Source organism: Pseudorca crassidens, chromosome 2 (assembly GCF_039906515.1).
Source record: "Pseudorca crassidens isolate mPseCra1 chromosome 2, mPseCra1.hap1, whole genome shotgun sequence".
Taxonomy (NCBI): domain Eukaryota; kingdom Metazoa; phylum Chordata; class Mammalia; order Artiodactyla; family Delphinidae; genus Pseudorca; species Pseudorca crassidens.
Genome location: NC_090297.1, coordinates 14845069 through 14956121, shown reverse-complemented (window position 1 = coordinate 14956121; position 111053 = coordinate 14845069). Strand labels below are relative to the sequence as shown.

At 45.5% G+C, this 111053-nt stretch overlaps 2 protein-coding genes, 1 long non-coding RNA gene and 1 other non-coding gene across 8 annotated transcripts; 1 reads left to right on the top strand and 3 right to left on the bottom strand.

The window, feature by feature from the left end:
* Positions 1–424: 424 nt before the first annotated feature.
* Positions 425–11929, bottom strand: NBL1 (NBL1, DAN family BMP antagonist). Of its 3 annotated transcripts, none has more exons than XM_067722385.1 (4): positions 11755–11929; positions 3550–3744; positions 3314–3425; positions 425–1910 (listed from the first exon to the last, which is right to left on the bottom strand). In XM_067722385.1, the coding sequence occupies exons 2-4, from the start codon at positions 3714–3716 to the stop codon at positions 1659–1661; spliced, it is 531 nt and encodes a 176-aa protein (XP_067578486.1). In that variant the 5' UTR covers positions 3717–3744; positions 11755–11929; the 3' UTR covers positions 425–1658. The 3 variants fall into 3 exon arrangements, with proteins under 3 accessions (XP_067578486.1, XP_067578476.1, XP_067578470.1); XM_067722375.1 differs by having other exon boundaries at positions 3550–3785; positions 11755–11928; XM_067722369.1 differs by lacking the exon at positions 11755–11929 and adding an exon at positions 10643–10795 and having other exon boundaries at positions 3550–3785.
* A 14259-nt stretch (positions 11930–26188) lies between these two features.
* MICOS10 (mitochondrial contact site and cristae organizing system subunit 10) lies at positions 26189–63033 on the bottom strand. Of its 2 annotated transcripts, XR_010939751.1 has the most exons (5): positions 62880–63033; positions 30062–30109; positions 28620–28729; positions 26548–26624; positions 26189–26438 (listed from the first exon to the last, which is right to left on the bottom strand). XR_010939751.1 is itself a non-coding variant. In XM_067722360.1 (4 exons), the coding sequence occupies exons 1-4, from the start codon at positions 62941–62943 to the stop codon at positions 26424–26426; spliced, it is 237 nt and encodes a 78-aa protein (XP_067578461.1). In that variant the 5' UTR covers positions 62944–63031; the 3' UTR covers positions 26189–26423. The 2 variants fall into 2 exon arrangements, 1 of the variants encoding a protein (XP_067578461.1); XM_067722360.1 differs by lacking the exon at positions 26548–26624 and having other exon boundaries at positions 62880–63031.
* LOC137220289 (U6 spliceosomal RNA) lies at positions 42329–42437 on the bottom strand. The gene has a single exon (XR_010941598.1). It is a non-coding gene; the product is annotated as a U6 spliceosomal RNA (small nuclear RNA).
* A 21610-nt stretch (positions 63034–84643) lies between the features above and the next one.
* On the top strand, positions 84644–109274 carry LOC137210057 (uncharacterized). Of its 2 annotated transcripts, none has more exons than XR_010936257.1 (3): positions 84644–85258; positions 85415–85547; positions 109192–109274. It is a non-coding gene; the product is annotated as an uncharacterized lncRNA (long non-coding RNA). The 2 variants fall into 2 exon arrangements; XR_010936259.1 differs by lacking the exon at positions 109192–109274 and adding an exon at positions 105087–105729.
* Positions 109275–111053: the final 1779 nt, after the last annotated feature.

Below are 111053 nucleotides of genomic sequence, written 5' to 3'. Positions count from 1 at the left end.
GGTGAGGATTCAGCGAGTTAATTGATATAAAGTACTCAGTACAGCACCCCACCTCCTATATCAATTTGTAACCATTAGTTTTTGTCCGTTTCCCCTTCTCCAGAGGCCAAGCCAGCTGGAGTGCAGGGAAGGGCTGATGCAGTCACCGTGAGGGTGAAGAGGTGTCATGGGCCTAAGGGATCAAAGGTCAAAGACAGAAAAGGGGTTCTGGAGGCCCAACCAACGTAAATGCGAGGCCAGAAACAGCCAAGGACGGAGGCAGGAGGTGGGGAGCCAGGAGCCGGCGGGGGGCACATCACGGCGGGAAGGAGAGGGCCACCAGGATGTGGGGAGGGGTGCTCAGGGCTCCATGTGCGTGCAGCCTGACTCCCGCCCCTTGGGGAGCCCTGAGTCAGCAGGGCTGCCCTGTGAGGAAGAGAACACAGGTGTTGAACGAATTTATTCATGAGAAAACTCGGGGTCCATCCTACTGGTTACAAGCTCCAGAGGCTCTTGTCGGAATAGCCGTGAGGGCCGGGGCGCCCCCAGGCAGGGGGCTGGCGGGGCTGGCAGCAGCCCTGGGACAGAAGAGCAGACGCAGGCAGCTGCGGGTACGGAGGGGCGTTCTTCCCTGCCCGCCTGCCCAGCCCCCCACCCCGGGGCCCCGCACCCCCTCTAGGGCTAAAGTGCGGCTGCGAGGAGTGGGGGGAGGGGACTTGGCAGCTGCAGAGCCACAGTGAACACAGCCGCCCCATGCGCCCTCACCCCTCCTCTTCCTCGTTCCTTGAGGCTCATCCAGAATCCATCCCACCCAGGTCCCTCCTGGGAACCTCCGGGGAAGGGAGACCCCTCCCCAGCATCCGATATTCAGAAAGAGCTTCCCAAGAGGGTGAGGCTGGCTCCATCAGCTTTGAGGGGCCTAGAACCTGGGGGGCAGGGAGAGGCACTAAGATCTGGGAGAGGGCGAGGAGGGAAGGATGCCCTCTGGTCGAGGGCGTCATCCCCTCCCCCTGGCCCAGCAAGGCTCCTCCTCCCCTGCCTTCCTCCCCGCCCCCCCGAAAGCCAAGGCAGGCAGGGAGCCTGGCTCCCAGCTCCAGGGCCGGGAGGCAGCAGGGTCCTGCCCAGGCCTGACTCCCAACCATGCCGCTGAGGGAGGGCCACCGGGGAGAAGCTGCTCTGGGGACGGGGGTGCGAGGCCTTTGGGGAAGCCGGTGGGGCTGGAGCGTCCTGCTTCTTTCTGCCAGTGGTCTTCCTAGCCCTGCCTCAGGGCTGCCACGGGCAAGGCGCCCAACCCCAGCTCAGGGCCCGGCCCCACCGAGGGGCCGTGCGGGCCTTGGCGCGTCTTGGACGGCCTCACCCCAACTCAGCAGCTTAGCCAACTATCCCCCTCCCCAGGGCACATGTCTAGGAGGCAGAAAAGAAGAGAACCCCCCTCCGATGAAGAACCCTGAACACCTCTGCTTCTTCCCCCCAACTCGTGAATATATTAAATTGTGCAGCTTGGCGCCAGTCCCACCCCCTTCAGATCTCCGTGGCAACCGGGAAGCATTCCAAGTCCAAGTCTGAATCCAAGTCCATCCAGTGCCAAAGGGGGGCTTCAGCCTCTCCCCCAACTCTTCCCCGGGAGGGTGAGACCCCACATTCCACAGGGAACGAGAGGGGAGGAAGAGTCGGGGGCCTCAGTCCTCAGCCCCCTCTTCCTCTGCATGGGGGGCCCCAGGGGGATCCTCGGGCTCGGGGGGCTGCCCACCAGGGTGCGGGTGGGAGTGGAGGCCGGGCTGGGAGCCCTGCGCATCCTCGCCCTGCACATAGACGCTCAGCCCCTCGTGACTGGGCTCCTTGCCGCATGCCTGGCAGCTGCAGTGCAGGATCTTTTCCACCAGCTTGTCCACCCTGGGCACCTCCTCATGGCCAGGGCACTCCAAGGTCACCTGCGGAGGGCAGGAGAGAAGGGGAGAGAGGTTTCCAAGGGCCTGGGGCAGGCAGGAAGGCCCCAAGGGTAACACTCCTCATGGGACCAAGAATCCCAGAGACCCCAGAAGTCTGAGGCCACCTGGGACACCTGGGCCTGTCCAGGGGGAGGGGGGTGAGTCCCTGCAGGAGACACCTGACCTGTCTCCTCACGTCCTGCCACTTTCCTGCCCATCCCCACAGTAGCCAGAGGGCACCTTGAGGGGACCCAGGTGGTCCGCCCCTGCCTGAAATTCCCCCCACCAGGGCTCCCACTGCCCTCGCAGAAAAACCGACTCCTGACCCAGGCCACCCAGGACCTTGAGGTTGACCCCCGGAGGACCTCTCTCTCCACCCCTGACCTCCCCCCACTCCCACCAGCTCTGTCCTGCCTGATCTGCCTGAGACTTTGCACATGCCATTCCCTCTGCCTAGGAGGTCCTTGCCCCACCCGTCCCCTCCCCACCGCCCTAGACCTTGCCCACTTAACTTCTACTCAACCTTTGGACCCGAGCCCAGACATCACTTCCTCAGCGAGCCCCTCCCAACACCCCCCCACCCCGCCCAGCCAAGGCTCGCCCTGTACGAGCCCCGTTAGCGTTCACTCTTCCCCTGTTGTCGCGCCACTAGCTGCCCTTTCTTTTTCCTTCCTTCCTCCTTGTCTCTCCCTCCCTCCTTCCACAGAGCACCTTCTCCATGCCAGCTCTGGGGACACAAGGACAGGCATGGTCCTTCAAGGAACTCAGAGTCTAGCAGAGGAAACAGACTTGTCAAAATCACCCAAATGCAGATGAAAAACTGTGCGTGTGACAGATGCTCAAAGCAGAGGTACACAGTGCCTGGGGGATCAGGAAAGGGGTTCTGAGAAAATGATGCCTGAGCCAAGCGCAGAGGAATGACTAGAATTTAACTGGGGGGGGGGGGGGGAGGAGGAGAAAGGTAAGCCAAACGGGGAAAAGAGCATGTGCAAAGGCCCTGTGGTGGTCGTAAGCAGACAAGATAAGAGAGACTGAAAGGAGGCGGGATTGGTGTCAGGGTCAAGCTAGTGAAGAAGGTGAGAGGGGCAAGATGAAGCTAGAAAGCCTGGTGAGCCAGACCACGCCTTGTGGACAGGCCTTACGGGGTCTGGCAAAGATTTTGGTCTCATCCTATAACAATGGGAAGCCACCGAAAGGATTTCAGCATGTGACTGACATCAGAACAGAGCTTCTTGTCCTGTACATGCTGGCGTCGGACTTGTGAGCCATCACGTGGCAAGGACCATGTCTGTATCTCCAGCACGAGGCTCGAACCCTGCACACAGTGGGGCCTCACTAAGCACTTGTGGCCCAGACCGGTGCCGGCTCTGGGCGGAAGCTGGGCGGGAGCGGGCAGCCGTACTCACGATCTCCCACATGGACTGGGCCGGCATGCACGAGTCGCAGTGCACCAGGGACTCTGTGGACTGCGGGAAGGTATTGGGAACGCTGTAGCTGAAGCACTGTCCCAGGCACGCCCTGCGGGAGGAGAGCCCACCGCGTCCGTGTCACCACGGTGGAGGCGAGGACGGGCAGCCCTGTCCTCTTCCTCCCTCCGGGGCCCGTGTCCTCATCCCTTCCACCCACCGCCCCGGGATCCCACCTGTTCTGGATGGACTTGGCCTCACAGCCGCTGTGGCCCACGATCTGGGTGATGTTCTTGGCCTCGCACCAGGCGCTCTTATCCGGGAACAGTGCCAGCTTGTTGATGGGCGGTGGAGCAGCCAGCAGCATGGCGGGGAGGAGAGCCCCCACCAGGACCCGAAGCATCGTGCCCGTGACCTTTGGAGCCCTTGAACTGAGTACAGACTGCAGGTGAGGCCAGCAGGGTCCAGGAGGCTGGGCAGAGGGCAGGGGGGCAGTGGTGTTACAGCGTGGCTCTGACTGCCTGGGTTTAAATCCTACCTCTGCCACTTACTAGCCAAGCACAATCTTGGACAAGTTATTTCTCCTGTATGAACCTCAAAACTGGGGCTGCTAATAGCACGAGCATCAGATGGGTATCATGGAGATTAAACAAGGTATTTCATGAAAAGCCCTGAGTGGAGAGACTAGCAGATCATACACATCCCACATGTGTTAGTTATCTTTATAACTTACTTTGTAGCTTTGAGCAAGTTACTTTTTATCTCTGTGCCTCACTTGCTTCATCTAAAGGGGGATGGTGATGCTGTGTGTGGCAATGATTATTGCAAGTACTAAGCCAGACACTCAGTTTCCAAGCACCCCGTTGCGTATTGAACAATCATTAGCTCCCTCCTCACTGTGATGTTGTGGGTCCTTGAGGGGCTGGCCTGCCAGCAGGTCTCCTGGACATGCTGCCACGGTTGTCAGCAAAGCTAACCATCTTCATGTCACTGTGAATTCTTGTGCCACCTTGGATGCATGGACCTCAGGTGAAAAAACTAACCCCAAACTAGACTACTTCTCGTTTGGATGCCCCATCAGAGCCCCAAGCCCTGAGTCTACACACACATCACTATCTCCAGCTCCAACCTCACACCTGAGTCAAACAAGAGGCGAGGCAGTCCAAGCCAAGGGCTTGACCCTCTGTGAATTGGATGGAGCGAGGCACTAATAAGGCAATACCAGAATCTGCCAGGAGATGGCGGTGCAGGGCAGAGTGTGTTTCGCAAGCATGGACTCAAAGGGGATTTTCCCAATGTTCCCCAACTTCATCTTCTGTAGGTTTCGCCCACTCTCCCACTGCAAGAACTGTGGAGGAGGGAGGCTTCAGAGAGATTCGGAAATGAGGGCAATGCTCACAAAGGGGTCCTCTGGGGGCAGGACACGGGAAAAGGCACTGGACTGGGAGTCTGGAATCCACACATGCTGTGGGACCCTGGACACTGTGGCCTGTGTCCCCACCTGTGAAATGAGTGGGGTGCCCTGGACTGGTGGTTTCCAAACCTGGTAGAGCGTCAGAATTCCCTGAGGACTAGTGAAGTGAAAGTTCTAGGGTGGGGTGGGATTCTGCATTTTTTTAACGAGCTTCCAGGGTGGTTCTTATATGCAGGCCAGGCTTAAGAAGTGGTCCAGCTCGGTCAACGTCTTGGGACAGTCCCCAGAGGGGCCTGGGTGGGGCCGAAATGGGAGCAAGGGCCAAGTATGGTCCCACTGGTCCCACAGATGCCCAGTACTAGTCAGGCTGGCTCAGGGCTGGAAATGCCATTCCGAACAACGCTACCCTCAGCCCACCTTCTGCTGGAGTGGCAGGTATTTGGTAAGAAGTCGGGAAGTGAGAGTTGTTGGGGGTCTTGCGCGCTCCTGCAGGCTAGCTACGTGGGCTGACTCAGCTGGGCTTGCAAGGAGGGCCCAGGCCGGCCTGCGGAGCTGTGAGTGCCTCTGCAGCGCCCCACTCTCTCTATCCAGCAAGCTCTGCTCAGGTCCTGCCCCTTCTCCCTGCAGGAGGTCTCCGGAAGCAGAGACAAGTCCCACCTCACTGGATCTCAACGCCTGGGTGACCCCCACTCCCAGCCCAGTGGGGAAGGGTGAAGAGGGGAGAGCAGTGGGAGGTGAGTCCAGACCGTCTGCCCCATCCCAAGGGAGTCTGTGTCATGACCCAGGCTCTCACCCACACATTTCCGGTCTCACTCACAAGGTGGACAGCAAAGCCCATGTTTTCAGTACAGCCACAACCTAAACAGAATGGACTTGTTCCTAACCGGCAACCTGATGTTTCAACACCCTTAGCATCCAGGAGGCTTTCTCACCCCACCAGGTCCTTTTCTGTCCCTGGGGAATTAGCCTCTGCACCAGGGTCCGACCACCGTAGCACACCAGCGGAGACCCACCTAAGGCCAGAGCTCCCTGGGCCTCCCCAGGCGAGACTGGCCCCTAGAGACCTCAGAGAGGTCCGGGGACGTTTGTCCTATGCCTGACCCCATCAGGATCCCTCAGGAAGGCCAGGTCAGGTGGGGCAGAGGGTGATAGGTTTCCTTAGGCTCGGGAACGGAGCCTGAGGTTGTAATGAAAGTAGCCTGGAGATGAGCGCTGGGGCTGGTTTGGGGTTTGGATCAGGAGAGGTTAGGACTGACGCTATGGGCCAGGCTAAGGGGGAGCGGAGTTGAGATGGGGGCTGAGGTTAATAACAAGGTGTAGTGGGAGATGGGACACCGGTGAGTGTTTCAGGGGAGTCACTGGTCTGGAGGGTGAGGACTGGTTATCATGCGTCAGGTTGTAGCAGACGCCGAGGGGAAATGAGATGAACTGAGGCAGAAGGCCACCTCCCTTATCTACCCCCCTCTCTAGGGCACAGCTGAAGGTCAGCTGGGCCCACAGAGGGGGTGCTATAACCCAACCCACCAGGCCCGGCCTCTCACCAAGCCCTGGCTGGGACCTCAGAGGAGGGGCCAGGCCGCGCTCAGCCTCCCCAGGCCAGCAGCCCTGAGCTCCAGCCGAAGCATGGCCCCGGGAGCCTCCTAAGTTCAAGTCCCAGGCCTCCCACCTAGGAGCTGCGTGACTTCCGGAAGTACAGTCTGCCTCTCTGCACCCACCGACCTCAGCCCTAAAACGGGGAGCAGAGCCCTTTCCTTGAAAATGACTGGGAAGATGCGATGAAAGCACCCAGCACCCAGCAGGGACCCACCTCAGGCCAGTTCCCTTCCCCCGGGGGGATGGTGGGGAGGCCTGGGCTGGCATCAGAGCCAAAGCTGGCTGCTGGAGCAGGGAGCCGGGGGGGATGCAGGGCCGGTCTCCCACACACGCCCCCGTCCAGCCCCCAAGAACCCCTGCTGCCCCCCCTTCACACTGGACTCGGCTCTTTGCTAACAGGTTTTATTTTTTGTTGGCTTGTGTTTTGTTTTTTCAGGCAGCAGCTCAGCTGATTTTTTTTTTTTTTTTGATCCAGCAGTCGGACCTTCCTTCCTGAGACTTGAGAGCCTCACCCAGATTCTCATCCCTTCCTCCCGCCCTGAAGGTCACACGACAAGTCACGGGAGTCCCAGAACGCCAGGGCGGGAAGGGGATCCCCCAAGCCGATCCTCTTGCTTTGCAGAGGGGTCGTCCCGAGGCCCCCAGCAAGTCAGGCCAAGCAGTGCCCTTCCCCAGGCCAGGCGGTTCCCCGCAGCTTGACAGTGGTTTACCAGGCACCTTCTAGGAGGGCGGAGAGGGCAGCGAGGGTGGGGGCCTGGGGAGCTCAGAGCCTGGAGGGGAGGTCGAGGGAGGTGGGTGAAGAGGAAGCAGCTGTTCAGTGCGGGGCAGTCGGACAGCTGGAGGGGCCGGGGGAGGAGAGCTTCTCAATTCTGGATTGAACTCAGGAGCACAATTAGTTACCCGTGGTTGAGGGAACTGCACAGGCAAGGCCAGAAAGGGGGTTTACGGCTATCAGCCCAGCACAGCCCTCCCACCTCCTAGGAGTAAGAGCTGCTGCCAACTGTGGGCCAGATACCGTTCTAAGGCTTTTATGTATATTCACTTATTTGGTCCTTAGAACAACCCTAGGAGACAGATATGGAATTTCCCCCATTTTACGGATGAAGAAACCGAGGCACTGGGTTTGCAAAAGAGATTTGCCCAAGCTGACACAGTTAGCATTCACTAAAGCTAAGATTTGAACTGGACAGCAGCAGGGTAACCACCAAGAGTTTCACAGAAGAGGAAGACAGGGTGACGGGGAATGACCTGGAGCAAGCAAGAGACCGGGGCTTCCCGCCCCAGCAGCTGCGTCTCTTACCCGTCAGCACTCCGGGGCTCAGCCACAGCCAGGGTTGGAAGCATGGGCGCCCCATGGGGCAGAGTTCAAATCCCAGCCTGGACTCCCCTGCAGAGGAGCACGCGGCCGTGGCCAACCCCTGGCTCCCCGGAGCCTTGCAGAAGGTACGGCGCCGCCCTTCCTCCGAGTTGTGGGGAGGCCACAACCAGGGCACCCTCAGCCCAGGGTGGGTACCTTCCTATCACCCCACCGTCCACTCCCCAATCCAAGCCCTCCGGATGCTCAGAGGCCTTGTGCCGACACCTGACACATCTGAGGCTGCCAACAACACAGAGAGAAGGCCCCTGGGGGAGGGGAGGGGACACAGCCGACCCACTCCAGCCCCGTGGAAACTGAGGCACAGAACAAGGAAGTGACGGCCCATGTCTCCCACGCAGGGGACGAGGGCAGTGAGCAGACACAGGACACCTGCCCCGGCAGCTTCCTGGGGAAGGACGGGGGTGGGGCAGCAAGAACTCAGGCTTCGGGGTCGGGCCTGTGGAGTCCTCTCTACGTTTCACGCCTACCAGAACCTAGCATCTTCCCTGAGATGCTTGCCAACAACTCAGAAGCCCGGGCCCCAGCCCTAGATATCCCGACCCCACACTCCCAGGCATCTGTATTCACTCCCACATGATTCTGAGGACCAGCCAGGTCAAGAGCCCCCCAACTCCCCAGGGAAGGGTCCCCCGTAACAGCAATGCGGACAGGGGTCACCCACCCCACTGCCTAGGCCTAGTGCCTAGAATCAAACCTGAAATTCACCCGAGGGGCCTAGATTTCAAGGAAGACCTCTGGCCCGTCCGCACCCGCCGTAGAGCACCCATTGCACAACAAGGAGTCGATTTAGTAAAACAAGTGAATAATCACCCTCCCCGTTTCCTCTTTGGGATAAATCTGAATATTCAGGGTCCTTAAGGCCAGGTACACCAGAATGTTCTTGGTACAATGGTCCACTCACCCCCAAACACACACACACACACACACACACCAGGCCTTCGGTTCCCAGCAACCAGCCTGGTGTGGGAGCAGCCGGAGGGCAGGGCCAGCAAATGCTTAGAAGAAGGCAAGCCTCTCCCCAGCTTTAACTTCTGCTTTCCGAAACCTCTGGAAATCCTTCCCACCTAGGCCCCGGCAGATTCAGATGGAAGCTTCTACCTGTGGGCTCTGGTGACGTCTCCATTCGCACAGAAAGCATGTGGGGTGCGGGGTGAGTTATTTTTCAAACTGATCAGACCAGATGCTCCCAGTCCCTTCCTCTCCCTGTTCTCCCCCCACCCCCTGCCCCACCCTGACACACACAAAGGGCCGGGTCTGGGTCTCCTTTATTCACAACGGACTGTGACAGACCCCAGTTCAAACCCTAGCTCAGCCCCTTTAACTTTTCTGTGCCTCAGTTTCCTCACCTGCAAAGTGGGGGTAGCTGCCTCTTAGGGCAGTTGTGAGAATTGAACTGAAGAGGGCGTGGAAATTTCAGGAGAGGACACCTGTCACAGGATGTCCTCAGCAGAGGTCACTACGAGTGCTAGCTTTGAGTCACCCAGGGCTGCTCACCCTCCCTGCACTCTGCCTACACCCTTCTTTCTCCCCCTCCCCCCTCCCCCACACCCCCCTTACCCTCCCCTCCCCCTTTCCCCTCCCCTCCCCCTCCCCCTCCCTCCCACTGGATCCTGAATGCGTCCTGAGAATATCTAAACCCCGGGGTTGCATCTGCCTCCAAGAAAATGGGTTTAGGGGAAACTCAAACAAGATGATGGCTGGGCGAGGGTTTTATGAACTGTCTGTGCTGCCAGGGTGGGAGCGGAGAGGAAGATCCCACTCAGACTCTAATTCTTGGGCCAGTGACTGAAGGGAAAGGCTCCCAGAGAGACCAGCAACTTCGAGCAAACAGGCTGGGCCTGGCTGCCGGGGCGTACATGCTGCTGGGTGCAGAGGGTGTGGCATCTGTGGCCGCAGCCCTAGGCTTGGGGGTCAGCAGGAGTGAGGCAACCGCCGCAGGTCTTGGAATGAGCGCAGGGGACTTCCTTGAATGGTGCAACTGAAGGGAGGGGCGAGCCAGGGTCAGACCCCAGCCCTGATCAGCTCAGCAGGCCCACTCTGGGGTCCAAGGACAAGTTCAGGCCCAAGCTCACCCGCTGACTCCCTGTGTGCCTGGAGGCAGGACAGTACAGTGTTTACAGGCCACTGATCACTCGTTTCACCTGCCCAGGCCTCCCATTTGCCCCTGTGAAATGGGAAGCACGGCCTGGGAAAGTCCATCCTAGCAGATTCCCTCAAGAGGAGCCTGGCTCCAGCGCGCTGCTTAAGGCCACTGTGATTCCATGACCCCAGTCACCACAGGGTGGCTTCCTTCCTTCCGTCAGCGCTGGCAGAGCATGAACCAACCGTCCAGGGGCGGACACGCAGGGCCAAGCCCGTGCCCCAAAGGCCTGCCCATCTCTGCCAAGCAGCTCCACCTCCCTGGCTACAGCCCCCCAGCCCAGACCACGGCCCGCCTGCCCGCAGACCCTCCTGACTGAAAACTGTCTCCAAAACAAATCGATGCTAATGAGCTGCTGCAGGGCCGGCCTACACATCTGCTCAGCAGAAGTCCCACTGCAGACTTCACCAGCATCCCTGCCCGCTCCCGCAGTCTGCGACCCTTGGGGGTGGGGGTGGGGAGAAGGAGAGAACTCAGTTGGAAATTTCACTCTAAAAGAATGAAGATATATGCGGCTAATGCACAGCACATCCTCCTGGGTCCACCCTCTAGCACACAGGCCCAAGAGAAAGAGGTCCAGCTCGCAAGGGTGGGGATGGGGGGGTCACCGACGAAATGCTCCAGCCTCGCCTTTTCTTTGGCCCCAACCAAAGGCAAACCACACCCAAGCGGTCCCAGCAACTGGAGGAGTTTCAGGAGGCTGGTGGTTTCCACAGTAACAAAGGGTGAGGGGCTCCTTGTTGACAAATTGCTTCCCCACCCCCATCCCCCGTCAGCGCCCAGCCTTTGGCCTCCGGCCCTGACCTCTGTTTTCCTGGGGTTCCCGTAGTTACAGGCTGGTGTCCTCCAGCTGGGCGAGGACCTCGGAAAGGCTGAAAATGTGCCCTTCTCCCCGGGTGCCGGCCAACCCCCTGGCCACGCCAAGGCGGCCAGCTGCCCCCTTTACTGCGGCGTGTAAAAGAGCAGAATCACCCCGCCCAGGGAGCGGGGCGGGCAGGTGGCCGGCAGCACAGCCCAGTTGTCCAGGCCGCCTCGCGGGGGTGGAACGCTTAAGAAAACTGAGCCCCCGGAAAGGCTGGCTCCCCTGCCCCAGACTCAATTCCAGGGGGATGACCCAGGCCAGTCCCCCGGGGCAGGCGGAAGGTAGGAGGAGGGTTTCGCTTCTTTTACCAGGTCTAGGAAACTATTCACGAGCCCCGGTGGGGGCCCCGTGCCTCCGACCCGGGCTGGGGGCGCTGTCCGAATTTGAGGGCGGGGGACCAGGAAGACGCAGGAACTCAGAGAGAGACTCCCACAGCGGGGCAGGCGGAGAGACGGAGAGAAAACATAAAGGCAGAGGCACAAACCCAGGGAAATGGAAAACAGGCAGAAGCAGAGAAACAGAAAGAAAGGGGCCAGAACCAGAGAAAGAGAGGAACGGAAATAGAGAGACGGAGACACGCAGATGGGGAGACAGAAACACAGAGAGAGACAAAAAGGAGGCAGAAACGTACGGGAGTGGAGAGGCTCGCGGCGCGGCGAGGCCCGGACAGAGCAGCGGGGACGCGCGAGCCCCGCGGCCGAGCTCCGGGCGCTGCCCCGGCGGCCGCGCGGCCCGACCCGCCCTCGACCCGCCCGGCTTTCTCTCGGCCGCGCATCTCCCTCCCTTTCTCTCTTGGCCGCGGAACTCCTACCGAGAAATGGAAACCCCTGTTGAGTCGGGGGACCGGCTCGGGACGCAGGGGTGCTCCCTCGCCACCCCGTGCCGCGCCCACGTCCCCAGACCCGGCGCCCCGAGCCCCCAGCGCTCCCGGGCTCGGCGGCGGCGCCTCCGCATGGTGCCCTGGGCTGGCGGGCGGGCCGGGGGCGAGGCGCTGCGCCTGCGGCCGAAGCCTCTGGAAGCTGGGCGCCCGCGTGCCGGCCCGGGCGGGACTTACCGCGCGCGCGGCGGCGGTGGGAAGCGCGGCGCGCCCGCCGGTTCCTGCGGAGCTGTCTGCGGGCCGCTGGGGGCAGGCTCGGCGCCCCCGGGAGGCTCGGGGAGGCGGCCGGCAGGGCTGGCGGCGGCCCCGCGAGGCTCGGCTGGGCTGCGCTGCGCGCTGTCTGCGGCCCCGGGCGGGCGCGCGGTGCGGGGGAGCGGCGAGCCGAGCGGCTCCGACGTCAGGGGTGTCTCCGCTCCAAATAGGGAGCGAGGGCGGGGGCAGTGGAGGGAGGGACGCGAAAAAGAAAGAGCGGGCGGGCGCGCTGGGCCGCTCCCTCCGGGCGCGCAGGAGGGGGCGCCTCAGCCGCCCGGGGCCCCGGCCCCTTCTCCCCGTCGCCCTCGAGCCCCGGGCCGGGCTCCGGCGCGGTCCGACGGCGCGGCGGAGCTACCGGGGCCTCCCTGATCGGCGCCCTAGGGGCAGGGCAGAGAGCCCGGCGCCCCGGCTCGTTCTAAAGCGCCCTCCGCCGGATTTCTCTGCGCTCGGACTTCTCTCCCAACTTTCCCCCAGCCCGGCCATCGGGCCGTGCCAGGCCTCCGGGTGACAAAGATGGAAGTATTCCTTTTTGTGGGAACCGGGTGCTGCAGTCTTGCTCCGAGGGTGTGGCGCCCCAGTCCACCGAGCCGCGGCACCAGGAGACTGTCCTCCCTCAGTCCTGCGGTGCGCCCAACCTATCCGCTCCCGGCCGTGCGACCCGGGGCTGGTCCGCGCTCTTAGTTCCCTAGTGTCACTCGACCTCTGCCCGGCCTCGCCTCAGCGCCAGGCACTTGGCTTAAGTGTGCAGAGAAGGGTCTGAGAGTCCCGAGAAGGACTATCCGGAACGTCGGAAACTGAACTCACTTCTCTGACTCCTGGGAAGAGCAGAGCGCCCAGCGCGGCGTCCCAGCCTCAGCTGTTGGGTACGGGGGTACCCAGCTTAACAGCCTGTACCTGGGCACTCGGGCGGGTTTCGGTCGTACCCTCTCTGTTTGGTGTGCCAGTGAAGTGAGAAAATAGCTTTGCTCCTGGAAAGTAGTAGCCCGGTCCTGAGACAAGATTTAGGAATTTTGCGTTCTACCACAGTGGTGGGTGTCCATGCATCTCACCCCAGCCTGGCTGAAGCCCCCTGATGGAAGCAGCCCTGCTCATCCAATGTCACAGGTTGCCGAGCATCCCGGTGGCTCCTAGTGGACTGTTGATAATTCCATGGTGTACGCTGACCTATCTGCCTCTCCAAACCCAGTATTGCGTCTCTATACCTCCTAGCTCTTGCTTGTGCTGTTCCCTCTGCCTGGGGTTCCCTTCCCCTCCTTTCATCTCCTAGTAAAGGCATTCTTCAAGCACCAGATTGGAAAGCCTTCCCAAGACCCAAGTAGCATAAACCCCTCCCTTCTACGGTGTGATCCTGGAAGCACAGGATACATACCCTCTGTTCATGGTAATTTCCCTCTAGACTAGTTGATCTCTTTCCTCCACTTGACTGTGGGCTCCTTGAGGGCAGGGATCGCCTGTGTCAGTGTCCCCAGGGCTTGGCAAACAAGGGGTACAATATATTTGGCTGAACTAAGTAATTAATATCCCCCATAAATGTTTCCGTGAGTATAACTGTAATAATTCTCGTAATAGCTCAGGCATATTGAGCACCTTCCTGTACTACGTGCCTGGTCCCATTCTAAGCACTTTCCACCCACACAATAAATCTGTGAAATAAACAGTATTGTTATCCCCATTTCATAAGTGAAAGTACCAAGACCAAGAGAGAGAGGTTAAGTAACTGGCCTAAAGCCACACAGTAAAGGGGATGCCAGCTACCGTCTGCTGCAGGAACACATCCCACCAGGTGTAGCCTCACTGCCTGGTACACAGTAGGCACTCAGGAAACACTGACCATTGTGCTCACCACTGCCACTCTCGATGTGCATCCCAGGTGGGGTGGGGACTGGATGTCTACATTTTGTAAGAACCCACCCCACTGTAAGAAGCCAATTGGGTAGCCTGATGAGTTTGTCAAGTCATACAGACAGCCCGAAGTAGAAGCCCTTGACAGTTCAGCCACCCAGCCACCTAATCAAGGACATGGGGTTTGGGATTGGGTCACACCTGTCTGGTGAAGACTGGTAATTACAGGAGGGCTACCATGTGAACAAGGGGTCTGGAAAGTAACTTGTTAATACTATCAACAGCTATCACTTTGTGCCAGGCATTATACCAAGCACTATGCCTGCTTTATTGTACGGAAACCTGACCATAATCCTATCATTATTCCCATTTTACAGATGAGAAAAATCAAGGCATCAGAAGCCTGGTTACCTGCCCAAGATCACACCACTAGTGATGGACGGAGTCCAGACTTGAATCCAGACCCAGCAACTGCAAAGCCCATGCTCCTTTGCCCACCACACCCTCTTGACTGCCTCAGAGCCCCTCCATCAGGGGCAAGGATGCTGCACCACCAGGACCCAGGGTGGTGGGGCCCCAGCAGGAAAGGCAGAACCTGTCACGTCAGAGTCTCCAAGCACACGGAGATGCACCTGGTTGGCAGCGGTGCGCCAGTTGCCCCAACAGGCCTGGCTGGCCCTGGGCACGGGCTTGAAGCCAGAGCCTGCTGGCCCTGGGCCAGCCTCTTGGGGCCGAGGTAATGTGGGGCCCAGAGCTGGGGTAGAGGGCTGAAAGCTCTCTCCCCAGCTCATTAGCAAACATCTGGGCTCAGGAAAATGACCGACCTGGAATGTGACTGGGCTACGGGGAGCTGCTCCCTCCCCGAGTCCTGGGAATGTGAGCTCCCTCCCGCAGGGCACGGGCTTGGGCCAGCTGTTTCCTCTAATCCCGTCAGCCTGGCCTCAACAGGGGTCCAAACCTCTGCACTCTCCCGGAGAAAGAGGGAAAACAAAAAAAGGCCTTCTCTCCCAGTCCGGCCCACTGACTCAGAAGGTTGGTATTGGGGCCTGAGACAACCACAGTCCCTCCCTCTTCTGCAAGATAAAGACCAAGAGAGTCCACATGTCCAAATGTGGAGGTGGAAGGGGCCGTGAGGACTCATCACGGAAGGTTCTGGAGTCTTCCTGCTTGGGTTTGAATCCTTGCTCCCATCACCCACTGACTCTGTGCCAGTTGTTTCCTGTCTGGGCCTCGGTTTCCTTCTTTGTAAAGTGCAGCTGGTAACGGCATATACTCTCTAGAGTCGTTGCCGGGGCTCTCATTTATTTATTTATTAACATAAACTTATTTGTTTATTTATTTTTGGCTGTGTTCCGTCTTCATTGCTGCACATGGGCTTCTCATTGCGGTGGCTTCTCTTGTTGCGGAGCACGGGCTCTACGTGCACAGGCTTCAGTAGTTGTGGCACGCGGGCTCAGTAGTTGTGGCGCACGGTCTTAGCTGCTCCACGGCATGTGGGATCTTCCCAGACCAGGGAGTGAATCTGTGTCCCCTGCATTGGCAGGCGGATTCTTAACCACCGCGCCACCAGGGAGGTCCCTCTCATTTATTTAACAAATACTTTTGTGCAGACTGTATGCCAGGCACAGAGGTGTCAGGGACACAATGGGCTGGACCAACAAGGTCCCAGCCCTCAGGAAGCTTCAGTTCTGCAACAGGGAGGTGGGGCGTGTACGGGTAAAGCAGAATGGGTTTCTCATCATCTAAGTGTCACGGAGGAGCTAAGCAAGCCAGAGTGAGTGATGGGATGGGAAAGCCTCAGAAGACATCTCAAGGAGGCGACGTTTACGGTAAGATTATGATGAGAAGGAGGCAGGATTCAAGGAGATAAATGGATGCAAAGTGCTCGGCACAGTTCCTGGGAAATAGCACGTGCTCCAGAAAATGAAAGCTATTTTAGGGAGGTGTATAGCAGAGAGAAGGCAGGGAGTCAGAGTCCCTGGATCAAACCCAGGCTTTAGCACAAAGCTTTCTCACCTCACTCAAGTAATGCACGTCCTGAGCCTCAGTTTGCTCATCTGTGAAATAGGAATTTTAATAGTGCCCAAGCGCACGCTTACTGGGAGAATTCACTGAGGGACGTGTGCGTGAAGCACAGAGCCTGGCACCAGCTCGGCCCTTAGGAAGTGAAAGCTACTAGTGTCGTCTTTTCCTTTCCCACGGAGGAAAAGGATTTGCCTACGTTCACTCAGCGAGTCAGTAGCAGATCCAGGAGCAGAATCAGATCTTCTAACTCTAAGCCCACCCCCTGGGCTGGCTCTTGCCTTCTCCTGTCCCTGGGGGCTCAGAAAGCCTCTGGGCCCCATCTTGGGCTCAGAGAAAGCAGGAGGAGGTGACAGTGAACTATAGGGTCTGCCCCTGAAGGCTACTGAGGGTGTGGGAGGTATGGCGTTGGCCAACTGGAGAGCAGAAATGAGGCCCCAAGGGGAACTTGTCCCCTGGAAAAATGTCAAATGCCCTTTGTAGGTAGGATGGGAGACCAAAAATCAAGAGGGATTAATTGCTAAGAAGGGGGAGATGAGAAGAGAGGAAGGTCAGAGATGAGATCTAAATTCGGGGAATTTCAGAGTGGAAATTTAAACTCAAGTCGGTCTGACTCCAAGGAATGTCCTTTCTCCACTCCAGAGAGGCAGTGGTGGTTATGGCTGTTTCCTCATCTGTAAGAATGAACATACCGACGTCACCAGGAATGTGACCTAAATGCCAGGGACAGGGTGCCAGGGGCTACCCCCAACCCCTCACTTTGCTCCTTGTTTGTTTGCTTCCTCCCGCCATCACTCTCCCTGTTTCTTCAGCTGGGGCTGCCTGACCCCGCGGTAACAACCCACCCACCTCCAAGTGACAGCACCAGAGCCGGGCTCTCAGGGAAGGGCCTTGTGCTTGGAATTCCTCCACCCTGTGGCTGTGGTAAACATGGTGAACAGGGCTGCCAGGGTGGTGGGCAGCGTGAGGCAAGTCAATTCTTTTACAATGTCCCTTCTCCGTTGTTTCTTCCATTTCTCAGCTCCCAGCAGCCCATGTATATCCACAGAGAGCAGGAGAATTTTTCTCTCTGCTGAGGAGTTGGTCCTTCTGTATTTAATATCCCACAGAACAGCTTTTTTTCCTTAAGGTTTTTGTGCACCAGATAAAGTCTTTGAAAAATCTTCCTGTTAGGAACATGGGTATTGGAGAACTGGAAGGCACAAAAGAATATCACCTGGGTGTCTGTGCAGCCCCTCTACCAGGGAACCGGCTTCCAACCACACCCACCAGTCAACACAACGTACCTCAGCAGCCAAGTTTGTTCTCCATGAACCTGTCCTCCTGTGGCCGAGTGACACTGACCCAGGCTGGGCCAATCAAGTCCTCTCTCTGAGGAATCCAAACAGAGAGGCATGGGGACTGTGCCAGGGAGCTGAATCGCATTAGGGGCAGAATCCTAGAGAACTCTGGCTGCTGAAGGAGCGATGAGGGGCTTGGTTCTCGCCCCTCTGCCCTTGATGTTCACCTTTCCCTGGACTCTCTGAACTTCACCAGTATCTTACAATTTTAAGCTGATTGGAAGGAGTCTGTTGCCTACCTCCCCAAAAGTCTTAATTAAAACAACCTATTTTTTTTGACCACTTACTAAGTGTCCAGCACAGCATCAGGAACTGGAAACAGAGTAAGGCATAAGGCCTGCCCTGGAAGGGAAAAGGGCAGACACACTGACAATGGGAAGTAGAGGAGCAAAGGAAAAGCTCATTGGCAGAGAAGCTGCCCAGGCATGAGGCCAAGGGGTTCAGAGAAGGCAGCAGTCCCAAGGAGCTGGCATGCCTAGAAAAGGCTTGCTGGAAGAAGGAGGATTTAAACAAGGGCTCTGAGGTATGAGCAAGACTTCGACAAGTCGAGAAAGCAGTCCACGCTAAAAAAGAAAGGGCCCGGAAAAAGGGTTTTGCGCTGGACAAAGATGTGGCCCTCAGACCTTCAGAGCACCACAAGAAGAGACCATTAACACACACTTTCTGGATTGGCCCAGATGTAGCCTCAGAATCCTTCTTAACACAGCTCCTCTAGGCAGTCACCAAAATGGATACATTTGGCTTGTGAAATAAACGTATTTGTTTGAATGAATTTGTCACTCCTAGGAAAATGTGTTTCAGGAATAGATAACTAGTTTGACTGAAATAGAGATAACAGACTAACATTCAGTTTCTCAGTGAATATTTATCGAGTGCCTACTATGTGCCAGGCTGTATTCAGGTACTAAGGATATGGCAGTAAAGAAGGAAACTCCAAAATAATAAAAATATCTACCCTCAGGGAGCTTACATTTTAGTGGGAGGAGACAGACAACCAACAAAATAGCAGGTAAAGATACAAACTGTGAGATCATGATAAAGGCCAAAGAGAGAAAGCAGAGAAGTGTGTTGGGGGGGTGGGGGGGGTGAGGATTACAAAAACCAGAGCAGTCTGGAAGGGTCTCCCTGACACACACTGAGTAAAGACTTGAAAGAGATGAGGGAGCGAGTTGTGTGGACACCCGGGAGAAGAGAGAGAACATCCAACGTGTTCAGACACAGCAGGGACAGAAGGACTGCAGCAGAGGAACAGGGAGCTGGTGGTAGGAGTCAAGGTCAGACTGGCACCAGATCACGTAGGGTCTCAGAGTCCACTCTACTGACTTCAGCTTTTTTGCCAAGTGAGATGAAGGCTTTGAGCAGAGGACTGACATAATCCAGTTCATGTTTTAACACTGGCTGCTGTGTGGAGAATAGCTTTAAAGGGGGCAATAGTAATAATATAGTCTAACATTACTATACACCAAGCACTGTCCAAAAGGCTTTTCATATGTTCTCATAGTAACATTTTGAGGTGGGTATTAGCATCATTGCTCCCATTTACAGATGAAGAGACTGAGGCATGGACAGAGCAAATCACTTCCAAGGCCCCATAGCATCGAGTAAGTGTCAGAATTGGATTCAAACCCCAAAAGTGTGGCTCCAGAGCCCCTGCTCTTGGCCTCTATCTTACTCCATGGATGGGGTAGGGGGCATACAGTAGGTGGCAGAGATAGGGGCTACATGGTAGAGGACCTTCAATGCTAGGCTAAGAAATGTGGACCGATATTTTGTGCATTATCGGGGAACCATCGAAATTGTCTGAACAGAAAACAACACGCATTAAACCGAGTTAAAACTGGTAGGGGGAGAGGCTGAAGGCTGGGAGGCCCCTGGAAGATCTGCAGAGATTCTGGCAAAGTGAGAGCAAGCCCCAAGGGTCCCCTTCCTCAACTAAACTGGGGCTTTACAGATCACATGTCCAGGCCAAAAAGAAGTATTATGGCTGCTTTCTGGGGCCAAGGGAGAGGTGTCACTAGATGTGGCCACTAATTGACATGTTCTATGCCTCACCTTCTGTGGCTCTATCTCCCGGTCTTCAAGAAGGGTATCTACATAGATTAAGGAAAGGTCTATAATTACCTTGATATTCCTTGACAAGAGGACTTTTCCTGGTAAAAAACAAAGCAGAACTTGGGTTTTATCCATGAAGTCCACTATAGAGAAAAGAGGAAGTAAAGTGGTGGGCCTTCTCTTTGTTTCTGGGGTGTGAAAGAGTCTGTCATGGGATATCACAATTGATAAACCTCCAGCTTAAAGGGGGATGATTCTTTTGACAATAATTTGTTACATAATTGATTATAAGAGACTCTTATTTAGCTGGCTATTTCACTTTTCTCCTCAAGAACACAATGCCTGACCTCACATTTGTACTGTGTGACAGGAAGGGATCATTACAACTGTCTTACAATGAGGCCCAGAGAGATCAAGTGACTTGCTCATGATTACATAGTGACCTAGGGAAGCAGCTCAGATGAGAACAGAGGATGCTCTATGGTAAGAATTTTGGGAAGCCTTTCTTCCAATTGAAAGTCACTGACCCATAGAAATGACCAGTCAGGGCCACCCACTTAAAAAGTAACTTAATTTAGGGGTTTTAAAAATACAGGAAACATTAGGACTTCCCTGGTGGCGCAGTGGTTAAGAATCCACCTGCCAATGCAGGGGATACGGGTTTGAGCCCTGGTCCGGGAAGATCCCACATGCCGCGGAGCAACTAAGCCCATGCACCACAACTACTAAGCCTGCGCTCTACAGCCCGCGAGCCACAACTACTGAGCCCGCATGCCACAACTACTGAAGCCCGCAAACCTAGAGTCCGTGCTCCACAATGAGAAGCCCACGCACCGCAACGAAGAGTAGCCCCCACTCACCTCAACTAGAGAAAGCCCGCGCACAGGAATGAAGACCCAACACAGCCAAAAATAAAAACAAATTAATTTTAAAAAAAATCAGTACAAACTCGAGGACACACACACACACCCCTATTCCCTAGCTCCATCTGCTGAGAGGCCTAGAAGCAATGACACACTAATAGCGATGAACACACTTACTGATCTTGGTTTCTAACTACCATTCTCCACTAAAAGGAATTAGGGCTCCTTGGGGAAATGGCTGACTCCAAGGGTGGGGCAAAGCAAATACAAGAGTCTGGAATATCTCGTGCTTAAAGAATGGACTAGATATGCCAGAGGATACAGGCAACAGCTTGAAAGAGCTCCTATTAGACAAATCTGAACAATTTGAGGAATAAATATTGACAGTAATGGATTATAAACAATTTAATAAAACAAGAATCCACAAGTCCACACTGACATAAATTAATGATCAAGTAAATGGGGGGAAAGGGAAAGTTCTTCCTCATAGAATGTCAAATAATAAGGAATAATGAATTTAGAAAATTATCAATGGATGCTAAAACTATGATAGCTTGATAAGGAACAGGAATATTTACAGCCTCAAAAGTATCTCACCACAACTTATTTATAAATGACAAAGAGAAAAATAATAAATTTACAGTGGAGAAACCAGGCAAACACCACTTTAACTAAGTGACCAGAGTTCACATCACTAATGTTGAGACAAATGGACATCATGTGCCTCCTGATATGATGTACTGAAAAGGACACATCACCTGTGCCAAAACTGCAAAACCTGAATCTAATCACGAGGAAACATCAGACAAACCCAAACTGAGAAACATTCCACAAAATAACTGGCTTACACTCTTCAAAAATGTCAAGATCAAGAAAAAAAGCTGATGAACGGTTCTGGATTAAAGAAAGAGACTCGACAGCTAAATACAATGCATGACCCTGGATTGGATCCTAGACTGGGGGAAATCGATAGACAATATATTGTTTTGACAATTTACAAAATTTGAACATGTACTGTGGATTAGATACTATTTTTATCAACGTTAATCGCCAGATTTTGGGACTTCCCTGGTGGCACAGTGGTTGAGAGTCCACCTGCCAGTGCAGGGGACACAGGTTCGATCCCTGGTCCGGGAAGATCCCACATGCCGCAGAGCAACTAAGCCTATGAGCCAAAACTACTGAGCCCACGTGCCGCAACTACTGAAGCCTGCATGCCTAGAGCCTGTGCTCCGCAACAAGAGAAGCCACCGCAATGAGAAGCCCGCGCACCACAACGAAGACCCAACACAGCCAAAAATAAATAAATAAAATTTTAAAACACTGCCTGATTTTGATAACTGCACTGTGGTTATATAAGACGATATCCTTATTCTTAGAAAATATACATTGAAGTTAGGGGTAAATGGGCGTATTTCCAACTTCTCTCAAAAATACTATACATACACCAAGAATGATAAATGAGAAAAAATGTGAACAATTGGTAAACATGGGTAAAGGGTACAAAGGAATTCCTTGCATTATTTTCACAACTTTTCTGTATGAAAATCAAAAGTTATCAAAAAATTTAACCCCTTAAAAGTAAAACATAAAGGTAGTGAACATTACCAGTATACTTTATAAAAAGTGTTTCCATTTTCTACCTGGTGATAGGGGTGCATTTTACTGTCTATAAATTATGTCTTTAAGAAAAAAAAACTAGGGCTTCCCTGGTGGCGCAGTGGTTGAGAGTCCGCCTGCCGATGCAGCAGACTCGGGTTCGTGCCCAGTCCGGGAAGATCCCACGTGCCGCGGAGTGGCTGGGCCCGTGAGCCGTGGCCGCTAAGCCTGAGCGTCCGGAGCCTCTGCTCCGCAACGGGAGAGGCCAAAAACAAAAACAAAAAATCTGTTTCCTCATTTATAAAATGAAGATAATAGTACTTCTCTCACAGAATTGTTGTAAAAATTAAGTATCATGATATACATAAAGCCTTAGAATAGTAACTAGCACACAGTAGGTGCCCAATAAATACAAACTATTAGTAAGTATTCATTTGAAGAGATCAAATTAAGTTCTGCCAGGCTCAATCTGGCTAGACCAGGAATAAACATGAGTGACAGCTGATAATGAGCTCCTTTTTCTAGTCCCAGTTTCTTCCCTATTAAAGGCTCATCTTCTGCCCACTCCTGAACTCCTCCAGAATTCTTTTTTTTTTTTTTTTTTTTTTTCTGTACGCGGGCCTCTCACTGTTGCGGCCTCTCCCGTTGCGGAGCACAGGCTCCGGACGCGCAGGCTCAGCGGCCATGGCTCACGGGCCCAGCCGCTCCGCAGCATGTGGGATCTTCCCAGACCAGGGCACGAACCCGTGTCCCCTGCATCGGCAGGCGGACTCGCAACCACTGCGCCACCAGGGAAGCCCCCTCCAGAATTCTTGACATCATCTTCCCCGACTTACATCTTCTGGCTCTGAACTCAAGTGATAATCACACTATTGAAGTCAATTATCCTGAATGCAAATGCTCCGGCCCTGTCCTGTTTCCTACCACGCCAGAAGCCCCTGGAGCTCTCGGGTTCCCGTTCTGTTTCTTCAGTGTCCTTTTCCCTCCTTCCCCTCTTGGCACAGCACTGAGGCCGTGTGCTCAGTAAGTAACTCTGGTCTTTGAAAAGCTCAGGTGGAGTTTCAGGAGGCTTTACTCGTGCATGTCTCAATGGAGCAGGGTGAAAACAAATGACACTGATGCTTATTCATGAAGATGCACAGTATAGTGTTTTCCAACAATTTTTAGGCTTTTAATCACCAGGAACTCATTTGAGACACCCATTCTCTCCCTCAGATCTTGCTAACTTAGACTCAAAGAGCCAACTCCTTGAACCCAAGGATTATGCCCTCTTCCTGTTCTAGAACAGTCCCCTGACTACCTACCATTAATACCATGTGCTCTATTCTGATTCAAATAGCAGCATCTGCTTTTTAAATACTTGTGTTAGCATATATATTTGACCCGCAATGTCTGTAAGGTAGAAATCATCCTTTCCTCTCTTTACAGATGAGGAAACTGAAGTTTGAAGAGACTAAGCAACTCCCACCGTCACATGGCAAGTTAAGTGGTGGAGGAGGGACTCAGACCCAGGTCGTCCCGCTGGGAACCCTAAGCTCTTCCCGTGGAGGCCCTGCCCCTCCCTTGTTCCCTGCTCCCTGCCCGTGCCCTCCCTTCGAGGCACTTTACTGCTGGAGCAGTCACCCTGACTCTCACCCATGTTCCACACAAGACTGCTCAGCAAACACGGGAACGTCTGCCCTGCTCCTGCCAGGTCTGTTTACCCCAGCAACATACTTTAGTGTCCGAGGGGAAGTGGCGCTTGCAGCACACTTAGAGAAAAGAGTGGTGATAACTTCCAGATGAGCTCGTGATTCTAAATTTAACATTCCTTTCGGTACTGAGAATTTCCACTTTCCCCCTTCCACCCCTTGGCATTTATGTAATTATAAAGCATGCCACAGGAGCTCGTTTGTCTCAGCACCACTCGGGATGAAGGTTGTTCCAGCCCCATCAAGTACATCCTTGTGGAAAGACTTTGCAGAATTTATTTGGACAGGTTCAAAAATAGTCCTTCAACAATACAATCAGATTGAACCATGACAAGTAAAATATAATTATGGCTTGGTTACATTAAAAAAAAAAAAGTAAACAGTGAGGTTTGGGAAAACTAAAAGCAAAAGTACATAGATATTTCCTTCATCCCCAATTTCTGCATCTCCTGCAAGCAGGATTTCAAGACTGCATCCGTGGATCTTTTGAAATGGGTGAGAGAGGATGACAATCAAGGAGACAGCTCAACAGAGTGTGTTCTGAGGCCATTTCTCAGAACAAAGGCATACTTCTGCACAAGGCAAATGCAGCCTGATAAAGGCTCCCCCAGTGGGTTCTCAGAATGCCAAAGTCATTCACCTAAATGAGTTCAAAATACATATTGTTCTGGGCCAAATTATACAGTGTCAAGTTCAGACTGTATGGATTTATATATGTTGGCAGGGCAGGCCACTTTTGGGGCGCCACAGCTTTATCCCAGTATCCTGTGCCCAGTTGGGTTCCCATCACTCTCTCCCCAAACCCATGAATTTCCTTGTATTTGGTTCCAGAAGTGCAGACAAAAAGCAAAGTTTCACAGGCCCACAAGGGAACAGGGCCCCAGAGGACTTGAATTTCTGATGAAACTTAAAGTAGAACAGAATGTGTGCCTTTGCCAACAAGCTGGGACTTTCTGAAAGGTGATTTGAGACGGGAGCAGGGAGAGGGGACAAGATCGAGCATTGTGCTTTGGGCCAGTCTCTGCTAAGAGCTACAAGGCGGGAATACAAAGTACTCTGGAGTTAAAGCAAACAGCCAATGCTTCCCTTGGCTGGCCTTTGCCCAGAACTATTCCCTCACAGAGCTCAGTTTCTCAAAACACACAAGTGGTGTTTCAAAGATGCCGGGCAAAGTGGTCCATCCGAATAAATGCCTAAAACCTAATAACGAATGACATAGAGAAGTCTGATTCCAGTGTCCATTTCCACTCCATATTCTACTGACACATCTAGAGAATTAGTGGGCATGCTGTGTTTTCTGTTTTTGTCTTTTTTCGGAGGGGACCCGTTATTCTCTCTGCCTGAATAAAGATGGAAGAATTGGGAGGAAACAGTAACTTTTAAAGCGAATATGGAGAAAAGTGTAAGAGATGAAACGGGTTGTAAGGTTATTTTTCTTTCAATTACATGAGTGTCTTGATCATGGAATGAAGAGGGCAGAGTGAAAAGCAGCGGAATGGCTATGGCAGGCCAGGGCCATGACTTCCAGTCCTGGGCTCAGGCCCATCTTTGGGCTTCAACTGATCCAAAGAAATGAAAAAGTCCAGAGAGCAGAGGAGCCTGGACAGTTTGTAGGGCCGAGAGCCACTGCTGCCTGTTTTGGTCCAGAGTTTAGCACACCTTTCTGGGAAGGGGGCTGGGGTGAAGGACGAGGAAGGAAAAGGGGAGAAGGTATACCTACACTTACAAGAATTGTCTAATCACTGTTCCTGAATTGGGGTCAGACACCAGCTCCACCCTGATGCCCACCCCATCCCTCCACACCTCTCCTGCCCCTGCATACTCGGGCTATACTGACCTTCTTGTGGTTCCCCAACAATAAAACGCATTGCCATGATTCTGAGCCTTTGCAAAAGCTACCTTCCCTCTCTTCCTGTCTGTCTGGAAGGTCCAATGAACTTCAAGCTTCAGCCCGCGTTCTCCCCTCCTCTGCCAGGCCGTCCTAAGGAGACTTAGCTGCTCCTTCTCCTTTGCTCTCACTGCACTTTGTCTACACTACTCCTCGTCCAGTGTCAGAAAGGGTTTGAGTGTCTGTCTTTGCTTCAGACTCTAAGCTCCTTAAAGGGGCCTGTGTCTTGTCTCTCATCCATTTCTCTCTGCTGCCTATAACAGTGCTCAGCTCACGGCAGATGCTCAATCAGCATTTAAAGGGACAAGTGGGATCAAGTTCCGCCCATCTTAATTTTATTATAAAGAGGGAGAAATAAGATCTGAAAGACTGAGCTCTGAGATTCTGCACATTTTTAGAAGAAATTGCTACAATACTACTTTTGTGTCTAGCCTCCCTGGTTCAAGTGAAACCAAAGGTATAAATTCACAGAGGGGCATGAGTAGTGGCCCTTTTGTCCCCAGACTTCAGCTGCTATGTGAAGATGAAATCAACCCCAAACATGGCCTTCCGGCCAGCTGTGTGAGCCACGAGCTCTCCCCAGCCCCCAGGACAAAGCCCCCAGTGCTGAGGCCCGGACGGTGTCGAGCTCCTTGAAGCTGTGGGGAATCATGCCATCAATGGAGTGGGCCACTGACAGACACAGCGAGGTCCCGTACCTGCCAAGACAGCCCACTACCCGACCTCAGCGCAGCAGACACAGCTGAGACGTGCCCAGCCAGGGCCGATGATGAGAACACAGGGTTTTAAAGAACGGCCAGAGCAAGCGAGGATCCTCAAGGCATTTGTCATCTTCTTCGGACAACGCGGCAGCACTCTCCAAGCTCCGATTTATGAGGTGGAAGCAGCTCTGAAACTACACGTTAAGGGGCGAGTGGGGAGGAATGCACAACGGCTGTGGTTCCAGTAAGGCTCTAAAGAGAGGCTGGGACCAGGCGGTTACAGCTGCTGGCAGTCCAAATATACTTTTCCTCCTGCTCAGAGACCCTTTAAAGGCAAAGAAAGGCAGGCAATGCACTGGGCTGCCTATTTTTGTTTCATTTATTTCTTTCAAGACCACCTCCTTGCAATTTCCAGAGAGAAAATACAAAACAAGAAACAGACTTGGTTTCAAATACATAAACAGTGTGCTGGAGTTTAAAGCATTACTGATAACATTGTTACAGAAGAGTGTCAGCTTACTCCAGGGCACTTCAGTATTCCTGAGGAATAAACGTGATTTCTCTTTCCCTCCCACCGGGATGTTCTCAGACGTGAGTCACTGCTCCTGCTCCTGTAAGGAAGGACACTCAGGTTAGAACTGTGCACACAGCGTTCCGACAACCCTCTCTAACTTGCTGCTGCAGGTCAGACCCAGAGGACCGACGGGCCCCAAGCCTTACCACTCTGTTTGCTTTAAATCTGTCTCACAAGAGGACTGTATCCTTCCAGCCCAGGTTCTTCAGAGTGGCTCCTCAATCTTTGAGGGGGGAAAATAGAAAAGGAACGCAACAGGGCTGAACAGTCTGTACCTGGATAACTATATTCCTAAAACCCATCAAAGGGACGGATCCCAGGTGACTGGAAAGAGCATGGCTCTGGAATCAAATGGCCTACCAATGACAGGAACTTCGGCAAGTTTCTTAAACCTCAGTGAAATTCGGCCTTCTCATCTGCTGAATGAGGGTAGTAAAACCTCTCTCACAAATCTACTGGGAGAGAGGTCTAGAGAAAGAATGTAAAGATGGAGCGCCTAGGATGGTCCACAGGTCATAGCAGGCACTCCGCAAGCAATTACCATGATATGACTACATTGAAAAAGCCCCAAGTTGGGATTTTGTTCCTCTTTTCAGAGAATGGAGGATGACGACATCAAGGCACAGACTCCAGTTCAGATAAAGTTACAAAAGGCCATTTTGGAGCCGTACGCACAAGGCTGTAAATACTGTAACAATATTTTCCACAGTAACTCTCAGCCGTTAAATACATCCACATATAACCACCCCTGAGCCATTTATCCATGACAACTCAGTTTGGAACAATGAAAACATTTCAAACAATTAAAAGACCTGAAGCTCCTCTCCCTGTTCCTTTATGTTCTCCTCTAACTTCAGCCGTGGTGCCAAGAGAGCGAGGCGCCAGGGAGCAGTGGAAAGCGCCTGTCGTCAGCGCTGACGCCCCGCAGCTGCGCCTCTGCTCACTTGCGCTGTCCCTCTGATCAGCTCACCCTGGCTCTGGCGCGGGCACGGGGCATGAGTACAGAGGGCCTGCGAGACGCCTGCCCGGCTTCCCCACTGGCTGACTCCCCTGCTCCCAGTCCCCTCCCCAGGCCCGCACCGGCTGTTCAGTAGGCAGCTGACCGTCTGAGCACGTTCTCAGACACAGGCCACCGAGCCGTGGTGGCATATACTGTCATTTAAGATTCGGCCACCCTCGTGGCTACAGCTTTTGACCAGAACTGGGACACTCATTTGTGCCTCCTTTTCTGCCCTACTTGTTATTATGGTGGAACAACAAACGAGTCTGTCACCCTTTCTTAGTTGGCCTCAATTATAATAACCAACATTTCTATTTATATATATATATAGCACCTCATAGCTTAAAAACATTTCACATTTAATCCTCACAACAACCCTGTAGGCAGAAATTACTACCCTCATTTTACAGACAGAAAACAATCTCAGAAGTGAAAAACTCAAGAGCACATAGAAAGCAAGTGATGGACCAGGACTCACATCTGGGTGTCCTGGCTTCTGTGCTCTTTCCACTGGCCCCCTGCTGCTGCCCAGATCACAGTGATTCTAGCTCAAGGGTAACCAAGAAAGTAGATGATTCTACACAACCAGAGAATGTGAAGCTCTTCATGAAGCTTGTGTTGCTATAAAGGTTATGCCTTAATAAGCCTGAGGCCGTTAGCACATCTAATAAGACATACAATTTATTTCATTCATTCATTTTACATTTATTTGAGCACCTACTTTGTTCCAGGCCCTGGGGATACAAAAATAAATACCACCTCTGTCCAAAGGGCTGCTACACACAAAAACCTTAGGAACCGTGCTACCTCCTTCCTCTTGAGGCATGTGTTACACTTTTTCATCCTGTCTGCATCATTAAAAACCCATCTGTAGACAAGGACTTCGGCAGAATCATGTGGGACTCACAGTCAAGAACCTGCGCTCTTCAGTAGAAAGCAGAATAATGGCTGAGTTCAGAAGTCTTTAGGTTTAGCTTGAACGTGTGTGAGATGTTTACAGGGCACTCTGAGATCTCGAACACAAGTGCTACCTACAGGTATCAGATATTTAATACGGATCTACTTTACCCTAAGGATAAACGCTGAGGCAGACTCCTGAGCACTTAGGGTCTCGGTGGTGCCGCAGTGACATGACAGTGTATTTATCAACTATATGCGCTCTAAAGAATTCTGCGGGGACTCAGGAGAAAGAAAGAGAAATATCAATTCTGTACATACTTTGACATATTTTCCATGTAGAAGATATGGAGCCTGGAAATCATGCTGACAGTTGGAGTAGGCCATTCCCAAGCCCATTCCAGAGCCAAAGGCTAATGGCCACATTCTTCCTGGTGAGCAGAAAAGGAAAATCCCAATAGGGAACCATTAAGAGAAAATAAAGCTTTTCTCCAGCTTAAATACATTTGCTTAGGGTTCAATAAATACTCCACATGCATCGTACTGTTGACTATAATATGCCACACACCTCTGTCAACGTTTAATCACCAGCCAAAAAATGGGAAAGGGGGCTCTATTAAGTACCCATGCTGCTAGATTTGAGGTATTAATAAGCCGTACAATATGAAAACAGCAGACACAGTTGAATCTCTTAACTTTTCTATGTCAGTTCTAACCATTTGCTCATATTAACTAACTCTTAAACTTAGAAATAAAACCACCTTTCGGTAAGGTCTTTGAATTTTTAAAATATGTAAGAATTTCTGGAACTTCCCTGGTGGCGCAGTGGTTAAGAATCCGCCTGCCAATGCAGGGGACATGGGTTCGAGCCCTGGTCCGGGAAGATCCCACGTGCCTCGGAGCAACTAAGCCCGTGCGCCACAACTACTGAGCCCACGTGCTGCAACTACTGAAGCCCGCACGCCTAGAGCCCGTGCTCTGCAACAAGAGAAGCCACCGCGATGAGAAGCCCGTGCACTGCAATGAAGAGCAGACTGCTGCCTCCGCTGCAACTAGAGAAAGCCCACACACAGCAACGAAGACCCAATGCAGCCAAAAATAAATATAAATAAATAAATTTATTTTTTAAAAAATAGAATTTCACCAATATCTACATATTTTGATTCTAGTAAGTCATGAGGTTTTCTTAAGCCAATGCCATGATTATTTCACATCAGCACTATGTGTGAATTATGATTCTCTAGTTGTGTATTCCCCACCAGTTCTTCATGGAAAGAGGTCAAAGTGACCCCTTTGGCTTCTATTCAATATCCAAACTGCAGAAGTTCTTCCACAAAATGAAAGTGACATTTCTTGCCCTTTGCTTAGGAGAATTTTTGGCCAAAAAGCATGGGTATTTCTGGTCTACTTTTTTACTACCAGCAGGACTCTCGTTTTCAAGTTCCTTTAGAAAAACTTATAATTAATTAGAATTATCTGAGAGTGTAGATTTGGCCAAATGACTCACTGGCATAAAGTACAGGCTTTTTTTAATGAAGATATCAGGCACCCTGACTCAATGCTCAGGGGGAATTCTGGAGATGCCCAGCCCATTTTGACCTTTTTTGAGTCCATGGTCTTTGTCTAGCTCATTTTAGAGGCCTACCCAAACCCATAAAAGGATGGACTGGCAGCCATGTAGCCATGCCTTCCAGAAGTGTCCCTGCCATGTGCACCTATACACCAGGACATTATGTTGTAAAGGTAGGAAGAGTCACACTTACTTTTAAAGAAGGTAAGTGAGAAAACAAGTCCTAATCCAAAACCAGTACCTACAAAGAGGGGGAAAAACATGTTAAATATCTTAATAGTAATGACAAAAACAAAACGAACATTTCATAAATGTGAACACCTATAAAACAGATTTTTTAATTTGGTAGAGAGATGATTTTCTCATTTCTAACCTTCCTTCTTGTTGTCAGAGGCTTTATCTATGACTTTGGTCCCTTTGCCCCAATAGGGTATAAGAACTTTCTTCACCATTCTGTCTAAACAAGTCTTAGGGATGGGAGAACAAACCAGGAGGCAGTTCCCGAGTAGAGGCTCTCTGCACTGCTTGCGAACAGCGTCCAGCACCTTGGGCTCTCCCACCCACCTTCCGCAGCGGTGCCACAGCCAGCACATCAGGGAAACAATGTGAGCAGGAAGCTCCCCTTGTCGTTTCAGCACTTTGAGTGATGGCTACTTTTTGAGGAAGATGCAAAGGAGTGATCCAGAACAGTTGCCAAAGGTTGTCACAAGTCAAACACAAGTCAGAGTGTCCAGAGAGAGGGAAAGCACCTCCTCAAGTGTGAAGATTAATCCCCTCTCCTCATTTTACTCATAGGGCATTTTTAACCACTATCTTTCAAAATAAAAGAACAGATGCAAGCCTCTTTTAATGATCTGGTAGAAAAAAAATTTTTTTAATACCTAATTTTAAATCAAACTTCATAGGAACGTAAGCTTGGGGTTAAAAAAAGAAAACAAAGAAGGTTAAATTCTCATTTTGACCAATATTTCTCAAACCTTGGTCACTGCTACAGTCATAATTTTTGCTAATGCGTACTTCACCTGCACACTTATTTTCTTTGAAAAAACCATCAATGTATGTATTTAATTATATAAATTCAACCTCAACTTAAAAAATATTGGTATAATCATAGATCTGAGTGCTACCTATATTTTTTTCATAAGGTGTGTTAAAATGAATGTAGAACCATTAAAATAAAAACATTTACCTGTGGTACTACTTTAGGAAAAAAAATCATCTCACATACTGTAGAGATACATGTCCCAAACTTTGAGATAAACTTATTTTTCCATTATCAAAAAAGTAAGTTATACATGCCAAGGAAGACAGCTAAGATCTGACTTTTTTTCCCCCAGACTTGACAGATTAATTGTTTTCAGACTCTTCAGAGTATTCTGACGCTCTTTACTAAGTGCCTGCTCCAAGGTCCAACAGAGACCCTGACCAACCTCTTTACAATTAAGCACCACATAAAAGTCCCAATTCTCACTTGCCTTAATGGTTTTCAAATATGTGCTGTTGAAATTCCAAGAGCTTCTTTCCTGTCTAACCATGAATTTAGGCTACTGCAGTGTGAACATTCAAAGTACTCCTCAGTCAGCAAACCTGACCTTTCTGCTCCAAACACAGAGAACTTCGTCTTGAGCAAACAAGCTAATCCACACCTTTTTTGCTTCACCTATGCAACAATCCAGCTGATGCTGGCCTGAAGAAAGTGTTTATGCTATTATCCAGAATGATTTCTGATAATTTTCTCTTACCGTCTATAGGTGGCCATGATGTGTGTTTCCTTCCTATGACTATATCCTATACAAATATGAATTTTAATTAAAAATCATTACTTTGTACTGTCCAATAGACTCTGCATTAGGTACTGGTGCCCAACTTTAAAATGCAACATTTGAAGATCACTCATGTCATCCCAATTTCTATGTAATTTAATATAATGATGGAAAACTCGTCAGTTTACAGACCACTATAGTTAACCTATTCAAGGCTGTTATAAAGAGAAGGAAAAGGAACAAACATCAGTATTTCCCATGAGTACCCAACATTCCCTCCCTACTCTACCAAAGAAAAAAAAAAAATTATCTTTTAAACCAAACACCACCCTGATATGGTATTACCCCCCAGTTTCCAGATGCAGAAAATAACTTGCTCAAGGACATGCTCAGTTAGTGGAAGAGCAATGAACTGGGCCCAAGTCTGTCAGACTCCAAAGCCACTATACCCACTATGTCCTGACACTGGATTCCCCTACAACTTAAACCCCTAAACAATCACTACCTCCAAGGGAAATTGGAGTGTCAAGATTTCTACTGCCAACGAAGTAGGATACAGCCAAAAACCAAATTGTGCTTCCTATGCAACAGCCCAGAACACTAGGCAACCAGGGTAGTAACAGGTCTGCACAAGGCCAGATGGGCTTGTGCCGATTCATTCCCAGACTAATCCTACAGCACATGTCACAGACACAAGTCTACCTGGTAGGTGTGATTCAAAAACTTCAGGGAAATGGCAACTATCACAATCGATAGTCCTCAGCAAGAATCTGCTGTTGCTTGGTTTATAAAATGGCACAGGATTCAATTTCAAAGCAACTTGCCTCACCCCCTTGCAGCTGGAAGATGAGTAAGACAGTAAATTGGTACTAGAAAATGAGGTAAAGAATTTGGACTGGCCTACAGATTTCAAACCAGGCAATGGGATGGGGAGTTAGGCCAGTAAAAACATAATGGCTTACAATCTGAGCTTTTGGTCTTCTCCATCTGGAAGGCAATTTTTTGGCAAACAAATCAAAAGCCCAAAAGGAAAATATTTCAGCATTTTTCTTGTCCCTCTGATTCCATGCCTGTCTCTCCTATTTTCCCCCAAGGAAAGAAAGCTCTCTGATGCTCAACTTTTCCTAACAGTAGACCAAGAACGATGCTAAACCCACTGCTACCAGTATCACTCAACCACAAAGAGGAGAAATGCTTCAACATCAACCAGTACAGAGCAGAAAATCTTCCCTCTCTAGACTTCATTTAAGTTCAGGTATATGCCTGACCATCCAGTTTTGCTCCGATTAAAGGCATTTACCTGCAAGTATAAATATGAGATCAAAATTACAGTTCAGACTAGCCCAAAGACGGAGTGTACTCTACAGTCTTAGTTAAATTGGGCTGCTACATCTTCAATTCCTATGAGACTTTTCTTCTCCACTTCTATATTTTTAAGACACAAAATATCAAGTCTGTTCTCTTCAGAAAAAATAATATGGAAAATGATGTTTAAATGCCAACGTGTTACTTTAAGTTAGCTACCTCGGTTATTTAAGAGATAAACAGTGGTGGAACTGCTGATGAGTTTTACAGGTTCAAGTTCTCACATGCTCAATTTTCTTTTAAAAGGCAACATGTTGCTTCAAAGAAAGTCCCACCTGATTAGGGGACACCAACTCTGCAGCTGTTTCCACTAAAGATTGGCACCTCTAGGCCAGGTTTAAACTTCATAACAATAAAACATGAAAGGTTTGTCTTACAATGAAAACAAACCAACATGGAAAAGAGAAGAGTTTTCTCTGCCTTTGGCCACTTTTTTTTGTTGTTGCATGACAAGTTCTCTTAGAAGAAAAAGCCAAAGGAAAAAGTACAAAGCATTTTTCACCTTCCCTGGAAGCAAATATTTAACTATGAATAAAATTTATATAACTCTGCCTCCCCTTTTAAGCCTGTTCTTTTGGCCCATGATGTCTGGAATGACAAATAACCCTAAAGTAAAGAAGTGCCTGATTGTAGGTACACATCTTCCTAATGGCAAAGTCCACCAAGGGGGGTGGGGAGCAAGGCAAAGAAGCCAAAAAAACAACAAAAAAACCCCCCACCCCATAACAGAGAAGCCTTATGGAATTGACATTAGGCAGGAAGCCCGTGCTCTGAAACCATTTCTTCTGGAAAGGAAAAAGAATTGGCACAAATTCTTTCAAAAAGAAATTACTCTGAATCAATCTAACCCTGCACTTTAGGGCATGCTTAGTGCCCAAAAGGACATCATAAAACCAGCTAGTAGATAAACACACATTTTTAGAAAGAAGCAATTCCTTAACAATTCATCTGATACTATTTTAGTAACAAAACAACAGAGAAGTTGCTCCACTAACTACATAAAAAATACTGCCTCATCACATCCCCAAGTGGAGTTTATAACAAATTTAAAAGAATAACAACCAACAGCAGGATACCAGTGTATACCCTAAGCCACACTTTGTGTGGGGGGGAGCGGAACTATGCTGATGGCCCTCACTGTGACATATGGACCATTTCTAGTTAATCAATGCAACTTTTAGGAAAGTCTTTGCTCTTACCATGCCATATATCATAAAGCTTGACTTCACTGAAATTACTGAGAAAGCAAACATAATCTGCAAGAATTAAGAAGCAGGCTACATAATCTGACTGCAGTCCTGGGGTAGAAATGTACTTTGAATTTTTGGGGGGGCCGCACCGGATGGCATGCAGGATCTTAGTTCCCCGACCGGGGATCAAACCCAGGCCCCCTGCAGTGGAAGCACGGAGTCTTAACCACTGGATTGCCAGCGAAGTCCCAGAAGTGTACTTTGGATATCAGTCCCTAAGCAGAACAAGTTGGAGCAATAAAGGTTCCTGTGGAATCAACTTTGTAGAAGTCGCAATTGCCAATGGACTTTCAACTGAGGAAGAATAACTCAGTGTTGGGAGAGGCATAAAAAAATCCTTAGAAAGTCACTTAGAAAACATTTCTATGAAAAACTGATCATAGGGGAAAGAAGACCATAGACCCACTTTATTTATCAATAATTGATTATATAATTAAGATCTCACTCCAGCTTATAGTTAACATTTTAAACAAAGCTCCTAAATTCATAAGTCTAATGTGTAGTTATCGATGCTAAATTTTCATCTGCATCTAAAAATTAAACTTGCAAAGCAACTCCATTTTAAGTTTATAATATAACAAGATGTATGAGCAAAACCTTAACTACCACATTCAACTGGCAGCTTATGAAGATGAGAAACTACAGGAACTATAAGCAAGGTTTCAAGATCCTAGGAGCCATGGGCCAAACAACTTTATTCTTAAATGTCTGAAAGAAAAGATACAGCTTCCAAAAAATGAGAGATTTACTCTCCCACTGAGTGGGATGGCAAGAGCACTGATGCTGTCACGAGACAGGCCCAGTTCAGACCGCTGGGCCATCCTCACCAGCCAGCTCTCTGACCTTAGGTCAGTGCTTTAACCTCGCCCGCCCTCAACGTGCTCATCTGTAGAGTGAAAACCATCTCCTAGGGTTGCTGTATTAGGAAAAGGTAAAGGTATCTGCAGTGTCTGACACAGACTTCAATAAAAAGTAGTTAAGTTCTGCTACCTTTCTAAAAAAACTCAAAAGATCTCAAAACTGTAAGGTAATAGTTAAATCCTCTACTAAAACACAACTCCCTGGCTTGTGGAGGATCACATTGTGGGTGAACCACAGCTGAAAATCAGAATCTATTTTTCCCACTCTTTGCATAGTTGACTTTATTTCATAGGCATTAGCAACTGTTTATAGAAATACATCAGGTTTTGCTACATGTTTTTTAAAAAATAGGGGATTCCTTCAGACTCACTGCTGAACTAGAACATTTTGCTTTAAGATATAATGAAGATTTTCCTAGAGCTGTCTTGTGTTTAATAAAACTATATTTATGCTTTGAACATGGATTAATATGAAACTGGCCTATTTAGAATGGGTGTGCTTTCCTGTTCAATCATGTTTCTATCAACACTATTACAATCATCAAATGCATTTGTTGTGACAGACAAACAAGAACGTGCTTTTATAGAAAAGTACCCTTGGGACTGAGTTTGGTGAGAATTACATTTCCAAGAAACATTCCTAATTTATGAAAGATGCTCAGGGCCCAATTTATGAGGGGGAAAAAAATAGTTTTAAGTCAACTCCAAACTGTGTTACCTAATCCTTTGAGGCAAAGACAGATTGTCCCAGGTGTCCATGTGTAAATGCCAAGTCATGTGAATTAACCAAGAAAGTGTGACAGACCAAAGGCCCAGAGATGGTAAATGTGGTCTGTGTTAATCAGCTTCTCACAAGTCAACATTGCTGCAGGGAATGTAGGAAATAGACTAAGAAGGTGGCTATTTTACAAGACCTTAACCTTCTTGTTGCCTATCGGACTAGACAGAGGCTGAAACATCTGTAGGAATTTCTAGGGTGGACATCAAATACCAGGATTCTGATCAGAACAAGTAAAGCAGTCAGCAGAAAGCAGTAAAGATAGGGAAGGTAAATGTGGAAGTCATTACTCGTGTGCTCTGCTTGAAGAAAAGCCAAACTCACAAAAAGGGTCCTTTTAAATGAGTGCATATAGCACATAATCTAGCTTTCAGAATTCTGACAGTCGTACAACTTTCCAAGAATGAAAAAAAGAAACATGGCTGTACACATTTTACTAAAATATAGTTAGTTAATTCACATGTGGGCATAGTATGTAGGAAAATGTGAAGACGCTCTGAAGATTAATTATTAGAGGGACATTGAAAATGAAGAATTATTAAGTTTCAATAAACACAATAAAAGATGCCATGTGTTACATTTATGGGGGGAGGGCGATTTGGAGGTACTAACACTTATAGAGTGGCAGGCACTGCACTACCGTTTCTATATATTATTTCATTTGATCTACAGAACCAGCTATGAGGTGTACTATGATCTTGTCTTACAGAAGAGGAAACAATGTAAAGGGGTTAAGTGACTTACCCAAGTACACACAACTAAAAAGGGGAATTCAAACCCAAGCTGTCTGACTCCAAAATCATGGCTCTTCCCTATCCGCAGAGATAAACCTCAGGGAGAGGTCAGGAGAGCAGCAGGGAGACTACTCTATTGTTACATGACACAAAGTGTTTTTCTGGATTTTCTGGACTGTAGTGCTCTGCATGGGTAATTTATGACTATGTGACTCTTCAATCCCTCAAGAAAACAACAGAAACCACAGATGTTTGACTTATCAAGAGTGATAACAAAACTCTGAAATGACTTAGAATCAATGAGAAACAGTCAACAAGTCAAGCTGGGATGTACTTCCCTCTGCGCACTGGCTGGAGATAAAATGAATTCAAACTGTTCAAAAGGGACAGTTGAACAGTATTCAACTGGTATTTTCCAGCAAGTCCCTTCCCTCTCAATACCTCCAGCCCCTCCTCATCAATATCAGTAACTGGATTCTCATCTTTGTGAAAGTAAATATAAGAATCAGGGGGCTTCCCTGCTGGCTCAGTGGTTGAGAGTCCACCTGCCGATGCAGAGGACACGGGTTCATGCCCCGGTCCGGGAGGATCCCACATGCCGCGGAACGGCTGGGCCTGTGAGCCATGGCCGCTGAGCCTGCGCGTCCGGAGCCTGTGCTCAGCAACGGGAGAGGCCACAACAGTGAGAGGCCCGCGTACTGCAAAAAAAAGAATCAGGGATTCATTATACCCTATGTATACATCATTATAGCTATTACGTTGTTGCCTATTTCTGATTCAAATGAAAAACCAATGGAGAAACAAGAACCAATGGTTTCTTTTCCTTATACATTTACTTGATCTATATTTATTAGCATTTATTAAGTAGAAGGCACTGGGGATAAATTTCTTTCCTCTTGGAGCACATCACTAGAGTATGTAGTGTTTATTCTTCAAAAAGTGCGAAATGTTACCCAGTGGTTACACGTCAGTTATAGGGTTATGTGGACTTGGGGGTAACATAGGTTAAACATGACTGAGAATACTGATTAGGTATGTGGTATGTCTCAGTCCCTGGACAAATTATATACCTTCTCTAGGCGTCAGTTTCTTTCTATAGAAAAACAGGAATACTAATATTGCCTATCCCTGACTGGGGAATAGCAAGGATGAAACAATATAAAATGTGTAAAAAGCTTGGAAAAACAGTGCATTGCACACAGTAATTGTAATTGCCTTCTTTTGCCACAAAAAGCATTTCAAGAACAAATATTTACTGAGCACTGAAGGGCAAGAGTACTGGGTTCAACAAGGGTCAGAAATAAATAAGACAGTCTCTTCCCTGGGGAGCTTGGGATCAAGAAGGAATAACAAGTCAGGTATCCAGAAAACTGAACAAAAGCAGATCCTTGGTGCCGGAAGAGGGACAGTGTTCTGCTGGTCGCCAGGAAGGTGGGAACACATTTAGCAGAGTTTTGGGGTTTTTTTAATCTTCAAGAAAGAAGTGGCATTTGAGTTGTCTTAAATGGTAGACTTTTAACAGCAAGAGTTGGGGAGGGGGGTGGCGCATCCCACCCAGCGGCCGCAGAGAAGCAGGGCTTGTGCAGGGAAACGGGAGTGGGGGCAGTCTAGGCGTGTCTCTGAGAGCAGGAGACAAGGCTAGAAAGGGACGGGGGCCTCTGAAGGCACCAGAAGCTGGACCGAGCAGTCTGCACAGCACTTAATTCAGGAGGCAGGGGCTTCCCTGAAGAGTTTTTAGAAAGGCATAACGTGACTAAAGCTGTGCTTTAGGAAGATTCAGCTGACTAAGGTGTGTAGGATTACTTGGAAAAGAAGAGACATTTTGCTGGCAGAATTTACAGGACTTAAGAACTGATTAAGTGTGTGTATGTGTATCTGGGGTTTTGGGGGGAGGGGGGTGCAGTGGGGAAGAAAATGCTGAGAACTTCTGCCTGGATAATTATAAAAACATTGGTGATGGGGCTTCCCTGGTGGCACAGTGGTTAAGAATCCGCCTCCCAATGCAGGGGACACAGGTTCGAGCCCGGGTCCAGGAAGACCCCAATGCCGCAGAGCAACTAAGCCCGTGTGCAACAACTACTGAGCCTGTGCTCTAGAGCCTGCGAGCCACAACTACTGAGCCCGCACACCTAAAGCCCGTGCTCCGCAACAAGAGAGGCCACTGCAATGAGAAGCCTGCGCACCACAACAAAGAGTAGCTCCCGCTTGCCACAACTAGAGAAAGCCCACACACAGCAACAAAGACCCAACACAGCCATAAATAAATAAATAAATAAAAATAAACATTGGTGCTATTTAAAAGTCATCAAATAACCTTTTAATACCAAATTCCCTTAACAAATCTAAAATATAATTTGATTTATAAAAATGCAACATCTACAATGTTTTCATGAACACCAAGTAACATCACATAAAGTGAAGAGCATTTGCTAAGCACTAATGCTTCAGGATTAAATTACCTCATTACATCTTCACAATAAACTTCTCTTATTAGCCCCATTTTATAGACCAAGAAACTGAGACACAGAAAGGTTAAGTAACTTGCCTCAGGTCACATGTCTGGGATTTGAACCCAGGCAGTCTGACTCCAGAGACCTCGTCTTCGGTCACCATGTTAACCCTGCCACCGGTGTGACCTCCTCACAGATATACAGTTATTAATCAACCTGACTTACCAAAGGAAACTAAATACCTTCCAAAATTCATCCTAGCCAACACTATGTGTGGGCATTTCCTTCATTACACAAACTGAACACCCACTGTGTGCCAAGCACTATGATAGGCCCCAGGAAATAAGGTTCTGCTCTCAGTAAGTTCATTATTCAGTGTTAGAGCCTACTGATAATTAGAAACTCGAAGTACAAGGAACAATGACAGAAACAGGATGTGCTAGACGCACTGAGAAGGGCACGCAAACCATCCTGGAGGGTTAGAGAAGGGGGCAGGAGAGAAGGGGACGAGAGAAACGCACTACGAGGAGCTCCCGGTCACTAAATTACCGTGTGCAGTGGGAGATAAAGCCAGACAGTCTCCTATGGCAAACTACGGATCTTGGCCTCTATTACAAGCAGTAGGGAAGCAGTGGCAGAAATTAAGCAAGGAAACAACACATCAGATGTGTACTTTACAACAGCCCACTCACAGCAATGAGGACAGATTTGAAGGCTCCATCCTAGATGGAGACACCAGTTAGGAGAAAGCCATTGCAGTAGGCCAGGTGGGAGCTAGGTCCACGCTTCTGATTCTCCCTTCTCTGCTATCTGACTGAAAAATGTGACCCTACATACTTTGATCTCTCCTCAACACCACACTCCCCCCATCCCCTGCCTTTGTGTACTCCATGCCTAGCAGAAATGCGAGACGGTACTAAAGGTAAGCAGGACTAAAGGTAAGCAGGACGGGTTAAAGCACAACTCTGACCAGGGATTAGGAATTTCTGAGGAGTGGGAGTGACCACACTTTATGATGATTCTTAGATAAGGGATGCTTAGGTAAAGATATAGTCATGGACAGAGATGCAGAGATGGAAAAGGGGGTCAAATATTTTAAAAATATACCAATGGTTTTGCAATTAAGGTAGTGTTGGTGCAAATGGTGACTATCCCAGACCAGCATTCACAAAAGTGTGGGAATGGCTTGTCTGAATTTCGGGGACCTCTGTGAGCAAGGAACTTTTTCCTTGCTGTTCAAATCTGGCTCTCAGGCTTCCCTGGTGGCGCCGTGGTTAAAAGTCCGCCTGCCAATGGAGGGGACACGGGTTCAAGCCCTGATCCGGGAAGATCCCACACGCCGCGAAACAACTAAGCCTGTGCGCCACAACTACTGAGCCTGCGCTCTAGAGCCCGTGCGCTACAACTAATGAGCCTGCGAGCCACAACTACTGAAGCCCACACACCAGGAGCCCGTGCTCCGCAACCAGAGAAGCTACCGCAATGAGAAGCCCACGCACTGCAACCAAGAGTAGCCCCCGCTCGCCGCAACTAGAGAAAGCCCACACACAGCAACGAAGACCCAGCACAGCCAAAATTAAATAAAATTTTTAAATTAATTAATTTAATTTAAATGTCTTCTTAAAAATCTAGCTCTCATAAGGTGCCCAAGACTATGAGGTTTAGGAAACAGCACCCAGCTGACTTTCTATTACAGTAGTATTCTACATTCTTTCTTTTTCTGTTTTTTAAAACGTATTTATTTATTTATTTATTTATGGCTGCATTGGGTCTTCATTGCTGTGCACGGGCTTTCTCTAGTTGCAGCGAGCAGGGGCTACTCTTCGTTGCAGTGAGCAGGCTTCTCATTGCGGTGGCTTCTCTTGTTGTGGAGCACAGGCTCTAAGCGCATGGGCTTCAGTAGTTGTGGCTCGCGGGCTCTAGAGCACAGGCTCAGTAGTTGTGGCTCACGGGCTTAGCTGCTCCGCGGCATGTGGGATCTTCCTGGACCAGGACTCGAACCCGTGTCCCCTGCATTGGCAGGCGGATTCTTAATCACTGTGCCACCAGGGAAGCCTACAGTCTTTCTTAAAGGCATAAGTACTCTACAAAGCCCCATAAATAAACCTCTCCAAATCCCTGGACTTGCATACATTAAGAAACCAAAAATTTAGTTTTCATACACTGAGTGAAGAAAAAACAAGTCTTCCAAAAGATAAGCTATGCACTGAAATAAAATGAACTTCAAGTTGCAATTGGAACAAGGGGAAAAAAGTAATTTTTTCAATGGTCACAGCCAATCTCTTCTGGGAAAACATAAGATTAGTAGCATTTATACTAATGTCAAGACAACATAAGATTAGAGCAGTAATATACTGTATTTTTGCTTCTAATCAGAGGGGGATATTATAAGCTCACATACAGGCTTACGCTGAAATGGTTAAAAAAAAAATTCCTACAACTCATGGACTTCAATGTAGTCATCTGAAATGATGCCAAGAAACTAGCAGCTTTCTTAGGACTACCCTCCTAGTAAAAAGTGAATTATGTTGCTCAAATCATTTGCTTCAGTTAATCATTTAAAATCTATCAAAAAGGAATTCTCGGGCTTCCCTGGTGGCGCAGTGGCTGAGAGTCCGCCTGCCGATGCAGGGGACACGGGTTTGTGCCCCGGTCCGGGAGGATCCCACATGCCGCGGAGCGGCTGGGCCTGTGAGCCATGGCCGCTGAGCCTGCGCGTCCGGAGCCTGTGCTCTGCAACGGGAGAGGCCACAACGGTGAGAGGCCCGCGCGTACCGCAAAAAAAAAACAAACAAAAAAGGAATTCTGAGTAGTTTATATGTGCAGGTTCTCACAAACAATCAGAAACATTTGTTTCTAACATTTATCAAAATAAAGTAGGTCTACAAATCCGTCAACAATTATGTCAGAGTGTTATAATAATTACAAATTATCCTAAGCATTCTAATGCAGGTTTAGGTTGGATAAAGAAAACGGAAGTAAAAGCAATGGATTTCAATTCCTCCCATATACACTGTTAACTATTAATCAAATTCTACCTGAAGAAATACACAATTGAAGCAACTTGGTCGTGGGTCTCTATTATGTTAAACAAGCACCTGGGCCACACTGCAATCTGCCCCCCCATCTGCCCTCTCTCCCAGACACATCTCACTTGTACCATTTTTCTAAATGGCTCCCCATCCTCCATTAATATTGACCATATTTTCATATCCCATATTCTTCCAAAATGTTATTCTAAGTGGTACCCCCCCCTTTTTTTAAATATGGAATGCTTCACGAATTTGTGTCATCCTTGCTCGGGGGCCATGCTAACCTTCGCTGTATCATTCCATTTTTTTTTAGTATATGTGCTGCAGAAGTGAGCACACCTCTTTATCCTTTATTTCTTGTTCTTATCATGCTTTCTAAAAAGCATTTCAGGGACTTCCCTGGTGGTCCAGTGGTTAAGAATCCGCCTTCCAATGCAGGGGACGCGGGTTCAATCCCTGCTCAGGGAACTAAGATCCCACATGCCGCAGGGCAACTAAGCTCACATGCCACAACTAGAGAGCCCACGTGCCGCAACTACAGAGCCCAAATGCTCTGGAGCCCATGCCACAAAACTAGAGAGAAGCCCTCGCACCGCAACGAAAGATCCCAAGTGTCCCAACTAAGACCCAATGCAGCCAAAAATAAATAAATAAATAAATCTAAAAATAAATAAATAAAAAGCATTTCAAATTCACTTTCTCCACTTCTTTTAAAAATGACAAGTTAAGGGCTTCCCTGGTGGCGCAGTGGTTGAGAGTCCGCCTGCCGATGCAGGGGACACGGGTTCGTGCCCCGGTCCGGGAAGATCCCACATGCCGCGGAGCGGCTGGGCCCGTGAGCCATGGCCGCTGAGCCTGCGCGTCCGGAGCCTGTGCTCCACAACGGGAGAGGCCAAAATAGTGAGAGGCCCGCGTACCGCAAAAAAAAAAAAAAAAAAAAGAGAAGTTAAATTGTTAATAATCATTATCTAGATTCCAAATGGACTTCCACTTTAAGTAATACAGTTCTTTTTTTTTTTACAAGTATGTATTTAGTCAAAAAAAAAAAGACCTAAAAATTATAAGCTATGCTTTCTTTAAAGTCATTCTAGGGAACTCCCTGGTGGTCCAGTGGTTAGGACTCCACGATTTCACTGCTGAGGGAGCGGGTTCAATCTCTGGTCAGGGAACTAGGATCCCAGAAGCCATGCGGTGTGGCCAAATTAAAAAAAAAGTCATTCTAATTATCCTGTTTGTGCCTTTTTCTTTTTTTTTCCACTTCATTTCCCATTATGTTTCTGCTGAAAGAGTCTGTGTGTACAGATGTACTATATGTATGAATATTCGACCCTGTGTTGGGTGAGTGTAGTCTGGCAGGGCTGTGGCAGGGGAGTCATAAAGAATGAGAAGTCTAGGGAAGTTACATTTGTCATGGGCAGGATTTCTCAACCTTGACTGCTGACATTTGGGGCTGGTACTCCTTTGTCGTGGGTGCTGTTGTTTTAGCGGCATCCCTGTCCACGACCCACCAGATGTCAGTACCCCCCACTCCCCCATCCCCCAGTATGGCAACCATACATGGCACCAAACACTGCCAAATGTCCCTGGGGTGAGGGGGTACTTCACCCCCAGTCTAGGGGTTTACAGCTTATAAAATACTTTCACAACCATTAGGTTATTATCTAATCCTGGGCTTCAACAAAACCATGTAGAGATTAGCATCCCAAATTTACAGAAGAGGAAACTGAGGCTCAAAGAAGCCAAAGACTGTCCCAAGCTCACTCGGCTCAAGGCCCACCCTTTCTTTTTTGGCTGCACCGTGCAAAATGGTACACGACCAGGGATTGAGCCCGGGCCACAGCAGTGAAAGCACCGAGTCCCAACCACTAGACCACCAGGGAATTCCCAAGGCCGACTCTTCTTTCAATGTCCCACACACCGGTTTTCCAGCTGAAGGAGGTTAACACTGCAGGCCCTCAGTTTCCTCACCCTTACAGTGAGAGGCTGGACACAATTCCGTTCCTTCTTCCTCTTCTTTCTTTCAAAGCAGAAAGCCTTTCTTCCAGAGAAATCTTCTTTGAAAGCCCGGTACATTCAAAAGATAAAACTAAGCTGCTATTTGAGGAGTCCAAGTAGCAACCAGGCCCTACCCTCCTGAACCCTGTACTTGTCCCCAGATGGGCCCCACAAACTCTAGGGCTCTATAGACCACATTTTGAAAACATGATAAACTCCCCTGTTTGTTGTAACATATAAGTTATATGATTCTAGATAGCCATTTCTCAGTTAGAAATGGTCTCTAGCTGAAATAGGAAGCAAACACATTCAATAGAAATGTTATCTTAAACAGAGATCCAAACTACATTACTGACTGGTCAGTGGTAGGAGAATGAAGAGTGTGTGTGTGTGTGTGTGTGTGTGTGTGCCCCAAGTGTGTGGGACCCCAGTGACTGGGTAAATCCAGGAGGAGTTGTAAAGCAGCAGTCTCGTGGACAAATCTATCCAATATCCAGAACAGAAAGAAACAGGTTCCAAACAACGTTACTGACTGGTCAGTGGTAGGAGAATGAAGAGTGTGTGTGTGTGTGTGTGTGTGTGTGTGCCCCAAGTGTGTGGGACCCCAGTGACTGGGTAAATCCAGGAGGAGTTGTAAAGCAGCAGTCTCGTGGACAAATCTATCCAATATCCAGAACAGAAAGAAACAGGTTCCAAACAAATCACTCTGTATGAACAGACCCTGGGAAACACATCTCAAATTCTCCAGACATCATTTTTCCAATCTGTTAAATGAAAGGGTTGAAATCACTGTTTTCAGTTTTTTTCCCCCCAAAGCATTCAAATTATTTTTCCAAATAAAATCGTATGCAGAAAACATATAAATACAACAGATCAAAGTAGAGTTGCTCTGTTTGGGCAGGGGGAGGTGACTGGGCTGAAAGCCTGACTAGAAATCCACTTGCTCAGCCTTCCCTTTCTGCTCTGTACCTAGCCCCCCTCCACCAGTGGCAACCACTAGGGTACTTTGGAAGACATTTAAAAACCACTAGACCAAATGAATCCCTAAGGTTCCTTCCAGCTCTAATAATCTATCATTCTGTAAGTCTATGTATTCATGGAAGTTATTCAACTGGGGCCAAACAAGGAAAGCAACAATGGGACATCACGTCCACACCAAGAGCAAATCCCATTAACTTGTCAATCAATGAGAAACTTCATTTATAGGTACCAGTGTAATTTCAAAGTTAGTGAAAAGCTTATTTAAACTAACCTATTAAATAACAAAACTAGAGTTAACATATTTACTTAAAGATTATTCATAGTCCTCAACTGTAGGAACCAAATGAACTCTAAATAATTTTTTGAACAGAAATTGTTCTCACGTTTATTTCCTTACATCATAAAAAGCGCAAAGTTAATGATCCTCCCCACCAAGCATCATTATCATTCCAAGAAGTAATTTGGATAAAGTTTATTGTTTATCATTCCATTTATATAAGTAGGATCGTTTATCACACATGATGTTCTAAAATTTGCTTTTCTCACTTTATGATTATCAAGGACACCTTTCAAGGACATATATATAAGACTTTTTGTGAACATGTTTTCATTTCTCCTGAGTAAATAAATACCCAGGAGTAGAATGAATAGATGGTATGTTTAACTTTATAAGAAACTGCCAGTTTTACAAAATGATTGTGCCATTATACTTTCCCAACAACAGTGTACAAGAATTCCAGTTGCTCCACATCCTAGAAAACCTTTAATGTTGTCAGTCTTTTAAACTATTTTAATGGGTGTATAGGGGTATCTCATGATTTTAATTTGCATTTCCCCAACACCCATTGATGTTAACATCTTTTCATGTTCTTATTTGCCATTAGTATAACTTCTTTTGCAAAGAATCTTTTCAAACATTTTACCAATTTTCTTAGACGGATTGTCTTCTTATGATGAAATTTTAAAATTCTTTATTCTGGAAACAAGTCCTTTATCAGATATATGTATTGCAAATATTCTCTCCCATTCTGTGGCTTGCCTTTTTTTGTTCTCTTAATGGTGTCTTTCAAAGAGCAAGTTTTAAATTTTGATCAAATCCAGCATATCAATTTTTTTCTTTGTGATTTTGCTTTCTGTGACCTAAGAAATCTTTTTTCTTTAAGGAATCTTTTTGAACTCAAGGTCACAAAGATTTTTCTCCTATGCTTTCTTTTAGAAATATTTAGTTTTAGCTTTTACATGTCTGTGATTCTTCAAGTTAATTCTTATGTATGATATGTATTTTTATATATGATAATGAGGTTCATTTTTTTTCTCTCTATGGATACCCAGTTATTCTAGCACAATTTCTTGAAAAGATTTTCCTTTCCCCATTAAACTGCTTTGGCATCTTTGTCAAAAATGAATTGACAATATATTTATGGGTCTATTTCTAGACACTAGCCAATCTCACCAATTTATACGTGTATCCCTTCTCCAACACCACACTGTCTTGTTTACTGAAGCTTTACAGTAAGTCTTGAAATCAGGTAATGTTAGTCTTCCAACTTTGTTTTTCTTTTAAAAAATTGCTTTGGGGACTTCCCTGGCAGTTCAGTGGTTAAGACGCTGCGCTTCCACTGCAGGGGGCAAGGATTCGATCCCTGGTTCGGGAACTAAGATCCCGCATGCCTCAGGGCACAGCCAAAAAAAAAAAAAATCACTTTGTTCTGGATTGTTTACATTTTCATGTGGATTTTTAAATGAACTTCTCAATTTCTACAAGTATCTTTGAGCATTATTTTTCTTGCTGAAAAAGAGATAATATAAACTTCCTCACTGAATTGCTAGTAGAGTAAAAAAGGGATAATATATTACTGTGCCAAATACGGTGGCACATAACAGGTATTCAATTAATGTTAACTTCCTCTCTCTTTCCCTCTCTTGGCCTTTAAATAAACAGGATCCAATCTAGCAATGCCCTAACATTTCACTAGTGGGTCAATGGCCATGGTAAAAAATTACCACACCAAATGACTTTTATAAGTAAATATTTGTATTTTCCCTTGGATTCAACACTGAAGTGCACTTGCCAGAAAAAGTAATTCAGCATATTTACTAATAAACTGTTTCAGGCCACATTTTAGGAAAGCATAAAACCACAGCCAAAACAAAAATTTAAATATGTTTTCAAGTTCCATATAGTGCCTAATTACATTATTCTACAATACTAACAGAAAATTCTCCTCTAGGAAGATCACAATGTTCCATTATTCATATTGCTGCCGCAAATGGAGAAAGGATTTCTGCTCCCAAACACGGTTTATAAATACACATACCAAACAAAATACGGCTACTAATTCAACAACTAACACGCACGAATTTGAAACCCAAACCTATAAACAACCAAAACCCTTTGAAGTATTTTAGTTTAGCCTAATTGATATCACTCCATGAAATGGAGAGGTATCAGTTTGCAAACACAGGCTACCAAAAGGCACTTTTTGGTGAGCCACCAATACTTTGTGGTAACCCACATTTATCAGATGAACTGATACTTAAAGAAAAACAGTAATTTGCTTTCTTTTTCCATGGCTATTCAATGGCCTCTTTCAGTATAGTATTGTTTTTTGAATTTTTGAATTTTACTTTATTTCTTTTTTATACAGCAGGTTCTTACTAGTTATCTATTTTATACATATTAGTGTATACATGTCAATCCCAACCTCCCAATTCATACCACCACAACCCCGCCACTTTCCCCACGTGGTGTCCATACGTTTGTTCTCTACATCTGTGTCTGTTTCTGCCCTGCAAACCGGTTCATCTGTACCATTTTTCTAGGTTCCACATATGTGTGTTAATATACGATATTTGTTTTTCTCTTTCTGACTTACTTCACTCTGTATGACAGTCTCTAGATCCATCCACGCCTCTACTAATGACCCAATTTCATTCCTTTTTATGGTTGAGTAATATTCCACTGTATATATGTACCACATCTTTATCCATTAGTCTGTCAATGGGCATTTAGGTTGCTTCCATGACCTGACTATTGTAAATAGTGCTGCAGTGAACATTGGGGTGCATGTGTCTTTTTGTTTTCTTATTTTTGGCTGCATTGGGTCTTCATTGCTGTGCGCGGGCTTTCTCTAGTTGCAGTGAGCAGGGGCTACTCTTAGTTGCGGTGCACGGGCTTCTCATTGCAGTGGTTTCTCTTGTTGTGGAGCACGGGCTCTAGGTGCACGGGCTTCAGTAGTTGTGGCACGTGGGCTCAGTAGTTGTGGCTCACAGGCTCCAGAGCGCAGGCTCAGTAGTCGTGGTGCACGGGTTTAGCTGTTCCGTGGCATGTGGGATCTTCCCAGACCAGGGGTCGAACCTATGTCCCCTGCATTGGCAGGCGGATTCTTAATCACCGCGCCACCATGGAAGTCCCGCATGTGTCCTTTTGAATTATGGTTTTCTCTGGGTATATGCCCAGTAGTGGGATTGATGGGTCATATGGTAATTCTAGTTTTAGTTTTTTAAGGAACCTCCGTAGTGGCTGTATCAATTTACATTCCCACAAACAGTACAAGAGGATTCCCTTTTCTCCACACCCTCTCCAGCATTTGTTGTTTGTAGACTTTCTGATGATGATCATTCTAACTGGTGTGAGGTGATACCTCACTGTAGTTTTTATTTGCATTTCTTTAATAATTAGTGATGTTGAGCAGTTGTGCAGCTTTTCACGTGCTTCTTGGCCATCTATATGTCTTCTTTGAGAAATGTCTATTTAGGTCTTCTGCCCATTTTTTGATTGGGTTGTTTGTTTTTTAATATTGAGCTGCTTGAGCTGTTTATATATTTTGGAGATTAATCCTTTGTCCGTTGATTGGTTTGCAAATATCTTCTCCCATTCTGAGGGTTGCCTTTTTGTCTTGCTTGTAGTTTCCTTTGCTTTGCAAAAGTTTTTAAGTTTCATTAGGTCCCATTTGTGTTTATTTTTATTTCCATTTCTCTAGGAGGTGGGTCAAAAAGATCTTGCTGTGATTTATGTCAAAGAGTGTTCCTCCTATGTTTTTCTCTAAGTGTTTTATAGTGTCCTGTCTTACATTTAGGTCTCTAATCCATTTTGAGTTTATTTTTGTGTATGGTGTTAGAGAGTGTTCTAATTTCATTCTTTAACATGTAGCTGTCCAGTTTTCCCAGCACCACTTATTGAAGAGACTGTCTTTTCTCCATTGTATATCCTCGCCTCCTTTGTTATAGATTAGTTGACCAGTATAGTATTTTTTTAACATTAAAATGGTCTTAAACAATCAATTTAACTACACGCAATTGATTAGCGGATGAATACACAAAACCTGCTGGTTAATTCTAAGGTAGGTCAGCTGCTAAATCATTTACTGTCCTACTTTCTTAGCAAGGAAGGCACAAGGCCAAACCCTTTCTTTTCATGAAGATGAATGTATGGCAAAGCATTAACTTTCATCTCTGTTGACAGAGCTGCATATAACCAGTGACAAATCTCAAGACATATCAGAAATTAATAAACTGCAAAATGTTACTTGGGCTCCCCTCCTGCCTCTCCTACCTGTCAACCGCAATTCCACTCTCCATTTATGTAGGTTTGACATCACCCTGACAACTCCTGCTCATGAGCCTGCATTTCAAGTTCTGTAAACATTACTGCTGTACTGTCACCATTACATCCGTCTCCATTCCACTCCTTCTGCCCCCAACTTAGTTCTGGGTTCCTCTAACTTGATCATTTCACTTATGACATGACTTTGCAATAATATACTAATACATCCCTTGCCCTTATTCTGGGCCTTTCCAATTCATTCCCATAATACTTCAGGGATCTTTCTGAAATCAGACATTCAACCACGTCACTCTTCAGCTTAACACTTAATGGTTTTCCTCAATGCTACACCAAGAACCATACAATCCAGTAATCCCACTCCCAGGAACATACCCAAGAGAAATGAAAACATATGTCCGTGTAAAAACTGGTATACTTGGTCACAGCAGCATTATTCGTAATAGCGAAAAAGCGTAAACAACCTAAATGTCCAGCAACGTGCGATAAATTGTGATAAATGGATAAACAAAATGTGGTCTATCCATACCATAGAATATTATTGGCTACCAGATGTCAATACTATCCAAAGCGATCTACAGATTCGATGCAATCCCTATCAAAATCCTATATTTTCTGCAGAAATAGAAAACACATCTTAAAATTCATATGGAATCTCAAGGGACCCTGAATAGCCAAAATAATCTTGAAAAAGAACAAACCAAGAGACACATTTCCTGATTTCAAAACTTACTACAAAGCTACAGTTATCAAAACAATGTAGTACTGGGAATTCCCTGGTGGTCCAGTGGTTAGAACTCAGAGCTTTCACTGCCGTGGGTCCGGGTTCAACCCCTGGTCAAGGAACTAAGATCTCTCAAACCACACGGCACGGTCAAAAAAAAAAAACAGTGTAGTACTGGCATAAAGACAGACAGATAGACCAATGGAATAGACAGCCCTGAAATAAACCCTTGCACATATGGTCAAATGGTTTTTGACAAGGGTGCCAAGACCATTCAGTGGGGAAGGGCCTGTCTTTTCAACAAATGGTTCTGGGAAAACTGGATATCCACATGCAAAACAAATGAAATCAGACTCTCCTTATCTGGCACCATATACAAAAATTAACTGAATAGGGCTTCCCTGGTGGCGCAGTGGTTGAGGGTCCGCCTGCCGATGTAGGAGACGCGGGTTCGTGCCCTGGTCCAGGAGGGTCCCGCATGCCGTGGAGCGGCTGGGCCCGTGAGCCATGGCCGCTGAGCCTGCGCTACCGGAGCCCCGTTCTCCACAACGGGAGAGGCCACAACAGTGAGAGGCCCGCGTACCGCAAAAAAAAAAAAAAAAAATTAACTGAACACAGCTCAAAAACCTGTAAGACTATAAGACTCTAAGAGGAAACACAGGGCAAAAACATCACCACATTGGATTTGGCAATGATTTCTTGGATATGAAATCATACAAATATATATATCGGTCTCTGCCTCCAGTTCCTGGCAGAGAGCTCTTAAATCCCTTAGAACTTCCTGGGTGATAGGCGTGTCTTTTACTCTAATGAGGCGACTCTTGATGGGCTCCTGCATAGCTTCAGGATGAGGGCTGATCACCGGAAAGACCAAGTCACGCTTGGAATTTTCAGCCTCATCCCCCATCCTCCAAGAAGGGGAGAGGGGCTGGAGATTGAGTTAATGATTAATCGTGTCTTCATGATGAAGCTTCCAAAAAATCCCAAAAGTATGGGGTTCTGAGAGCTTCCAGGATGATGAACACATCTACATGCCAGGAGGGCTACATGCCAGGAGGGAGGTGCACCCCACCTCCACAGAAACAGAAGCTCCTGCGCTTGGGACCCTTCAGGCCCTCACCAAATGTATCTCTTCATCTGGCTGTTCATTCATATTCTTTAGTAGCCTTGGTAATAAACTGGTAATCTACTAAATAAACTGCTTTCCTGAGCTCTGTGAGCCATTCTAACAAATTATTGAACCCTAAGAGGAAATCATGGGAACCTCTGATTCATAGCTAGTTAGTCAGAAGCATAGGTAACAATCTGGACTTCTGATTGGCATCTGAAGTGAGAGTCTTAGGGGACTAAGCCCTTAACTCATAGGGTCTGTGCTATCCTGTTATTGTCAGAATTGAATTGTGTAATGGAGCACCCAGCTGGTGTCAGAGAATATCTTGGTGTGGAAAACCAACACATCTGCCATCAGAAGTACTGTCACTATGAGAGTAGATGAGAAACAAGATTTTTGCTGCTCAGACACCAAAAGCACAGTCAACAAAAGAAAAAATTGACAAACTGGACTTCATAAAAATTTTTTAATTTTGTACACCAAAAGATAATACCAGCAGAGCAAAAAGGTATCCCACATACATGGGAGAAAATATTTGCAAATCACAGATCCGATAAAGGATTAATATCAAGAATATATAGACATGGGACTTCCCTTGCGGCACAGTGGTTAAGAGTCCGCCTGCCAATTCAGGGGACACGGGTTCAAGCCCTGGTCCGGGAAGATCCCACATGCCGCAGAGCAACTAAGCCCATGTGCCACAACTACTGAGCCTGTGCTCTAGAGCCGGAGAGCCACAACTACTGAGCCCGCGTGCTGCAACTACCGAAACCTGCGCGCCTAGAAGCCTGTGACCGCAACAAGAGAAGCTACTGCAATGAGAAGCCCACGCACCGCAACGAAGAGTAGCCCCCGCTCGCCACAACTAGAGAAAGCCCATGCGCAGCAACAAAGACCCAACGCAACCAAAAATAAATAAATATTTTAAAAAAGAATATAAAGAGAAATCCTAAATGCAACAACAACAAAAATAATTCAAAGACGGACAAAGGGGGCTTCCCTGGTGGCACAGCGGCTAAGAATCTGCCTGCCACTGCAGGGGACACGGGTTCGAATGCTGGTCCAGGAAGAGCCCACATGCCGCGGAGCAACTAAGCCCGTGAGCCACAACTACTGAGCCTGCGTGCCACAACTACTGAAGCCCGCACGCCTAGAGACCATGCTCCACAACAAGAGAAGCCACCACAGTGAGAAGCACGCGCACCCCAAAGAAGAGTAGCCCCCGCTCGCCACAACTAGAGGAAGCCCGCGCGCAACAAAGACCCAACGCAGCCAAAAATAAATGATAAAAAAAAAAATGGACAAAGGACTTGAACTGACATTTCTCCAAAGAAGATATACAAATGGCCAATAAGTATATGAAAAGATGCGTGAACATCACTAATTATTAAAGAAATGCAAATCAAAGTTACAATGAGATACTACCTTACATTGATTAGGATGGCTACTATTAAAAAAATTTTTTTAAAAGAAAAGAACAAATGTTGGTGAGGATGTGAAGAAACTGCGACTCTTGGGCAGTATAAGTAAGAATGTAAAATGGTACAGCCACAACGGGCTTCCCTGGTGGCACAGGGGTTAAGAATCTGCCTGCCAATGCAGGGGACATGGGTTCGAGCCCTGGTCCGGGAAGATCCCACATGCCGCAGAGCAACTAAGCCTGTGTGCCACAACTACTGAGCCTGCACTGTAGAACCTGCGAGCCACAACTACTGACCCCGCAAGCCACAACTACTGAAGCCCACAGGCCTAGAGCCCATGCTCCACAACAAGAGAAGCCACTGCAATGAGAAGCCCGCGCACCGCAACAAAGAGTAGCCTCCACCAGCCGCAACTAGAGAAAGCCCGTGCTCAGCAAGGAAGACCCAACACAGCCTAAATAAAAAAATAAATAGAGTAAACCCTGAAGACTTTATACAAAGTGAAATAAGCCAATCTCAAAAAGACAAATACTGTATGATTCTACTTACATGAGGTACTTAAGAGTAGTCAATTCCTTAAAAAACTACAAATAGAACTACCATATGACCCAGCAATCCCACTACTGGGCATATACCCTGAGAAAACCAAAATTCAAAAAGAGTCATGTACCAAAATGTTCATTGCAGCTCTATTTACAATAGCCCGGAGATGGAAACAACCTAAGTGCCCATCATCGGATGAATGGATAAAGAAGATGTGGCACATATATACAATGGAATATTACTCAGCCATAAAAAGAAACGAAATTGAGCTATTTGTAATGAGGTGGATAGACCTAGAGTCTGTCATACAGAGTGAAGTAAGTCAGAAAGAAAAAGACAAATACCGTATGCTAACACATATATATGGAATTTAAGGAAAAAAAAATGTCATGAAGAACCTAGGGGTAAGGCAGGAATAAAGACGCAGACCTCCTAGAGAATGGACTTGAGGTTATGGGGAGGGGGAAGGGTGAGCTGTGACAGGGCGAGGGAGAGTCATGGGCATATACACACTAACAAACGTAGTAGGGTAGATAGCTAGTGGGAAGCAGCCGCATGGCACAGGGATATTGGCTCGGTGCTTTGTGACAGCCTGGAGGGGTGGGATAGGGAGGGTGGGAGGGAGGGAGACGCAAGAGGGAAGACATATGGGAACATATGTTTATGTATGACTGATTCACTTTGTTATAAAGCAGAAACTAACACACCATTGTAAAGCAATTATACCCCAATAAAGATGTTAAAAAAAAAAAAAAAAGAGTAGTCAAAATCACAGAGGCAGAAAGTAGAGTGGTGGTTGTCAGGGGCTGGGAGGTATGGGCAGGAGTAGAGAGTTATTAACTGGGTACAGAGTTTCAGTTTTACAAGATGAAGAGTTATGGAGATAGACGATGGTAATGAGTGTACAGCACTGTGAACATATTTAATACTACTTAGTGGTACACCTAAAGACGGTTAAGATGGTCAATTTAAAAATGTTTTAATTTAAATTAAAATTTTAAAAATTTTATTGAAATATAGTTGATTTACAATGTGTTAGTTTTGGGTATACAGCAAAGTGATTCAGTTTTATATATGTATATGTGTGTGTGTATATATATATATATATATAACTTTTTCAGGTTCTTTTCCATTATAGACTATTACAAGATATTGAATATATTTCCCAGTGCTATACAGTAGGTCCTTGTTGTTCATCTATTTTATATATAGTAGTGTCTATATGTTAATCTCAAACTCCTAATTTATCCCCCCCATAAAACAGTAAATTTTGTTATTTGTATTTTATCACAATTTAAAAAAAAATATTGAGGGAAAATACCCCTCAAGACTATGAGGATTAAATGAGATAATGTAACATGCTTAGCACAGTGTCTGGCACATAATAAGTGCTCAATAAATGGTAGCCATTATCATCACTCCCTGAAGGAGCCAAAGTCTCTCTCTCCTCTGGGATGATGCCTGGACAGTTTCTGAGACCTGAAATGCAGACCTCCACCGGTCCACCTACTAAACACCTAAGATGGAATTCTCTAAGATGGAATTCCAAAGTCTCCACCTCCTTTTCACATTCCTCAAGAAGGTAAGCCCCTCAAGGGTAGGCCCAGTGCCTATTCATCTGTCCACCCCTCCCCCGAAATTTCCACAATGCCTGGTATTAAATTGCTTAGAGAAGTATACATTAATTATTACTACTATGTATATAAAACTGGAATACCAATTGTCGGACTTCCACACCACCCACAATACCCATGATAGGAGCAAATGTGTTATTTTAACTTATGATTGCTATCCTTCATTCACATGCCTGCAGTTAGTATTTACCAAGTACAGGTAATGTACTAACCACTGTACAGAGATTATCTCATTTTATCATCACTTGTAAACAACTACCATTTTATAGTTGAGGAAACTGAGGCACAGAGAGGTAATTATTGGTACATTTATTTCTAATGCAAAAAATCAGGCAAAAGAAAAGGAAAGGCATGTGAATGCTACCACAGTCCATTAAATGGAATACATTCTAGTGGCTGCTTATAAATGTCCATGGCTTGCAGTTTTCCTTATGCTTAATACACCTGGCTTGCAAGGACAGCCTTTTTCAGGAAAGTATCATGGCATTGGTCAACCCCTCTCCCAACCATGACATCTCTTTCTCCTCTTTTAGATTTTCTGGCCAATACATGTATTATTAAGACTAGATATTCCTGGGACTTCCCTGGTGGCGCAGTGGTTAAGAATCCACCTGCCAATGCAGGGGACATGGGTTCGAGCCCTGGTCCGGGAAGATCCCACATGCCGCGGAACAAGTAAGCCCGTGTGCCATAACTACTGAGCCTGCGCTCTAGAGCCCACAAGCCACAAATACTGAGCCCGCCTGCTGCAACTACTGAAGCCCGTGCACCTAGAGCCCATGCTCTGCAACAAGAGAAGCCACCGCAATGAGAATCCCATGCACCACAACGAAGAGTAGCCCCCACTCGCCGCAACTAAAGCCCCCGCACATCAACTAAGACCCAACACAGACAAAAATAAATTAATTAAAATTTAAAAAAAAAAGACTAGATATTCCTTACTCTGGTCTCAAAGTGGGAGTGAAATGTGGGGGAGAAGGGACATAGCCAATTTCACAGTTTTTTCACATTAAGGATTCCCAAGGCCTCCAAATGAATCCACAAAGTACTGGAACGAGATTCTCCTCAAAGCTTCCTCCAGCAAATCTGGGGCCATAGCTTCTGCCACACAGACATCAACTTGGTCATGAGGTCACAGCCTGCCAGCACAGGCCTTCTGCATTCGAGAGTGAGTTGTAACAGCACTCTAAGGGCAATGACAGGGCTTCCGTGGTGGCGCAGTGGTTGAGGGTCCGCCTGCCGATGCAGGGGACACGGGTTCGTGCCCCGGTCTGGGAGGATCCCACATGCCGCGGAGCGGCTGGGCCCGTGAGCCATGGCTGCTGGGCCTGCGTATCCGGAGCCTGTGCTCCGCAACGGGAGAGGCCGCAGCGGTGAGAGGCCTGCGTACCGCAAAAAAAAACCAAAAAAAAAACAAAACTAAGGGCAATGACAATGCTTCTATGACCTACACTCGCAGGGCTTAGATATTCTCAAATTGCAGGGAAGGACCTCCATAAGTCTCATAAACTCTGATTTTCTCGTCTCTTAGGATCTTATTTTCCCTGGGAAACAGAAAATAGATAAAACCTCCCATCCAGTCTGAGTGACAAGCAAAGGTGAGCGCATCAGCTCTGTCCCAGAACTATTAAGACTCCTGTGTTAGCACAATACTATGCCTCCTATTCTCATTAGCAAGAATGTGTGTCTTATTCATGTGGGTACACACAAGACTAACTACTCAGTATGTACAAGGAAAATATCAATAAATGGCACAGCCCTTGAGCAGAGTGGGAAAGAAAACCAGAGCATTAAATAAATCTGATAAAACAAAAATAAATTCATAAAATTAGCAAAAGCCATTAATGACGCATTCACATAAACTAATGGAACATGCTATTCATAAAACGTAATAGTCTTCACTCCTTTTTAATCTCCTGCAATAAGGCTTTGGCAGCACCACTTAAACCAACATCATGCTCTACTTGTTTAAATAAAAAAGTGCTCTCTGGCTTATGTTTCTTGGTTGACTACTCCCAAATATTTCTAATACTACTTTATTATTAAGATTACTGACAATAATTTACATGCCCAGATGAAATCAAAAGTTGGTAAAAGTTCCAAGAGTACAAGGACACATGATCAAAGTGTGAACTGGCAGAAATTCACATGAAATGTACCCTACTTGGACTTTTAAAATTTAAATGCTAATTCATTCAGTTAATAAAGACACTGAGTAGCAGATACAGGCTGAGCAGAGAGTCTACAGAATTCTCAGCAACACATATCATTCATTTAACAATAGTTACTGTATGCCTCCTCTATCCCAGGGGCTGGGGGTCAACAGTGAACAGAACAGTCTCTGGTTCTCACGAAGTTTACATTCTAGGGAGGAGGGACAATCAAGTAAAGAAACAAATTGCAAATTCCAGATGGTGATAAGAGCTATTAAGAAAAATGAGTGGGGCTTCCCTGGTGGCACAGTGGTTCAAAATCTGCCTGCCATCTACCCTGAGAAAACCATAATTCAAAAAGAGTCATGAAAAAAAAAAAAGAGTCATGTACCACAATGTTCATTGCAGCACTATTTACAATAGCCAGGACATGGAAGCAACCTAAGTGTCCACTGACAGGTGAATGATAGAGATGTGGCACATATATACAATGGAATATTACTCAGCCATAAAAAGAAACAAAATTGAGTTATTTGTAGTGAGGTGAATGGACCTAGAGACCGTCACACAGAGTGAAGTGAGTCAGAAAGAGAAAAACAAATACCATATGTTAACACATATATATGGAATCTAAAAAAAAAAAATGGTTCTAAGAACCTAGGGTCAGGATAGGAATAAAGATGCAGATGTAGAGAATGGACTTGAGGACACAGGGAGGGGGAAGGGTAAGCTGGGACGAAGTGGGAGAGTGGCATGGACATATATACACTACCAAATGTAAAATAGACAGCTAGTGGGAAGCAGCCGCATAGCACAGGGAGATGAGCTCGGTGCTCTGTGACCACCTAGAGGGGTGGGATAAGGAGGGTGGGAGGGAGATGCAAGAGGGAGGAGATATGGAGATATATGTATATGTATAGCTGATTCACTTGGTGATACAGCAGGAACTAACACACCACTGTAAAGGAATTATACTCCAATAAAGGTGTTAAAAACAAAAAAAAACAAAAAAAAACGCCTGCCAGTGCAGGGGACACAGGTTCGAGCCCTGGTCCGGGAAGGTCCCACATACCACAGAGCAACTAAGCCCATACACCACAACTACTGAGCCTGCGCTCTAGAGGCTGTGAGCCACAACTACTGAGCCCGCGTGCCACAACTACTGAAGCCCGCATGCCTAGAGCCTGTGCTCCGCAACAAGAGAAGCCACCACAACAAGAAGCCCAGGCACAGCAACAAAGAGTAGCCCCCGCTCGCTGCAACTAGAGAAAGACGACGCACAGCAAAGAAGACCCAACACAGCCAGAAATAAAATAAAATAAAATAATTTTTAAAAAAAGCTTTAAAAGAATTTAGTGATGTGATGGAGAATAAATAGGACACCTAGGAACTTCGTAAATGCTAACAATGTTATTATTATTTTTTAAAGACATTAGTCTCAAACCTTATGGATGAACTAGGGAGAAAGGAAAAATCTGAGGGGAAGAAAGGAAAAGAAAGGAACAAGAAGTGAAAGAAGAGAGAAACATTTTTAACAAACAATGGCCTATTGTGCCTATTACAGGGAGGCATGTGTTTTGTTTTGTTTCTTTGAGTCAGTGAGCTCTATACACCAGGTCAAACCATATTAGAAATCTTCTATCCCACATACTCCTATTACACACAAATAAATAGATATTTTTAAACCAGAATATGGGAGAAATAGAACTGCTTTCCCTATGATAGGAAAGGGGGGGTGGTATTTATAAATAAATGTAGCTCTTCCTATAGGACAAAATCATATGAGAACATTACTCAAGCTTCAGAGTAAATCCCTGAAGTACAATTTTTAAAACAACTTGTGTCTAAAGTACATGCTTATGAGGGCTCTTTAACTCAGCTGTACAATATCTAGGCTAAACATGAGCGATTAAAATAGTCATTTTTCAGCAAATCGGTGGGAAAAGAATGAAAACACTTAATTATAAGGTGCCAAACAGAGAAGTGCTCACCAGGGGAGCTGTCCATTCACCTTGACCTCCCTTCAGTCTCTCTGAAGCCAGAGAATATGAAATTATCAATATGCAGCTGAAAGCTTGCCTTGGCCCTTCTTCCCTGCCTACATCTTCTACAAAACCTCTATCTTATTATGGCAGGCTGCCGTTCCTGAGTCTCCATCTCCATTTTGAAGTACTAGAAAAGCAAGCAGCCAAAGAAGCTTGCTTCTAAAGAGTTCTATAACCTCTATAACTTCTAAAGAGTTCTATAACTTCTAAAGAGTTCTATAACTTCTAAAGAGTTCTATAACCTCACTGCCTATAGGAATAGGAACTAACACACTCACTAGAGAAGACTGTTCATTCCAGGGACTTCCCTGGTGATCCAGTGGTTTAGAATCTGCCTTCCAATGCAAGGGATGCAGGTTCAATCCCTGGTCGGGTAACTAAGATCCCACATGCCACGGGGCAACTAAGCCCGCAGACTCTAGACCCCATGCGCCACAACTAGAGAGAAGCCCGCGTGCTACAACGGAAGATCCTGCATGCCGCAACTAAGACCTAAGGCAGCCAAAAAAAAAAAAAAAAAAGTGTTCATTCCATAGTCTCAAATACCTCTTAGACGAAAGTCCCACAAAATTACACTTCCATGCTTCATTTCTCATATGCCCTTTCTCTACGTCCATTACTTCAGAGACAACCCCCTCAAAATCTGAACTCAGCTTCTCCCTCAAAATTAAAAACTTCTTCTCAACCTCATTATCATTCTCAAACAGATTCAACCATGTAAGCAGAAAAACAATCAAAATTATGAGCTTTTTCTCACTACAGTCTCTCTCCTGCCACCTCACATGATCAGTTACTAAGTCTTATATGTAACTTAGTATAATGAGGTGCACATGCACCCCTCCCGCTTTACTTCCAAATTCCTATCAATGACATCACCACTTAACCAAGTTCTAACCTTGGAGTCATCTTTATAAGAAATGAAATGAGGCAAAGTTAACCCAGTTGGAGAGAAGATAAAGAAAATACATTTATTGAGTTCCTACTATGTACTTGGCACTGTGCTAGCCCAGGAGGTGGGTATTACTATCTCCTTTTATAAATGAGGGATAAAGTTTGAAGTTTCTCAAACCCATTCCTTTCTGGTCTAACAGTTCAGACTTTTATCACTTCACATTCACAGTACTGTTAGCCTCCTCTACTCCTGATCTGTTCTATATAAAACACTGCCAGGACAACCATACCAAAATTCCATTTACATCACATAAGTTCCCTGTTGAGGGCACTGAAATGCCTTCTCTTTCCCTATCTGCCCACTGACTGGCCCATAGCTCAGTACATATTTGTTACTTAAAACCATCTCATGGGCTTCCCTGGTGGCGCAGCGGCTGAGAATCTGCCTGCTAATGCAGGGGACACGGGTTCGAGCCCTGGTCTGGGAGGATCCCACATGCCGCGGAGCAACTAGGCCCGTGAGCCACCACTACTGAGACTGCACGTCTGGAGCCTCTGCTCCGCAATGAGAGGCCACGATAGTGAGAGGCCCGCGCACCGCTATGAAGAGTGGCCCCCGCTTGCCACAACTAGAGAAAGCCCTCGCACAGAAACGAAGATCCAACACAGCAAAAATAAATTAATTAATTAATAAACTCCTACCCCCAACATCTAAAAACAAAAACCATCTCATGATTCCCTACTAGCCTCGACTTACTGATCCCTGGGAGCAGGAAGTAATAGATTTTTAAGACAAAGGTGTTGAACATGCAGCATGCATGTGAAAAAGCCAAAGCCAACTCAAAAGCCTTCAAGGTAAAGTAGAATCTCTCTAAGGTAATCCACAATTCTGACTCCACTCAAATCAGCCTTGTTTAGGGAGTAGGGGGGTGCTGAAATTAGAACGCCTGGGTCTAACCCCAGCTCCTCCACTCCTAGCCACTTAACCTCTCCGTGCTTCAATTCCTCCTCCATGAAAGTTCAACCAGCCTCTGCTCAAGTTCTTCCACTCTCCCTGACTATCCAAGTCCAAGTCATTATCCAAAGCTCTACTAAAGGCCCACTTCCCTCAACCCACCACTCCATTTACTTGATTTATAATAATAGCTCTACAGCAAAAAGTCTAAATAACTTATTTTAGTTTTTATCTGTAATCATATATCACCATGCTTCATTTAATTATTCCACCTGTGTATGCCCCACCAATGTCCCACTCATGAATGACACACACTACTTACTGCCTCAGGTGATCAGCAGTGGCACAGTATCAATATTAACAATTATTACTACCACCATTTACTGAATATATAGTAAGTGCCAGGCATTGTGCAAGTATCTTGTGTACTTTTCTGTCCTTCAGTCTTCATAATCCTTTTAGGTAAATCTATCTCTTTATCCCCATTTCATAGTTAAGGAAGCCGCTACATAAACTCACTCATTTAATCCTCAAAACAACTCTGTGAGATAGCAATATTCTTGCCAATTTACAAATGAGTAAGCAGGCACAGAGAGGTTAGATAACTTGCCCGAAATCACACAGCCGGTAAGTGGTGAATTCGAGGATGAAGGGGTAGCTGTGATAAATTACTTCATTTACTGACTCATTCTCAACATTTTTTATTAAGCACTCTTCTGGGAGCTGAGGCTACAGCACTGAATGAACCAGAAAACATCCCTGCTCTCATGGACCTTACAATTTTATTTCCTTTCCAATATTTTCATTCAAGGGCACAATCCTAAATCCTCTTAAATACTTTTTTAAGATTTCCATACAAAAATATCAAAATTAGATAATAAAAATTAGTATCGAAGAAAAGTATGGTACTTGAAGCCAGAAAACCTGGGTTAAATTCCCAACTTTGTCATTGATTAGGCCCTGGGCAAATCCCTTCACTTGACTCTCAATTTCATGACTTGTATTAAATAATGTATTAAGTTGCACACCAAGCACAGAGTCTGGCACTTAGTGAGTTTCCCTCTTTCCCTCTCCCCTCCAAGCAGTGACTTCATAATTTTTGTGTCGTCCCTGAGCACGTGTTAAAAGGCTACACCGAGTTACACTAAGGGCTGAAAAGTTACCAATCACTATCTTACTTTCCAAGGCAATTCTACTTCCAGATCACCATCACTATGTCTCGGATTTCAGGCCCCAGACTACTCTGATGCCTATAAACCAGGTTACAATTCGGGAATGACAACAACTCACGTTAAAGCCTGACAGTATCTATAAAATGCTCCCGATGACCTTCTTAGAGGGCACTTTTGATTCAGCAGAGGAGGAAGGTGGCCTCCAGGCCAAGCTGCACGCCCCGTGCGAGAGCTGTGACACGAGGGAGGAGAATTTCCAGCCTCCAGCCCAAGGTTGCGCCCTGCATACTGCTTCAACTCGCAGAGCTCCCCAACTCTCCTGCCACCTGCCAACCCGACCCCCACCTCCTCGGGGCTGCCTCTCCACCCCTCCCACCTCGGGCAGCCGCCCAGGCTCCTGGAGTCCGCGTCCCCAGCCGCCGTAGTGACCTCCTGCCCGGGCCCGGACAGCTCTCCCTGGCCTGAGGGGATGGAACAGGCCAAACGGCCTGACCTCTCCCGGGGCTTCTCCTCCGCCCTCCGGGTCAGCGGAGCCTTGAGCCAACTTATCGGCTCCGGCTGGGGCCTGCCGGAGACGAGGAACCCCTTACCTATCTTCACGACGGCATCCGCCAAGCACCGGTCCCACTTCCTGCCGAGCTCCGAATCCGACATGTTCCCCACCCGCAGTTCCAGCTTTCCGGACCGTCGGGCCCCGCGTTCAAACCCCAGGCAACTATCGCGAGAGCCGCCTCCGTTCCCAGGCCCGGAAGGCCGACGACGGCCCGCCAGATATCGCGAGATGATCTGACAGCTTCCGTACTTTCCGGTTTTTTTCAGTTGGTCGTCAAGGTGACGGGTTGCCTGGAGGCCAGAGGTGACCCTGACCTTGGAGCCGCGCCTAAGGGTTGCGAGGCAGACAGGTTTCCTAGGCGGCGTCCAGAGCCCTGTCTGGAAGGTCCTTCCACAACACCAACTCCCGACGTTGGCCTTGGAAATTCCCAGGGCAAGTGAGGGCACAGCGCTGGATCTATTCATTCATTTACTCATCTTGGCTTTTTCTCCTCCCTCGTTCACTCATTTATTGCAGTGGAACTCCCGCCTTCACCACCAACACAGAAATTGCTCTGGCAAACGTCAACTATTGCGGGGACTTCCCTGGTGGTCCAGTGAGTAAGACGACGCGCTTCCATTGCAGGGGGCGGAGTTCGATCCGTGGCCGGGGAGCTAGATCCCACGTGCATGCCGCAACTAAGTGTCCTCCTGCAACAACTAAAAAGGAAAGATCCCTCATGCAGCAAGGAAGATCCCGCGTGCAGCAACTAAGACCCGGCGCAGCCTAAATAAGTAAATAAATATTTTTTTAAAAAGTCACCTATTGCCAAATAAAGTGGACGCTTTTTGATCTCTGTACAGCATTGGACACAACTGCTGTCTCTTTCCTGATCCTTTTTGTCTCCGCCTTCTCTTTTATTCATTTGACTCCCAGGACACCAGTCTTCCCTAATTATCCTCTTCTGACTCTTCTCCTTACGGGGTCCATCCAGGGCTGTTTTTCTCTGCAGCTAGTTAAGAGTCTTGGTTTGCTGGGTTCCATCAATCCTCTTTACATACTCTCCCTGAGTAATTGCAAACAGTGCCAAATTCTATCTCCAGATCAAGCTTCCTATTCATAATTGAGCCTCTTTGCTGGTGTCCTTTAGTTTTCCCTTCCCGTTTCCATCCTCCATCCTACCAACAAATACAGTTTTGACTCTATTATTCCTCTGATTAGAAGCTGTCAATGACTCCTATTCATCTACTGGTTATATTCAAGCTGCAACAATTCATTCTAGGAAACCTGCACTAATAGAACTTAGAGCCCCCTTTCATCCATCCACTAATAGAGCATGGAGCCTCCCTCCATCTTCTTACTGTCGCAGGAGCTCACCTACCCCACAGGATTCTCTACATTGTATTGAAACATCTCTTTACAGATGTTTGTATCTGCCAGTAAAACTAGAAGTTCATTAAAGGCCTGAGCTGCCCCTTCTTCATCTGCACACTCCCAGTTCAGAGCACAAGGCCTTGGACAGTAGGATCTTCTATGAAATATATGAACTGAATTGAATTCATTTACCCATATACTTATTTATTCTTGACATCTTTAACAGCAGAACCACTGTTCTAGTCCTTGCTATGACAGAGCCACTTCCTTCAGGAAGCCTTCTTCCATGACATGACCATTCTTCATCCAGCTCGCATCTGAACTACATATCAGACTATATTGTAATTGTTTGTGTGTCTCTTGGATGTGACTGTGAGCTCCTTGAGAATGGGGGCTGTGCCATTTCTATATCCTGATGACCAGGAGCGAGCCCAGTATATATTGGATTTTCAATAACTCCTTTTCGAATGGATGTAAGAATGAATATATAAATGATGGACTGATCAGTTGAGTTAGAGGGAAAAAAAGTCTCTGTTCTGGGGGAACTTTATAGTGTAGCATTTATGTTGAAAAAGAGAAGGAAAATTAACTTCACTAAATACAAATGATGTGTCACAAATACCACCAGGCATCTCATGTACTTTAATTTATCCTCACAGCAAGTTGAGATTAGGATCTTCATTTTCGCAGCTTTGGAAACTGAGTCTCAGAGATGTTACGTAATGTGGAAGATGCACAAGGCTCTGCATTGTGTAGATTTAGAAACTGACAGAGGCATTTTTATTGGATTCAAGAGAGTTGTGAATTTTTGTAGAAGGCAGAGAGCAAATTACGAGAGCAATCAGAGGCAGATGGTATAGCATGAATTCTGGAGCCAGGCTGTCTGCGTTCAGATCCCAGCTTCTTCCTAGTTTGTATCTATTATTCTCTCTTTCCATGGTTCCTTTCCCAATACGATGCTTTATTCACTGCTGTAGCCCCACCCCTAGAACATTATCTGACACATAGTGTTTGCTTGATAAATATGTTGATTGAATGAATAAATAAATGAAAACTCTGGAGTTTTTATAGTTCTTAGAGAGCAAAGACCAATACAAGTGGGAAAAATATTTTTTTAAACAGCAATTTAAAAAAAAAGCAAGACACTCACTGTAAACTTAGTTACATTCAAAATGATTAAAAATAGATTTCTCAATGCTGGAGAAGGGAGTTGCAAACATGGAAAGGGAAAAAGCTTGAAAGAATTCTTTGCTGTTGGATTGGAATTGAGTGTATCAGTATGAACTCATGGTATTTAATGTAATAGAGATACATACAAAAGTGTGTGTGTGTGTGTGTGTGTGTGTGTGTTTCCCAATCCTGTCTGTGGAGAGGGCCTAAAAGCAATAACATACCAGTAGCAATAAGCAAACCTAGATCTTGGCTTCTAAATACCATTCTCTACTTAAAGGACCCAGGGCGCCCTGGAAAATTGGCTAAGACTCCAGGGCTCAAGCAGGGAAAATTCAAGATGACCCTGGAATATCTTCTTGTATCACAAAGTAAGGAAGTCTTCAAAAGATGATAGTGTTGTGTCAAAATGTTTTAGTAACTACAAACTGCCTAAAGAATTGCTTTGTTCCTAATTTGAGGGCTTCCCTGGTGGCGCAGTGGTTGAGAGTCCGCCTGCTGATGCAGGGGACACGGGTTCGTGCCCCGGTCCGGGAAGATCCCACATGCCGCGGAGCGGCTGGGCCCGTGAGCCATGGCCGCTGAGCCTGCGCGTCCGGAGCCTGTGCTCCGCAACGGGAGAGGCCACAACAGTGAGAGGCCCGCGTACCACAAAAAAAAAAAAAAAAGAATCGTTTTGTTCCTAATTTGAACCCTTCGTGTAAGCTATTATTACCATCATTAGGACTTCTCCCAATTGTATAGAGCAAATTTCACAAAGATAGAAGTTAGCGTTTCAAATGGGTAAACAGAGTCTTGTAATAAAGCAATTTCACAGTAAGAGAGCCAGTATCTTTTTACATTGGATAGAAGAAAAGTGAAGAAAACTGTCACTTAAGTAGAATAGATTTTAGCCTCGACTGGTTAATCAACTAAACATAAACTCTTTGTTTAGTTTATTAGGTTGTAAATCCAGCTTCATTAACAACACAGATTAGAACATTTTACAGCACAACACCTGCATATATAAAGGTCTTTTAGATTCCAGTATTATTTTTTCAGTTTCCCTTCAATTAAAAACTAATTCCTTTCTTAAAGGGAGATTCACATTTTTTGATTCATATCTTCTCTAAGCTGGGTCTTATATCATCTTGCCCCTTCAGTAATGTGTCCAAAGTCGAACAGCTACTAAGTAGCTTCCTTGCTTGTTTCCAAAGTCCGGGTGGCTGTCCTTTGTTGTTGTTTTTATTTTTTATTTATTTATTTATTTATCTTTTGCTGTTGTTTTTAAAAACATGCATATGTGTGAAATACAACAAGCATACAGAAAAGTGCTAAAAACATAAATACAGTGTGACACATACATTATTGTAAAACAAACACTACTAGCACTTCAGAAGCCCACTCCCTGGTGTGTCCTTTGCCAGATCGTATCCCCTCCCTCCCTGCCAGCATAACCACTATTCTGACTTCCGTGTTATTCATTTCCTTGCTTTTCTTTAAGTGTTGTTATCTGATTATGCATCCTTCAACAATATGGTTTAATTTTGCGTGGTTTTGAACTTTATATAAATAGAATCATACAGTCTGTATTCTATGGTATTTGACTTCTTTTGCTCATTATTATGCCTTATGATTCATCCATGTTGTTGCATGTATAGTCCATTCTCGATTCATTGCTATATAGTATTCCGTTATATTCTATCCATGATTTGTTTTTTGTTTTTTTATTGAAGTATAGTTGATTTACAATGATTTAGGTGTACAGCAAAGTGATTCAGTTTTATATCTATATCTATATATGTTCATATATATTCTTTTTCAGATTCTTTTCCATTATAGGTTATTACAAGACACTGAATATAGTTCCTTCTACTATACAGTAGGTCTTGTTGTTTATCTATTTTACATATAGAAGTGTGTATCTGTTAATCCCAAATTCCCAATTTATCCCTCCCCCCTTTCCCCTTTGGTAACCATACGTTTGTCTTCCATGTCTCTGAGTCTCTTTCTGTTTTGTAAATAAGTTCATTTGTATCATTTTTAAGATTCCACAAATAAGTAATATCATATGGTATTCATCTCTGTCTGATTTAGTATGATAATCTCTAGGTCCATACATGTTGCTGCAAATGGCATTATTTCATTCTTCTTTTATGGCTGAGTAATATTCCATTGTGTGTGTGTGTGTGTGTGTGTGTGTGTGTGTGTGTATAAAACACATCTTCTTTATCCATTAATCTGTCGATGGACATTTAGGTTGCTTCCATGTCTTGGCTCATAATTTGTTTATTTTTTCTACTCTCCATGGGTATTTGGGTTGTTTCCAGCTAGGAACTATTACCAACAAGGTTTCTCATCCTTGTACATATATCCTAGTGCATATCAGCATACGTTTTTGTTTTTGTTTTTGTTTCGCGGTGCGCGGGCCTCTCACTGTTGTGGCCTCTCCCGTTGCGGAGCACAGGCTCCGGACGCGCAGGCTCAGTGGCCATGGCTCACGGGCCCAGCCGCTCCGTGGCATGTGGGATCTTCCCGCACCGGGGCACAAACCCGCGTTCCCTGCATTGGCAGGCGGACCCTCAACCACTGCGCCACCAGGGAAGCCCCAGCATACGTTTTTATATGATATGTAACTAAGGAGGGCAATAGGGTTTGTTTATCTTCAGCTTCATTAGATACTGCCAACTTCAGCCCAGAACGACTGTGCCAATTTACATGCTCACCACAGTGTATAATACCTCCTGTTGCTCCACATCCTCGCCAAGAGTTGATTTGTTAAAATTACACTCTAAAATTGTTGCCAACCTGATAGGTGTGTAGTGACATTTTATTGGGGTAATCCTTGCTCTTTCAAGTGATTAAGCTACTAGATCATGTGTTCTGAATATATAATAGCAGGAATGGGGGATTCAAACTGAATGAAAGGATCCCTGAATGAGGACAAGATGACAGAAACAGTTTGCAAACTTAATGCTTTGCTACCTTGAAGCAGGTGTACTGGGTTGAATAGTGTCCCCCACCACATTCATGCCCTTCCCAGAACCTCAGAATGTGACCTTATTTGCAAATAGGATCATTGCAGATGTTGTTAGTTAAGATCCGATCATAATGGAGTAAGAGGAACCCAAAATCCAAAATGACTGATGTCCTCATAAGAAGAGGAAGAGATGTAGAGAGACAGGCAGATACAGAAGGAAGATGGCTATGTGATGATGGAGGCAGAGATCAGAGTTCTGTGGCTGCAAAGCCAAGGGCTGCCAGGGGGTGCCAGCAGTCCCAGAAGCCAGGAGAGAGGCATGGACAGAGTCTCCCTCTGAGCCACCAGGAAGAGGCCAACCCTGCGACACTTTGAGTTTGGACTTCTAGCCCCCAGAACTGAGGGAGAATAAATTCCTGCTGTTCTGAGCTACCCAGTCTGTGGTTCTTTGTTACAGCAGCCCTAGGAAACTAAACTAGCAGAGACCACACTAGATTGGAAATCGAGAGAGCTGGATCCCAGGCTACTCTGCCGCTAACTGGTAGTGATGTACCCACAGCAGCTCCCCTCAGATGGGCCTCCCCATCAGCTCTCTTCAGATTCTTTGATTTGCTTCTTCCCGTTGTAGCTCAGATCCAGCTTAATGGACGTCGGCGGCAGGCCGGGCCAGGCCGAAAGATGAGGCCACATTGCAGCAGGACAGAGACTGCGACCGCGCTCTTGGCCCCGGAGAGGCACGAGGACGGGGAACATGGGTTCGATCCCTGGTCCAGGAAGATCCCACACGCCGCGGGGCAACCGAGCCCGTGTGCCACAACTACTGAGGCCCCTGCGCCTAGAGCCCGTGCTCCACAACAAGAGAAACCACTGCAATGAGAAGCCCACGCACGTACCGCAGTGAAGAGTGGCCCCCACTTGTTGCAACTAGAGAGAGCCCGTGTGCAGCAATGAAGACCCAACAGAGCCCTACATAAATAAGTAAATAAATAAATAAATAAATATATATTTTTTTTTTAATGAAGAAATGCTAAAAAAAAAAAAATGGGCCTAATGCTAGCAATGGCTCCCACTGTTACTAACTCTGGGGTATTACATCATTCCTCTCACTTCGTAAATAGTAACTTTACAAACTCTCCTCCATTCCCCAGTTTGAGTGGACCAAGTGTTTCCTGCCTGGACCCTGACCCTAAACCTATGAGAGGTCCTTGCTCCACCTCCATTCCCTACCTAACTCCACACACCCCCTTTGTTTCCTTCCTAGAGCATATCACAATTTGCAATTATCTTCTCTATTTATTTACTCCTTCCTTCTCCCCCTCCATCACCCAACCCTGCTTCTCCCACCAGACTAAGTTCCATGAAAGCAAGGACTTAACTTGTCTCCTTATCACTATATCCCTAGTGCCTTGCAGTGTCTGGTACATTGGAAACATTTAATATTTCTTGAATGAATGAAGGAAGGACGAGCAGGAATGATGTCTTTCTCATGTTTACCTCTCCAGCACTATCCATGCCGGGTACTCAGTGGTGCTCAGCTGATATTCCATGTTCTCACATGGTCCTGTCTTTAGTGCCTGAGGGTCCCAGTGTGAAGCACAAGTTAAGAATAACAACCAGAGTGGATTTAAGTGTAGCTTTGTGGCCAATATTTTTTTTAACCGTAAGTTTGAATTGACCTTAAAGGGAACACTTGAAAAGGTGCAACTGAAGATGCATTTTCTGCCATTACCTGCATTTGACGTGGATGTGTGAGAGAGTATGAATTTGAGGCAAATAGCATCACTGAATTGGTTTGGATTTAAGCACGTGAACTGAGTGACAGTTGGTACAAATGTAATCATCATGGCTTGAGTATTAATATTTCAAGGGCCAGCCAAAATCAATCAGATTTTTCCACTACAGAGCTCCCCTGGCTAACTTAATGTCAAGTGACCTTTGATTTTGACCTAGATTATATGAACGCAGCCATTATGGGGTAACTGGATATCACTTGTCTATTCTGTGGGTTAATAAAAAGTTAGGGAATGCAAAAATGATTTCTTAGCCAATGCAATCTCTTTGGTAGAGAAAATATTTCTAAACATGGGATCCAAGGAGAAAAAACGGCATTTTTGGCATAAAATAGACTGGGTAGCCTCTTCTTAACTTCTCTTCTGTCTCACAGCCAGAGACGTGGGTGTCTCTGCCCTGAATTTGTACTTCGCTCTGTCTGCTTCTAAAGTCACAACTTTACCTGGGAGGCTGATGGGTGTGTTTCAGAGGGTCTTTCCATGAATCCCTGAAACTATGCAAATCTTTATGTAGGAGTGCATATCTTTTTTTTTCTTTGAGTCTATAGCTTTCTTCTGATTCTCAAATAAGTTTGAAAACTATTGACCTGGAGTCAAATACAGGTCTGGGGATGAGGCCAGTCCCTCCAGCAGAGGGCGGTGGCTCCCACATTCACTGACCTCCTTGACCTTACAACATTGGTTGCCAAGAGATGGAAGAGGGGACTTCCCTGGTGGCGCAGTGGTTAAGAATCCACCTGCCAATGTAGGGCACATGGGTTTGAGCCCTGGTCCGGGAAGATCCCACATACTGTGGAGCAGCTAAGCCCGTGTGCCACAACTACTGAAGCCCACGTGCCTAGAGCCCATGCTCTGCAACAAGAGAAGCCAGTGCAATGAGAAACCCGCAACCAAGAGTAGTCCCCGCTCACTGCAACTAGAGAAAGCCCGCAAAGACCCAACGCAGCCAAAAATAAATAAATAAATTTTTTAAAAAAGAAAGAAAGCATGCTCATTAGTGCTAAAAAAAAAAGAGATGGAAGAGGGTGAGCCAGGTAGGGCTGACCTGAGGGCAGCAAAAAAGAACACCAACCTTTCCCTGTTCTTCCTGTTGGGTTGGTTTTGAAATCCCATTTCCAACCCCCAGTTACCACATCATGGGATACATAAAATCTCAAGCAGTGTCTTTGGGGAAAACTACCTTCTCCCATCAACTTCCTGAACAGGCCTGGAAGATTCTTCTCGAGGACACGTGTTTTTCTAAGCTTTTTTGCTCCTTTGTCAATGCTGGTTTCTCTTGCTTCCTTTATGGACATATTTAGACCACCTGAACGAATTCTGATTCAGAGGTCCTGGTTTTCAGTGGAAACTTAAATGAACTGACCTTGATTCTCACTTGGACACACTTGCCTATAGGATAAACACCTAGCTCCTTAACTTTGCATCCAAAGCCTTTTGAGAGCAGTTCCGCTCCCCCTTCAACTCTTTCACTACTCTCCTACATGAGGTTGAAATGGAGCAGGACCCTGTGGGGCCCTCCTGGGTACAAATCCTTTCAGTGTCCCCCATTTCTCGTTTGTAGGAAATAGGTTTCATTCAGCCACCTTGACCTTCCTTGAGTTCCAAAGGGCAGATTCAGTTGATTATCAAGGTAGGGAAGGAATGCAGAAACAAAGGAGGGGCAGTCAAGAAACAACAGTGCAGCCATGGGGCAGGGTCCTAGTTCTTCCTGAAGAAATATACATAAACAACACCTTTGAGTTCTGCTGCAAGAATTAAAGCCCCCACCCAGGTGGAAGATGGTAACTTCAGGTTGAGCACAAGATTCCTGGAACACTGCCCTGTTACCTCACCACCAACCAATCAGAAGAAAGTCTGCCCACAGTGGAAGATAAGGAAGACTCTGACCCCCTCCCCCAAATGACTCTCCCTTTAAAAACTATCATGGTGGAGCAGAATCTTCAGAGTTGGGTTTTGGACACAAGTCTGCCTTCTCCCCAGGTTGCCAGCCTCCTGAATAAAGCAACTTTTCCTTTCCAACGAACACTCATCAGCTGAACCTGAGTTCAGTAATAAGGTCTCCATGTAAGGTCTCCTTCTTGACCAAATTATTCCTGCAATCACTTTGGACCTTCCAACAAGCTCTTGGAAGAGGTCACACCTTCCTTCCTGCTTTCCTAATCTTTCCCATTCTTCAGCCTTTTCTTCCTCCATGGAGCCTTCTCTGGCTGAGAAGCAGTGGATTATAGAGGTGTTAACGAAACCCGAGCAGGACCCTGTGCGCATGGGAGCCTTTCTGTTCAGCCTCCATGACCTTCCCTGAGTTCCAAAGGGCAGATTTGAACAGTTGCTAATCAAGGGAGGAGCAGCCAAGAAAACACCTGAGGCGAGATTAAAGGAAACAGAGAAGCTCATCAAGAAGATAACCTGAGACCAGGTTAGAGGAGTGCAGGCCCTGCACACACCCTCATCTTCTCAGCAACCCCAGCCTTGAACTATTGCTATAAAACTCCTCAAAACCCTGCCGGGCTGGGACCCAGTTTTTTAGGTCAGGAGCCCGCTGTGCCCCCCTTTGCCCGGCAAAACAATAAAGCTATTCTTTTCTACTTCATCCAAAACTCTGTCTCCAAGATTCGATTTGGCACCAGTGCACAGAGGTCAAGCTTTTGGCATCATTAAGGGCTCTGAAAGACTGAGGAAGCAAACCACAAAGATAATTGAGGGGAGAGTCTTCATAGGCACAGAGAGGTGTAAGTGCAAAGGCCCTGAGGTGAGAGCTTGCTTGACCCTTTAGAGGCACGGTATGGCTGGAACAGACTGTGCAAACAGGAGATGAAGTCAGAGGGGTGGTGGAAGCAGATGGTGTAGAACTTTATAGGCCACAGCAAAGACTTTGGTTTTACTGTGAGTGAGGTGGGAAGATATTAGAGGGTTTTGAGGAGAGGAGTGACACCATGTCACTTGTGTTTAACAAGGCCACTCTGACCATTGTGTTGAGAATAGAATGTTGGGGGCAAGGCAGAAGCAGAGAATCAGATAGAAGGGTATTGCAGTCATCCAAAAATGATGAAAAAGGAGGCAGTGAGAAGAGGTTGACATCTGGATTTTTTTGAAGTTAGAGCTGATGGGATTTGCTGATAGATGGGGTGTAGGGTTTGAGGGAAAAAGAGGCGTTAAGGATGGTTCTAAGATTTTCAGAGTGAGCAAGCGGAAAGGCAGGAATTGACACTGAGATGGGAAAAACTGAGAGAAAGAAGCTTGCATGGGGGAACAGAATCAGGAATTCCATCTCGGTTAGGTGAAGTCTGGAGCTGCCTAGTAGACCCAGTTTATGTGCTGCCCCATGTTTCCTCAACTCTTTCTCCTCCCCGTGGCCCCTTGACTGCTTACTCAAAGAAGAGCCTTGGTCACCACAGCTAATAGTCTCCTGCTAAGACCACTGGCTGTCTCAGTCTCTCCCAGGGTGAGGGCCAGGCTCCAGCTCACCTTCACCATGCCTGCTGCAAGAGAAGCTGAAAAAGCTCCAGGCATCAGACCCAAACGACGAGGCCATGGCGGATATGGTTCCTCCCAATGCTTCTGAGTCCAGGATTAAGTTCTAAACCACGGCTGGGGGAGTGGGCATCCTCAAGAAGCCCCAAAAGACCAGGGACTACAACCTGCGGTGCAGGGGTAAACTATTATCATTGAGAGACAAGACATGAGGAGTCAACAGATGAATTCTACTTCCTTCTGCAGGCCAGAAATAAACTTTACCTTATTTTTGGGGGGGGGGGCAGTACACGGGCCTCTCACTGTTGTGGCCTCTCACGCTGCGGAGCACAGGCTCTGGACGCGCAGGCTCAGCGGCCGTGGCTCACGGGCCCAGCTGCTCCGCGGCATGTGGGATCTTCCCGGACCGGGGCACGAACCCGTGTCCTCTGCATCGGCAGGTGGACTCTCAACCACTGCGCCACCAGGGAAGCCCAACTTTACCTTCTTAAGAGGCAGCACCATGTGCTGTGGTGTCTCCCCACCTCCACCCTGACTCCCACCCTGGCCTCTCTGGAGATGTTTCCATGTGATCACACCACTAGTTGTGTTTTCTTATGAATATACGACTAGCTTGATAAGGCATTCCCTTGTGTTTGCTTACCTTCACTCCTGGCCTCATTTTCCCTTTCTCTCACTTTCTGCCCTGGGATTTCACTTCTTCAATAGAGCATTTCTAAGGCACCTGGCTAAGTCCATATTCAAGTGGAAATACAGAGTGAACTGAGGAGAGGTCTGTGCTGGAGATAAAAATGGAGAGTTCAATGCATATATATAGACTTCTCTAAGATCACCTAAGGAAGGAGTATTGACAGAGAGAAAGGAAGACCAGGGACTGAGCTTTGTGGCGCTGTAACATTTAGAGGCTGGGGAGTTGAGGATGAATCAGCAAAGAAGAATGAGAAGGAATGACTATGCCTGGGAGGAAAACCAAAAAGAATGGTTTTCTGGAAGCCAAATGAAGAAAATGTTTCAAGAAAAAGAACATGATTAACTGGGTCAAATGAAGATGAAGGACTGGCCATTGGATTTAGCATCAAGGAGGTTATTTTGGTTACATTGACAAGGACAGTTTCCTCGGAAGGGTCAGGACCAAAGTTTAAGACAGTGGATTTGAGAGAGACGAAGAGGAGGACCGGAGACAGCAAGCGCACCCTGTCTTTTCAAGGAGCTTTCTCCAAGGAGGGACAAAGGAAGCGAGCAATAGCTTGAGAAGGGGTGGAGTTGCTAGCGGGGTTTTAGGACGGGAGAGATTACTCATGTTTGTGTGTGGAGGGGATGATTCAGGATAGGGGGTAAAACCGATGATCCAAGAGAGACAAGAGAGGCTGCAGCCTGAAGTTCTCAGCAGAAATGCTAAGATTTTTAGATTCCAGGGGGCTGGAAGTAGGAGGTTTGATTCTGAGGAAAGAGGGAGGTTGCTAGACATCTGGAATTTCCTTTCCATGGATGCCTGGGTCTCCAGGGCCCAGCTTTTAAATTTGAACATTTCCTTTTTGATGTGGTTAGAATCCCTGAGCCCACAATGTGTTCCCAAGAGTATTTAATTAAATGGGAATCTGGTGTGCATGTGTGACTAATTAATGCTGATCAAAAACAATTAAATATTAAATGTCAGGGCTGTTACCTGGTTCCTAATCATTGCAAAGGGCTGAATGTAATGATCAAGTCCTGACCTCCATAGGAACCAAGTTCATGTTAAAATAATGAAAGACTAAAACTGAGCTGATGAAAGAGCAGAAAGTCTGAAAAAATATTTGAAGCCATGATATGCTGAGCATCAGGAAAAGGGAATCTCTTAGAGTTCTCTTCCTCAAAGTGTGGGTTTATACTGGATTTTTTTTTCTTTTTTACCATATTTTTTTTTGACTGTGCCGTGCAGTATGCAGGATCTTACTTCCCCAACCAGAGATCGAACCTGTGCTCCCTGCATTGGGAGCACAGAGTCTTAACCATTGGACTGCCAGGGAAGTCCCAGCGTGTGGGTTTAGAAGGGCCCTCTGGCTAATAGAAGTAATGGCAGTTCCACTGAGCAATGTAGTAAACATTTCTAACAGTTCTTTTTAGAGCAAAATATGCTTTTCACGTGCTTTCATTATATATGATATATATAAAATGATGTAATTCATTCAAAAGTGTTCCATGAGATTTGATTTGGCCAATCCTGTGCTAAGCTCTGGGAATAAACAGATGCATAAGAGTAACCCTCTGTCGTTAAGATCCAGCCTGGTGCTTCTCAGAGGGCGTCCTGATGTCCACCATTGTCAGAACCAACTGGGATGCTTTGCCTTTTTCCTCTCTCTACTTTACCTAGTGTGATTAAGGGCAGCTGTTGTCTCCTGGTTTTGTAAACAATATTTTTGTTTCATTTCTTGTTGAGTGATTTTTAAAGATGGGGGGTGGGGAGAAAGGACTTTGCCATCTTGAATCTGGCTGGCCATCATGACCCTTACGGTCCTGGTGAGGAGTGGGGCGCTTCCAGTGGACCCCACAGATGGGCTGCTTCTTACCTATGGAAGCAGGGTGGGAGATGGAAGGACAAAGACCAAAAACAATGGCTTGGATGGGTGAGGTTGTGAGAGCCAGGAGAGTGAGTCAAGCCTAGAGAACCATCTAGCAAAAAGATGGGTGGAGGCTAGGAACCATAGCATGAAGCCAAAAACAAAGAGAGTTTATGAACAAGGAGCAGCAGAATGGAGAGACAAGGAGGTGGTCTGGAAGGAGTCCAGAGACAAGCTGGGGATGCTTGTGGAGACTTTATATCTCATCCCTGCACCAGCTTGAATATGCTGCCCAGGTCATATAAAAGCGTCAGGTGGATGGGCCATTTGATGTTTTCTCCCTCATTGCCCATCTGAAAAGTGAACAGTAAGCTCCTTCATGAGAGTCTGAGTTCTGAGCTGTTGTCAACATTAAAGTGCTCATTTGATGCTCTCAGGATGGTACTCGATACTTCAAAGTCTTAATTTGTAAAGAGACAAATGTAGTTCCCTCAACCTACTTTACAAACTCATGGGGATGCTCTGTGGACCAATGAGACTTTCAGTCTGACTTTCCCCTTTGAGAACAGGATGCTCTTAACAGGGACCATTTATCCTGAGAGCTCAGACACTTCTGTCTTCTGCTTGAAACCAAATGCAGGAGAGGGAGGCAAGGGAACTCACAATTCTGTTTAGCACTTGTCGAGTGCAAGACCTTTCCACGTGTTGTTTCTTTTATTCTCCTAATGGCAATCTGGACTGAGCCTTCTTACTCACTCTAACAGATAAGGAAACCATGTCCATGGAGGACATGGAATTTCAATGCAGGTCTCTCTGACTCCAAAACTGTGATCTTCCCAGGACATCACAGTGACTGTGGTTCTGCCACTGCCAACCCTTGTTCCTCCCTCCCCACCCTCAGTGAGAGGGACACTGTAACACTGGAGGTGACCTACCTCCCTTGTTTCAAAGGAAGAAGATAAGCTAACTCGAGGCTGAAGTTTTCTCTGAAATTTTATGACTCTGATCTTTTGAACCATGAATAAATAATTTTTACTTTTAATATGGTTAAACATAAGATCCTCTTAACCAGTGAATAAATATATGTTGAACACCTAGTTTATAGAAGATGCTGCGACAGAATGTTGGAGGATTTGGAAACGTATAAAATATAGGCAAATCGTATAAAATCACTTTCACGGTTAAGATTAATTTGAATTCAGACATACTAAAAATTATCCGACTTTCAGTTTGAAATTTGTTACTGGTATTCACAAGAGAGGTCAGGGCGGGATTTGCCAGTAGGGGACTCACTCACCTGGAGGTATTAAAATCTTGAAAATGGATGAATTTCTCAAAGAAGATGGAATTACAAGGGCTAAAAATAAAGACCAGGATAGAGCCTTAAATTATACCAATTTTGGGGAGCTGCAGAGGAAGTTAAGGCAATGAAGCCCTAGGGATGAAAGAGGAAGAAGAGACAAAGAAAGAGAAGATGAATAAGAATAAATAATAAGTTTAGAAAGAGCACACACAGAGCTGCAAGAGGGCGAGGTGCCCAGGGCTTCATAGAGGGCAAGATGAATGGGAATTTTTTTAAAACCACAGAGGACAAATATCAAGAGGGCAATGATTTTCTGCAAATGTCACATCTTGAGCCAGTGGTGAGAACAGAAACCAGAGAGCAGAGAGTCCGAGACAAATCGAGAAAGCTGGTTCATTGTACAGAGGAAAAGGGAAGGAAATCAGATGCATACATAGTACTCAACATTCAAAGTGGACTCTGAGGGAATTCCCTGGCGGTCCAGTGGTTAGGACTCAGCACTTTCACGGCCGTGGGCCCGGGTTCAATCCCTGGTTAGGGAACTAAGATCCCGCAGGCCACGCGGTGTGGCTAAAAACAAACAAAAAACAAAACAAAACAAAAACCCAAAATGGGCTCTGAAAGGATTAAATGCCTAAATATGAAAGGTAAAAATATATTCAGCGAATGAACAGAACATAGGAGGATATCTTTGTGACCTAGGCAATGGAGACAAATCCTTAAGGAGAGAAATCTGTTAGTTTGGTTACATTGTAACTAAGGAATTCTGCTCAACAAATGACACTGAGAGACAGTTAACAGGCAGATGACAGACTGAAAGGAAATATTTGCAATATCTAAAGCTAATAAGAGTCTAATATTTAAAATGTACATGGTGGAGAAAGACTAATTAGGAGTTTGGAATTAACATATACACACTACTATATTTGAAATAGGTAAACGACAAAGACCTACTCTATAGCACAGGGAACTATACTCAATATCTTGTAATAACCTATAATGGAAAAGAATCTGAAAAAGAATAGGTATAGATATAGACATATAATTGAATCACTTTGCTGTACACTTGAAACTAACACAACCTTGTAAACTAACTATACTTCAATAAAAATAACAAATAAAAAAATAAAAATAAGGGGGGAGGGAGAAATGGAGAGTTGCTGCTTGACAGGTATAAAGTTTCAGTTATGAAAGAGGAATAAGTTCTAGAGATCTGCTGTACAACGTTGCACGTACAGTTAATGACATTGCATTGTGCACTTAAAATTTAAGAAGGCAAATCTCATGTTAAGTGTGCTTACTACAATAATAAAAATAAATAATAAAATAAGTCTATTAACAGTCAAACAAAAAAATAAAATAAAATAAAATGTATGTGGAATACCAGCACATCAACATGGAAAAGACAAACTCTTCGTAGAGGATGCAGTGGTGTTTGCCCAGATCCCCCACTTCAGGACTGAGGCACTCTCAGAGTGGTGCCTTGCCCAAGATCAAGCCCTCTTCCTAAAGGCATCTTGCATCCAGTGACTGGTCAGGAAGGAATATCAATGCCTTAGCCTCCTTGCCTCAAAGCGGGACAACTCTGAAAACCCATTTCCACTGCAGAACTCATGGTTCTGTCTGAAACCTTCAGAGCAACTTCATCAGGGTGCAGCTTCTCCCTCTGCATTCTGATTCTGACGGCCCCAATTCTGATTCTCTTACTCAAAGGTTTAGTTCCTGAGAGCACCCCACCTCTAAAGTTCTTACATGCAAATTTCAGATTCAGAATCTGTTTCACAGAGCACTCAACCTATGTCAGTTGATACTGGAAGCAAACTAAAATGGGATTTTAGAGCTGGATCACCTGCCAGTTGCCTGGCAGTTAAGACCCCGTCAACGGTGGTTTGTAGAGTACCAGGAGCTTCTGGCATGCAATTACGGGGCAGTTTTAAGGATATTCACAGGTGGTGAACTGGAATGGGGTATGAGAGGAAGAGAATGAACTGATGGGTGCAATCCATCAGGTGTTTCGGAGTTTTAAAGACTTTGGAATTGGATGGCTATTGCTGGAAGCTACCAATGCACCGGAGAAAGACAATGAAAGGGGGAGAGTGATTCATCACCAATAAAGGGTGAAATCACCAATGTGTTCCCTACCAAACCCAGACAGATCCTGGAAGATGCTGTGGACTATTGTAAACTCCACCAAGGAGTAGCACCAATTGCAGCTGCTATGCCAGATGTGGTATCTGGGCCAGAGCTGATAAACACAGCCTCATATACATGGTACGGGGTCACTGATCTGGCAAATGCATTCTTTTCCATCCGTCTCAGAAAGAAGGACCAGAAGCCGTTCATGTTCACATGGAACAGACAAGAGTATCTGTTTACAGTCTTGTCCCAGGACTATGTCAACCGCCATTTGTCTGAAGGGACTTGGACTCCGGATCACCTCATGAATAAAAACCTATCCTTGCCCTGGGTTATTTCATAGTCTAGGGAGAAAGACAGAAGATAACAGGGAGATCAGAAAACAATCTACTCAGGGAGTGCTTGTACTAGTCAGGACTCTTGACTGCAAGGGACAGAAACCCAATTTGCACTGGCTTAAACAGTCCCAGGCTTGAATCTCATTGATCTGGCTTGGGTCATGTCCACCCCTGAACGAATCACTATGGCTCGAGAATGAAATACTCTGATTGGCTAGGCCTATTCACATGCCTGGATGAAATACTCTGATTGGCTAGGCCTATTCACATGCCTGGATGAAATACTCTGATTGGCTAGGCCTATTCACTCCTGGAATGAGGGGTGAGGTGAGCTTAAGATCAGCCCACTGGGCTGAAAGCAAGGAGGGGATGGTTCCCTAAAGGACAACTAAGGGCAACTAAGGAATTGAGGCTGATCAGGTAAATAAGCAGATGTCCCTCGGAGGGCTCAAGCAGAGTAGCCATCTGCCCTGGGAGTCAAGGGAAGCTTCATGGAGAAAGCAGACTTTTTTTTTTAATTGAAGTACAGTTGATGTACAATATTATATAAGTTACAGGTATACAATATAGTGATTCACAATTTTTAAAGGTTATACTCCATTTATTGTGATGATAAAATATTGACTATTTTATAGTAGCTTATTTCATACCTAATAGTTTGTATCTCTTAATCCCCTACCCCTATATTGCTCCTCCCCCTTTCCCTCTCCCCACGGGTAACCACTAGTTTGTTCTCTATATCTGAGTCTGCTTCTGTTTTGTTATATTCACTGGCTTGTTGTATTTTTTAGATTCCACATATGTGATATCATACAGTATTTATTGGAAGTGGTCATTTGACTCAGACCCCAAGGAACAAGTAGGAGTTTGTCAGGTGGAAACGATACTCCAGGCAAAGAGACAGGCTTGTGTAAAAGCAAAGAACTGTGAATGGGCATCGCATGTCTAGAGAAAAACACAGTTCTCAGTGGTAAGGGATGGGGCTGGAGAGCTACTTAGCTCACCTTAGGGAGGATCTGTCTAGAGAATGGCAGTATAGACCTATGTCCAATACATTGATATGAAGTTATTATTGTCAAATATTAATTTGATTCTCTCTAGATCGGTAAAGGGGCCTTCGTGTGAGGCAGAGTATCTAAAGTCTAGAATATTAGCTGCTGTGGGCAGAGATGTTTGACTCTTGTTCAGTGGTGTATCCATGTGCCTAGAACAGTGTCTGGCACATGGTAAGAGCTCAATAAACATTTGGGTAGTAAATGTCCGAATTTAACTTTAATAGTTCGATTAATCGTATTAGACATTCCATGAAGTCCTTGAGTAAAGGAATAAGGCTGGGAAAGCTTCATAAAGACAAGGGCAAGGAGTAGGGAAATTGATGGGGTTGAAAAGGAATAGAAATAGGTAATAGTAATAATTCATTAATGTTAGCACTTACTGAGCACGTATCTATTAGAGGTTGCTTGTACTAGTCAGTAAATATCTAAATATCCTATATTCATTATATCATGTAACCCTTATATCCACACTATGAGGCAAGTATTGTGCTCCCCACTTACACAATGAGGAAACTGAAGCTCAGAGAGGTTAAGTGAGTTGCTCAAGGCCACACAGCTAGTTATGCTGATACTCAAACCCAATCTGTTTCTCTCTAGAGCCAAAGCTCTTAATAAAAATAAGTCCTTAAGAAAAATAAAGCAAGCACCTTTTACATTCCGGGTACTGTTCTAGACATCATACACTTTCTACACCACAACACATCCATGCTGGTGGCATTGTTATCACCATCATGCCTTATGTTAAAGACACAGAAATGAAGGCACAGAGAGGTGAAGTAGTTTACCTAAAGTCACATGTAAACAAACAGCACAGGCTGGATTTGAGCCCAGGTAACTAGTTCCAGTATCCAGACTCAAAACTAATACCACCCTGCCACTTGGGTATGACACTGTCCTGATTCAGACGGGCATTTAGGCTGCAAATTATGATACAGTTTTTTTGATGAAATTAAGACTTTAGAACTAACCCTGAGGGGACTTCCCTGGTGGTCCAGTGGTTAAGACTCTGCACTCCCAATGCAGGGGGCCCGGGTTTGTTCCCTGGTCAGGAAACTAGATCCTGCACACCACAGGGAAGATCCCTTGTGCTGCAGCTAAGACCTGGCACAGCCAAATAAATAAATATTAAAAAGAAAGAAAGAAAGAAATTTCTCTGAGTTTGAATGCCTGATTTCCCACTGACTGGCTGGGTGACTTTAACCTCTCTGAGCCTTAATTTCCTCACTTGTAAAATGGGAATAATAGTCATGTCCACCTTGCAACTGTAAGGATTAAGCGAGGTGATGTCTAACAAGTTCCTGGCATGGCTCCTGTCATGGCTCAAGAAATTTTAGTGCCTTATTTATCTTTTTGCTTCCTGTCTTGTCAAGGATATTGAATTTAGATCAGAGGTTTTAACTCTTTTATGCCATGGACCTCTTTAGCAGTCTAGGGAAGCTGATGCAGCCTTTCTCAGAATGATTTTTAGATACAAACAATAAAATTCATAGGATTACAAAGAAAACTAAATATAATGAAATACCATTATCAAAAATGTTTTAAATTTGAATTTGTGTTATAGTAACACATGTGCTTGTTAATGCAATGAAGCATGAGACCGAGTGGCAGGCTCTATAACTACTACTAGTTCAAAGCGAAGTGGGTAAAAGACATTTGGGGATAATTTACAGCACCTGTTATGTGAAACGAAAATATCTGATTCCTACTGATGTCAGTTGCTGGTCCTGCTAAGTCTACTGGGGTTTGTTGCCTGGCTCATAATTGAAGGAAGTGTTAAACTCAAGTAAGAGGATAGTGGAAAAAAAAAAAAAGTTGTACTTTTTTTTCCCATCCAAGTTCACAGACCCTTGGGTTCAAAACAGCTGGTCTAAAGGAAGGCGGTAGTGGGGAAAGTCAGGAATTGGCTGGTTTGTTTGGAAGCTCCTCATAAATGGGCCTCTTTGGTCATGCTTTTGGATGTTATTTATTTGGCCCTGTATGGAGAGAAATCACACATCTCAAACTCACTGTGTCTTCCTTGCTGCTCCTCGAATGTTCTAGGCAAATGTGGCCTTAGAGGGCCTTTGCACTGACCTGACTGTACCCTCTGACAGTAATAATCTTCCCTGAAACATCAGCCTCCTCTCTCTGACTCTCACATCTCTCTCTCTCTCTTTTTCTTTTTTGGCGGGGCCATGCACCTTGCCGGGATCTTAATTCCGCAACCAGGGATCCAACCCCAGTCCCCCCACCCTCCCACCCCTCCACAGTGCAAGCTTGGAGTCCTAACCACTGGACCGCCAGGGCATTCCCTCTCACACCTAAGTCTTCAAACGTCCCCTCCTCCATGAGGCCTATCTTGATTACCCTACCTAAGTGTCTCCAGCCCTACCAAAACCCTTAGCCTGCTCTAATTTTTCTTTTGTCCTTAGCATATACCACCTATCATGTTTCATAATTTACTTCTTTATTTTATTTTCTCTTCCTCTCTCCTCCACCCACCCCCGACTAGAATATAAGCTCCGTAAAGAAAGGGATTTTTCTTTTCTTTTGTTTTGTTTTTGGCCTGGCGTGGCATGCAGGATCTTATTACTCTGACCAGGGATAGAACCCATGCCCCGTGCAGTGGAAGTGCCCAGTCTTAACCAGTAGACTGCCAGGGAAGTCCCAAGAAAGGGATCTTTGAGAGAGTTTCCTGACTGTCCCGGGTCACGGGTTAGGACTTTGTGCTCTCACTGCCAGAGTCCAGGGTTCCATCCCTGGTGTCGGGTAATTAAGATCCGGCAAGCCAAGCAGCACAGCCAAAAAAACGAAAGGAAAGGGATCTCCGTTTTGCTCACTACACGACAAGAACAGAGGATGGCACGTAAAAGGTGCTCAATAAATTGAGTCCATCAGCAAATGAAGCCCGGTTGCGGGTTGCGGGTCGCGCTTTACAGTGAAACAGCTCAGACCTGAGAACCAGAACCGGGCTCTGATGTTGGCTGCCACTGCCAAGCTGGGCTACTCAATCTCTCTCAGCCTCGGTTTCCCCAACTGTAACACAGGAGTCAAAAGCCCTGTCTCACAAGTTTTGAGGGTCCATTGAGCCAGTCAGTAGAAGGCTGGCATTGGGCAGGTGTTTTATATACGCTAGTTCCTGGTCCCCTTTGGATCTGAAGGAGGTAACTTCCTCCTGTTGGCACTGGGTCCTGGGAACTCCCGTAAGAGGGCAGGGCTCTTGTCCCTCGCCTTCGTTGTGTTCCCAAAAAGGCTCAGAATAGAACCAAAGTCTCCTGGCTCCACTTTTGTTGTAGCCAACAGACCACACGACCACTTTTTTCCTGTCCACGACTTTTCTTTTGAGGTGGAAAGTAGTCGTTGGAATAACTCACCCAGGGGCAGGGAAAGGAAAAAACAGCAAAAATTGTTTTAAAAGGGAGTTATACAAGCATGTGCAGGAAAACCCCATTGAGGGACATAAATGCTGATTCAAATAAGGAGGAAATATGAAATTTGACAGTTTTCCAGGCCTTCCCTGGTCCTAAATTTCCTCTCTTCCATCACACTTTTTTTTTTCTCGCCCACAAAAACAGGCATTAAGAAAGATGACAGGTCAAAAATAGACCATGGAGAACAGAGGAGGGAGTTGGAAGTCGTTGATCGGTGTGAGTATAAACGCTACTCCCTATCAACACCAGCCTATTCCCTAAGTCATGATGGGGAAAGGCAGGCTCCAGCAGAAGCTGATGTCTCCCTAGGGAAGGAGAATGAATTCTGGATCACTAACGGAGACCGTTTTCCAGGGCTGCTTTGATCTCCTGCCCGAGCCAGGGCTGGGGACCAGCAGGCTGAGACTCCAAGGAAAACCGGACTTCACAGCAGTTTCGAGCAGCTGTCTGCCCACAAGGGCGTGTGCGGGCAACGCATCCAGCCCAGCTTGTGCCCTGCTCCTGGGCCCTTGTCCTTCGGCCCCCAGGAGTCCTGCCTCCCCTTTTCCTCCCCACCCAAAACGCTGAGTTGGCGTCTGAAAATGAGTAAGTGTGAAGCGAGACTGCACATTGGTCTCTGCTGAGGATTTGTTTTTGCCAGACGGCTTGGTGGAGAAGATTGCGTTTCTTGGTTATTTTTAAACCGGGATTTCTGGAATTTGATTTGGAAAAACACAAAAACGAAAACTGGAAACTCAAGTCATGAGAGCCTAGTGGCTCTGGGCATCCTCTTTAGGTGGGCTTGCTACTCCCTAGAGTAGCCAGGAGCCCAAGGAGTGTGGGGCTGGCAGACAACAGAGATGCAGAGGGGTTCCAGGCAGTTCCGGAAAGCACCCCTGCTCTCCATCCCAGGTGAAGAAAATGCCACACTTACACGACACCTCACTTCTCGCCCTTGCTGCATGCCAGGCTCTGTGCTGGATGGTGATGGAAAGTCTTGGTCCCTGGTCATTATGGGGGCTCGTCTTTTAGATGAAGAGATTGATGGTTGCAACATATTTATGATAGGAGCTTGATGGGGGAAGATACAAGGTTCGAGGTGGCGCTGCTAAACCTAGCCCAGAAGGATCCAGAGAGACTCCAACTATGAAACCTGAAGAATGAGTGGGAGTTAGCAAAGCCCAGCCAGAGAGGACTATGGGTAAGAGAGGGGTGTGGTGGGGTGGGGACAAGAAGACAGAGGCTTTGAAGACAGACAGATTGGACTTCTAGTTCTCTTCCTCCCCTGACAAGCTATGCCATTTAAGCAAATGCGCCTCTGCCTTCTCTGTACCTCATTCTCCTCATCTGTAAAACTGGGGATAATCTGAATCCTTTACTTAGAAAAGCTAACATTTACTAAGCCTGTACTGGGTGCCAGGCACTCTTCGAAGCATCTTACATATATTAACTCATGATAATTTTGAAAAAAAATAAAAATTTGACTCTCATATGGGTATGAAATGAACCCATAGCAAAGATTTTATGGAATCTGTTAAGTAATGAGGGAACCAGAAAGACGTTATGAATAGTTCAAAGGAGAAATCAAAGTACCCCGACAATTATAGTGAGATAAGGAACAATGAAATTAATTTATAAATAGTTACAAAACTGGCAAAGTTGGTCAATATCCACTAGAGAATAAATAATAAATTGCATTCCACTGGACACAACTGCATTTCTATAGACAAGAATCATTCACATTACTGCCAGTTTCCTATAACTTACAGAGCTATAAAGTAGTTCAAAGGTAATGAAAGGGAGAGATAACCTTTCACTGACAGCCAGTCAGGACACCCAATATATTTCAGGGTCTTTCCGATTCATCCGTATGGTCTCCCCAAACCCCTTATGGTCGTAATAATCTCAAAAATTATTCTTGATCACAAAATAAAGCTGGTCTCATTAAATTTGTACTAATTGTTTACACAAGTGCAGTGAAAGTATTAATTTGTCATACAAGTCTGGTAAATTTGCTTTGCAAAATTGAAAGCCATACAGTTTGGGTTTTTTTTAGATTATTAGCGGTTCTTTATTTTTTTTAACATCTTTGTTGGAGTATAATTGCTTTACAATGATGTGTTAGTTTCTGCTGTATCACGAAGTGAATCAGCTATACATATACATATGTTCCCATATCTCCTCCCTCTTGCGTCTCCCTCCCACCCTCCCTATCCCACCCCTCTAGGTGGTCACAAAGCACCAAGCTGATCTCCCTGTGCTATGCGGCTGCTTCCCACTAGCTGTCTATTTTACATTTGGTAGTGTATATATGTCCATGCCACTCTCTCACTTCGTCCCAGCTTACCCATCCCCCTCCCCGTGTCCTCAAGTCCATTCTCTACATCTGCATCTTTACTCCTATCCTGCCCCTAGGTTCTTCAGAACCAATTTTTTTTTTTTTTTTTAGATTCCATATATATGTGTTAGCATACGGTATTTGTTTTTCTCTTTCTGACTTACTTCACTCTGTATGACAGACTCTAGGTCCATCCAGCTCACTACAAATAACTCAATTTCATTTATTTTTATGGCTGAGTAATATTCCATTGTATATATGTGCCACATCTTCTTTATCCATTCATCGATGATGGACACTTAGGTTACTTCCATGTCCTGGCTATTGTAAATAGAGCTGCAATGAACATTGTGGTACATGACTCTTTTTGAATTATGGTTCTCTCAGGGTATATGCCCAGTAGTGGGATTGCTGGGTCGTATGGTAGTTCTATTTTTTAGTTTTTTAAGGAACCTCCATACTGTTCTCCATAGTGGCTGTATCAATTTACATTCCCACCAACAGTGCAAGAGGATTCCCTTTTCTCCACACCCTCTCCAGCATTTATTGTTTGTAGATTTTTTGATGATGGCCATTCTGACCGGTGTGAGGTGATACCTCATTGTAGTTTTGATTTGCATTTCTCTAATTATTAATGATGTTGAGCATCCTTTCATGTGTTCGTTGGCGATCTGTATATCTTCTTTGGAGAAATGCCTATTTAGGTCTTTTGCCCATTTTTGGATTGGGTTGTTTGTTTTTTTGATATTGAGCTGCATGAGCTGCTTGTATATTTTGGAGATTAATCCTTTGTCAGTTGCTTCATTTACAAATATTTTCTCCCATTCTGAGGGTTGTCTTTTCGTCTTGTTTATGGTTTCCTTTGCTGTGCAGAAGCTTTTAAGTCTCATTAGGTCCCATTTGTTTATTTTTATTTCCATTTCTCTAGGAGGTGGGTCAAAAAGGATCTTGCTGAGATTTATGTCATAGAGAGTTCTGCCTATGTTTTCCTCTAAGAGTTTTATAGTGTCTGGCCTTACATTTAGGTCTTTAATCCATTTTGAGTTTATTTTTGTGTATAGTGTTAGGGAGTGTTCTAATTTCATTCTTTTACATGTAGCTGTCCAGTATTCCCAGCACCACTTATTGAAGAGACTGTCTTTTCTCCATTGTATATTCTTGCCTCCTTTACCAAAGATAAGGTGACCACATGTGTGTGGGTGACCATATGTGTGTGGGTTTATCTCTGGGCTTTCTATCCTGTTCCATTGATCTATATTTCTGTTTTTGTGCCAGTACCATACTGACTTGATTACTGTAGTTTTGTAGTATAGTCTGAAGTCCAGGAGCCTGATTCCTCCAGTTCTGTTTTTCTTTCTCAAGATTGCTTTGGCTATTTGTGGTCTTTTGTGTTTCCATACAAATTGTGAAATATTTTGTTCTAGTTCTCTGAAAAATGCCACTGGTAGTTTGATAGGGATTGCATTGAATCTGTAAATTGCTTTGGGTAGTATAGTCATTTTCACAATGTTGATTCTTCCAGTCCAAGAACATGGTATATCTCTCCATCTGTTTGTATCATCTTTAATTTCTTTCATCAGTGTCTTATAGTTTTCTGTATACAGGTCCTTTGTCTCCTTACGTAGGTTTATTCCTAGGTATTTTATTCTTTTTGTTGCTGTGGTAAATGGGAGTGTTTCCTTAATTTCAGCCATACAGTTTTAAACAATTACAAATTAACTTTTGTCTGGAGATTTTTATAAGGGATCTCCACTTGGAATTTTTAAAGGCTCTATTATATGTTATTCATAGGTTAAGAAACCCAGTCCAAGAAACTTTTTTCACCAGATTTCTCTCATCTGTTGTACCTATAAATTTGGTTGAATTCCTCCTTTTGAGGTCTCCCAAATATCCCAAATATCATTCCTTAGTACCTGTAAACCAGGTGCCGGACCAGTTTTCTTGGAGAGCTCTGTAGGGATTAATTCTGTAAATACAGCCAAATTTGAAAGCAAGTCCCCTAAAACCAAGTTACCCAGCAGAGTTTATGATTAACCTCTCTACCCAAAACTTTATTCCCTTTCTTGTTCAGCCCTTGCTCTCCTCAGGATTGAGGAGTATCAAAGAAAAGGGGGGATTGAAAAGAAGCGGGACTCTGCAGGGCCCTCCCAGGTACAAAAGGCCCTCCATGTCTACTGGTTCTTGTTTGTAGAAAAAAGGCTGCAGTCTCCTAGGCCTTCCAAAGAGCAGACTCAAGCAGTTACTAATTAGAGACGTGATGGGATGCAGAAACAAAAGAAAAGCAAGAAAAATAATAATCCCTTAAACAATAGTTCAGTGATAAAACAGAGTGCCAGTTCCTCCTCAAGGGAGAGACATAACGATCTGACACATACCTTTGAGTTGTTCTGCAGAAACTAAGACCCCCCACCCAGGTGGAGGATGGTGACTAAATGCTGACCACAAGCATGTAGACCTCAGATTGATTGGAACCAGAAGGTTGATGATTAAGATTCCTGAAACATCACCCTGCTACCTCACCACCAACCAATCAGAGAAAAGTCCATGAGCTGATCACACACCCTGCAACCCTCACCCCTAATTTTTCCTTTAAAATTCCTTCCCTGAAAGTCTTCAGGGAGTTTGGTCTTTTGGGCATGAGCTGCCCATTCTCCTTGCCTGGCCCATCAATAAATGCCGTACGTTCTTTCACCACAGCACAGTGTCACTAGATTGGCTTTGCTGCCCATGGGCAAGCAGACACAAGTTCAGTTCAGTGTCAAATTTTATTCCCTAAAATGTCTTATTATACCTGATTTGAGGAGCATCATTCTCAAATATGACACTCCTTGGTGTACAATCAATTTATCCTGGCAAGGAGGAGGGAATATTCTTATTAAAACTATGCAGATAATTCTTGCCATGAAAAGTAGGGGTACATTAAGAGTGTCTAAATTCTGCAAGGTCAGTGAATGTTTAGTTCCACTTACAAAAGCAGAATCTACTAAGTTGTTATGGGTTACAGATGGCTTAAGAAGAAAGACAAAGAGCTTCCTTGTAAATCTAGAAAATAGAACACTAAAACAACATCAACAATATTCCAAACAAATAACTACAATAAACTTTCCCTTGTCAGTCGATTCAGTCCTATGTAATTAATTCTAGTTCTGCTGACTCTTGAGGTAGTGTCTTAGGAAGCCTTCTGCTTGACTATAGCGTCCTGGAAATGCTGACTCACGCCACTGGCAGAGCCTAAAAGTTGTCTGAGCCGGGTCAGCTCAGCTTTGAGTGTCAATAGTTTGAAGTATCTGGTACAGCCCTTCTCCGTGAAGCTCTGAAACTCTCCTTTTTTGTTGAGAACACAGACTCTGGTCTGTGGTTTACAGCAGGGTCTTCAGGCAAGCCTCAGGGATATCGTAGATGGTAATGACCAAAATGGATATGGTCAATTGATTACTGATAATTTTCCAATGTGAAAGTTCTGATGAGAGTGCATAATAAGAATCATGAAACTGACAAGGAAATTTCGTTGTTTCTGGCACGTAAAACAAAGATAATCAAACATTCAGAAAAGAATAAAATTTAGGCAAACTATCTCTAAAGATAATGATTAAGCCTGTTTTCAAAGAAGTCAGTCAGTGTTACATCTGATTCATAAAAATGGATAAACATAATTTGTAGAGAGGAAAAAATCTTGAGAGATAACGTATAATAATCCTGAGACTTTTTTTTGTACCAGGAGTATCTGTAGATGCCTACAGGTCTCTATTCTGTAAGTCTGATGTGCATTCCACTGGTCTAGACCATGCTAGATTCAAATTAAAGAAAGAAGCCTTGGGAATTCACTGGCGGTCCAGTGGTTAGGACTTGGCGCTTTCACTGCCAGGGGCCTGGTTCGATCCCTGGTCCCTCATGCCACACGATGCCGCCAAAAAAAAAAAAAGAAAGAAAGAAAAAATAAAAGAAGGAAGCCTTACCCAAGTATTGTAGCAGAGAGTAAACATTTTAAAAAATATCTGAGCTCATGACTGATACACTATACTATTGTTGCCAATATCAGGCAAAGCACTGATAGGACTCTGATGAAAGTAGGAAAACTCAACAAAGCTATTTCACAATTGTTCTAGTTCTTAAGAGAACTGGTTCATAACAGTGCTTTCCTTGAGGGTAAGAACATACCATGGAGAGCAAAGACATTGTTCCAGGGACTTCTTATAAAGGATACAATTTTAAAATATTTGTATAAATAACATTTTTCCTAGACATATTTAACCTAGAGAAAGCTGAGCATTTCTTCTGATTTGACGGCTCTTTCCATGCAACTCTTCAAGCAAATCTAATTATTTCTAGCATCTTTTTTTATAAAGTGAAAGAACAAGGGACCTCCCTGGTGGGGCAGCAGTTAGGACTCCGAGCTCCCGATGCTGGGGGCCTGGGTTCAATCCCTGGTCAAGTAACTAGATCCCACATGCATGCCACAACTAAGAGTTTGCATGCCACAACGAAGGAGTCGGCAAGTCGCAACTAAGGAGCCCTCGAGCCCCAACTAAAACTCAACACAACCAAAATAAATAAATAAATATTTGTTTAAGAATAAATAAAGAATAAAGTGAAAGAACAAATCTTTGTGATTTTTCCAAAGATCCTATGGGAAAGCTCAAAGATCATTTTAGACGTAGCTAACATCTTGAAATTTTATTTTACTTTTTTTCGATCCAGTCTGGGAAGGCAAAAATTCAAAAAAGTTATCAGTGACGATTTGGACATTCAATTAAGAGAGGATCATGAGTGTCTATCATTGTGATAATAAAGCATTTAAAAATAAACATAGACGGTAACAAGATGGTAAAGAAGATTCGCTTTTTCGTAAGTGAGGAATCATGGTTCTTCTTTTTTCCCCCTTAAATAATCGATACAATAAAATCAGAATAAATCACAGAAACTTATTAAGACATGGAAAGTTTGCTATATAGACAATTATACAGAAAGTAAAGAATAACCTTTCATAAGCAGGTGAAAGCACTTATCAGTAAAGCAAGGAAGCAAGTCTGTCAAGATTGAGCAAACTTTCCCATAATTTTAACATATTTCATAGTTTCTTTTCAGACTCAGGTGTCACAAACCAAAGCAAGTAAAATTTATTTATATATATAAATGCTCTTTTATATTCTGAATCAAACTGACACTTTACCTTAGCACAGTGTTTCTCTTTCAGTGGACCCACAAGGCCAGAACAATTTTCATATTAATGCTAAGATGATATTTATGTTAACAAGCAATGAGTACACCTTTTTTTTTTTTTTTGGCTGCATTGGGTATTCGTTGCTGCATGCGGGCTTTCTCTAGTTGCGGCAAGTGGGGGCTTCTCATTGCAGTGGCTTTTCTTGTTGCAGAGCACAGGCTCTAGGTGCGTGGGCTTCAGCAGCTGCAGCACACGGACTCAGTAGTTGCAGCTCGCGGGCTGGAGCGCAGGCTCAGTAGTTGTGGCGCACGGGCTTAGTTGCTCCGCCGCACATGCTATCTTCCGGGACCAGGGATCAAACCCGTGTCGCCTGCACTGGCAGGTGGATTCTTAACCACTGCGCCACCATGGAAGTCCTGAGTACATCACTTTTACCTTCAAATGAATCAATATATTACATTTTAAGATTTGTTAAAAATTTTTCCCAGCCTCAAATTCCAATATGGTAAATATTAACAGTTAAAATTTGCATAAACAAAATAAAAAAATTATATATAAAAAATAAAATCTATATAGTTAAAAAAATTGCATAAACAAAAGCTGTTTGGAGTCCTCAATAAATCTGAAGAATGTAAGGAGATCAAGAGCCAAAAAGCCTGAGAACACCTGCTCACATACATGTTATAGTTCTCTGTTACCGCTGCTCTTAGTGTCATCTCAACCACTCATAGAATTTTTACTTTTAACCAAAGTTTTACTTTTTACCAAAGTAACTAACTTCTATGTCAAAGATAACAATAGGGTGTGGGGTAAGTTAAGGAAAACCTGTCCGCTTTACCCAAGTATTGCAGCGGACAAGCAGAGCTTACAGTGCAACTTTCTACAGTCACAGGTATCTCTTTTACATGTTTTAAAAATGCTCATTAATGAAACCCAGAACATAACCTTTATATAGCATATATGCAGAATATATAAACTTAAAATCATGCTTAGTTAACAATGTTTCAGTGTTCTATCTTAGAAATTATTTAGGTATCAATGATTATTCATTAAATAACTCAATTTAATATCAGTGCAAGGTTTTCAGTCATCTGAAGATCTTGGATTAGCTAACATACTATAAGACATGATCGCTGTTAAAATAAGATTTGTCAGAATAATGATTCAATGCAGTTGAATACAAATTTACCTTTCTTCATTTTGTAAATGCTACACAGGAGTAACGTTAGCTGCATTGGGTCTTCATTGCTGCACATGGGCTTTCTCTAGGTGCGGCGAGCGAGGGCCACTCTTTGCTGTGGTGCACGAGCTTTTCACTGTGGCGGCTTCTCTTATTGTGGAGCATGGGCTCTAGGTGCGCGGGCTTCAGTAGATGCAGCACTCGAGTTCAGTACTTGTGGCTTGCGGGCTCCAGAGTGCAGGCTCAGTAGTTGTGGCGCATAGGCCTAGTTGCGGCTCCGCGGCATGTGAGATCCTCCCAGACCAGGGTTCGAACCCGTGTCACCTGCATTGGCAGGTGGACTCCCAACCACTGCTCCACCAGGGAAGTCCCAAAGAAAAATTATTAAGCTAGCCTTATTTGCCAAAGATTTATCTTAATTAAGTGCATTTGAGTTTTGAAAACACTTCTGAGTTTCCATAAGAATAACTTTTTTTACTTATCACACAATTTCAGTATTAGAAATTCAATTTCCTCATTTCATTCAAATTTTAAAAATATTTATAATCTTTTTTTTATCTCTGTAAGAGCTTCAGAAGAGCTCCTTTTCTTTGAGTCTTCATAATCTCATTTATTAAGATCCTCTACAGATATGAAAACTTTACACGCTTACACAACAAGAGATAAGGGCCTTTCAGTATTACACATATACAAACTTACAGAGCTTTAGATCTACAATTTTGCCAAGAATCAAGAATAAACTCAAAAATACATGAAACTGATTGGTCAAAATCTTAATTGATTTGAGCTCAAATAAACAAACAAAAAGACTAACAAGCTAGATTCTCTGCCTCTTTCTCCAGAGAATAGATTTCTATAATCATTAACCCTTTCACAGAGATCAGTAAATGTGCTGACCATAAAAATCAAAATCCCAGGGCTTCCCTGGTGGCGCAGTGGTTGAGAGTCCGCCTGCCGATGCAGGGGACGTGGGTTCGTGCCCCGGTCTGGGAAGATCCCACATGCCGCGGAGCGGCTGGGCCCGTGAGCCATGGCCGCTGAGCCTGTGCGTCCGGTGCCTGCGCTCCGCAACGGGAGAGGCCGCAGCGGTGAGAGGCCCGCGTACCGCAAAAAAAAAAAAAAAAAAATCAAAATCCCAATTGTTGCTGCCACTAAAGGGGAATAATTTATTGACTGTAAACAAACCAAAATAAAAAACAAAACACAAACTTAGTAGAAAGAATATATAGAAACAGAGACTTAGCAAAGTTAAATTTCTATTGCTAGGTGGGATCTATCTCTGAGAGCCAAGAAAAGATGTGCCTGTACTTAAAGCACCCACGAGGTACTTTGGTAAAGGCAGCTTACCTGGCTCTGTCAGGTGGATCTGTTGGATGTCTCAGTGGAACATTCAAGGCTTATTTTCAAAAAAGATTAAATCATGACTCTTATACAGACACAAATGAACATTGACCAAGACTTTATTTCTTTTTTAATATTTATGTATTTATGTATTTGCCTGCCATGGGTCTTAGTTGCGGCACGCAGGATCTTTTGTTGCAGCGCATGGGCTTCTCTCTTGTTGTGGCGTGGGCTCCAGAGCGTGTGGGCTCAGTAGTTGCCCTGCGGCATGTGGGATCTTAGTTCCCTGACCAGGGATCAAACCCGTGTCCCCGGCATTGGAAGGCGGATTCTTAACCACTGGACCACCAGGGAAGTCCCTGACGGAGACTTTACTGAACTCATTACACAATGAGGGAACCACTAAGAGGTTACAAGTGATTAAAAGCAAAATTCAAAGTATTACATTTATAGTCAGAAAAGGAATGCTGAAATGACTTTACAAACAGATGCAAACTGACAAAACTTGTCAATATCCTCTGGACAAAATTTCACTTCACCAGACACAATTTGCATTTCTACTAGCAATAATTATTGCATTACTATCAGTTTGCTACAACTTAGAGAGTTGTAAAATAACTCAAAGACAATGGAATGTGGCCTCCCCTGGTGGCGCAGTGGTTAAGAATCCGCCTGTCAATGCAGGGGACACGGGTTCGAGACCTGGTCCAGGAAGATCCCACGTGCCGCGGAGCAACTAAGCCTGTGCACCACAACTACTGAGCCTGCGCTCTAAAGCCCGTGAGCCACAACTGCTGAGCCCACGTGCCATAACTACTGAAGCCTGTGGGCCTAGAGCCTGTGCTCTGCAACAAGAGAAGCCACCGCAATGAGAAGCCTGCACACCGCAACGAAGAGTAGCCCCCACTCGCCGCAACTAGAAAAAGCCGCGCACAGCAACAAAGACCCAATGCAGCCAAAAATAAATAATAAATTTATAAAAAAAAGATAATGGAACGTGCCAAGAACCTTGATGTGTGAGTTAATCCCTCTAATGTTTTTTCTACTTTCTCTCTCGCTTTATTTCCCCCCCATTTCAAAGTCTTTCACAATTTTTCTCTACATCTTTTAAGTAGGCATTTAAAAAATTTTATTTATTTTTGGTTGCGCTGGGTCTGCGGCGAGCAGGGGCTACCCTTCATTGTGGTGCAGGAGCTTCTCATTGTGGTGGCTTCTCTTGTTGTGGAGCACGGACTCTAGGCGCTCAGGCTTCAGTAGTTGTGGCACGCAGGCTCAGTAGTTGTGGTGTATGGGCTTAGCTGCTCCGCGGCATGTGGGATCTTCCCGGACCAGGGTTCGAACCTGTGTCACCTGCATTGGCAGGCGGATTCTTAACCACTGTGTCACCAGGGAAGTCCCTAAGTAGACATTATTATTATCCCTATTTTAGATAAAGAGAATTCAAGAGAGAGATTGAGCCCAAGGTCACACACCTGGTAAGAGGCTGAGCTGTTGTGAAATGTACCTAAGATTTTATTTTAATCAGGTATGGCAAGATGACAGACATGGAGACAACTGCCTTTGAAAGAAGAATGTATTACAATTCTCAGGGGGAGTGGGGCGTGACAGCTACACAGGGCTGTGTGGGAAAGCAACAGGGTCAGTAAGACAGAAATAAAAGCATGGTCAAAAGTTTTTATTGTGATTTTCATGGGAAGGAAGGAGAGAGGCAAGGTAAATCAGGAATGGCTAGTTTGAATAATTTCACCAGGCTCCAGGCTATGGGGTGGTCCCTAGTTACCTGGTATCCAGCCCTGGGGTGATTGACAGCTGGGGCAACATTGGCTCGGCTGTGAGAGTTGATAAAGGATATAGTCAGGTGTTTGGTTTTGGATTGATTGGTTTGCATGTGAACGGCGGGTTTTTAGGCAAGTTGTTTACTATCTCTAGGAATTAGCTAGCCCTGGGAGGGGCAGTCTCTCCGGGATTAGCAAGGCCCTAAAATGTCAAAGCATCATAAAAACAAAATAAAAACATGATTAATACATGAGCCTGAAACTGAACTTCCAGCAGACTGTCTCTGGAGTGTGTTTCTACCTTGCACACTCTACTGCCTTTCACAGGGTTACTGTGAGTACTCAAATGGGGTGTAAAGTACACATATAATACTTAGCACATTGCCTGGCACTTAGTAAGTTCTTTATAAATCACCAGGACTATTATGCAAAGGCCAAGAAGTGGGAGAGAGAACAGGGTGTATTCAGACAACTAAGCAATTCAGCATGACTTTATTAAGGAATGCTAGGGTTTAGGGGTGTGAGGGGATACTGGGGAGAAATCTAGCTGGTGTGGTAGGAGAGGCCAGCCAAGTCTTGGAGGCCTTGTTAAGGAGGATGGAGTTTACCCTGAGGGCAAGGAAGGACCACTGAAGTGTTGTAAACAGGCTCAGATTTGTTCTTTTTAGAGAACATCTTTCTGGCTGCAGTATGGAGAATGAATTTTCACCAGGATGACAGTGGAGTCAGTAGTGCCCAGCAGAACTGGAGGAAGGTTTGATCTCCCCAGCAACCATTCAGCACTCCCAGATTTTCATTAGGGCCTCTGCCTTTCCCCTATTCTCAGTTCCTTTGGTGGTGGGGTGGGGTGGGGTGGGGAGTGGTTCTATCTCCCCCAGGGGTGGAGAACTTGACCACCCCGGGCCCAAGTGAATCAACTGAGCCCATTCCTTGGGCCACTATGATTGGGTCCATGAGAGGTCCAATAAGAGCAACTATCAGGACTTTGACTCAGACTATTGGGAAACAAACTTGTTTTTGAGTGCAGAGCTTGAATCTGAGAGGATATGAGGGCTGGAGCTGCTGCAACCACCTTGCCACTAAAAGGAGAGAGCCTCGAGCTACAGGGGGCCATGGCCTAGAATAGAATAAGGCCAACCCAGTGGGAAACAGAAAATGAGCTCCAATGTCATCATTTGAGCCCTGAATCCAGCCATGCCTGAAGCCACTTACCTCACTGTTCACTCCATTTTTTGCCAAGCCAATTTGAGTTTGGTTTCTGGCTGATAGAATGAAAGTAAGTGAAAGCAAATGGCTCATTGCCATTCATTCCCTAATACTGACTAATCAAGAAAAAAGAAAAAAAAGTGCAGTCCTACTTCCATAGACTGAATGTTTGTGTTCCCCCCAAATTCGTATATTGAAATCTAATCCCCAGTGTGATGGTATTTGGAGGGGGGGGCCTTTGGGAAATAATTAAGTCATGGGGGTAGAGCCTTCAAGAATGAGATTAGTGCCCTTATAAAAGAGACCCCAGAGAGCTTCCTTGTCCCTTCCAACATGTGAGGACAGCAAAAAGATGGGGGTATATAAACTAGGAAGCATGCTCTCACCAGATACCAAATCTACCAGCATCTTGCTCTTGGACTTGCAGCCTTCAGAACTTGGAGAAATAAATTTCTGTTAAGCCACACTTTAGAAAGAATCCAAATGTCCATTAAAAAGAAAATGGAAAAATAAATTATGGAATTTCTATACAGTCAAAGCTATTCTATGCAATGGCAACTCAAATAACATATATAGCCCTGCACACAATGAAATATGACACAAACTTTTAAAAGATTGTCATAGCTCTGTATAAAGACGTGGTGACTTGTCCAAGATATATGAAAGAAAAAAAAGTCACAAACAATATGTATGGTATAATCCATTTGTGTCTAAGAACTTTATGTTTTAGTACATACTAGAATATCTACCAAACTGTCAATCGTGGTCATCTCTAGACAGTCAGCTCATGGGGAAATTTACATATCCTCCTTTATATATTCCTGTAATGTTTTATTTTCCTAAGACATTTATTACTTGAATTTAAAAACTGATTAAGGTTGAATATTTTTTAAAGTAATGAAGTTACAGTCTATATATGTGTCTGCATTCTTTTAACATTATAAATGAAAAATGGCTCAAAGTGTTCTAAAAACAATGACATCATTTTAATAGATAAAGGGAAGTTGTGCAAATAGCTCAGCAAATGTCTTCAGGGTCCTTCTCTCCCAATTCTGCACATTTGTAAGACTTCAGTCAAAGGAGAAGTTTACATTTCTAAGGGGAGCATGAGAATTAGGCTCTTTGGCCTGAACAGAGCTCCAGTACTAGCAGATCAAAAGCTAGAAGTTCTGTCTTCACGTTGACAACATCCAAATGTTTAGAAACATGAGGAAAATGGACTGACCTTTCCTCCTCTTGATGCAATTGTTTTGGCTTTGAGCAGGAAGTACTTTTGCATCCTATTTCAGGGTTTAATGTCTGACCTAGAGATACAGCTCCTACTAACAGAAGAGGAGTTAGAGGAAATGAATGAACAATTAGTTGGGAGGGAAGAGTGAATAAAAAAGTAAAGACCCCTTGGTGGCAAGTAACAGAAAATCCTACTCAAACTGGCTTAGGCCACTTGTATCTGACAAGCCCACTAGCTTCAGGTATGGCTGGATCCAGGGGTTCAAAAGTATCAAGATTAATCTCTCTATATCTCTTTATTGTGGAACTTTATATAGGAATGGTCCTCCTACGTTGTGGCACCTTCACCAGCAGCTCCAGTATTACATCCTATTCTCTCTTAAAACCAGCCGGAGCATGATGTTCCATTTCCTTAGCAGTCCCATTGACTTGAATTGGTCTCAATTCTCTTTTGTCTGAATGGGGTCATGTTCAAAGCTATCACTGTGACCAGAGGGGTAAAGTAGACTGACAAGTGTAGGCCTGGTCAACGTGCCCATTCCTGGAACTGGGGTGAGAGTTATGCCAATCAAGTCATATGGACCGAGAGTGGGGGAAGGGTGGTGTCCTCAAAGGAAAATCAGAAGAAGGAGAAGGTTTCAGAAAGAACAGATACAAAATACAGGAATAGTCAAGTGGCTAGACGGGGCTTCCGCTCCATTTCAAATAGTGGCAAGTGCTATGAAGAAAAATAGAGTAGGGTAATGGGGACAAGAAAAAGAAAATCTTGCCTCCTTGCTCTGCAACTAGTACACTTTCCCTGCTCTTGAGGCATTTTGGGGTTTAATAGGTCAATGCCGTCAGCTTTTAGTTTTATACTCTGGAGATTCCTTGGGTGTGAAGTGAGGGAATTCGGCATCAATATTCCAGGGGTGGGGAAAGAGGTTCATTTTCACACGATAGGGGGCTCCAGGGTCCTGAGCTTCCCAGGAACTTCAGTGAAGCAGTGCCCTGGGTCAGGATTCTTTCATTTCACATCATCCCTCCAGTGCCTCTCCAGCTTCAGGCAGAGCTCACGGTGATACTGCAGCCCTCACAGAGTTGACTCGATACGATGAGGCACAGATAAGGAACAAGTCAACAGACATATAGAACATGTTTGGTGGTGAGAAACGCTATGACAAAAGATAAAGCAGGGTGAGGGAGAAAGAGGGTCACAGGGTGGTCAAGGGAGTGCTCTCTATTGAGAAGACATTTGAGCAGAGACTGAAGGACTTGAGGGATGGAGCTGAAACCTTGTACCTCAGGTTGGGACTTGAACCCATGAGGCCAGGACTCGAACCCAGCCAAAACCCTGATTGGGATTTGAACCCACGTGGCTAGGACTCGAACCCAGCCAAAATCCATAGTCTTCCAGCTGAGATCACACACCTGGTTTCAAGACTTAATGAAGCTCAGTTTCTTGATGCCTCATCACAGAAAGAATTCAGTGAGAGACAAAGTGATGGTAAGAAGTGGATTTATTTAGAGAGAAACACACTCCACAGACAGAGTGTGGGCCATCTCGGAAGGTGAGAAAGGCACCAGAGTATGGGGTTGTCAGTTTTTATAGGGGTGGGTAATTTCATAGGCTAAGGAGTGGGGGGAGTATTCCAGCTATCTCAGGAAGGGGCGGGGATTTCCAGGAATTGGGCCACCGCCCACTTTTTGATCCTATTGTCGGTCTTGGAACTGTCATTTAGCTTGCTGATGTGTTACAGTGAGCATATACTGAGGCTCAAGGTCTAGTGGAAGTCGACTTGTCTGCCACCTTGGACCCATTTGGTTCTAATCAGTTTATGTCATGTCCTCAGGCTACGTCATTCTTTCAAAGGTTGTGTCCTGCCCCCTTCCCTCCTGTTTCAGAGGCATGCAACTCTCTGGGGGAGCAGAGTTCTGGACGGAGGGAAGGGCAAGATCAAAGACCTTGAGGCCAGAGGATGTCGGTGTTGTTGGAAGAACAGTGCAGAGGCTGGTGTGGCTGGAACAGAGTGAGTGAAGGGAAGAATGGTAGGAGGGAAGATCAGAGAGACAATGGGAGGACAGATCATGCCCTGGTAGGCCATGGTGACAACTTTAGCTTCTACCCTGAGTTAGACAGGAAGCTGTTGGACAGAGTGAGCAGAGGTGTAGCATGATCTGACTTCGGGGTTTTGGGGGGTTTTTTTTTGTTGTTTTTTTTTTGACCATGCTGTACAGCATATGGGATCTTAGTTCCCCAACCAGGGATCAAACCCGTGCCCCCAGCAATGGAAGCACGGAGGCTTAACCACTGGACCTCCAGGGAAGTCCCTGAGTTTGGGTTTTAAAGAATCATCCCACCCACCAACCAACCGACCAACAGCAGAAGGAATACTCTGACAGCTGTGTGGAGAACAGACTGCAGTAAGCAAGGCTGGAAGCAGAGAGGTAGGTCAGGCATCTGTTGCAATAATGCAAGTAAGAGATAATGTTGGCCTGGACTAAGGTGGCCACGTGCTAATAGTGAAAAAAAAAGTGGCCTGGGTCTGGATGTGGGGCAAGACAATGAAGGAACCAACCAGGTGTACCTTGAGGGTCATATGAAAATGATGGGGATATTTGTAATTATTCATAAGGACATCCGCAGACTTTTGGCCAAAGGGCATCAAACTCCCACCTTCCTCCTATTAATACACCAAGCCCCCTCTGTTGGGACTTACTTGGAGTCTTACAGGACAGGCTATTCCTGACACCCTTACTCACACTTATAAATGGAGCTGAGAGGGCCAGATCCTTCCACCCTCTGTCCCTTAGGGATGGGCCTGTTACATAAGCTCAGCCAGTGGACTCTCCAAAGACAAAGAGAATGGAAAAGGGGTTGGGAACCCCAGATTCATCACAGAGACAGCACTTGAACATGAGTAGCATAACCTTAGCTATGGTTTCTGCTGCCCAGCCTTCCTCAGACAAGGCTACCAGTGCACTGCACAACTCCAATGGGGCACCATTTCATGCTATCCTATCTTAGTCTAGGGCAGGGGTCAGCAAACTTTCTCTGTAAGTATTTTAGGCTTTGCGAGCCATGTGATCTCTGTCACAGCTACTCAACTCTGCTGTTACAGTGCAACGAGGGCCATAGACAACATGTAAAGTGATATGCATTCTGGGTGCAGTTGTTGTTCTCTGCAGCCCTGATGGAAGAAACCAGCGATGTTGTAAGAAAGAGGTAGTTCCAATAAAACTTTATTTGTAAAAACATGTGGTAGGCTAGAATTGGCTGGTAGATCATAGCTTGCTAATTCCTGGTCTATGGGAAGAGTGTCTTCTGTTACAGGAATTGTACAAACATGACTGCCAGGCCTTGGAGGTCCCTTTATTCCTGCTGGTTTTCTAAGCTTCCTCTTGATTCTGTGAATCCCCATATCATTTGTCTTAGTCAACTCAGGCTGCCATAACAAAATGTCATAGATTGGATGGCTTAAACACTAAGATTTATTTTCTCACCATTCTGGAGGCTGGAAAATCCAACATCAAGGTGCTATCAAGGCAGGTTCATTCTGACACCTCTCCTCTTGGTTTGTAGGTAGCCTCCATGTCACTGTGTGCTCCCATGACTTCTGTTTTGTGTGTGCGGAGGGTGAGGGGAGAGAGAGCTAGCCCCCTGGTGCCTCCTCTTATAAGGGCACTAGTCCCATTGTGAGGGCCCCACCCTCATGACTCATCCTATCCTAATTACCTCCCAAAGGCCCATCTCCAAATACTACCACATCAGGGGATACGGCTTCAACATGTGAAGTTGGGAGGGGCATAAACACACAGTCCATAACAGCCTTCTAATGAATTTTGGTTTTGCTTAAGGTAGAGTCAGTTTCTGTGGCTTGCAACCAGGAAGCTTAATTGATGCAGCACTTAATTTCATTTAATTCTGTGTGGCTCTTAGGAAAGAAAACAAGAAGGGAGAGTGAGGGTAGCTCAAAGTCCCTCATTCCCACTGCTGGAGAAACAGCCTAAAGCAGATTACAACTAACAGAAGTCATTAGTGTCATCTTGATTTATGATACATCCGTGTGTTTAAGAGTTTCCTCACTGCATAGTTTTAACTTCCTACCTCTTTCTTAGAAGGTTCAATCAGGCCTGCAGTGAACGATAACTGCCCCTAGAGCTAGTTCATTCATGGTCGCAGCCTTCCTCCCCACATCCTCCCCTCATCAGCTGCTTGGCTGTTAGAGCTGTGTATTTCCTGTTTACAAAGAGATATGAAATATATTAGTTGAAGAGTCCACCCCTAGTGTTTCACTGCTTCCTTCTGCCTCACAAGATGAATTTCACTTGGCCCTGGAGTTTTATTTGACTTTGGAAGTAATGGATTTGATGATGTTTAGAAATTCATGACTATAGAAGACCATATCTGTAAGGTGCTCATTCATGTTATTCATTTGTGTTTTACTTATTTATATAATCCACCCTGTTCCCAAGAGGGTTGACTAAATGCATGCTGTGTAAAAGATTTTTTAAAAAAATAGGGCTTCCATGTTGGTGCAATGGTTAAGAATCCGCCTGCCAATGCAGGGGGCACGGGTTCAAGCCCTGGTCTGGGAAGATCCCACACACCACGGAGCAACTAAGCAAGTTTACTACAACTACTGAGCCTACGCTCTAGAGCCCACAAGCTACAACTACTGAGCCCACGCACCACATCTACTGAAGCCCCCCATGCTCTAGAGCCAGTGCTCTGCAGCAAGAGAAGCCACAGAAATGAGAAGCCTGCGCGCCACAACAAAGAGCAGCCCCCGCTCGCTGCAACTAGAGAAAACTCGCACGCAGAAACGAAGACCCAATGCAGCCAAAAATAATAAATAAAATAAATAAAGTAAGCGATGAAGCTGGGACTAAGCAAAAATTAGGGGAGGGAATATATCAGATGAATTAAGAGGCAAATGAGAACACAAAGTTGCCTTAACACATAATGTCTACAGTTCTGTGCAGATCTTAGAGATGTACTACAAATCTTGTTCTGAGCTTCCTGGCTGGCAAAGCAAATGGGGAAACGCTTTGGTGTATAATTGATAATGCCTTTAAGATTGAAACAAACTAAATTGTTCAGATAATATGGCTGGTTCTAATTTTTTACTTACACAGTAATTGGTAGTTGAATAGGTACATTTTGTTTGGGCTCAGAAAACCAAACTTTTTTAATCCCAGGAAATGCTATATACTTTTAAAAAATTATTTATTTATTTATTTGGTCACACAGGGTCTTAGTTTTGGCTGGCCAGCTCCTTAATTGTGGCATGTGTGCTCCTTAGTTGCGGCTCACCAGCTACTTAGTTGTGGCATGCATGTGACACCTAGTTCCCTGACCAGGCCCCCTGCATTGGAAGCTCAGAGTCTTAACCACTGCACCACCAGGGAAGTCCAATGCTATATACTTTTTTTAAAGAAACAATTGGAATTTCATACTTTTTAAAAATTTTATTTATTTTTGGCTGCACTGGGTCTTCGTTGCTGCACACGGGCGTTCTCTAGCTGCAGCGAGCGAGGGCTACTCTTCGTTGCAGTGCGCAGGCTTCGGTGACTTCTCTTGTTGCAGAGCACAGGCTCTAGGCACGTGGGCTTCAGTAGTTGCAGCACTGCATGCTCAGTAGTTGTGGCTCACTGGCTCTAGAGCACATTCTCAGTAGTTGTGGCACACAAGCTTAGCTGCTCCGCGGCTTGCGGCATCTTCCCGAGCCAGGGCTCGAACCGTGTCCCCTACGTTGGCAGGCAGATTCTTAACCACTGCGCCACCAGGAAAGCCCCCAGTGCTATATACTTTTGATGCCCTTAAGAGAACTCAAGAAAAAAAACTTAACTTTTCATATCTGATAAATTAGATTTGCCCACTCTCACTGCAAAATAATCATTTCTTTTACAAAGAGCCTCTTTAAAACACTTAAAAGATTTAAAATTTAAATAGTAATACTGTTGCATGTTTAAGTATATGCTTACAGCTAGATTTCTAGCAGGGTCTCGTGGGACCTGAAAAGCCTTCTTGTTCATCCCTCCAGTCTAATAAGGAAAGATCATTAGCTTTTTAAAAATTGTAGTGAAAAACACATAATATAAAATGTATCTTCTTGGGACTTCCCTGGTGGTCCAGTGGTTAAGACTCCCTACTCCTAATGCAGGGGGCCTGGGTTCGATCCCTGGTCAGGGAACTAGATTCCACATGCCGCAACTAAAAAAAAACAAACAGAACCCGCGTACCGCAACGAAGATCCCACGTGTTGTATCCTCTTAATCATTTTAAAGTGTATAGTTCAGTAGTGTCTAGTATATTCACATTGTTGGGCAACAAACTCTAGAACTTTTTAATCTTGCAAAACCAAAACTCTATACTCATTAAACGACACTCCCCATTTCCCCCACCCCCCCAGTTCCTGGTAACTACCACTCTACTTTCTGTTTCTATGAATTTGACTACTCTGGGTACCTCATATAAGGAGACTCATACAGTATTTGTCTTTCTTTGACTGGCTTATTTTACTCAGCATAGTGTCCTCAAGATTCACCCTTGTTGGGACTTCCCCGGTGGCACAGTGGTTAAGAATCGGCCTGCCAATGCAGGGGGCACGGGTTCGAACCCTGATTGGGGAAGATCCCACATGCTGTGGAGCAACGAAGCCTGTGCACCACAACTACTGAAGCCTGCGTTCTAGAGCCTGTGCTCTGCAACAAGAAAAGCCATCGCAATGAGAAGCCCGCACACCACAACGAAGAGTAGCCCCTACTGGCCTCAACTAGAGAAAGCCCGCGAACAGCAACGAAGACCAACGAAGACCAACGCAGCCAAAAATAAATAAATTTATTTTTTAAAAAAACCACAATGTGATACAACCATACTGCTCATCTATTAAAATGGCTAAAATCCAAAACACTGGTAACACCAAATTCTGGCAAGGATGTGGAACAACAGGAAGTCCCATTCATTACAGGCGGGAATTCAAAATGGTACAGCCACTTTGGAAGACAATTTGGTAGTTTTTTTTTTTTTTTGAACAAAGCTGAACATAATCTTACTGTAAGATTCAGCAATTGCATCCCCACAAAGGTATTTGTATTCATCCAAAGGAGTTGAAAAATTATGTCCATGCAAAACCCAGCACATGAATATTTATAGCAGCTTTATTTATAATTGCCAAAAATTAGAAGCAGGGCTTCCCTGGTGGCACAGCGGTTGAGAGTCTGCCTGCCGATGCAGGGGACATGGGTTCGTGCCCCGATCCGGGAAGATCCCGCATGCCTTGGAGCGGCTGCGCCCTTGAGCCATGGCCGCTGAGCCTGCGCCTCCGGAGCCTGTGCTCCGCCACGGGAGAGGCCACAACAGTGAGAGGCCCGCGTACAGACAAAAAAAAAAAAAAAAATTAGAAGCAGCCAAGGTGTTCTTCAGTAGGCTGGATGGATAAACATACAGTGATACATCCAGACAATGGAATATTATTCAGTGCTTAAAGGAAATGAGCTCTCAAGCCATGAAAAGACATGGAGGCCACTTAAAATGCATATTGCTAAATGAAAGACGCCATTCTGAAAAGGCTGATTACTGTATGATTCCAACTCTATAACATTCTGGAAAAAGCAAAACTATAGAGACAGTAAGAAGATCAGGGGTTCAAGGAGCATGGGTGTTGGAGGGGATGAATGGGCGGAGCACTGGGGATACTTAAGGCAGTAATAATATTCTATATGATACTATAATTGTGGATACATGATATTATGCATTTCTTAAAATCCAAAGAATTGTTTAACAAAGAGTGAACCCTATGTAAACTATGGATTAATAGTAATGTATCAATATTGGGTCATCAATTTTAATAAATGTTCCACACCAATGCAAGATATTAAAAATAGAGGAAATTGTTATGTGTGGTGGGGTGAAATGGGATATGTGAAAATTCTCCATACTTTCTGTCCAATTTTTCTGTCAACCTAAAACTGCTCTAAATAATAAAGTCTATGAATTTTTAAAAATGTGAATGGGGGGAATTCTCTGGTGGCGCAGTGGTTAACAATCCGCCTGCCAATACAGGGACACGGGTTCGAGCCCTGGTCCAGGAAGATCCCACATGTCACAGAGCAACTAAACCCCTGCGCCACAACTACTGAGCCTGCGCTCTAGAGCCCCCGAGCCACAACTGCTGAAGCCCGTGCGCCTAGAGCCCATGCTCTGCAATGAGAAGCCCTCACTAGCCACAACTAGAGAAAGCCCGCGCACAGCAACAAAGACCCAACTCAGCCAAAAATAAATAAATAAATTTATTTTTTTTTTAATGTAAATGGTATTGTGGTTAAGACAATGCTATGTATCTTCCTGAGAAGATCACATTTACCAACTCTCTTAGAGTTATTTATGTTGGACCCAAGTGACTGAGGTCTGGGGAGTGGAATGTGGGTGCAAGCCATGTCAGCCATCTCCAGGCCTGGCCCTTCAAACTGTGCCAGCTCACCATCCAGTTTTTTCTTCCTTTTGCAATGACCTTGATCAGATGATGGGAAAACAAGACTAAAGAGGGCTGCCCAACCCACACTGGATTCTGTATGAATGAGGGGGAAAAAACAAACCCACAAAAAACTGTTATTTTGCTAAGCCACTGAGAGTTTCAGGATTTATTTGTTACCGCAGCGTAACATGATATAGCCTGACCAAAACAAGTACAGACAGGCTTGTAACAAAAACAAACAATGAGAAGAATGCAGTTCCCCTACTTGACCTCTCCTCACTTTCCAGTCTTATTCCCCAGCTGCTGCTTAGCAGGTCCTTTGGGCTTTGATGGCCATGTTTCTACATATGATTTTGCTTCTAATTTTTTATGTCTCTGTTTTAGACATTATCTCTTACCTTCCCATTATGGCAGATGATTTTTTGAGCATCCTTAAATCATCAGGTACCCTGACTCTCTGCTTTGCATCTTCACCAGGTGATAAATATGAAACGTGGGGGATTAAATCCACGTTCAGTTTTGATGTTATTCAGAATATGCAAATGTAGAATGCTGATGAGCCAGATAGTGTACTATCGTGTTTCCTTTCTGAACAGTTCTTATTTTATTTTTATCTGTATTTCTACTTGTCTTATATTTGGTTTCATTTGCTTAGTTTTTGTGTTGTTTTGTTTTGTTTTAGTCTATGTAGTAGGAATTCTTCCTATACTTCGATAGCAGATATTTGTCATTCTTCCTGGCTGCCCAGATTTAAACCCTTCCTGCATTTGGGGAATTCCCCCTTAGGAGACTTGTGGGAAGCAGAACTTCTTTCATAGACGTGGAAGATTCTAGATGCTTACTTTCCCAGCCTCTTGCAACTTAGGGCATGGCCACTTGGCTTGGGCTCCACCCATCAGATGCACACATTTCTTTTTCTTTTTTTCTTGTTTTTTTCTTTTCTTTTGCTTTTTGGCCACACCACACGGCATGCGGAGCTTCCCTGACCAGGGACAGAACCCATGCCCCTTACAGAGGAGGCGCTGCGTCTTAACCACTGGACCACCAGGGAAGTCCCATAATGCACGCATTTCTGACTTTGAATAGATAGCTAATGACTGGAGAAGCAGAAAATACAAGAAACCTTTTTTGGGGTAGAAGAAGTTGCAGCAGGGCAGCAGTGCGAGACAATGACATTGTACCATCCCCAGGGACCCAGCAGTATCAGATCTGCAAGCTACAGTGCCTAGTACTTGGGGACAGTGGTGGCATCACCTTCAGTGTACCAGTTTACAGACTGCTTTAAGGAGTTTCCTCTAGAAGGTAGCTATGATGAGCGTTCTCTAACCCTCTTGGGATTTTATGGACCACCTGATATTCTTTGAATAAATTCCCTTTCTCCATAAGTCAACTAGAGTTTGTTTCTCTTAGCTTGCAGATGGGGACGGCTATTGCTATAGTTTTCTTTCTTTCTTTTTTAAATATTTATTTATTTGGTTGCACTGGGTCTTAGTTGCATCAGGCAGGCTCCTTACTTGCGGCTCACTGGCTCCTTAGTTGCGGTATGAGAACACTTGGTTGCAGCATGCATGTAGGATCTACTTCCCTGGCCAGGGATCAAACCCGGGCCCTTTGCATTGAGAGCGCAGAGTCTTAACCACTGCGCCCACCAGGGAAGTCCCCCGCTATAGTTTTCCACATGGTCACATGCAAGGCCGACTTCCTGGACATATGACCCCTGCAGTTCCACAGGGCCCCATTCTCAGAAGAGCCCATGCAGTTTTTGTTTCTGTTTTTTTATTTTATTTATTTATTATTTATTTATTTATTTTGGCTGTGCCGGGTCGTAGTTGCAGCATGCAGGATCTAGTTCCCCAACCAGGGAGGGAAACTGGGCCCCCTGCACTGGGAGCATGGAGTCTTACCCACTGAACCATCGGAGAAGTCCCCCACCCAGTTTTTTTAACGCCCTGCTTTTACCATCTTGAAATTCTTAAATTCTTGAAATTCTTAATAAGTTTACCAAATTACCATCAAATTACCATCTTGAAATTCTTAATAAGTTTCAAGCCAGAGGCCTTGCCTCTTTAGTTTCATTTTGCACTGGGTCCTGTAAATGACGCAGGCAATCCTGGTTGCATGGAGTGGATGATGTGTGAATTTCCCTATTTTTCAGGAGACCTCAACCCCGGAGCCCTCTGCCTTCCTATACCCATCTAACCTGAGCTGTCTGCACAGCTGTCATGCTGTCTTCCTTTTGCCATCAACTTGGGAGTTTCCCTCGCTTTTGGCCTGGGTTAGAGCCACTGTCTCCTGGATACTCGTCTTTGTCTTGTGTTTTCCTCTCATATGGGTGGAGTACATCATCAATCGCTTTCTGAGAAAAAGTGCATAGGAGGTAAAATTTTTGAGAGTTTCTAACCCTTCAAACCCTATTGAAAACATCCCTGGTTATCCTGAATAAACATAATCTGCAATTATGTTTGTTCTACCTCACATGTGATTGATAGATTGGCTAGGCGTAGAATTCTATCTTAACATTTTTCACTTACTGTTTTGAAGGCTTTGTTCCTTTGCTTTCTAGCTTCTATGTAATTTATTATTTAGAAGTTCAAGGCCATTCTAATTTCCAAGTCCATACATGTGGCATGTTTTTGGTTTTTCTTTTCTCAGTCTCTCTCTCTCTCTCTCTCTGAAAGCTTTTCGACCTCCAGGCCAATGCCCACAAGTTTCCTGGGGATGTTCCTCCAATGTCAAAATGTATTTCTTCATACTCCGTAGGGTTCAAACTAGGAATAATAATTACAGAATCTCCCTCTTCCATTCAACAAACGATTTATTGAACACTCACTGAGTGCTGGACAGACTGCTAAGCCCTGGGTTTGCAATGGTCAATAGGGCAGATAGGTCTTTTGCTCTCAGTGGAGTTTGTGCTATGGTAAACAGAGAAGTATGTGTAATTAGATCAAACAATTGCATATTTTGGTACTTACTATGAAGAAAAGATAGTGTTGTGACAGTGAGGGATGAGGGTGATCAAGGAAAGTCTCTCTGAGTTCTGAAAGATGGGAAAGAGGCAGCATGTGAAGAGCCAGGGTGGAATGTTCCAGGAGGTTTCTACATATACCAAAGTTCTTGTGCCAGCCTGTCAGACTCACCTGATTAAGATTCCTATTACTTCTTTTTTTTTTTTTTGTGGTACACAGGCCTCTCACTGTTGTGGCCTCTCCCGTCGTGGAGCACAGGCTCCGGACGCACAGGCTCAGCGGCCATGGCTCACGGGCCCAGCCGCTTCGTGGCATGTGGGATCTTCCCGGACCGGGGCACGAACCCGTGTCCCCTGCATTGGCAGGCGGACTCTCAACAACTGCGCCACCAGGGAAGCCCCCTGTTACTTCTTGAATCTCATCTCTAACTCTCTTCCAGCCCCTCTGGCCACCTCACTGTTCCTTGAACATACTGGACATGCCCCAATCTCAGGGCCTTTGCACCGAATACTGCTTCTTCTGAGAATACTCTGCCCCCACGTGTCTGCCTGGCCTGTTCCCTCACCACCTTCAAGTCTCAAATGTCACCTGCTCGTTGAGACCATCCCTGGTTACCCTGTTGAAAATTGCAAATCCACTCCCCAGCACCTCTGATACCGTCCCTCAGCTTTATTTCTTTTCCCTTCGTCCTGATTCTCATCCAACATACTGTTTATTGATGTGTCTTGTTCACAGTCTGTGTCCCCTCACTAAAATGTAAGCTTCCCCAGGGCAAGGATTTCTGCACATTTTGTTCCCTGCTGTATCCTCAGTGCCAAGGACAATGTCTGGCACATAGAAGGTGCTTGATAAACATGTTTCGAGCGAGTGGATGGCTCTGAGTGTGAAAAAGCTTGGTATATTTGGGCAACAGAAGTCCAGTGCATGAGACAGGGTGAGCAGACGGGGGAGGACAGGAGAGGAGATTGGAGAGGTGGGCAGAAGGCAGACACATGGGCCTGGTGAGGCGTAGAAAGGTGGGTGGATTTTATCCAAAGCATAATAGAAGGCC

Bases quoted from the DNA above. Each gene is read 5' to 3' on its own strand.
- NBL1 (XM_067722385.1), bottom strand. From the start codon at position 3,716: ATGCTTCGGGTCCTGGTGGGGGCTCTCCTCCCCGCCATGCTGCTGGCT. The intron at 3,426-3,549 runs GTGGGATCCCGG...CTCCTCCCGCAG, and splicing joins GCCAAGTCCATCCAGAACAG to GGCGTGCCTGGGACAGTGCT. The intron at 1,911-3,313 runs GTGAGTACGGCT...TGCCCTCCGCAG, and splicing joins CCCAGTCCATGTGGGAGATC to GTGACCTTGGAGTGCCCTGG.
- MICOS10 (XM_067722360.1), bottom strand. From the start codon at position 62,943: ATGTCGGATTCGGAGCTCGGCAGGAAGTGGGACCGGTGCTTGGCGGAT. The intron at 30,110-62,879 runs GTAAGGGGTTCC...CCCTCTTTGTAG, and splicing joins GGATGCCGTCGTGAAGATAG to GTACTGGTTTTGGATTAGGA. The intron at 28,730-30,061 runs GTAAGTGTGACT...TCTGCTCACCAG, and splicing joins CTCACTTACCTTCTTTAAAA to GAAGAATGTGGCCATTAGCC.